The 144,179-nt window shown below is 43.2% G+C and overlaps 3 protein-coding genes across 3 annotated transcripts in view; 1 reads left to right on the top strand and 2 right to left on the bottom strand.

The window, feature by feature from the left end:
- Positions 1-7,363: 7,363 nt before the first annotated feature.
- On the bottom strand, positions 7,364-62,455 carry tm2d3 (TM2 domain containing 3). Its single transcript, XM_084337429.1, has 6 exons — positions 62,324-62,455; positions 61,837-61,938; positions 39,521-39,681; positions 31,595-31,769; positions 19,879-19,954; positions 7,364-9,222 (listed from the first exon to the last, which is right to left on the bottom strand). The coding sequence occupies exons 1-6, from the start codon at positions 62,427-62,429 to the stop codon at positions 9,057-9,059; spliced, it is 786 nt and encodes a 261-aa protein (XP_084193555.1). The 5' UTR covers positions 62,430-62,455; the 3' UTR covers positions 7,364-9,056.
- Positions 62,456-67,154: 4,699 nt separating this feature from the next.
- tars3 (threonyl-tRNA synthetase 3) lies at positions 67,155-127,122 on the bottom strand. The gene is made up of 19 exons (XM_084337373.1): positions 126,248-127,122; positions 121,350-121,439; positions 111,716-111,903; positions 109,947-110,070; positions 106,333-106,457; positions 104,368-104,485; positions 103,220-103,284; positions 103,046-103,124; positions 101,139-101,285; positions 99,829-99,927; positions 84,302-84,468; positions 78,895-79,057; positions 76,465-76,602; positions 76,238-76,315; positions 75,970-76,070; positions 70,286-70,390; positions 69,088-69,160; positions 68,775-68,889; positions 67,155-67,830 (listed from the first exon to the last, which is right to left on the bottom strand). Exons 1-19 carry the CDS (start codon positions 126,584-126,586, stop codon positions 67,682-67,684), a joined length of 2,463 nt encoding a protein of 820 aa, XP_084193499.1. The 5' UTR covers positions 126,587-127,122; the 3' UTR covers positions 67,155-67,681.
- An 8,132-nt stretch (positions 127,123-135,254) lies between these two features.
- ulk3 (unc-51 like kinase 3) overlaps positions 135,255-144,179 on the top strand; it is a 30,116-nt gene continuing 21,191 nt past the window's right edge. Inside the window, exons 1-6 of the mRNA XM_084337326.1 lie at positions 135,255-135,337; positions 135,937-136,065; positions 137,220-137,360; positions 137,530-137,650; positions 137,936-138,031; positions 138,591-138,734. Coding sequence (XP_084193452.1) covers positions 135,961-136,065; positions 137,220-137,360; positions 137,530-137,650; positions 137,936-138,031; positions 138,591-138,734 — 607 coding nt within the window. The 5' untranslated portion in view covers positions 135,255-135,337; positions 135,937-135,960. The remainder of the gene's footprint in view (positions 135,338-135,936; positions 136,066-137,219; positions 137,361-137,529; positions 137,651-137,935; positions 138,032-138,590; positions 138,735-144,179) is intronic.

Here is a 144,179-nt window from a genome sequence, read left to right as displayed (position 1 = left end):
AACGTGATTTATAGCTCCAAATGCATTATATTGATGATGAAATACAGTTTGGTAGGAATCTGTGCGAGATAAAGAATTTCAATTGGACGTACTTCTAGATGTTTCTACGTATCATCTGATATTGACCGGATGGGCGGGGGATCGTTTATAATTCCGTGGGCAGCGTTATATCATTCATCTAGTGTGGGTGATATGATCATCAGAGCTGTTTATATCGAACACGTTCAAAAATAACGCTGAATCTTACCGTATCTTCCTCGCGCCGTTGGACGATGAGCGTGGAACTGAAATATTCCTATTATGGGATGTAGAAATACCCGGTCCATTTACAGGTTGTATAATAGTATATACGTCCAAATCATGTTGTTTATCGAGTTATTGGCAACGGATCGCTATGTATTGTGTCAAGATCGAGTCCCAGGACCTATAGCGAGTGCCCGGAAGTAATATCGGTGAGCAGCACTTCATCCACATAACTTCAAGTTTCAAGTTTCAAGTTTCTTTAATAGTTGTCATACAGAAGTACAGAATACTTTCATACAAAATGCTTCTTACTGTTACGCTCCAGAGACTGTGCTAGACAAGATAGTATCAAATAACATAATATAGCATGTAATTTAGAAGAAGAAAATGAGGTCACAGTGTTCGGTATAGACATATGTACAATGTTCTGAGTTACCATATAATATACAATACTATGCAGTGTACTAATGTACAGTACTATCTAGTGCAAAGCAGAAATGGGATGAGGTACAATTTACAGTAAGGTGTACGAGTTGTAGTGCAATCCTTCATCAATAAATATAAAGTGTGGGGAGTGGGTGCTACAGTGTGTTTGTTTAAAGTGGGTGTGTGCTATAAAGTGTGTGGAGTGGGTGCTACAGTGTGTTTGTTTAAAGTGAGTGTGTGCGTGTGGATGTGTGTGCTATGTGCGTTTGGTGGTTGTTGTTGTGTAGTGTTCATTCATTGTTCGTTTAGCAGCCTGATGGCCTGGGGATAGAAGCTTCTTCTGAGTCTTTCTGTGCTCGCCTTGAGACTCCGGTATCGCTTGCCTGACCGCAGCAGTTCAAAGAGGCAGTTGTTCGGGTGACTGGAGTCTTTAATGATTCTCTTAGCCTTGCCCTTGCAACGCTTGTTGTAAATGTTCTGGAGGGTGGGGAGCCCCCCTCCAATTGTGCGTTCGGCTGAACGTGTCACTCTTTGTAGTCTGCTTCGGTCTTGTGCAGTGCTATTCCCAAACCAGGAGGTGATGTTGCCAGTCAAGATGCTCTCTATTGTAGAAGTTCTTAAGGATCTTCTGACTGACTTGGAACTTCCTTAGGAAGTAGAGGCGTTGTCGTGCCTTCTTCACAACACTGTCAATGTGTGTGGTCCATGTCAAGTCCTCGGATATGTAGGCTCCGAGGTACTTAAAGCTGTTGACTCTCCTGTTTGGCGCTTCTGCCGATCGGCCACCAGATGGCGCTCTTGAACCGCTAGAGGATTGAGAGGAGCTCTGAACTGTGTGTGAAGGCTGCGGATGGAAAATATGATTCCGATCACAGATTTTTGAAATATTGATATTAAAGACGAGTTACGGCGTCTTCGGCAACTTGAGCATGGCGGGGAAGGACGCCTAAACTCGTCCTTTGGCAACTAAAGTGTTAATAAAGGGGTTCCCACGTCTTAACACGGGGCCATCTGACAGCAAAGTAGTCTAGCGTCTTCAAATTTGCCGCTCTGGAGGCAGGCCAGTCCAGAACGTTTCCACCTGACGTCCACCTAACGTGACAAACAACGTCTGAACGTCATCCCCTCGCGGCCGCGGGCGCGTTCGAATCCTCTAGTAGTCGAACATTAGCACTTTATTAGCAACTTATTTTTCGCTGGCGGGACATTTACTGAAGACCAGCACAGCACACCACTGATATTATGATTTAACAAATCTATCTGTCCAGGAGGATGACCACATTATTGGCCAGGTAAGCAGCCTAAGCAGTTTCTAGCTTGGATGCTAACTACTAACGTTATCAGGCTAGCTTGGATGCTAACTAACGTAACCAAGCTAGCTTGGTTGTAGCTGTTTGTGATAACGAGACAGCAAGCCAGGGGCTCAATACGCAGTCACTTATTCCTCCATAGCCAGGTTAATTTGCACCACCAAGTACTGCTTAAAAGCTAGCGGTGGGTCCAAAATATATCAGATATAGATTTCAAAGGTACCCAGCGTTCCATTAGGGTTTCACACAAGCGGCAGGGTTTGAAAGCTTGGCGTTGCTAATAACCATTTGAAATCATTTTTATAAACGAGTAAAAGAATCACTGAGCTATCGCTAAAATGTCTGCTTCCGCATTTTACAGAATTAATGAATGAATGAAAACTTTATTTAACAGATTGCAGAATGGGTACAATACAGTACGGCTCAATACACACAATTGTTAAGGGGATGCAGATCAGAGAAAGACGTTTGTCTTGTTTACATCAGGGTCCCCCATTTTCAATTCATATTGACATTTATGACATACACAACATACATGACATTTATATAGGTATTTAGTACTGATACATTTGTGACATATGCGGTATCCAAATATACAGTACTGTTACTCATAGATCCTGACAGAGTATATACATATGATGGGGAGGGGACTGTACATTAGGAGGGGGTGGGTGGGTGGGTGGGAGAGAAATATACATACGGTGGTGAGGAGACTGTACATTTGGGGCCAGGGGCTCGAATACGCACTTATTCCTCCATAGTAGCCAGGTTAATTTGGACATATGTACCTGTGATGTTTGTTTGGTTTATTTAATTCTTTTTGAGGCGTGCTGCTGTCCTATAAATGCCAAGTAATAGTTGTTTCATGGACCAAGACCACAACAGTCTCCTCTCCTATAGCGTCAAATGTTTTATCTGCTGACAAAGCACAATACCTGTTGGTTTTTAGTTCACTCATTGTTCAGGGAAACACATTGTTAATGACATTGACGGATTGTGAATTTTGTGATTGACTCAAATTATATTTATTTGGAAAAATAAATATAGTCACTTTATTTTAGTCAAAACTGTTCTCTTGGCTTTGTTTTGTTCATAGTAGTAATGCCGCAGAGCCATACTGTACATGTTGACTGCTTGGTTTGACTGGCAGTGGCCGCCGAGCCATACTGTACATGTTCACTGCTTGGTTTGACTGGCCGCCGAGCCATACTGTACATGTTTTTTTTTTTTTTTATAACTTTTTTTTTGGCATCCTCTGTTATTTTACCCACGCGACGCCACTGGTAAAGACAGGCTAACAGAGAAGAGGTGGTAGGCTACTGTGTAAAGACAGGCTAACAGAGAAGAGCTGGTACTGTGTAAAGACAGGCTAACAGAGAAAAACAGGCTAACAGAGAATAGCTGGTACTGTGTAAAGACAGGCTAACAGAGAAGCGCTGGTACTGTGTAAAGACAGGCTAACAGAGAAGAGCTGGTACTGTGTAAAGACAGGCTAACAGAGAAGAGCTGGTATTGTGTAAAAACAGGCTAACAGAGAAGAGGTGGTTGATTGATTGATTGATTGAATATTTTATTAACAGATTGCAGAATGGGTACAATACAGTACAGCTCAATACACACAATTGTTAAGGGGATGCAGACCTGACATACACGACATCCAGACATTTATGACATACATACAAATATACAGTACTGTTTATTTACAGAGTTTCTAAAAGAGAATATATACATTTGAGGGGGAGGAAACTGTACATTGGGGGGGGTTGGGTGGGGTTTGGACATTTACCGGGGCCAGTTTCGAATTGCGGCCTCCCGTAGGTGCTTTTTTAGAGCGGTTTTGAAGGTAGGTAGGGATTCACATTATTTTACGGCTGTGGGTAGGGTGTTCCACATTGTTGTGGCATAATTGCGAAACGTGTTTAGTCCCTTGTTTGAGCCGAATCTGAGTTGGACATGATTTGTGGAACTCCCTCTGGTGTTGTGGGAAGTATTTCGACATTTACATGGGTACCTTAGTGGTGTAATGTATCTTGTAGACCAGGCCCATTGCAAGTTACTGTACTCTGTCGTCTACTCTAAGCCATCCTAGGTTGTCAAAATGGGCAGGGGTGAGGTGGGTTTTAGGAGTAAGGTCAAGCAGTAGTCTGACCAGTTTGTTTTGTGATGTTTGTAATCTTGTTTTTAGTGCCTTTGAGGTGCTTTGGTACCATGAGGTGCAAGCAAAGTCATAGTACCCTTGAATGAGTGCTCCTGTTAGAGTCTTCAGGGTATTCTTGTTTACCAGAGAGGAGATCCGGTACAAGAATCTTGTTCGTTGGTTGACTTTTTTTTATTACATTGGTTGCCATTTTGTCACAGGAAGAATTTGCCTCTAGGATGGAACCCAGATAGGCTATGTAATTCCATCTTTCCTTGTGACAATAGTCACCCACTGTAACAGAGAAGCCGTTGGCCTTGCTGAGTTTGTTATTTGATCCAAAGAGAATGGACTCTGTTTTAATGATAGTTTGTTATCAGCGAGCCAGGTGCAGATTCTACCGAGTTCAGAGCCGAGGGCTTTTTCAACCTGCAACTTGTCAGAGGGGGGGGGGGGGGGGGGGATAGTATACCGTTTACCTCCACCATCTGTTCTCTCCCCTCCAGGTAGGATTGCATCCAGCTCACTGATGCACTATCAAAACCAATCGCTTTTAGTTTATCAATCAGAATAGGGTGATTGACAGTGTCGACACTCGACAGTGGTACTGTGTAAAGACACAGCATCAGACAGGCTAACAGGGTTGAGCTCAGGTTGGTTGGTAGAATCAAATAAGAACCCAGATGAAATTACGTAAGTGGCGATTGAAGATCTCTGCCATGAACACCTTATCTGAAACAATTGTACGATCAGAGTTAAGGGACATAGGAAACTGGGTTCCTATCCTCCATAATGACCCTATTTGGATCTGAGATACCATGGGAGAATGAGGTTTTAAAAAAATCAGCTTTGTTTTCGTGTGGTCTGGGTGCATTTATTACGAAGTTGTCTTAATGTCAGCCAGTCTGTAGGAGATTGGGGGAGTCTTACGCCAGAAGGCATTTTTTACAATGAAGCTCAACCAGATCATGGTTAATCCATGGGCTGAGACAAGTCTTAATTCTCCTTCTTGGAGCATGCTTATTGATAATGGTACTAAAATCCTTATGAAACAGATTCCAAGCATCTTCAATAGAGGGGACCAGACAGATCAAATTGTTTGGCTACAGATTTGCCAGTGAGCACAGAGCACTGGAGTTGGTCCTTGGTATAGATGGCAACACCACCTCCTCAGTCTAGAGCAGTGGTTCTCAACTGGTCTAGCCTCGGGACCCAACATTTTCCTTAGTCATTAAGTCACGACCAATTTCTTTTTAACCACTCTGATTTATAAAAAAATTGCAGTAATACACAATATTTCATGCACTGTTAAAAACATGAAATAAACACAAAAAAGTGCAACAAAAGTGCAACTAGGGCTAAAAACCCAATGAAATAAAATAATAAATAATATTCTGCTTCCCTCAGACTTCTTAGCTTACATAACAGAACTACATTTGGGGGAACTAATGAGATAACTGGGGTTGCAACAAAAGTGCAACTAGGGCTAAAAACCCAATGAAATAAAATTCTAATAATAATAAATAATATATGCTTCTTAGCTTAACATCCCAGGGAACTAATGGGATAACTGGGGATGTTGTTTGCTCCTGACAAGAGTCTCAATGTCTGTGGTGATGGTAGACAAAGCAACTCTGAGGTTGTGCTCAATGTCCAATCTGTTCCTCTGCTTAGTCTTCAGCTGGACCAGAGCTGAGAAGCCACTTTCACAAAGATAGGTAGTGCAAAAATAAAAAAGTTTGTAAATCTTTTTTTTTACACACATCCGCGACCCATTAAAAATGGCCCCGCGACCCACCAGTTGAGAAACACTGCTCTAGAGGATCTATCTTGTCTGAATAAATTATAGCCAGAAAGATTGGAAATGGTCTTTTTGAGACAGGTTTCACTAATAACCAGTAAATCACAATTAGAATAATTAACCCACATTTTCAACTGATCTAGCTTTGGCAATAGGCTTCTAGAATTTATATGGAAACCCATATGGTTTTATGAGAACAGAAGTCAGAAAAGCAAAACTCATCAATAGTCAAGCCACTGACATGATAACCTAAATTATCACACAGGCCAGGAACAGGGTCATCAGGTCAACATTACCATCAATAATTATAATCAAAGCATGGCTAAGGACAGTAAACCGTTTACCATTTTGTTGAGTTTTCTTAACTCTATCTGAAAGCAATACAACAGAGTTGTGAAGAAGCCTCATGTTGTAACATGAACAGAGCCACCAAATGACCTCGTAGCCAAAATAGTCATCACAAGCATGCAAACAAGAAATGGCACAATCGGTCACACCGACAGGTATGAGTTCACTATGATTAAAAGTTTTAAAAGTATGCTTTCTTGATAAAAAGGTAAAGTAAGCAAAAAGGAAGTTGCAGTTTCGCCACGTTTACTACAAGGTCGAGCTGGTAGAGGAGATCAGGCTGTTGAGGTCACTGTGGCGGACTGGGCTTGGCCTGGTAGCTGGGCTGCTGCTGGGACATGGCCTGGTGGCTGGGCTGCTGCTGGGACATGGCCTGGTGGCTGGGCTGCTGCTGGGACATGGCCTGGTAGCTGGGCTGCTGCTGGGGACTGTGCTTGACCTGGTAGCTGGGCTGCTGCTGCTGCTGGGGCTTGGCCTGGTGACTGGGCTGCTGCTGGAGCCTAGGCTTGACCTAGTGGAAGCTAGGCTGTATCTTAACATTGAATATGAAATAGAATACTATGAATGCTCTGAAGCCTAGATATCAGATATTGGTTACATTTAAAAATAGTCCTACTTTTGTAAAACCAAAGGCACCAGCATGTATTCACAGCAGATTTGCTCGGTTTACTCACTGAGGTGAGTAAGCGAGACAATAGTTATCTTCATGTTGTATCTGAATGCAGTGCAACAGTCGCCCGATTTTGCCATCACTTTCACATGCAACATTTTACTGGGTATTAGGAACAGAAAGAAAATGACTGGCTGATATTGCCAGTCTCAACAGACCTAGGCTCTAGGAGACATGAATATTCAAAGGAAACTTTGTTTGAGATACTCTCATTTGAAAATGGAAAGTTTGGCCTGAAAGTGGCACTAGAGGAAAGGTCACAGGGTCACCAAAATCAATATTTATTCCTCTTGGGGTCATGAATGTACACCGCAAATATTATCAAAGCAGGCATAAAATGCTTACAATTAAAAAGTTCCTCGTGTGTTTTATTTGCTATTATTACCAGTAGGAAACTATCATTAGGCATTGGGCTGTGCTTTGCAATACATCCATTTATTAGCTTGCATTTCAGGCACATCTTTCCAAAATCATAAAAAATAAGTTTTCAGTTCAGTTCACCTCATACCAATATATATATATGTTCTGACAAAATCACCCTGGTGAAAGTAATCACAGAAAATGATATACATAATGTACTTTCAGCCCAAATCTTCTGTCAGAACCGTTTTATCGTATAATGTGGCAAACCCCACCCGTCTGGTACTCCCAAGCAGGTTAAACAAACAATAAGAGATTATTTGCAAATACTATTTGACCCAAGTTTGGGATGAAGACACACATGGCTCCATGACATTTCACAACTTTATTTACATCCAAATAACCAGTCTGCCAACACATACACATTTGCAGCTGGTGAGAGGACCAAGGTTGCGCTGCACTTTCTCAGCCTACGACGTCTCTTATGCCATTAACATTAGGGTGGGGCAGTATGCAGAGCAAATCCTGCTGACAATATGAATGAACAATAATAAGAATAACTTAAGACAAAGACAATTCAATTATATATTTCTTGGTGAATCCGTGAAGTAATATGAACAACATTTGAATCATGAAAATATCAATTCCGTAAGGACATAGTTTACCTGGGTAGTGTAACATTGACGGGCTGAAATCAGACAATATACTGTATGTAATGTGAGCCATAGCGATATATAGATACATAAATACACATTTGTCTTTCAGCCATGGTAATAACCATCAGGTATTTGTCCAACCTGTCAATCCGTAGAACAAACCAAGTCTAATGATTTTGCGGCTCGGTTGGCGAACAATTGGGACAGGTTTTCTGCAAAGCAATTGACTGTAATCCCCACACATTACTGTGGGCAAGAAACTCTTTCATTCTACCTGGCTCTGGCGTTTCTATAAATGGTGTGTAGCCATGGTAACAGCTTGCCTGCCAGTGAGGAGTGAGCACCACAGGGGTCCAAGGTGACAGGTCGTCTCCGAGAGCACTGCCCGATGGGAGGCCCAACGTCCCTATAATCCATATCGGCATGACCAAGCCCCACCAGAAATTACCTCTAAACCAATCAACTCTCATTTCTCCCAGTGCCATTGACGGAAATAATGAATGGCTTGGTATCTGCTGAGGGCAGTGTCTTTGGCGGCACGGTGGCACAGTGGTTAGCACTGTTGCCTCACAGCAAGAAGGTCCTGGGTTTGAACCCTGGCTGGCAGGGGGTCTTTCTGTGTTTTGCTTTCTGAGTTTGCATGTTCTCTCCGTGTTTGCGTGGGTTTCCTCTGGGTACTCTGGTTTCTTCCCAGACCAAAAGACATGCATGCTAGGTTTCCTGCCATTGACCAAGTTACGGGCATTATAACTGGAACTCCTAAGTAGTTAGAATGGGTCAAATGCAGAGGACAAATTTCCCAAAGGGAATAATAAAGTATAACTTAACTAACTTTGACACAGTCTTAGTCAGTGAATGGAGTTTGCATTGCGACAGTTGTGTAGGTACCGGCCTCCTGTGCATGACAAAGCAGACTCTTCTCTGCCTTCCTGCTAGCAGATGACATATAGATCTGTTGAAGTGGGAGTTTGGGCAGGCAGACGTGTATTAATGGGATGGCATGGGATTCCAGATCTTAGATTGCTGTTAGTCAGTGTGAGACAGAAGAGGGCACCATCCATCCATCCATCCATCCATCCATCCCTGCCTCCGGAGCCTGGTGTTCTCAGATGTAGAGAGAACCATCTGCTGGTCCCACATAGCCAACCCCTATTAGCAGCACATCTATCAAGGTCCAGATGCCTAGGCCTCCGAAGCTGAACAGTTTACCCAGGCCCTCTCTCCACTGGCCCAGGTAGAACCTGTCTGCTCCAAAACCACCCAGTGTAATGCTGCAGACGGAGACCAAAAACAAAACGGGGATAGTCACAGATGTAACATACGTAAACTTGAGCAATATGTGTTAATATGTGGGAAAACTGATTTTGCACATTTCCCAGGATATAAGTACACCCAGTCAGGTTGATAAATGAGATTTCTGAGGCCAATAATCTGTTAATAAGGACACTTGATGGGTTATATCCTATTCTGACACATTTGTTTATAAACGTAACAGGATATTTAGAGGTTAGTGGAACTAACGTCTAGCATGTCCCTTTGACTCAGAATTGTTCTGTATTTTTTAAATCTCCACAGAAGTAATTTGTTTATGCTTAACACCTGTTCCACCCGACGGGGTCGGTACCGACCCCAAAATGGCATATGGTCATAAATCAATATTTTTCAGTGTTGCATATTTTCTGATATTTTTTAATCAAGCGTTTTCAAGTATTAACATCACTAACATGTCACAAAAGCATGTAGAATGTATATTATCATCAATACGTTAGTTTAGCAATAGGTTAAAAGTGCCATTAGATCGTTTTAACTTCTCGATTTGCTGAAGTCTATTCCAAGACGGCGACCATTTTGGACAATTTGAATCATGGGAATTGTAGTTTATTTGCGGCCATTTTGTCGAGGGGATGCATAGCTGTGGATCAGCGTTGGAATTATTCCGAACTACACTTCCTGGCAGATACTGTGGGGGTTCAAAGTTCAGCGTTCTGAATGAATTATTTCAATAACTGTTATTATTCGGGATAATACGCCACAAAAGGTAACGTTTTTGACAAATATTGAAACGCAGTTAGTTTCTCCTCCCTATTGTTAGCATGTAGCAACAATTAGATCTGAAATTAGTTTCAAAATGGTTGCACTGTGGTGAAAATAAAAAGGTACAGTAAATTACAGTAGATCATTATCTGTTCTTATGCACGCCTGGTGATACTAAATCCAAATTGAACTCGGGCATTTGAAAGATAATATATGTATATAAATGTGCGAATTGGCTATATTCTATAATAATATTTCAAATTGCATTGGTCCGGATGGGAGAATTCAGTACTGTATCTACAGAACCTTCTGTTTAATCATCTTCCCTTTATTAATTTCCTTCGATTTTTTGTACACATGATCTCAAGAAGGTACTGAACAAGATCAGTTTTTTAAGTTTGGTCATTATTATCATGGTGTTATTCACTGTCAAAGAAAAATCATAATTCATATTCTCCTTTGTTTCATCACAATTTAAGCAAGCCTAGTAATAGACACAATATTTCTGACACTGAATACATTCCCTGAGGTCCATAGATGTACCTAGATACCAAGAATATGCAAATGGTTCTTGTAGAAGTGGAGCAATATTCCATTTACCTAGGTATATATTTTAGGCGAAAAATATTCCACGGGTGGAACAGGTTAAGAAGTATGATATTTAGACTAGGTCCTCAAAATGAATGGAAGTAAATGAGGCACCGGACACCTGGGAGGAATGGTGGTGTTGACAGCAGATGGTAGGGACAGAGATGGTTGCTAGCTTACTTACTTGTAGATGCACAAGACTCCTAAAACTTGACATGTTTTACTTAACACTTTGATCGCCGGGGTTAAATTCATAATTTACCATCCCTCGCCAGCCCTATTTAACATGGAGAAGTTCCCCTTCTTTGCAGGGCTATAACGTTTTAAATTGTATTGCTAAATTGACATTACTATGGCCCATTCAACGGCCTATATCTATTGTTCAGGGTGTAGCAACGTTATACTTTTTCATTCACATATTCATACTAAAATACGGTCTAAAGTATAAGTATGTTTTTATCGTTTTCTGCAGCTTTCTCCAGAACTTGATTTATAGCCCTAAATGCATTATATTGATGATCAAATACAGTTTGGTAGGAATCTGTGCGAGATAGAAAATTTCAACTGGACGTGCTTCTAGGAGTTACTACGTATGGTCTGATGTTGACCGGATGGGGGGGGGGTCGTTTATAATTCCGTGGGCAACGTTATATCATTCATCTAGTGTGGGTGATATGATCATTAGAGCAGTTAGTATCGAAGACATTAAAAAATAACGCTGAAACTCACCGTAGCTTCCTCACGCCGTTGGGAGATGAGCGTGGAACAGAAATCTTTCTATTATGGGATGTCGAAATATCCGATCCATTTCCAGGTTGTATAATAGTATATACGTCCAAATCATGTTGTTTATCGAGTTATTTGCAACCGATCGACATCCATTGTGTCAAGATGGAGTCCTGCTAATGATAGCGAGTGCCCGGACGAAATATGGGTGAGCACCACTTCATCCGCATCACTTCCTGTTTGGGCGAGCGGCCGATCGGCCACCAGATGGCGCTCTTGAACCGTTTGAGAGTCGAGAGGGGCTCACCAGTACATATAATGTCTCCGGGGGAGAAATATGATTTCGATCACAGATTTTTGAAATATTGATATCAATAAGCATGGCGGGGAAAGACGCTGCACAGCGTCTTGGGCGATTAAAGTGTTAAGTGAAACATCCCTTTAACCATAACCTCATTAGAGATGTCAGAATCATGTTGCTGCACATTCACGGAATTTGGCTTGGTACTTGCTCACATAAAGGACAAAAACAACACATCTACCGGTACATCTAAAATACATTTAGATAATTAAACATTTTAATTGAAAGTAAAACATATTAAACAAGTGGATGTATATACTGTACAAACGTGTTTTAGTGTCAGCTGTACAGAATATACAGCAATAGGAGGAGCATAACAAATAATTTGCAGGGGTGGAAAGAATATCTTCGCTGTACAGAGTTTATACACACGCCTAAACCTAAGACCACTAGCTGAAATGCAGCGAACATTTAGTAGTTGATATTCTAATCTGTTTAAACTATTCATCAACAACTACCGGGTAAATGTGCACTCACAAACACGCACAGGAGGTAATTTAAAAAGATCCTTGCGCAGCTGTGGCATGTTTTCCTCTCACACTTATCGACCTGACAGGGAATGTTAATATATCCTGGGAAATATACAAAATCACTCTTTTCCCACATTTACCATAACATATGTATTACTGTACTTTTACATATAATTGTAAAAGTTGAATTTGTATATCAATATCATTGCAAAATAAATTTTTAGCAAGTGTATTCATTACTGTAAATATGTGCAATTATTGCAATTGCAGTGAATTCAAGAACCTTTATCTATTGCTTTCAATGAGTGGTTATGAACCAACAAAACACTACAGAAGCAGAATAAATATAATTGTAATACCAAGGATATTACTATTAGTATCTATATATATATATTTTTGTTTCTTCTAAGGAACAGCTCACTTTGTTTAAGAAGCCCATCTGATTAGTCTCAAACAGAGTAATTTTAAGCGATTCAAAAAGCACTGGCATCAGTGTTTTGGTTCTTGAGATATTGGAAATGGATATTGGTCAAATGTATTAGCATGTGTTAGCAATGCTAGTGGAAGTCAATGGGGTCATTAACATGCCTCTTAAAAAGTTGTCAAATGTGTTAGGAAGTTGTTGGTGCTACATGTGATTTTCAGATACATGCTAATTGATCCCATTGACTTCCACTAGCATTGTTCAAAATGCTAACACTTCCAATATCTCAACAACCAAAACATTGGTGCCAGTGTTTTCTGGATAGATAAAAAGGACCCCCTGTGTGTAACAAGGGGCGACAGTGGCTCAGGCCGTAGAGCAGTCGTCTGGCAATCTGTAGGTTCCTGGTTTCATTCCTGCTCCTCCTGGGCAGCTTGTCGAAGTGTCCTTGAGCAAGACACTTAACCCCTAATTGCTCCCTATGAGCAGGTTGGCACCTTGCATGGTTGCCTCCGCCATCGGTGTGTGAATGTGTGAGTGAATGGGTAACGTTTTTTGAGGAACAAATTGTAAAGCGCTTTGGATAAAAGCGCTATATAAATGCACCATTTACAAATCAGATGGGCTTCTGTCACTATATTGTGGCTGTAAAAGGTTGTTTAAGTTTTTTCTTCCATCTACAAATCAAACTCTTCAACAATGTACTGTAGCCTATGTGAAATACCCCACATTGACAATTAAAAAAAAAAAAAAAAAAAAAATAAAGAAAAAAAAGAAAAAAAAATATATATATATATATATATATATATATATATATATATATATGGGTGGATATACACCGGTATATATTTCTTTTTTTTGTGCAGTAGATAAAGCTTTCAGATCTGCTAACAATCTGCTTCATGATAATGAATACACAGTATAAAAATAAATGGACTGCATTTATATAGCGCTTTTATCCAAAGCACTTTACAACTTATGCCTCACATTCACACACCGACGGCGGAGGCAACCATGCAAGGTGTCAGCCTGCTCATCGGGAGCAGTTAGGGGTTAAGTGTTTTGCTCAAGGACACTTCGACGTGCTGCCGTGAGGAGCCAGGATCGAACCGGGAACCTTCAGATTACCAGACGACCGCTCTACCTCCTGAGCCACTGCCACCCCATGAGGATTTAAGAATGTTTTCAGTTATATTATCATACTGTCATCGTGTCTCGCTCTTGCCATTATGAGATAACTCTTATTTCCTAGCACCTACTGTGCTCATGAACAAACAATTTGCACCCATGCATGTGACCAGGCCACGCCCCAGCGTCCGCCTATAAGACGCCGGACATGGTCACACTCCACCGCGTCTCTACTTTCCGTAGCTCCATTTCTGCAGACCCCTCTCTGATTGGTTGAGCCCATTTCTGCAGACCCCTCTCTGATTGGTTGAGCGAAGCCCCTCTCTGATTGGTTGAGCGAAGCCCCTCTCTGATGGCAAAAGGCGGATGTAATGTTATCATATCAAGAAGATAAAAATAAATGTACTACCAGATTCGCGTATAACGTTATGCAGATTTCACAACACAGCCAGCTGTCAGAAACTGTACATTGTAACGTTATATAACATAACGTTATGTTATTTCGCGGTTTATTCACATAACGCTATTTCACGCGACAAGTTCAACACAGCCCAGCTGTCAGAAACTGTACATTGAGGGGGTTTGAATCACTGTTTAGTGTTTACACTCCCCACTTACTGTAACTGTACCATGACGCACTCCCCACTTACTGTAACTGTACCATGTTCTACATATAACCTCATCTCATGCACCTTGTTGTGTATCCTGTTTCTTTTTCCTCATTATTATATTCAGAGTTAATTATATTGTTTACACTGTCTTTCTTCCATTATAACCCTGCCCATTTGATGTTCCCAAATCATATTCAGAAAGTATCACAGAGACTTCTATTGACCAAGGAATTAGTTATTATTAGTAAGACACAACATTTCCGTAGCAATCCGACATTGACCACCAGACTCTCTCTTAAGGCATTAACTGGGTTAATTAATATAAATGTTATATTGTAACTGTCTAGTTACACATTGGTTCCGAAACATGTATGTTCCAGGCTGCAATTAAAACTTTGAATCTGAGAGAGCTCTGGTCAGCGAAGCCGGCGATGCGAGCGATTATTATTGGTTTTTAATGACAAACCAATTACATAATCCAACATATGTGTAAAGGCACACACAACATATTCCAGTTAACGGTATATTTTTTTAATGATTCGTTATGGCGTAATCAATACTTCCATGCGTATAAATTGCGTTCGCAACCTCCATGTTTTGGGGTATTCATCAGAAAACTCGGATCCGGGATTCGGCTCCCATCCGTCGGGCAAGAACTGTGGGTTTTCAGCCTCTCTCTTTGGAGCTTAACGGAGTTTCGATTCCTGGTTAGAGGCGCTTGTCGCGGCTCATGCGCATGCGCACGCTCTGCCAATCAGAGAGGGGTCTGCAGAAATGGGCTCAACCAATCAGAGAGGGGTCTGCAGAAATGGAGCTACGGAAAGTAGAGACACCACTCCACCTTCCTTTTTTTTTGTTTCCAACATGGACGCTGCAGTGCACTCCATGAACTAGTTATGAAATGCTGAGAGAAATTACACAATGTTGGGTTTTCGCCGGAGATTCACCAGCCCCTGGAATCTTCTCGGCACATCCTAACAGCGCATCGGGCCTGTCCTGGGGTTTCCTCGTCTCGTGACAGCGGATCGAAGGACGTCGCGCGGCGGCTAGCTTGTCGGGCTAGGTCGCGCACAGGTAGGGCCTGCGCTGCCAGGCATTAATGCTAGCATTTGTGATACTGCTCGTTGTCCCGTGAAACAGCCGAGTTGTGTATTGGCGCGAGGGGCAGGATATTTGGGAAAACATGGTCGTCATGACTCTGTTTTGGGTGTTTTCCCAGCTATCCTAGTGCGCGCGGCTAATGCTAATGCTACAATGCTGGGTCTCCGTTCTTGTTCCCCGCCGAGGGCTGTCTTTACTAAAAGGTCTTCCCTCCTCTTAACGATTTGTGCTGACGGTCAATCGGTGTCTAATGTTGGGAGTTTTGACGGGGGCTTGTTTACCATTTCATGGGTGGATGGGATGAGGCCTAGGGCTGGTGTGCTTTTTGTGAATCTATGAATTGTGTGCGGGACTGGTGTTTTTCTCTGGTCTGCATCCCCTTAACATTTGTGTGTATGGGCTAGCCCATTCTGCAGTGTGTTAGTGGAGTTTTCGTTAATTTATTCATTTACCCCTTCATGGGTGCACACCACAGTGGAGGTTGCTGCATTCCTACTAGTGAGGCAGTGCTTCACTGGTAGTAGTCTTTTGTTGCAGCCACCACTGGTGCTCCGTGCTTGTGAAGCAGGTGGCATCAGTCCTTTGCCTCTGACATGGTGGAACGGTGTCCCACCCGGCCGACGCCATGAGGCGAGTCGGCCCGGCAGGTGGCTGGTGGGCTGTTAAGCCTATACCGTCACGGTATAGAATTAGCAGCGACTAGCAACATTGTTCGAATTGCTGTTTTTTCTGTCAAAAATGGTGTCGGGTGTTGGGGCCTTAGGGCCAGCCGACGTCAAAACAACGTGCAAGGTTTTGAGGTTATTAGCTTTTGACCTAGCCGCAAGCTATAACCGCAGGTAGGGCTAGGATGCTGTCAACGCTTGTTTACAGACATCTTGGTTGGATCAGTCTCCCCTTGAGGAGGAGAGATGTTTTTTCCCTCCTCAGGGCTCCCCTCTCTGCAGAGGGACTTTGGTCTTTCCGCAGGAGCGTGGGCGGTATTTGACCTAGGCCCCACACCGCGCAGCCAGAGGTGAGGGCGCGGCCTCGCCAGCGGCTGTGGCGAGGCCCTCAACCAGCGGCCATGTTTCCCCCGCCAGGTGATTGCAAGGCCGACAGCCTTGGCGGGCGAGGGATCGGCTACATTAGATGAGCATGCCCTAAAAAACCGTCGCCGTCTAGCTGTGTCTAGCTCGCTCTCCGGTCACTCCCCCCCCCCCCCCCCCCCCCCCCCCCAACACCAGTGGGATAAGGGCTCCGATTTGTTTCCTTTGGCTGCGGGCCGTGTGCCTTCAATGAAGCGCAAGCGGCCCCACGTTTCGCTTCTCATGGGGACAGGGGCTGACACCCAGTTGCTGGCTAAACCTGGGTCTGTCCGTGAGAATGTTGTGCTGTCAAGCGGCTCCCACGCCACACGTTCTGCGTCTGGTGAGCCTGGTGTTGTGTCTGTCAACAAAAAAGGTTGTCAGCGGGGGAGCTCGAGGCCCTTGGGGTCGCAGGGCGAGTTCCCCCAGCCCCGCCCTTGCCAGGCCAGGTATCACGTTAGTGCCTCCCACGGCCGGAAGACGTGATTTGGGTGGTAGTAATATCACTGCAGGGCTACGGTGTGTAGGAACCCACCTTATCGGGCAGTGTGGGGACCTCACGTCTTGCATGTCCAGCTGTAGAACAGTTCCTCAGCAATCCATGCCGGGGAGGTGTTCAGTGGGGGAGCTTTTGTCACCCAGTGTGATGTCAGCTTCCCCCGTATCAAACCGGCCTTTTCTGTCGGGGTCCCCCCTTGGGTGCGATTGCCTCGTTGGTAGTGTCAGGGTGCGGCTTCCCAGCTCCACGAGACGCCCTGCTCGTGCGATTGGTGAGTCCAGGGTTGGCAACGCACAGCGAGTGGGACCGGGATGAATGAATGAGGGGCCGCCTATCTACGGTTTCTGGCGGACCAGCGCCAAGTGGCGGCGGGTGCGCTTGGGATTATCATCACATATGGCTACAGCAGTGCCATATGTCGAGGTGGATGGAGAGAACGCTGAGGTTTGGTACAGACCCTATTGTCGGGGTCAACAGCAGTGACAGCTCTGGCCGACGAGATCCAATCTCTGTGGGCGAAGCAAGCCATCGTCGTGGTCCCAAAGGAGGATGCGATGCGTGGCGTTTCCTCCCAGTATTCTCTGGTACCCATACTGGACCTGTCCCATGGAAGGTTCGGAATGTTGACCGTCTCCCACCTGTTAGACGCTGTCAGGTGGGGGCCTGGTTCTCCTCCATAGACCTGTAGGATGTGTATTCGCATCCCGATCTTCCATCCTAGGGCTTACCTACGCTTCCTTTGCAGGGCTTAGCGTACGAGTACCAGAGGCTGCCGTTCGGCTACTCTCTGGCTCCCCGCATCTTCACCAAGTGCGTGGAGACCACGCTGGGGCCTCTGCGTCGTCGGGGGTTACGAATTGTATTCTGCCCTGGACGACATTCTGGTCCTTGGCCGGTCAGGGTAGATCGCCAGGTCTCATACCAGGCAGGTGGTGTCTCACCAGCCTGGGTTTTGCTGTAGACTGGAAGTAGAGTTCTCCTCTTCCCAGTCAACGGGTGGAGTACTTGGGCTTTTTCTAAGCTCAAGGTCTATATGGGCATCCCTCTCGGAGCGGCGACGAGTGGTTGGGTTCTCGGCGCGCTCGGGAGGTTCCGTCCTAGGACGGTTACGGCGCTGTCCGTGATGCGCCTGCTGCTGGGGTCCCTCTTGGCCTCCTCTTCATGAGGAGGATGCAGAGGTGGTTTTTTCCAGTATGGAAATGGACCCGGTGTGAGACATATGGAAGCGGCTGAAGGTTCCCATGTCAGTACTGTGGGACCTCGTCTTCTGGGGAGGGTCTGGTGCCCTCACCTGCGGGGTCCCCTTGGGCAGCAGGCTGTCACACGTCACGGTCTTCACAGACGCCTCCCTCATGGGATGGGGGGGGGGGGGGGGGGGCGTGTCGGACCAACGCAGTAGGGGGCAGCTGCCATGCTGCCCGGTCTGCGCTACATTCAATGTGTTGGGATTGAAGGCAGTCCTTCTGGTCCTCAAATGGCTCGACCACCTTGTGGTGGGCAAGCGTGTTTTGGTCAGGACGGACAACACGACGTCAGCGGCGTGTATTGTCAGACAGGGAGGAGTGCGCTCCCCCCGTCTGCACCGGGCGGTGGTCGGGCTCTGGCTATGGGCGTTCTCCATCTGCTCTGCCTGAGGGCTCTCCACATCCCCGGGAGGGTGAATGTGGGTGCAGGTGTGATGTCGCGGGGCGGTCCTCACCCTGACGAGGTCTGGGACCGATTCCTTGGCCGTCCGGGATTTTGTACGCTTTCCCCCCCTTACACCCGATAGCTCAGCTGTTGGGGCGGGTACGTCGGGAACGCGGACTTGGTCCTGGTCGTGCCGGGCCGGGGCTCAGCTGTGTGGTCCCCGGCCCTGATTCAGGTCTTGGTGGCCCCGCCGTGGCCTGTTCCTTGGTCACCGCGGGCCCTCTCTCAGGCACGCAGAACTCTGTTCTGCCTTCCTGTTCTGGGGCAGCCTCTAGGCTTGGCTGCTGGCAGTGTGAATCTGGTGGGGATGAGTCTTGACTATTCTGTGGTTAACGCTATCCGGTAGGTGCACACTCCGTCCTCTACCGCGGCTTACGCTGGGGAGTGGCGTATGGTCGAGTGTGGGGGCGGAACGTTGTTCAGCCACCCTCTCGTGGGACGTTCCTGTTTGGTGCTCGGCGTCTCAAGCCGGTGGAACGTTCTCTGTCTCCGAGTTGGGACCTCCAACTGGTCCTGGGCCGGTTGTCGGAGGCCCCTTTTGAGCCTCTTGAGCAGTTGACTGCCTCCCCCCCTTCGTTACCCCCCCCTTCGTTAGGACGGGTGGGTGGACGGGACTCCCCTACTCCCTGGTAGTGGGGCTTACGGGCCCTCAGGGGGTACACTTTTCGGGTCACACGTCTGCTCTGCCCCATATCTCATAATGGCAAGAGCGAGACGCGATGACAGTATGATAATATAATGAAAGGTTATCCTATAATCTAGTTATATGAATACTGGCAGAGCGTCTCGCTCTCAGCGCCCTGAGGTCCCTTGGTTGGGTTTTCAATGTTGGAAACTTTTTTTCCGAGGAAGGTAGCGTGTGACCATGTCCGGCGTCTTATAGGACGACGCTGGGGCGTGGCCTGGTCACGTGCATGGGTGCAAATTGTTTGTTCATGAGCACAGTAGGTGCTAGGAGATAAGAGTTCTCATAATGGCAAGAGCGAGACGCTCTGCCAGTATTCATATAACTAGGTTATATAGAATAGAATAGAATAGAAATACTTTTATTATCCCGTGGGAAATTTGACACTGCAAATCGCTCAACATTTAAACATTTAGACAGGACAGGTCACAAATTAGAATAATAACACATATCAAATCAAGTTGCCTAGGATACGAGTAGAGTAAAATAGAATAAAATAGGATAACCTTTCGGTATATCTATGCTGTGTGTGTGGGGTAGTTACCTGAGTGCCAGTGCTGTCGACCATTTGTATCCTCCGGTCCAGTTGCAGAATAAACGTTTTAGAAATGCTCTTTTACCTGAGGAACAAAGTACAATTAGTAACCTGCCTCTTCCCTTAAATAACCAGTACAATGGGTTTTTCAATCCCATTGCATTGTTTAACAGAAGACATGTCAATGTAAGGTTACCAAAAGTGTTATAGCCATGGCATTGTGGAAATTATGATTAAATTGCATTGAGAAACAATCCTCCTGGTATTGTACAATAGCCTGTTCAAGCTGCTGCGGTCAGGCAAGCACCGCCGCATACATTACACGCAGCAAGAACAGAGAGACTCAGGGTCAGCTTCTTCCCCCAGGCCATCAGAACATTGAACACTGATCTCTCCACACACAAGCACACATGAACACACACACCACATATTCTGCACTCTCACACACAAACACAGGTCACTTTAAACACATAAGAAAAGGTCACTTTAAAGTTAAGAAAAAAGGTCAGTTAAAAAAAAATTATGTTTTTGTAGTTAGGATAGCATAGTGACAGAGTATAACTGTATAGTAGTGTACATATGACTCATTACCTTTTGTATTTTATCTTAGTACTTTATCATGTCTATTCTATTTTATTCTATTATTATTTGTATTTCTTGCACAATCGAAGCGGGCATGGCCACCTTCATTTCACTATATGTCTTGTGTATGTATGTGATGAATAAACCTCTTGAATCTTGGTTGTCATTATAATCAAACCATTTCAGAGAGCCAATCTGCTTCCTGTAAAAGATTGCATCATCTACTCGCCCAGTCTTGTTAGTGGTCAGTAGTTGTAAATTATATCAGCTAGCTAGTCCACAAACAAGTAAAGTAAGTAAGTAAAGTAAAGTAAAGTAAAACAATTGTTTTATCATCCACTAGCAGAGGTTAAAGGGGAACTCCAACATTTTGGGAAATTAGCTTATTTAACATCTTCCCTGGAGTTAGACAAGAAGATGCATACCTTTTTTGTCTCTGTGCGTGCATTTAGCTTTGGGAACAGACGCTCCGTTAGTCCGTTAGCATAGCTTAGCTTCATCACTGGAAGTGAGGCAGATCCGGAGCCTTACAGTGCCGTACAGTGTATAGTTTGATTGATTGATAAGTTTATTAACAGATTGCAGAATACACTCCAAAACGTTCATGTAAACATGTTGTGACCTGTGTATTCACCACATGGAGAAATAAAAAATAATTGAATTTGACAATTACGTTTTATAAGCAAATATACTCTGAACTATTTTTTTGACCAACCACTACTCTATGAGCGCAGCCAGTGATTTCAACGTGACGTCGTGTGTGTTTACATTCTCATTCATTCAAAAGATCCAAACCGATTGAAGTTTATGGATACCATGACTTGAAATCCTCTTACCTTGACGATTAAAAGCCTCCCCAATTTAGAAAACAGTAATCCAATGGCTGGTATTGTTATATAAAAGTGCGACGTTTATAGCAGCGGAAAACGTTTATTTTGTACATTATCTAACGTTAACACAAACCTAAACTAACTTTAGGTTAGTTGTAACGTTAGTTTAGGTTCGTGTTAACGTTAGATAATGTACAAAATAAACGTTTTCCGCTGCTATAAACGTCGCACTTTTATTTTGACAACCCCAGAAAGGAAGTCATTATATATGCTTTGCGATCCTGGTCTGTGTTAGCTCTGGTTAGCTCAGAGCGTCCGTTATATAACAATACCAGCCATTGGATTACTGTTTTCTAAATTGGGGAGGCTTTTAATCGTCAAGGTAAGAGGATTTCAAGTCATGGTATCCATAAACTTCAATCGGTTTGGATCTTTTGAATGAATGAGAATGTAAACACACACGGCGTCACGTTGAAATCACTGGCTGCGCTCATAGAGTAGTGGTTGGTCAAAAAAATTGTTCAGAGTATATTTGCTTATAAAACGTAATTGTCTAATTCAATTATTTTTTATTTCTCCACGTGGTGAATACACAGGTCACAACATGTATACATGAACGTTTTGGAGTTGTATTTGCAGTGTATTCTGCAATCTGTTAATAAACTTTTCAATCAATCAATCAAACTATACACTGTAAGGCACTGTAAGGCTCCGGATCTGCCTCACTTCCAGTGATGAAGCTAAGCTATGCTAACGGAGCGTCTGTTCCCAAAGCTAAATGCACGCACAGAGACAAAAAAGGTATGTATCTTCTTGTCTAACTCCAGGGAAGATGTTAAATAAGCTAATTTCCCAAAATGTTGGAGTTCCCCTTTAAGCAATGTTAAACCTGTTTCATGTTTCTTGAGGCCAGCGTGGGCCACACAGTGATATTGCACGGCCTGGGTGACTGTGCTTGGAGGGCCCAAGCCTCAACCACCACGATTTTGTAACAATGTGGACAGAGGCTGCACAGACTGTGTTGCAATGATTGGTTGTCGCTATGGTGACAGAACATGCACTCCGTTCCTTCAGCTGCTCTAACCGCAATAACTATGAAACAACCCTACGTTCACAGATACCACGTTTGCCATCCGCACCATGTAAACGGCACTGACTGCAAGAAGCATGAAACCGGTTTTAATCTCACATAGCAACCAATCACACTGGTCCCATGAATTTGTTTACATTTGAAAGGTTCAAGTATTATGATTAGTGCGGTCAGGCGATTAAAAAAATTTATCTAATTAATTACAGGATTTGTAATTAATTAATCTAATTAATCGCATTTTAATCGCATAACCATTTTAGGCCTGATATTCTATAATCATATTTCAAATTGCATGTGTCCGGATGGCAGAATTCAGTACTGTATCTACAAAACCTTCCGTTTAATCATCTTCCATCTATTAATTTGCTTAGATTTTTCAGGTCTGGTCAATTTTAGCATGGTGTTATTCACAGTCAAAGATAAAAAAAAATTTATTGATATTCTCATTTGGTTCATTACAATTTACTCAAGCCTAGTAACAGACAGTATTTCTGACACTGGGAATACATTCCCTGAGATCCATAGATGTCCCTACAATCAGATACCAAGAACATGCAAATGGTCCATATTAAAAAAAAAGTCTGTAAATGTGTATTCTACGTTCTTATGGAAAGAACGAGATAAAAAAAAGTATTATATAAAAAAATTATAATAATAATAAAAAAAGAATTTGTAATTAATTTTGAGATAATTTTCATAACGCAATAATTTGCTGTGTAATTAATTTATCAAATTAACGCGAAAAACTGACAGCCCTAATTATGATACTAACTTGACACCTCCTTTCAATGAACAGAGGGTCACAGTCACACCCCCTCAACACAGTCTGTGCTCAGAGAGGGTTCACTAAATTGACTAAAACATAACAAATCAAAGCATCTTGAGCTGAAAGAATGACACTCCTAACATTAACACATTCCCTGCCATAACTTATATCCATCAATATAGCCAGTCTGCCACCACTGTAAGCCTATGGAGATGTTCACATTCTTTGCAGGGCTATAACTTTTTAAATTGTATTGCTAAATCGACATTACTATGGCCCATTCAACATCGATTATCCATCGTTCAGGATGTAGGAACGTTATACTTTTTCATTCAAACATTCATACAAAAATACCTTCTAGAATATAAGTATGTTTTTATCGTTTTCTGCAGTAATTCCTAGAACGTGAGTTATAGGCCTAAACGCATATATAGATTATCGATTGCCGTTTATTCCCGATACACGCTATATTAAAAAATTCAACTGTATATGATCCTATACGTTATGCGTCATCATGCCCGGAGGAAGGGGGGGGGGTCGTTTATAATTACGTGACCGTCAGTAAATGCTTTATGTAGTATGGGTGATATATTGATCAGATCGGTTTGCAGTGAAATGAATAAACAATTGGGCTGAAAATAACGTTAGCGTCCTCTTACCGTGCGTCAAAGAGACTGGCGGTGAAATATCCCAAGTATAGGACGTCGATCGCCTAGGTCCATTTCCGGTTTGTATGTCGCAATAAACGCCGAAATCATATCAATTATTAAGTTTATAAAGCAATCCATTATTATCCATTCTGTCGGGAGCCTTGCGACAATGTCTGACGGCCGGATGAATTTAATCGACGCACACTTCCCACTTCCTGTTGTTCGAGTGTAAAGGCCTCTGCATGCTACAGAAACCTTCTAGAAAAAGTCTGTAAATGTGTATTCTACGTTCTTATGGAAAGAACGAGATAAAAAAAAGTATTATATAAAAAAATTATAATAATAATAAAAAAAGAATTTGTAATTAATTTTGAGATAATTTTCATAACGCAATAATTTGCTGTGTAATTAATTTATCAAATTAACGCGAAAAACTGACAGCCCTAATTATGATACTAACTTGACACCTCCTTTCAATGAACAGAGGGTCACAGTCACACCCCCTCAACACAGTCTGTGCTCAGAGAGGGTTCACTAAATTGACTAAAACATAACAAATCAAAGCATCTTGAGCTGAAAGAATGACACTCCTAACATTAACACATTCCCTGCCATAACTTATATCCATCAATATAGCCAGTCTGCCACCACTGTAAGCCTATGGAGATGTTCACATTCTTTGCAGGGCTATAACTTTTTAAATTGTATTGCTAAATCGACATTACTATGGCCCATTCAACATCGATTATCCATCGTTCAGGATGTAGGAACGTTATACTTTTTCATTCAAACATTCATACAAAAATACCTTCTAGAATATAAGTATGTTTTTATCGTTTTCTGCAGTAATTCCTAGAACGTGAGTTATAGGCCTAAACGCATATATAGATTATCGATTGCCGTTTATTCCCGATACACGCTATATTAAAAAATTCAACTGTATATGATCCTATACGTTATGCGTCATCATGCCCGGAGGAAGGGGGGGGGGGGGGGGGGTCGTTTATAATTACGTGACCGTCAGTAAATGCTTTATGTAGTATGGGTGATATATTGATCAGATCGGTTTGCAGTGAAATGAATAAACAATTGGGCTGAAAATAACGTTAGCGTCCTCTTACCGTGCGTCAAAGAGACTGGCGGTGAAATATCCCAAGTATAGGACGTCGATCGCCTAGGTCCATTTCCGGTTTGTATGTCGCAATAAACGCCGAAATCATATCAATTATTAAGTTTATAAAGCGATCCATTATTATCCATTCTGTCGGGAGCCTTGCGACAATGTCTGACGGCCGGATGAATTTAATCGACGCACACTTCCCACTTCCTGTTGTTCGAGTGTAAAGGCCTCTGCATGCTACAGAAACTTCAAAGCAACTGCAACACAACATCGACAAAGCAACAGTGTTTTAGACACTCTGCCTTTATGCTTCTGCAACATCGACGCGCAAAGTTAGTTTAACTAAAGTTAGTTTAGGTTCGTGTTAACGATAGATAATGTACAAAATAAACGTATTTCCGGTGATTTTAGACGTCGCTCTTTTATTTTGAAATCCCGACCGGAAGTGTTATAGTGTCTGTTGCTAGCAGCTTAACTTTCTGTGCTTTTCGAGCTAACGTTACCGTAACATCATTAGTTTCCAATGGAGAGGACCGCGGCTCACATGCAGCTCAAACTACCTGTTGGAATAAATTAATTGATTGATGTTTAACTTGTCCCTGTGTGTGTCCAGTCATTTCGACTAGCAAACGTTGTATTTAACGTTACCTCAGGACGGATACCATTGTATTTACTTGGTTAGCTATGTAGCTAATGTGGATAGCATTTTATTTGAATAGACCCAATGCTAGCTGGCTGGCTACAGCTTTATTTACTAAATTATGGAGGCTTTTTAATCGTCAAGGTAAGAGAGGATTTGTCATGATCAACTGAAGGCGTATGCTATGGAACAATATGTGCTTGGGTTTTCAGAAAAAGGCGAGCTATGTGACGCTAATTATTTAGCGTCAACGCTGGAAACAACAATGGAGGATGATATTCTCTGCGGGACTAATATTATTCTATGACAGCCCCGCCCCCATTCGCTAACCAACCAATCACTGCTACGCAATATCAACGCAACGGTTGTTTAGGTTAGATTTGAGGGACATGTACGCAACGTCCAAGGAACACAGTCTACAAGACCCTCTAAAACAACCGCGCTGAAATCGCGCCGATGTTGTGTTGCAGTTGCTCTGAAGTTTCTGTAGCATGCAGAGGCCTTAAAGGATAACTCCACTATTTTGGGAAATTAGCTTATTTAACATCTTCCCTGGAGTTAGACAAGAAGATGCATACCTTTTTTGTCTCTGTGCGTGCATTTTAGCTTTGGGAATAGATGCTCCGTTAGCATAGCTTAGCTTCATCACTGGAAGTGAGGCAGGACAGTAGCCTTACAGTGCCTTACAGTGTATTGCAAGGTCTGACATTGACCAAACTTGATATGCATGACCTTGGTGGGCTCTAGGTCAACTCCTGAAAAGGGGGTCAATGTCAGACTTTGCAATCAAAAGTTAGGGGGCTAATAACCCTTGCCATAATTTCAGTGCGCCCCTAACTTTTGATTGCAAGGTCTGACATTGACCCCCTTTTCAGGAGTTGACCTAGAGCCCACCAAGGTCATGCATATCAAGTTTGGTCAATGTCAGACCTTGCAATACACTGTAAGGCACTGTAAGGCTACTGTCCTGCCTCACTTCCAGTGATGAAGCTAAGCTATGCTAACGGAGCATCTATTCCCAAAGCTAAAATGCACGCACAGAGACAAAAAAGGTATGCATCTTCTTGTCTAACTCCAGGGAAGATGTTAAATAAGCTAATTTCCCAAAATAGTGGAGTTATCCTTTAACTCGCCCGACCATCCACCAGGCGGCGGTATTGCGCCGTCGTTGTATTGAGCCGTAGGGTCCAGCTGCAGCGCCGGAGGTGTATATATGAATTATGAATGCCATGGTGAAAAAATTTAATATTGATCTCAATATCGCTGTACAGCGTGGTCTGGCGGTCAAAGCATGGCAGGCAATAACGTGTTACAGCGTGAATGGCGGTGGATGTGTTAACATTCCACAATAATTTTCCGCCGATGTGCAATTTTTTTTTTCTACTGTGATGTTTTGCAATGCTTAAAAAACGTATTAATGTTGTTGTGATTAAGTGCATGTGTAGCAGAGGGTACATGAATGTGTGGTGTGATAGTGAGCATGGGTACACTAATGTATGTATGGTAGTGTGTATATGGGTACATTGTGGACGTGTTGTGTGGTAGTGTGTGTATGTAGGTATCATTATTTTAGGTGCTGCACAAACTAATTTAGTTGTACTGTATTGTGCAATGACAATAAAGCTTTCTACTTCTACAATAAGCTTTTTCTAACTCAATTACCATCACTGTATTGGTCCTTTAAAAGGGAACACTACCCAAATTAAGAAATCCATTATGTTATTGCCATGGTCTATGAAAGTCCAACCAATATTTAGGAACATGAGCTACTCTCTCCAAAAGTCAGACACCAGAGAAGTAATTGACTCAAACATGTGACGTTTTCATGTACAAAGTCTGGAGCTGCTCCATTGAACATTCACATGTTCTTGGTATCTAGGGACATCTATGACCATGGATCTCAGGGAATGTATTCCCAGTGTCAGAAATATTGTGTCTGTTACTAGGCTTGAGTAAATTGTAATGAACCAAAGGAGAATATCAATTTTCTTTGTTTCCCTTTTCTTTTTTCATCTTTGACAGTGAATAACATCATGCTAAAATTGACCAGACGTGAAGAATTGCCACTGAGCTCATTCAGCACCTTCTTGAGATCACGTGTACAAAAGATCTAAGCAAATTAATAAAGGGAAGATGATTAAACAGAAGGTTTTGTAGATACAGTATTGAATTCTGCCATCCGGACACATGCAATTTGAAATAGGATTATAGAATATAGAATATCAGGCCTATAAATTACCTTATTATGGCCAAGTCGCACATCTATGGATCGGGCCAAATCTACCCTTTCCAATGGCAGAGTTCAATCTGGATTTAATATCACAGCAAAAACCGTGAATGAAATCTACTGTAAGTACAGTTACTTTTTTATAATGTCAATTTCTCCGCCATTTCCCATCAGATTGCAACAGCGTTTTTGCTAAACATTCACAGAAAGGTAGAGAAACGAACTGCGTCCTAATTTATGGCAAGAATGAAAATAAAGAGGAAAACATTTATTGAAAAAGAAGTCAGATGGTTGACAGGGGCTGGCGTGAGCTGGGAAGTGTATTTTTTTTATTCGAAAGCCCATCGAAAGCCCTGGGTCTCTTCTCTCAAAAGACTACACTCAAGTTAGGTTGCGCCAAATCCTCGCATCAATCCATGCCTGTTTCCGACTCGATGCCGAGATTTCTATAACTCATATTTCACTAATAACACTTAAAATCGTTGGTAAACAAATGTAGTGCTGAGAATATATAATTTGACTGCTGTTTTGACAGGGTTAGGGTCTTTACTCTTGGCTACATTTGAAGAAGAAAAAAAACCGCAACATTACCGTAATTCATACATTCTGTAGAGATGGATTTATGGTGTGATGTCATTCACGTACCGGTAACGGACTGCTCAGGCTTAAAGGATAACTCCACTTTTGGGAATAGACGCTCCGTTAGCATAGCTTAGCTTCATCACTGGAAGTGGGGGAGGACAGTAGCCTTACAGTGCCTTACAGTGTATTGCAAGGTCTGACATTGACCAAACTTGATATGCATGACCTTGGTGGGCTCTAGGTCAACTCCTGAAAAGGGGGTCAATGTCAGACCTTGCAATCAAAAGTTAGGGGCGCACTGAAATTATGGCAAGGGTTATTAGCCCACTAACTTTTGATTGCAAAGTCTGACATTGACCCCCTTTTCAGGAGTTGACCTAGAGTTCACTGTGGCAGAAGTTGTCTTTTTTTTTTGGGATCTCTAATGTAGTTTTCTACTCATCTGAAGCGATAGCTATTGTCTGTTGCACGGGATACGTTTTGGATTGCAGATTTCACTATGCCATAAGGGGATTTATCATCAGCCAATGGACATATCGATCTACCAGATGGCGATCGATAACGGGGAAATGCTCAGGGGGATCCAACCGGCTCATGGTAAGATCTTTTTCACGTAAATTACAGCCCGATCGAGCCTCGTTATGATACGATTGGCCTATGTGGCTACTTAGACGAACACGGTTATTGGTAATCAATAATAAGAAACAACGTCACCAGCCCCCCCCCCCCTTCATGCATACATGCTTGAGGATCGTGCCAATCATATTCAGTTTGAGTTTTAACTGTAGCATCTGTATAACGGAAATGCCATTGGATATAACGTTAGTAGCTATTAGCCCTTTATCTTGCCTTCCAGGAAATATCCTAGCCGGAATCCCTTATAACACTTATATTCACAGCGCTATAAAATGAGAACGTATTGATGAATTTTTTTTTCTTTAAGCCATTTTGAAGGGATGGTTTATGGTCTCGATTGACAATGAGAATGGACAGATAGCAATACTATAAAGTATAGATTTAGCTCTACAAACAGCCCCAAGTCTGTTTACATTTGCTGGTCCTCTTGAGTGATATTAGACGCATCCCAATGGCCCCGAATGCGTTAACAGATTGCAGAATGGGTACAATACAGTACGGCTCAATACAAACAACTGCTAAGAGGATGCAGACCAGAAAAAAACTTTCATCGTGTTTACATCAGGGTCCTCCATTTTCAATTCATCAGGAAATTTATGACTGTGACGTACATGGGTACGTGGGTTGGTCATTACCATTATTACTGTATTTATGACACCATCTGAACATCGGGTTAGTATATGTAAATGTGTTGTTTTGTATGTGTGATGTTGTGTCATCTCCTAATCTCTGTTCTGTTCCACAGATGCCACTCATCTCCCTGATTGGATTGGTTGCACCTGATTGGTGCATCTTCAGGCAGGCAGTGGAGATGAGTGAATAACAGGGTGGGAGATGACACATGTCCGGGCGCCTCATTTGAATCACTGCCATGTTCCAGAATGGAGTGAGGAGGCTGCCCTCTCGTCTAGCTGTCTGGAAGTGATATCTTGTGGTTTCTCTTTGTGTCCCATGACGGGCTCAATTGTATCTATATTATTTATTAAGTGTTTGTTTGTATATATGTATGTATTGTTTGTCCTCCCCTACCTTTTCCCCTTGTGCATTATGGTGGAGGTTTAAATCCCTATCACCATAAATATATAATTTACTATTTGGAAAACATCTTGTGTTGTGGCTTTCTTACCTACCTGGGACATTGCTTTAAACGCATTTACTGAGAGAGGCTGTTTTTTGCTCATGTGCAGCCGGCTCCAGTTATTATTCTGTGTGGTCCTTAGACCTTTGTACATGACAATGACATACAAATATACAGTACTGTTTCATCAAGACATTTATGACATAAAAGACATACAAATATATACAGTAGTTTCAGAAAAACAGATCATAAGAAAATATATATACATTCGAAGGGCAAGAAATGTATGGAGGGGGTTGGGTGGGTGGGGGTGGGGGGTGGTTTGGACATTTACCGGGGCCAGTTTCTAATTGCAGCCACCCGTAGGTGCTCTTTGAGAGCGGTTTTGAAGGAGGGTAGGGATTCACATTCTTTTACGGCTGTGGGTAGGGCGTTCCACATTATTGTGGCATAATTGCAAAAACGTGTTTAGTCCCTTGTTTGAGTCGAATCTGGGTTGAACATGATTTGTTCAATCCACACAATGCTCTGCAAATGTACATGTATGCTGCTTTTACAGTGCTGCCTTCCTTTGAGCAGAACACTTATCATACCTACTAGGGGTGGAACGGCAGTGGGGAAGGGGGGGTATATTGACAAGGCTTGACAACAGAGGTTTAAAGATAACTTCACGTTTATTAGCTGTTCGTTTATATTATATCATCAGGGCTTCTCCAGGTTCCAATGCTTTGTTACTGTTGACTATTTACTTCCTGGTGTCAAGTTGATTAGGTACCATGCAGTGAAAAACGGCATAAGAGAATACTTCATAATGTTTCATGCAATTAAAAAGTTAATATATATTTAGTACACATGATTTATTTATTTTAAACTAACTTTTCCTTTTTGATAAGAACGTCTAGTGCTTGTTGAGCATATGCATACTCTGTGCATCCCCTTAACAATTGTGTGTATTGAGCTGTACTGTATTGTACCCATTCTGCAATCTGTTAATAAGTTCAATCAATCAATACTTTATGTTGATGGCCTTTGTCTATAATGTGGCCACAAAAAATTGAATTATTTTGTTTGTTTGCACTAAGTTAATACTTTGACAAATGTTGCCTATATTTTTCAGTCAGTTCGGTCTTTGTGTGCCAGTTCGGTCTTTGTATTTAAGACAAACCGCTGTAAACCTTATTTTTTACAAAATAAATGAGAAGCATGTTTAAATCAGCAATGCCCCTCTTGCTGTACCAACATCTCTCCTAGCTCTAACCGGTCACTGTCAAAATAATGTGCCTGATGTCAAACTGCCTCATTCTTTCAGTTTTTGCATGACTACGTCCTTGAGAATAACTGAAAAGTTGGATTATTTTTAAGCTATATATCTTATGCTGATGTATGGTATTTTTGGAGTGTTACATTAAAAAAATTTAATTAAAAATTAAAACGTATATTGAACCGAACCGAAAACCGTTAAACCAAAACCGTGATACGAACCGAACCGTGAATTTAGTGAACCGTTCCACCCCTAATACCTACCTATGCAATGTACGTGGTCGAGCACTTCACAAGTGGCATTGTAGCGGTTGCGTGGGCAGGACACCGTCATGCAGCTTGTGGAATTTTTGCACTTGTACAGCGAGGGGTCAAGTTGCCAGCAGAACTGACAGGTGATTGAGAGAGAGAAATTGGCCTGTTGCTGTCCAGATTCCCCCTGTGCAAAAACAAACAAACAAAACACCCCGTCACTACTGAGAGCAACACCGTCTTGGTTGTAGGGGTGCAACAATTCAACTCAACCAAAATATGATGTGTCCACATATGTATATTTTCAACACAGATCAATTGTATTCATTTCAATACATTTTTTTTTAAGCCTGTCAATTGATTATTTTCTTTTAACGTATTAATCACATTAATCACACTGGGTTAACGCATGTAAAAAAAATACGTAGCACAAATAAATAGCTCCTTCAGACAATTTCTGTTAACAATACTGCTACCTATAGCATAATTAGCAAGGATAGCGTAGCTCGACCTGTGTAACATTACACTTTGACGATTTCAAAAGGGGGCTGATGCAAAGTCACCTCAAAAGTGGCGTTGGTAAGATTCCACAGAAGAAGTCAGAGAAGTGATGTCTCACCCCTGCTTGAAATAGTTTGACTTGTCTGTGTTAGCAGCAATAGAGCACTGTTCAAACCGTAGCCATCATGGGTAACAATTCTCTCAGTGGCAAACTAACAATAAAAAATTGTGTTATGTGAGAGACAAATGATTTATACCAGTGGTTCCAAAATCATATACCTTCCATTTAAGGAGAACTATGGCCAATTTCATACAGCTATGATTATTCTAGTCTAACCATAGATAGTCAAACATCTTTGTGAACACAAAACTCTCCCAAATCCCAAAACGAGTGCTAAAACTCAAATGTGTAATGTCATCAGGTATAAAGTCTGAAGCTGCTCCATATACAATGAATTGGGTTAAGGTGACACTGAGATCACCCAGGGGAATGTTCAGAGTATATGGGTAGATATGGGTAGATCCGAGAACACTACAATATAATAATTCTCATTTGAGTAGAAAACAAAAAGAAAACAAGCATTCTTCCAATTCTTCTTTAACACTTTGAGTGCCAACGACGCTATATGTCTTAGTTCATGCCGACCGTTGAATGCCAGCAACGACATATAGCGTTTGTTTGTCGTTTCTTTTTTTATTAGCGATTTGAATTCATATTTCATCAATCTAGTCTCACGTTAGTGCAGCAACCTCTCTCTGAGCTCCATTGGGAAAATACCGCCCCCTATCGTCTCTCCCTGTGTAACTGCACCCCTTTGGATTAGACTGATGGGGGGGGGGGGGGGGATCCAGTTTCCTCATTTTACTTATCCGGCAAGCCATCCGGAGAGATCCAAGTCTTCGCCGACCCTCAGAACAGCGTGGAATCTGTATTTCCAGTACCCAGCGCTGAATCAATAAACGCGATCGATATTTGGAATGGCGATCAGGAATTGGAATAATCTTTTTGGAGAACATCTGATCTGAGGTAAGGAATCTATTTTACCAGTTTTAGGATAATCTGATCGGTTTTCACAGAGATATCAGCGTGTGCCATATGTGTGTGTGTGTGCGCTGATCAGGAAATGAGACTCGATTTTTCAGCTTGCTTCTCTAGCGTGCATAAGTACACATATACTATCGATAATCTAGCGTTTATTTGAAAACGATTCATAAATAGGCCGAATTTTTTTTTGTGTATTCCAGAATATTCCAGTAAAGGCCGTTTATCACAGAATCTTTATATTTTCCTGAAACTTTCAAGAAAACGAGGGTTTTTCAAAATGGTATAAAACGGAAATTAACCGATTAAAAAACAATCCGTTTCGACAATGTTGACTGCAAACAAGTCATTGATAAGCGACGGCCAGATTAGACACATAGCCATAATTTAAGACATACCGTAGTTTATGCGTTCACAGCGCTATCATTGAAGTGGGTGCTGGCATTCAACCATGTTTTGACCATGTTCACCAGTGGCATCCAAAGTGTTAACACTTTAATCGCCGTTGACGCTGGAACACGTCATTCCCCGCCATGCTCATTCTGCCGAAGACGCTGGACAGCGTCTTTGATATCAATATTTCAAAAATCTGTGATTGAAATCATATTTCTCCCCCGGAGACATGAGATGTACTGGTGAGCCCCTATCAACTCTAACGGTTCAAGAGCGCCATCTGGTGGCCGATCGGCGGATCGCCCAGGGAAGAAACAGGAAGTGGAAGCTGGTGCTCATTTCAATTTGGTTCGATCACTCGGTAATAGTCCCAGGACTCGAGCTGATCACGACGGATAGTGATCCGTTACCAATAACTCGATAAACAACATGATTTGGACGTATATACTATTATACAACCTGGAAATGGATCGGATATTTCGACATCCCATAATAGAAAAAATTCTGTTCCACACTCATCTCCCAACGGCGAGAGGAAGCTACGGTGAGTTTCAGCGTTATTTTGTAATGTCTTCTATACTAACTGCTCTAATGATCATATCACCCACACTAGATGAATGATATAACGTTGCCCACGGAATTATAAACGACCCCCCCCCATCCGGTCATCATCAGATCATACGTAGTAACTTCTAGAAGTACGTCCATTTGAAATTTTTTATCTCGCACAGATTCCTACCAAACTGTATTTGATCATCAATATAATGCATTTAGGGCTATAAATCAAGTTCTGGAGAAAGCTGCAGAAAACGATAAAAACATACTTATACTTTAGACCGTATTTTAGTATGAATATGTGAATGAAAAAGTATAACGTTGCTACACCCTGAACAATAGATATAAGACGTTGAATGGGCCATAGTAATGTCAATTTAGCAATACAATTTTAAAAGTTATAGCCCTGCAAAGAAGGGGAACTTCTCCATGTTAAATAGGGCTGGCGAGGGATGGTAAATTATGAATTTAACCCCGGCGATCAAAGTGTTAATTCCACCATGCCATGTACTGTAGCACTATCCCTCTCCCAGTATCGTCTGGCGGCCTGCAGATGGATACTATTCTCTCAACCAGCGCTCTCAACCAATGCAATAGAACCATTTTGATTGACAGTCGATTCGGCCAATTACGTCACACCGCAAGCACCCACCTCCTGCTGTTCTTACCACCAATCGGCAAGTGTTTATTCATTTTCTACTTCCGGGCATGCCGCCATTGATCTGCTTGCGAGAACCACAACAAGCTAATACGTTAGCTGCCCGCCGACCAGTGCTCCACAAGATGACCAAACGAGACACAATGATTTTACTGCAACAAATGTTATAATAAAACAAAGCCTTTCTATACATTTGTCTGGTTGAAAACTTTATTAACAGATTGCAGAATGGGTAGTTGGGTACGGAATGAGCAACGGAATGGAACTGAGCTATGAATGGAGTAATGCCTTGCTTACTTGCTATCTTCGGGTAAATAATATGCTGATGTTATTGAACGTGTAACACTAACTATATAACGTTAATGCCACAAAACGAATGTTTGTGTCATTTTAACAGCAGATACTTTCTTAAATGCCATCTTCCCGAGAGAGGCGTGTTGACGAGGAGCTGTGATGGGTTCGCTTGGTTGTGTTATTAATAGCATTGAACAGCTAACCGAAAGCTAGCGTTAAAGGTTTAGCCATAACGTTACATTGGCTAAAGTTGGGGCTATTCATAATCCAGCAATGGCTGCAGACCTGCAAGCAAAGTACAGCAAGTTGGCAAAGGAGTATTCCAACGTAAATCACATTTTCACCAGTAACGTTAGTCTTCCATCTCCCGGTATCTCATGCTAGCTAACCTAGCTCATGTTAACGTAGTCACTGAGCGACCACCTCACGTACACAATTAATGACATGTTGCGGACAGCCATATCGGTGACAATGTTTAGCTTTTAGTGCCAAATGATAAGAGTCTGAAGCGGAGTCTCAAAAGAGAATGTTGAATATTTAGTAGTAACTTTGATGCAGTAGCTTGTGTGTGTGGGGGGGACTGGGGGCGGCGTTGTGCAGGACGCGACTGAATTTATCGGCTACTGCCATCGGCACACTCGAGCTTATCGGCCGATAGGCCGATTGCAGTCAACAAGGCACTTATCGGCCGATACAGATACCCGACCGATACATCGGTGCACCCCTAATGGAGAGGTTCTCTTAAGTTGCCAAAATGATCACAAAAGTACGTCACTCATCCTTAACACTTCTGGCGCCAACAGCAGAGGGCGCTGATGGCCCTTCAGTGCCAGTGCTTTATCCAATGTAGGATAGGACTTATTTGCGAGTGCTTAAAATATATCAAATATAATAGCAATAGATCTAAATAACACAGTGATCGTCAATGAGTTACTTCCAGTCAACATGCACGAAACAGATAATTTTGTCATACATACATTTCCGTTTTATACCGTGATGAATATGAATATATTTCTAGAGCGTTCTGTCTCATCTCAATAAACTCCAGCAAATCGAGCTTCAATGTATTTTGTTAGAAATCGTGCCATTTGTCGCTTGATTTATGAATCGTTTTCAAATAAACGCTAGATTATCGATAATATATGTGTCATCATGGGCGAACAGAAGCGGGGTCTGAAAAATCGCTTCTCCGTACTTTGGTCGGCGCGAACCGCGCACACACACAGCGCCGGCGGTGAAAGGAACATCTGATTAACCCAAGATTCCTAACATAGAAAAGCAAAAAGATTAATCCAATTCCTGATCGCCATTCCAAATATTGATCGCGTTTATTGATCCAACGTTATATATCCAAAACACATAATACACGCTGCTCCGAGTGTCCCCAGTCAATGTGTTATAACGATATTGCATGCCCGAGAAGTAAAACCTGGACCGGACCTCTTAGATCGATGCACAGCCCCAGCCAGAGGGATTCCAATGATGTGCAATACCATCCGGGAGACGTTAGGCGGCGGTATTTGCCCTTTGCGAGCTCAGACCCATTCCCAATGATAACGTTAGGCTGGATGGATGAAAAATGATATAAGAAATATCGATTAAAACCAGAGATATCTCGGGTCTTGGCGCCCAGAGCATGGCGAGTTGACCCGAGAAATCTCGGGGTTGGCCTCCAAAGGGTAAAACTGGAAGCGCGTTTTCGTACACCCGAATTTGCATACAGACACTCCCCCGCCAGCTCCTTATAAGGTGAGGACCGTGTGCAAAGCGGAAGCGAGAGGCTCAACATTTCATCTCTGCTGTGCCGACCCCCGTATTCAACAGGTAGCGTGGAAGCAATTTGCGACTGATCAAAATTCGATTAGATTCAAATGTATTGCCATCATACAGCACAAGTACAATACAATGAAAATAAGTTTGGAATCTAACCAGAGTACAAATGTAACAGTAAAGTGCAATAGTAACATACAATGCACAGGTGATTAAACTGGGTATAGCATATATAAATACTAGTAAGTAATAGTAATAGTGCGTTTTATTTGGGTAGCTGCAAGCGCTTCCATCACCACCGCGGTCCTCTCCTGGCTGTTAGCAAACCTCTCCAGGCTCTTGGTGACCCTCTCCTTGGGCTGCCCCCCATCCACCAGCGGTGCCCCTCAGCCCCCCGCCTACCAGCGTTGCCCTCCACCTAACATTCCACTGCTCATCTTGCCCAGACAACAGACGTGCTGTCCAAGTCCGACAGCGATTAATTGCATGGATGTAGGATGAATAAAGCCTTCAAACATGAATTTGACTTACTTGATTTTGTCCCTATTATTAGATACAGTTTACAATTTCTCTCAAGAACTAAACACGTCACTTCAGTAATACTCAAACAAGGGTGTCAGAGAATACGTGCGGCATCGCTGGTGGACGGTCGGGCTGAGGGCCACCGCTGGTGGACGGGGGGCAGAACATTTGATTAGATTCAAATATATTGTCGTCATACAGCACAAGTACATCGCTGCCCCCCGTCCACCAGCGGTGCCCTTCAGCCCAACCGTTCACCAGCGGTGCCACACGTGCACCCACTGCCCGTGGCAACATGGTCAGGTTTTGATCCTTTGATCTTTTTCCTTTGATCCCAGTTCTATACGATCAGCCGGAGCCCTCTAGTTCATGAATATGCAAATCATGCCCTGTATGCCCTAGAAGTGATAAAAGTTATATTTTGGGGGTGAGTTTTTAATTCAGCTCTGCATGGGGAAAAAAGGTTCCGCATGTGCGTTCTGTTAGTGGTTAACGTAACGTTGTATTCGTTCGGTACACACATTTTTAACGAGACAAAGATTGTCGTAATTATTATTATTATAATTATTTAATTCCGAGGATGTCTGTAGAATCAATGTGAACGCAATCATCATTGTTACAAAGGGTCAGATTAAACCGAATATATATATTTATTGCCTGAGATCCCATGTATAATATTTGTATATCGTTTGATGTCCCTTGTATATTCTTTGTACATATACACGGAATATCCCTTTACCTGGTACAGGACAGACCATAATATTCGTTCTCCTATTGGAAGCGATCCCCTAGGCGCCACGGCCATACCCCCAATGTCTAGTTCAAAGTCACCGCTAAGACATGTCTGGACATGCCCGGTTCTGCGCAAGAATACGAGACAGAAATAAGGCTGGTACTAGATTGTTCACCTTACGTATAAATACGTCGCAGGTGGATACAGCAGTTAGTTACCCAATAAGTTGAAGCCTCACACCACGATACAACGTGCTGTGAAGTGGGCCCGTTTTGCCCCGAAATAGAGCCTTGAGACCGCGTGCGAATTGATAGCTGAAGTGTCAGAGTTTAACAATGGATCGTCGAGTTCGACCTATTCTATTATTAAGTAATAGTCTATTATGTATAGTGTATCGTGCGGCTACCGTTCTACAGTGACCAGCATTACCAACGTTTCATCGTACCGAGCTAGTGTGCTTATCCAGGCTGGGCGGCTTAACCTGGTGCCGTCATCCGAGGAGCCCTAGACGAGAACCGTGTGGATATGTACACTGGATAACCTACCCGACGACTACAGAGCCCTTTTCGGCTGGATTATATTTGCTTTGGTCCTGTAGCTGTTGGAGCGGAGAATCGTCTACACCCACTGTTGTGTGGGATTTACCCTGTGAGGAGCACCGTCGAGCCCGCCTCTAGTACTCTGAGGCTGGCTAGCTTTCCTCCATGCGGCACTGCATACCGGAGAATAGCTGTTGTTTGTCTACGGATCAAGGGATTATTGCACTGTCTCCTGTACCTGGAGTCTCCTTATTCCTCGTTGACCCAGACTTTCTGCTACCGACAAATCCTCTCCCCTGCTGGCTTACAACCGGAGGGACCCCTTTAGTATCTCCAGCTGATCTACTAGTGTACCATATATAATTCTTATGATACAGGTGGTATTAATTATCTCCTGCGTAATATGCTCATGGACTTACGCTCTTGACCTATTCATGCACATTCTTCGCCTTACAAGCGCAACTCTCAATCTTGATAAGTAATGTAAGATAATCTTTGTGCTGCTAATAAATATTCTTCTAAACAGTATTTCTTGTGAAGCCGTGTTATTGTGGGTGTGTTCATCTCATATACCTGTGTACTGTATGGCCAGTAGTAATGTACATAACGCAGTAGTGGTTTAATGATACCATACTTATTCAATACAGTCAGGGAATTGTACCCCTCAGTTACAATCATGATTCCTGCCAAATAAAGCCCTTAAGAACACGGTGCACACCAGTCTGTCCGACTTATGACTGCTCTTCCGTGCTCGTAAATCGTGCTCTTAGCTACGAGCGAATCCCCAAGAAGGAACCGTTCGTGAATGCCAAAATCAGCCCGAAAAGGTGGCTATGTGGACCTACGATGAAATTTGCTCTTAACTTTTGTCGTAAGTCCATTGGTGCATGAGGTCCAATGACACAAAGACTGTCCCTTGAAGATGACTCACTATGCAGTGGACGCCTCTCCTGGGCTTGCAGGCGAAGGAGGCTGGCTTCCCGTAGCTACAGTTGTGGTGATAGTTGCAGTGAAGGCAGTCGGCTGGTAGGCGACTGCACAGACCGCCACTGGGACATTTAGCGACATCACTCTCATCATCTACCGGAGATTCTGCAATGACAGTAAATGTAAAAAATACATACATACAAAAAAAACATGACTAAAGGTTTGATTTCCATTTCTGTAACTGGGTAGCAGGTGCCGAAGACCAGGGAACAATATTTAATTGGATTAAATTAAGACGAGCCCCTGACAAAAGAATAATTTTTAAAAAAGAAGTCTGGTTTTAGGATGATTTGGATGGCTAATCCAATAGTTAATTCTGTAAAATTGCATTTCCCAAATGATTGTGTCCTCGTAAATCATCCAAAATGATCTCTTTAAATCTAGTGCTTTTCAAGTTTTCAAACAAAGTTTTCGGACTATAAGCCGCGGCTTTTCCCCACATTTTTCGACCCTGCAGCTTATATAACGGTGCGGCTTATATGTGACTCGACGTGACCAAACCCGAAAATGTAAAAATCTAAATATTGCTTTTTTGACTGCATTGAAATGTTATTTATCTGTTCCCTTATTTGCTAAACTTAATACAACTTGTAAATGAGTTAATTCTTGTTATTTGTCCGACAGTATTGTGTCCCAATGCTAATTACATATGGTAATTAAACATTAAAACACCTGCGGCTTATAGTCCAGTGCGGCTTATATATGTACACATCATTCAATTTAGCTGCTGCGGCTTATATTCAGGTGCGGCTTATAGTGCGAAAAGTACGGTAGTCATTTAGCTGACACTTTTATCCAAAGTGACTTACAAGTTTTGTACAACAAGACAGCAGGAAGGGTACAACTCTATCAGCTGAGTAACAATGTTGAGTGTTGAGTGCTACAGTGTAGGTTAGTCGATTAGGACAAGTGCATGACAGTAAGGTTAGTTAGTCGATGGCGAAAGACTGGGCGAGTTTCGGCTGTCCTAACTGTGGTGGGAAGTTCGTTCCACCATTGTGGGGCAAGGACAGAGAATAGGCGACTTCTCTTTGATGACCCTCCCGGAGCTCGGATAGGAGTAGGTCTGAGGCGGCCAGAAGATGCAGAGCATAGGGGTCTTGAGGGTGTGTAGTTAGAGACCATTGACCGGAGGTAGGCGGGAGCCGTTACCTTCGCTGCACGATATGCCAGGTTGAGGGCCTTGAAGCGGATTCGTGTGGCAATGGGGAGCCAGTGCAGGTCCCTGAGAAGGGGGGTGACATGGGCCTACTTCGGTAGTTGAGATCAGGCGGGCCGCTGCGTTCTGAATGAGTTGAAGAGGCTTGGTGGCAGTGGTTGGAAGGCCAGCAAGCTGTGCGTTGCAGTAGTCGAGGCAAGAGATGACTGTTGATTGGACGAGGAGTTGGGTAGCTTCTTTTGTCAGGAAGGGGCGGATCCTTCTGACGTTGCTCAGGAGGAATCTGCAGGTTCTGGTTGTCGCTGCGATGTGAGCGGAGAAGTTCAACTGGTCGTCAAGGACAACACCAAGGTTCTTGGCGGTCGGGGACGCGGTCACAGTTGCATTCGACTGTGATGGAAAGGTTGGTCAGGGGGGAGGATTTGGTCGGCAGGTGAAGCAATTCTGTTTTGCTTAGGTTCAGTTTGAGGTGGTTGGTCGTCATCCAGGCGGAGATGTCAGACAGACAGGCAGAGATCCGCTCAGAGACGTGGATATCTGAGGGAGGGAAGGAGAGGAATAGTTGAATATCATCGGCATAGCAATGATACGAGAAGGCATGAGACGTGTGATAATGTTACCCAGATATTTAGTGTAGAGGGAGAAGAGAAGGGGTCCTAGGACCGAGCCCTGGGGGACACCCGTCCGCAGGGGGCGGGTGGCAGACAGGGTCCCTCTCCATGACACTTGGTAGGAGCAGTCATTGAGGTGAGATTATCTCTTATAGAATGACCTCCTAGAATCTAATCAGTCAGGATTCAGGACAGGTCACTCTACAGAAACGGCCCTCATTGCTGTCACAGAGGCACTTCACTTAGCAAAAGCGAAAGGCCTCTCCTTTGTAGGGCTGTCTTAAATACTTCGAAGCTTCGTTCGATGGCACAAGCTTCGAACATTAAAAAAAAAAAAAAGTAAAAAAAAAATATATATATATATATATAATTTTTTTTTTCAAAAAAAAAATCTAAATTTTTTTTTTTTAGTTCGATTTGTGTGTGTGTGTGTGTGTGTGTGTGTGTGTGTGTGAGTGTGAACTACCCATCCCAGTTAGGACAGCCGAATCCCGTCCAATCTTTCGCCGTCGACTAAAGACTCACTTCTTCAACCATTATCTGAAATGATAAAAAAAAAAAAAAAAAAAAATCTAACCGTGACTAACCTTACTGTCATGCACTTGTCATAATAAACTAACCTACACTGTAACACGCAACACTTGATGAACATTGTTACTCAGCTGATAGAGTTGTACCCTTCTTGCTGTCTTGTCGTACAGAACTTGTAAGTCGCTTTGGATAAAAGCGTCAGCTAAATGACTAAATGTAAGTGTGTGTGTGTGTGTGTGTGTGTGTGTGTATGTGTGTGTGTGTGTGTGTGTGTGTGGGCGCGCCTTGTAGAATTCCACACATAAGAAAGAAAGATACTGGGATGAATAAACAAAATAGGAAATAAAATGTAGAAATGCATGCAATACATAAATAAATATGAATCTCCATATATGAAATATAACATTTAGATAAGGTGCTACTGAGATGTTTTGGTGAGTTCTTTGTTTTTTTGTGGAAGTTGCCCTTCTTAAAAATGCATGAACATTCACTGATAATTGGTCTGTAGTGGAGTCTACAAGGTCTACATTGCCGGACCATGTAGAATCCGGACCTTGTAGACTGACATAATTCTGTGCATAGTTTAGTCTACACAGGCCATATTTCAAATAATCAAAATCTTACTTCATTCATCTTAAACATTCTTGATTTGGGGGATTGGTAGTTCCCATGAAATCTGAAGTTGTTCAAACGACAACAGCGATCCACCTTGAATTAAATCACACAGCCGAGTGAAACCTTGTTGGGTGCGTCACAGTCACGAAAGGGGCTACTTATTTAATTAATCCAACCCACTTTATTTATAGAGCACATTTAAAAACAACAAAGTTTACGAAAGTGCTGTACAAGTCCCACAACATAAGATAAAAAAAAATAATAATAAATATTAAAAAAAAAAAAAAAAAAAAAAAAAAAAAAAAAATTTTGAAGCTTCGAATTAAAATCGAAGCTCGGCCCCGAAGCTTCGATTGCCAAAAAAAGCTTTGAAGGTCAGCCCTACTCCTTTGTCCAGATTCTCCTAGAACTATTTGCAGCCTTCGACAGAGTCAACCATCAGATCTAGGCTTGGGCGGTATGACGGTATTACGGTATACCAGGGTATTTAGAAATCCCGACGGTATTGAAAATCAATACTGTCGTCAAAATCACAGATGCGTTTCAGTTTATATTACACTGAAACGGAGTTTTGACTGGTTCGTTGTAGTGCACACACGCGCCGGCAGAGGGCGAGACCAGTCCTCACTAGTGGAGCGAGCCGCAGAGCTGGTTGTCTACACACAGGAGGAGGAGGAGGGGAACCCCGCTTCAGTGGGGGAAATTAAATGAGACACGCTTACTGTTGCTGGTGCTGCGGGCTAACTGGCTATTCTGAGAGCTAACTGTTGTGTATGTGGAGCGTTGTGGTAACGAGAGTGTGTGTTGTTGTTGTGCACTGGTGGAGCAAGCAAATAAACGGTAAAACGTTACATCGCAGTCCGGGATCGTTTTTGAATACACAATACTAACGTTACTAGTACTAGGGTGCTGTGGGCTCCCGGCTACCATTCTGAGAGCTAACAATAGTAGTACGAGGGTGCTGTGGGCTCAAGGCTACCATTCTGAGAGCTAACGTTACTAGTACTAGGGTGCTGTGGGCTGCCGGCTACCATTCTGAGAGCTAACGTTACTAGTACTAGGGTGCTGTGGGCTCCCGGCTACCATTCTGAGAGCCAACGTTACTAGTACTAGGGTGCTGTGGGCTCCCGGCTACCATTCTGAGAGCTAACGTTACTAGTACTAGGGTGCTGTGGGCTCCCAGCTACCATTCTGAGAGCTAACGTTACTAGTACTAGGGTGCTGTGGGCTCCCGGCTACAATTCTGAGAGCTAACGATAGTAGTACTAGGGTGCTGTGGGCTCCCGGCTACCATTCTGAGAGCTAATGATAGTAGCACTCTGATGCTGCGGGCTAACTGGCCATCTCCGTGATTTGTTTACTTGGTAACACAGGTTTCCACACCCCGCCCCCCCCAGCTGATGAAAATGAAAGTCATACCGTCATATACCGTATACCGGGGTATTAGGTCATCAAGGTATGACGGTATGAAAAAAATTATACCGCCCAAGCCTAATCAGATCCTCCTCACGTCCCTCGCAGGAATGGGAGTGGCTGGCTCTGCGCTGACATGGCTGACATCATAGCTCAAAGACCACTCCTACCAAGTGTCATGGAGAGGGACCCTGTCTGCCACCCGCCCCCTGCGGACGCGTGTCCCCCAGGGCTCGGCCCTTGGAATCAAGAAGTGCCTCTGTGACCGTAATGAGGGCTGTTTCTGTGGAGTGACCAGTCCTGAAGCCCGACTGATTAGGGTCTAGGAGGTCATTCTGTAAGAGATAATCAGTGAGTTGGTTGGATACAGCACGTTCAAGTGTTTGAGAAAGGAAGGAGAAGAGAGACAGGACGATAGTTGCCTATGACGGTGGGGTTCATGGTTGGTTTTTTTATGAGCGGTGTGACTCTGGCTTGTTTTAGGGAGGTGGGGACCACCCCCGAGTTGAGGGAGGAGTTGATGTCAGACATCCTAAAATCCAGACTTGTACATTGCCATTTTCTTCCCCAAGGCACTACAAAATGTCATTGTTACTACAATTACTATAATGTTGTTTTGCAGCGTTACCTTAACTCATTCACGGCCAATCGCGTAATATTCCGTGTTTGCTCGCCAAAAATGTAATATTACGTTTTTTCTTTTATTCGATTTTAATATCAATATTACACTCACGGACCTATATGTTACCGCTGAAAGCAATACTGAGACCCCGAGAGTGCAGTACCGGCCAGATCCTAGGCAGTTTCATCATGATACGATACGATATCGATTCTTTGGACAACGATACGATATTTGCCGATATCACAAAGTCTGCCACGATACGATACGATTAGATTCAGGTGCCTGCGATCGATATGAGGCGATATTAACCCATTTAACACAATCAGTCACATTTAGATCAACAAAAAAAAGGCTACGGAAATATCAATTGACGTTTTTATTTTTGAGCTGTTCCAGACATTTAAATGAAAAACAATCTATTGTTTTTAATACAAATAGACTTCCTGTTCACTGTAAAGTGCCACGTTTTTATATATTGAGCTTTAAACTTTAAGTAAAATGTTTTGGAACTCACAACACGCAAGCTAAAACCCCTTCCTCTCCCAAACTGTTCCTACAATTGTTTTATGTTGCATGATGATCATGAATACATTTATTTTTAAATATCAACATTATCTGTCCATCCTCAGTAACACACACACACAGAATGCCCCTCCCCCAGTCCCCCACAGAAAGGTAGAATGCCCCGCCCCCCCTCCTTCCCCTCTCCTCTCTCCTGTTCTCTCTCACGGTTAGCTGCTTAGCTTAGTTAGCTTAAGCAGCCAACGCAGATCTGCCCACGCGACGTGGGCATAAAGGAATGGCAACGATGCAAAGCATGTTAGATGCATTTGACCCGTTGCGGGGAAAAACTGCACAGACTTATATCGGGTCGCAAAATAGACACTCTGTAGCGCTGTTCTGCTGTAATGTCTACACAGAGTTTCAGACTACTGGGCGCGGGCAGATATGACTCGCCGGATTTTCAAAATAAGAGTATCGCAATATGAATCGATCTTTTTACGTTGCATCGATCCTATTTGATTATTGATAATAGATCGATATACCCCTAACGTATACATGAAAAGATTTACTCTTTTTTGCATGTTGGACGGGAGATAGTGACTGTCAAATGACCATAGTATTGTCTCCATAGCTATAATATAGAATATAGATATAGCTCGGAAAACATCGTGACGCACAGTGAAAGTGACTGTCTTTTAGCGCGGCACCGTGAGAACGGGATGTGGATAATGGCTGGCGCTGAAAGTGTTAAGATAAGTGTAATATAAATATCTTACTTTATTTGAAAACGACCTAGTTCATCTAACAGCAACATAGTAAGAGTCATTGGAGCTCTTGGAAGTGATGTTCCCTTTGTTATCTCGCCTTTTGTACCAGACTGTCCAATTCCATTATGGAAATTAAAGGAGAAAATTGGCCAGTGGTACCAAACACCATGCAAATTGGATGGGAAGAACTGAAATAGCAGCCTCTGTATCTTCACACATAGTGGTGGCAGGAGAGTAGTAATCCTTTATATTTCCTTTCAACCCTCAGGGACTCACGTGTCCCATACTTTGCGTGAGTGGCGAAACTACACTCTAAAGTCCTAATGAGATGTAAAGACACTGGTCTTTACTGTGATAACGACTTGACAGAATTAAAGCAATTTTTTACGTGAAACATTTTTAAAACCCTGTAAATACAATCCAAAGAGAAAGTGTGAAGTAATCATTAAGGCGTCGCAAAGGCTGTGTGAGGCCGAAACATGTTGGCCTGTTTTTATTGTTCCATTATGAACTAGCCTACTAATTTTTTTTTTACTTTTGGAAGAGTGCCTTGGATTCACTTTTCCTGTTTTATGATGCATTTCCCTCCTTGGACCAAAGAGCAGCACAGCTTTGCTTCTTCAGCATTAGAACGCTGTAGCCCTCCTCTATATGTGCTTTTTATATGATGTGAAATGTTGAGCCTCCCCACCTCAAAGAAGTTTAACTAAAATGGTACAAGGGGAGTGAACACTTTTTATGCATTCAACATCTCAAAATTATTTTTGACTTTGATAGAAGGGAACAATTTGTGTAGCTCTCAGTAAAAAGTCTTTATTATTTTTGTAGCAGAAAATGTGCAAAAAGTCAATGAGGGTGAAGCAAGTTTCTTGAGCAATTGGACATGTTATGTTATTATTTTATCGATTCCTTCATAATTTAGTGTCCATGAGTAGGGGTGGAGTAAATTGACAGCGGACTGATTAAGACAAGTGTTCCACACAGACTAACTGTGTTAGTGCTCCTCCAAATGTCCCAGGTTTTCACATTTACAATACTATTAGGGGTATAACGGTACACAAAAATCACGGTTTGGTATGTATCACGGTTCAGGTTCATTTGACTTGACTCCGAGAGACAGCCCCTTCTTAATCTAGCACCAATTCCTCCTCACGCACTCAGAGCGGGTGTGTGTGGTGGGGGGGTACAGAGGTGCGTTGCTCATGGGACAGGGTTGCACGATGTGCAACCAAGCTTTTGTGAGCAGAAGCGTGTGCATGCACATGCACGGATATGTGCGCGCGTGCACACAGGATTGCGCTGCACTCGACTGATGCGCCAACTCGCTAAGTACCCCTGGCGACTTTGCATATCAATAGCGCTGGTCGTCAGGTGTGTTCAAATACGTTCTCAGATACATTCACACAACTTGTGAATGAAATGTGTTACATTTCATTCGTAGAGGAAATTAGTCTGTGCTTATGCGAGGGAACATTTATGCACATGCGCAGGCGCGCGCGGGAGAGTGGCGTCATTAGCGTGCGTGCAACCAGTTTTGATATCAGCAACGCAACACTGGGGGGGGGTAGGTAGGTCTTCTAGTTCTGGCTTGTCGTTTGTGTTCGCCATACTATAGACATGTTTGCTGTTTACAAACATACCGTGTTCGAACCAATCAGCAATACCAACTGAGTCACGTGACCCGGACAAGCTTCTGCGCTAAAAGAATACAACAGGGCTCTATGAAGATACCATGGCACTCCCCTGACTAAAAGTTGTTTCAAACGAAAACAGCTGGATGCCGTTTTGCCAAATCAGTAGGGCTGTACAGAATAGTTCGAAGCTTCATTCATGACGTTGACATTCAAATTCTAATTCAACATTCAAATTTTTATTGTGTGTGTCTATTCATTCTGTTTAAACCAAGTTGCAGATAAATATTAGGCTACAGGCTGACCCCTATTAGTCGTAGTCAACTGCCAACCTCTTAGTCAAATGCAAAAAAAAAAAAAAAACGTATTATAAATATATATTTTTTTTTAAACATTTTTTTTTTCATTCTTTCCAAAAGAAAAGAGGCCTAGAAGCGTGGCTAACGCTAATGGCACGCATACCAGAGGCTAACTGCCTAAGAAAACAGGCACAGAAAGAGGATTTCACCCATCTAATGAACACACTAGACAAATATCAAGATGTATCCATCAGTGGACCAATTGCATGCTTTTGCAGAGGACAAGAAGCCTTCAGTTTCTCATTTTCTTTTTTTTCATAGTCGACTAATAGTCGATTATCGGCTAATTTCGGCCAATCAAAGTCGACTATCCAAATCCTTATTCGGGGACAGCCCCTATAGTATATGACTCATCAAAATACTCAAACTCATAAATATTAAATATAAATGATGTAGCCTATCTGCATCCGCTTGGAGCTCGGCGCTCCAAGAAGTCACCATCACTTTCGTACCAACCGTGCCCTTATTGGATTATTTATGTTGACGAAACTGACGAGTTATATTCATTAAAGAAAGTTTATTTCATTTTTGTTAAGACTAATTTAATCAGATTAATCACTTTATTCAAATTGAGGATTTTGTTTGAGGATTATTTTTTTATTTTTATGATTGTCATAAAATATGACGACAGACATTCGAAGCTTCATTCGAAACCTTCAATAGAAGCTTTGAATGTAAAAAAAAAAAAAACATTCGGTACAGCCCTACAAATCAGCATCGCTGTGAGGGTCTTTCACTTTTTACATAATCTAGCTTTGGCATGGATTGATTGTTTAGATTACTAGCATAGCTAACAAATGCAAATATATTGTAGTCTGCCCCGTTGTTCTGACCAGGATTACGTTCCTTTCTGCCCCGGTGATGCGTGTGCACACTGACGTATATGGCGAACAGGTCTATGAGGCGAGTCAATATATGGTTTAACCCCCAAAAAATTGATACAAAAGGTTTTTCAATGGATTCTGGTAGTATTGGGCGTGCTAAATAACATACTAAAAGTCGACCAAAATCGACCCCTCCGAAAGCCGTCATTTCCATGGCGCCGGGGCGATTAAAATGGCTATATCTCAAATTAAGAAAATGATCAACTGATTCTGGTACCTCTGGGCATGCTCACTAACATACTAACAATCTAGGAAAATACACCTTCCAGAAAGGCTTCATTTTCAAGATGGCGTCCAAAATTGCGGCTGGCCAAGCTTAAAATGGCTATATATGTCAATATAAAAATTATATAAATGATTTTGTCATTTGATTCTGGTACCCCAAGTACCCCTAGACATACTTAGGAACATACTAATGTTTTAGGGAAATACACCTTCCGAAGAGGCTTAATTTTCAAAATGGTGTCCAAAATGACGACTGGGAGCTTAGAATGCCTGTATCTCAAATGGGAAAACATTTCTAAAGGATTTATAAACTGATTCTGGCACCTCTATACATTAATAATGAGCAAAATATCTAGCAAAATATATCTGCTAGGAATGCATCATTTGCATCATCAAAATGGCTGCCTGTAGCTTATTTTGGCTAAAATTAAAATTGGTTATTATATTCAACCTAGAAAGCTGGCTTTGGTGTTGAACACAAAATAAATGACCCACTTATTGTGGTCTTTAGGCCTACTCATCATCATCTTCAGGATCCTCTGGGAGAAACTTGTTATGTGGATCGTCACATTCATGAAGTTGACATGGTCCACAGACAGTAGTACAAGGTAGTCCATATTTTCTGCATGAGCAGCGAAGTGTCTTGCAGGCAGTGGTACAGTTACAATGAATGACCTTCAAGAGACTGTCTGGAGCAGCATTCATTGTTGACATGAGTGGGACAAATCTATTGTCCTGCAGGTTCCAGCCCCAGTCTAGAGCATCTATACCATCATCTGTTCCCATCCAGACCATGACCTGGTAGTATGCTCTACGACAGTGGAATTTGGTAGCAGATTCAGTTGGTGGTAGACGTTCAGGCGTTACCGTTGATGAAGCTGAGACAACCTTCTTGCTGAAAATGTTATATCTCATTTTTGCAAGCGAATCTGTGCACTTTCCACCAAAAAAGACAGCCATTGCTTGGCACCCAAGGTCATCGATCACATCTGTTGTCTGGTTTGGTACAGTGAATGCATTGGCACAAGCCTGAAGGACAGGATCCCCTTTTACAAGTTTTTGGAATGCTGTCTTTTTGCCAACTCCGAAGATCCGGGAAGTTGTGTCACAGCCAGTCACAGCATGGATGAACAGCAACTGAGAACACACATCCTGTCCGAGTACTTCTTTCAAATGGTTTATGGCGTACACTTTAAAACTGCCATCAGCTTTCGACTTGTCTGATCTGAAATAAAGGCCCTTGCTATCTCTCTGTGCATAGTAAAGAAGTAAGACGAGGAGATCAGTATCTTCTCCAATCAGCGTCGTGGTGTGAAGAAGAGATGATCCCACTGCGGCCCTTACTATGTCTACATCAGCATCTCCAAGTGAATTGACCACAGTGCAATACCGTTCTTTCAGTTCATCACTTATCATGTGGATCAGTTTCTGTTTATTCAGATCTCTTGACAGGAACTCCTCCTTCTTACCTGAGAACTCTGTCTCAGCAGTGAAGTTGACAATGGGATGAATATTGTTTCCTCTTCTTTGATGCGTGTTGTCTTTAATGGATGCCCCATCCTCATAGCCATCAAACACAATGGTTCAGGGCTGTACAGTGCGACGAGCTCGTCGCAAATTGCCCCTTTAATTGGCCGTTGCGATTGGTAAATAATATTTGGGGGCGGGCTTGCGAGTAGGGATTTCAAACCTTGCATTCGCATTTCACTCCTAAATTATCCAAGCCGTGTGATGACGCCACTCACGCGAGCTGAGCACTCAGGTATGAGAGTGGGGGAAATCGATTGAGCACTCTGATAGACTGGCTGACTGTCTGATTTAGCTATGCCTATGAAGAAAAGTAAAGTTAGTATTGCTTCATATTTTCGACGCGTTCCACCTCCTAGTGAGCCGTCGAATGAAAATGTGACCGTCGAGAACATTGAGCCAGCAGTGGCAGTAGCCACCACCGCAGACCTGCCTTTGTACTAGGGTTGGATGCAGTTCCCTGTTGGTCAGTCTGTGTCTGTTATTCCATCTTCTTCTGCTCTGTTTAACGTTATACACTTCAAATAGTGCAGCATGTTTGAGAGTGCTCCCTTGACTGAGAGGATGGCTAGAGGATGGCCGGAACCACGAGAACTTTTATTAAACATTCTATTAAACATTCTGATATTTCCGCGGGTCTCGTGCCACTGTCAACTAAAGCGAGCACTCGGAAGACACGCACCGTTTGACAGTGATATGCGCACAGTCGGCGCAGTTGACATTTTCCAAGTGGGGGAAAATAAATCCTCTTCGTCCCGACTGTGTCCCGGCCCCGTGGAGGATTTTTCTTCATCCCAAATACATATTTTATTTCCCCCGGGACGACGGGACGGTGTTAGTCTCAAGCCCTGTCGTCGTATACCATTATCGATCCCCAGGTACTGGTTCAAATGTGAACGGTACCCAACCCTAACTGTTCAAAACGAAACATCCCATTAAACTAAATAGTTCAGATAGCTCCTGATATCAATGTCTTATAACACTGAGTCGATGCGTATTCGAGCTGAGGGCACGCTGAATATAGTCAATAGGGTCCAGCTGCAGCGCCGGAGAATCCTGGCCGTAGCTGGAGGCTACAGTATAGGGTCCAGCTGCAGCTCCGGAGAATCCTGGCCGTAGCTGGAGGCTACTCGAGTACACACAGACAGTGGAGCTGGTTGCATATAGCGAGCATTTTGACTTGTTGTGTGGTGGCGATGTCTCGCAGATAATACAACTACAAGTATGATTATATAATATATATATTTTATTAAAAAGAAAATTATATAAAATTATTTTCTTTATTTTTTTTTAAATCAAAAACAATCGATATAAATAATGGTAAAATTGTTATTTAAAAATTTGCCCCTAAAAAATATTTTTTGCCCCTAAATTTCTCATTTAGGGGCAAGTGTGCCCCTAGTGAAAAAGCTCAGCGTACAGCCCTGTGGTTGTAGCTGAGCCATAATGTTGGATGGTGAAGTCTGCATATGACTGTGCAATTTTACCATAGCTTTGTCCGTGCTTCCATTGTATTCGGTGAAGGAGTGAAGACCACCCGCATTTCATTGTATACTTGTATGCCGTGACTAGGGCTGACCTTCAAAGCTTTTTTTGGCAATCGAAGCTTCGGGGCCGAGCTTCGATTTTAATTCGAAGCTTCGGAAAAAAAAAAAAAAAACTTGTACAGCACTTTCATAAACTGTTGTTTTTAAATGTGCTCTATAAATAAAGTGGGTTGGATTAATTAATTAAGTAGCCCCTTTCGTGACTGAGCCAACAAGGTTTCACTCGGCTGTGTGATTTAATTCAAGGTGGATCGCTGTTGTCGTTTGAACAACTTCAGATTTCATGGGAACTACCAATCCCCCAAATCAAGAATGTTTAAGATGAATGAAGTAAGATTTTGATTATTTGAAATATGGCCTGTGTAGACTAAACTATGCACAGAATTATGTCAGTCTACAAGGTCCGGATTCTACATGGTCCGGCAATGTAGACCTTGTAGACTCCACTACAGACCAATTATCAGTGAATGTTCATGCATTTTTAAGGGCAACTTCCACAAAAAAACAAAGAACTCACCAAAACATCTCAGTAGCACCTTATCTAAATTTTATTTCCTATTTTGTTTATTCATCCCAGTATCTTTCTTTCTTATGTGTGGAATTCTACAAGGCATGTAGGTGTATATGTATTTGAGGATGATATCCTTCAAACAGGCAATAGTGATGATATAATTTGGGCAGTGCTGAGCTGGGTTACTTTCCTCCAGTGTATTTGTCCCCCGGCCCCACCCAATGGCCCCATGCACGCACACGCACACACACACATTTAGTCATTTAGCTGACGCTTTTATCCATAGCGACTTAAAAGTTCTGTACGACAAGACCGCAAGAAGGGTACAACTCTATCAGCTGAGTAACAATGTTTATCAAAGTGTTGCGTGTTACAGTGTAGGTTAGTTTATTAGGAAAAGTGCATGACAGTAAGGTTAGTCACGGTTAGATTTTAGATATATATATATATTTTTTTTAATCATTTCAGATAATGGTTGAAGAAGTGAGTCTTTAGTCGACGGCGAAAGATTGGACGGGATTCGGCTGTCCTAACTGGGATGGGTAGTTCTCACACACACACACACACACGCACAAATCGAAGTAAAAAAAAAAAATTGAAAAAGAATTTTTTTGAAAAAAAGATTTTTTTTTTTTTTTTTTTACTTCGATTTTTTTTTTAATGTTCGAAGCTTGTGCCATCAAACGCGAAGCTTCGAAGTATTTAAGACAGCCCTAGCCGTGACAATTAAAACTCTTGACTTGACTTGACTTGAACCACCATCAAGAACATAATGCTCCGTTTCTGGTACAGAATCTAGGATTGCATCACTTGCATGATCACAGATCGCGTGCGCTAGTTGTGGTTTATCAGCTTTGCGGAAGACGTTTCCGGCTTCAAAGAGGGCAGGAGGGGAAGGACTGAGTTCGTAACGCATAACCTCCTCCAATGACAGCTCTCCAGTTTGGGAGACAATAAGGAAACGTTGAAAAAGAAGTGCAGAATCAATGATTCGATCAGGAGCAACCTTGATAGACGATTTTTGTCCAAGGGTTATGGCTTTATCCTTTCTACTAAATGAAAATGTGAATGCCGGCTGTCCGATCATTTTGTGCATGATGTTGCGTCCAACAGAGTCATAATCATGCACGTTCACTCCATCCTCAGCGACAACACCTGTAACAACATTCCTTAAAGAAGAGTCTGGAGAGAAAGGTGAACATATAGCAAGTTTTGAAGTGATCTTCTCCAGGTCAGCAGCATCCCTTTTCATCCTTGCCTCTGTTGAATCCTTGTGCTGTTCTGATGTTGTGTATGTCTGGTTTGAGAACTCCTGCATTGCGGTGTTATACTCTGATGTTATGCCCTTTGACATTGTCCAAAGGAATCTCCGATTGTCGGTCATTCCACTTCCATGTGTCATCCCTCCTGTAGTCTTCAATGACCTCATCAATGTTGTTTCGATTACAAGATCTGAGCTGAGGCCTGCCCATGATTGGCTGCTGCGACGGATAACATGAAAACCCTTTTCAAATTGTCTGAAGACATCTGGGTGGTTGATGTGAAGCTGACTCATCTCTTGGACATAAAAGTGTGCCGATTTCAAGTAATTGTAATGCCCAGCCGCAGCGAATATCGGCATGCATTCAGAAACAGCGCGTAGGTGCAAAAGCCAGGAACCTGTGCGATCTGCTGTTATCAGTGACCTAGCAACTTCTAACATGTGTTGGTAATTTAGCCACAACTGACTAGTTTTGGATCTAGCACACAGTTCCATCTTCCTTTTTCCCAGCTCTTCATTTATTGTAATGAGGGTCTCTGATGTGAACACTGTTTCCAATGGCATTTCACCCTTAACTATTGAGGTATACATTGCTTCAGACTGTTCAACCATTGCTGCAAATTCATGACTATTGTTGTGAAGGGTCAGATTAAAGTTGAGAATCTGCATTTATTGTTTTATATACTTTGTATATTATTTATATATACACGGTATATCCCTTTAAGCCTGCGTGTAAATCATAGTAACATTCACTTTCCCTATGAATAATGCCCCCTGACGAAGGCTCCAGGCAGTCTCGCACTCAGACAGGTGCAATGGGCGAGTTTCCGGCATGTCAGAACATGCCCAGAGTCAGCGTAGTAATACGAGACAAGGACTGAGGTTGGGACTAGATATTCACTTAAGTATAAATACGGCGAAGGTGTAAACAGCAGTAGTTCATGCAACCTTCGTTCATTCAGTTCATCTAAAGCAGCAGTGTGACAAGTTCGGTAACATTGAAGTGAGCAACCGTGCGTTTAGAACATGTGCGAATAGAATAGTAAAAGTGTCAGAGTTTAGTGAAGTAACGTCAAGTTCGACCTAGTTTAATGTGAAGTATAGTGCACAGGAGAATCGGCGTCGGCGATTGCAGAACCATTCCTGGTTGGATTATATTGCTTTGGGACGTGACCACCGGAGAAGAGCACCGTTGATTCCACTATCGTTTGGGATTTAACCTCGTGAGGATTACCACTCGGGCCTGCCTCGTGGAAGGGGCTGGCTAGCTGTCGTCAATGCTGTCGAGCATCTTGGATTACAACTATTGCTTTTGTCTGTGGATCAAGGGAGTACAAGCACCGACTCCTGTACCTGGAGCCTCTTTATTCCTCGTTGACTCAGACGGAGTACCCGAACATTTCTCTACCCATTGTCTCCAATTGGTACCGGTGTTGCCCTATATAATTGCTACTATACCACAGGTGGCGTCAGCTTAGACCCATCATAGTATTCCTACTATTCTGACTTATGCTCTTGACTGACTTTACGTATATTCTTCGCCATACAAGCGCGACCCTAATTCTCAATCTGTAACCTAACGTTGCCTAATAATAATAAATAACCCTCCAATAGAATTTCTGTGTCAATGCCGTGTTCTTGTGAGTGTTCACCATCAATATTTGATGTACTGTTTGGCCAGTAATTAAAGTACATAACTAGCAGTGGTTTAATATATCACAATCTTTAATACAGTCAGGGTTTTGTAACCCCTCAGTTACAACTATCATCTACCATTTCTGATATTATCATGCGGTTAAGACATTTGTCAACCAGAAGATGGCCACGGAATGCTCTCTGAACTGATTTGCCTGTCATCATATGGGCTACTGAGTTCTCCCCATAGACTACCCCTAGAATGTCCTTAAGTCCTGTACCGTCCATCAGTGTACCAATTGCTCCTAGCAAATTCATAAATGTGTGAAATCCTCCTAGGAGCAGGACAAAGGACTTGAGGTGACTGCACTGTGGTGAATCTAGGATTATCTCTGCTGCTTTCCAATATAGGGGTTGGTCAAATGTAACTACTGGGGCAAGGTGGTGTTTGGATGCCAGACCACAAATGAACTCCAGTGTTGACAGAATGCATGTTTTGTCTCCGGAGTACATGTCTATCATTGGTAAGTATTAGAGATGTTCCGATACCATTTTTCCCTTTCCGATCCGATTCCGATACCTAAGCTTTGGGTATCGGCCGATACCGATATTTATCCGATACCAGTGCATAAAAAAAAATTAAAAAAATTATATAAATTATACTTTTTTTTTTTTTTTTCAGATACTGTTATACTGTTTTTTAGTAATAACTAGAACGTATAGTATTTATTCAACAACAGGTGATTGTATAGATTTGTATTAGTATCATTAATCAATGAGTATGGGCTGCAGCACTGCAGATATACCCTACTCCAATGATCCACACGGACATTAAACGGTGTTGCACTCGCTACTCAGTGGCTCTGCAGATATACCCTATTCAGTCTGTAAGCTAGTGGCAGATAGAACGTTCATGTTGTGGTTTTTGATGCAAAATAAATATTCAACATTCTCTTTTGAAACTCCGCCTCAGACTCTTATCCTTTGGCACTTGCTGTACTTTGCTTGCAGGTCTGCAGCCATTATTGCTGGATTATGTGAATAGCACCAACTTTAGACACGGTAACGTTATCAAGCTAAGCTAACTGACCTAGCGCGTCTTCCCGCATTGATAACGTTAGTAATAGTCAGCTAACGCTAGTCCGTAGCTACTTAACTTAAATACAATTCACCGTGGGTGCATTATTGTTGATAGACGGTCACGGACAGTGTTAGGTCCTGGAGAAAGGACAGGCGATCATCTGATTTGATGTAACGTTAAAAGCGGATGTTGTTCCAACTAGCTATCTTTCCAGCTAATGCTATCATAACACCAGCCAAACACAGCCCGATTCCCGTCCGAGCTCCCCGTCACACCGCACTGTCGGGGACAATGGAATTTAAGAAAGTGTATCTGCTGTTAAAATGACACAGCATCACACTTTAAAACATGTTCATTTTATAATCCTCACTCTCCGCAGGACTCGGCAGGAGATAAATTACATCATGGGATCGGAGGCTAGAATTTACGTGTACTCGCCGATACCGATACCAGCGTTTTAGGCAGTATCGGCGGCATTTCCGATACCAGTATCGGTATCGGAACAACTCTAGTAAGTATCTCACTGAAGACTGCCCTGGATGTTCATCTCCCTTATGAATAATGTGCATCATCCCCTGGCAACCAGGTGCAGGCCGTTTGAAATTGAACGATAACTCCCAAAGCAGATCAACCATCTTGTTACATTCTGAGAGTCTTGGAAGTTCTTTAAATGTGGTGTCTCTGCAAAAGTGTTTGGCAAAGTGATAATCTATTATCACAACTTTTGACCTCTGTCTTCTGTCCTGGTGTCAAGGCAGCTATCATGCCCATCCCATGAAATGTCCCTTTCCCATCAATTGTTAGAATATTATGATATACATTGTCTGCAGCAAATAAGACGGTCGTGTTCAACACATCAATATCCTTACCAAGCATGTTTGGTGCAGTACAATTTGCAGCATTGATTTCAAACCTCTGCAGTTCAGAATAGGAAGAGCAGAATCCCATCGTATTCAGCATATCTACAATGAACCGAGACCGGTTTAAGTGGTGCATTTGCACTGCTAGGCCAATTTGCAAAGGGGCAAGGACAGCTCGTGGTCGGACTGCCTGTATGATTGCGTGGCCAATACTAGCAATTTTCTGCTCTGTCTCTTTACCGACAAACAAAGCTTTTAACACAATGTGGAGTGATTGTGGAATATAATCAAGGGCATTCTGTAGTTTTAGTGTCTCTGTAGTCGGGTACTCATTAACAGGTGGAACATTAGTCATTATGTCACTTTTTATGAGTTTTGCAGCTGTTTCAAGTAAGTGTCTCTTCTCAGACTCTTCATCACTGTTTTGTTTTGTGTTGTTATAGTAGGATCTGAGTATGTCTGATGTTTTCTCTCTTATTGTAACAATACAATCCAAGCCATCTCCTTCTGCAATAAATATGCTATTTGCATATCGTTGCATCAGCAATGTTTTTAGGTATTGATTACTATATGGGATGGAATCGGCCTTAGACAAATACTCTTGCATTTTACACCTAAGTGCAGAAACGGTCAGCTGTCCATCATCATTCGTTTCAAAGTAAGCACACATTTTTGAGAAGGCTTGTTCTTGGTCCTCATTCTTTGGCCTTCCAGACTTTCTCCGCTTTGGATTACAATCAGGCTGAAATTCCATGGGAACATCACGGTCACACCGGAAATGTGTGCTACAAGCATTATGATACAGTCTGCAGCATGTAGATCACTATTATAGTATTCAATTCTACCTTTGACTTTGAATGACCACTCATCATTTCCTTTATCACAGCTTTGCAATATTATAGACTTTGCAAAGTTGTCTGTTTTCACGTAACTGTAGTCGGCACGTCCTTCATGAACATTTGTGCCGCAGAAAAGGCAATCAGTTTGGCTATTGAATAGAGCTTCAAACTGCCTAGTACTAGTCCTTTTATTAGTGGTACTTGATTCACCGCTCTGTTTCCTCTGTAAATGTAAATCAATATCTCGGCTATGTATGTACATTTTGCAGCATTCTGAATGTACTTTCATGCCAGCAGTCACATGAACAGTGTCACCTCTTTTAACACTAGCTTTATTGATCCCATCAGCACCTTTCTGACGAATCTCAACAAAATCACTTCCATCTTCCAATTTACAAATGGGACAGATCTGGGCACTGAATTCACTCATCACTTTAGAAATCAGATAATGGTAAAAAAGAAGGATTCAACTATGGTAGTTTGGGAGCTGGAGAGTGCAAACACCTCTAACTATAACAACTATAATGGTCAAAAAGAAGGCTTCAACTATGCTAGCTTGAGAGCTGAGAGTGCAAACACCTCTGTCAAAGACTAGAATGAAACTGGGGCTTAAATAACACTGCCAGGTCAGACACGCCCAGACATGCCCAAACACAGGACTAGGTCAGAAAAGAAAAGAAAGAAATAAACTGATTCAGAAAAAGAAGGCTTCAACGATGGTAGTTTGGGAGCTGGAGAGTGCAAACACCTCTAACTATAACAACTATAATGGTAAAAAAGAAGGCTTCAACTATGCTAGCTTGAGAGCTGGAGAGTGCAAACACCTTTTTTAGTAAGCTATTTGTATTTGTATAGTCATTTTAAGCTCCTGGGCGCCAGTTTGGACGCCATCTTGAAAATGATGACTTTCCGGAAGGTGTATTTTCCTAGATTTTTAGTATGTTCACAAGCATGTCTAGAGGTACCAGAATCAAGTGAAAAATCATAGTTATATATTTTTTTCTATTGAGATATATAGCCATTTTAAGCTTGGTCTGCCGCCATTTTGGACGCCATCTTGAAAATTAAGCCTTTCTGGAAGGTGTATTTTCTTAGATTTTTAGTATGTTAGTGAACATGCCCAGAGGTACCAGAATGAGTTGAGAAATCCTTTGCACCATATTCTCAATTTGCGATATAGCCATTTTAATATCTCCACCGCCATCTGGGACGCCATCTTGGAAATGGCGGCTTTCGGGGGGGGGGGTCGATTTTGGTCGACTTTTAGTATGTTATTTAGCACGCCCAATACTATCGGAATCCATCGAAAAACCTTTTGTATCAATTTTTTTTGGGTTAAGTGCTTTTTTTTCATAGATTGACTCGCCTACAGGTAATCTCTCAGTGTTGTGCATGGGCTGAACAAACAACATCCGGCCCTTTGTGCAAGTTATATTTTGGAAACTCGGGATTTATAGGATGGGACTTTCTAGCAAAAGTGCTATTCGAAAATCGCTGGTTCTTAACACATCTGGCGCCAATAACGTTGTACAACGTGTTTCAAGGTCATGCTAATTCTTCCATTCCACAGCGTACGACGTTATTGAGATCATATTTCATTTTTTCGCCATGGTATTCATAATGCCCTCACCCAGCCTCGGCTGATACAGTGGGAGCCTGCACAACTCTGCAACGCTTCAATACTGCCGCCTGGTGGTGATCGGGCGAGTTACAACCGGAAATGGATCTCTGGTGATCTCCGTGTACCGGGGAAATGCGTCCGGCACTTGCATATTGTTGCGGGACTCTAGACACACATCCGTACATATGGATCGCTGCCATAACTCAATAATCTATATGATTTGGGCGTTTATTATTATTATACAAACCGGAAATGGATCTAGTCGATCCACGTCAAATAAGTGAGATCTTTTTCCTCCAGTCTCATCGGCGAACGGTAAGAGGACGCTGACGTCATTTTCAGCGTGATTGTTTATTATTATTCATGCAAACTGCTCTGATCAATATATCACCCATACTACATAAAGCATTTACTGACGATCACGGAATTATAAACGACCCCCCCCCCCGTTCATCCGCGCATGATCAGTCATAACGTTTAGGATCATGTACAGTTGACATTTTTAATATAGCGCATATTGGCAACAAACGGCAGTTGATAATCTATATATGCGTTTATGCCTATAACTCACGTTCTAGGAATGACTGCAGAAAAATATTAAAACATATTTATACTCTAGACGGTATTTTCGTATGAATCTATGAATGAAAAGGTATAACGTTCCTACATCCTAACGATAGATAATCGATGTTGAATGGGCCATAGTAATGTCAATTTAGCAATACAATTTAAAAAGTTATAGCCCTGCAAAGAAGGTAAACATCTCCATAGGCTTAGAGTGGTGGCAGAGAGTGGTATGAGACGGGCAAACTCCGTGGCAGTTAATGTGTTAAGATCGAATATTCGACCCCCCCAACCACCCACTATTTCTTTTCTTTTTTTTTTTTAATAAAGAAAAATACATAATTTTTTTAATTAAAAATATATTGTTATTTTCTGTTTGTTTAAATTCAGTTAAAATGTTCAGTTTCAGTTAAATTCAGTTATTCTTTTTAATAGAATGGATCTTTAAAAATCAAAGGGTATTGCACATAAATAGGCACTTCAGAATCTGAAATTCAGATAATCCTTCAGAACGTTGATCGGCTCAGCTGACAGACAATAAATCAAAATGACACCATTCACCATTGTAGCCTATAATAACTAAAAATAAAATAAATAAATAAAATTATTCTATAAAAATATATTTTTTTATTTTATTTTCGATTTTCTGACATGAAAATCGAATGTAGGTATGGGATTGAATATTAGAATAATGAATTAAGTTCTGCATGGAAAAAAGGTTCTGCACGTTAGTGGTTAAAGTAACGTTGCATTCGTTCGGTACACAGCACGTAATGAACCGAAGGTCCCGTACGAATATGTGTACCGTAACGTTACACCCCTACTATTCATATTATTCCACTGCAAACATCTAAGATGGCAACGAACTGGATAGGTGATTGTAATCAACTCACAGCACAGGTGATTATCATTAAATGACAAAAGTGAACAATGAGCTGTGGCATTGCGTTATATTGGTTGGCAAGACATGTCATGAATACTACAAAAAATTGGTTTATGTTACTAAATACAAGGCCATGATGCTGTTTAAGTGTGTGCAATACATCTTGAGGCCAAGTGCAGGCACTGGTAGGCCGTTTTTAACCTAAATATATTTCATCTTAAATTTTATTCCAAAATAACTGAAAAGCTAAGGTGTATGCCAAATTATATCCACAGTAGACAAAGTATCCAAATAATTTATTCAAGTAAAAGTAGAAATACTCTGATAGAAGAGTACTCTGGTAATAGTACAAGTCCTCCATTCAACATTCTACTCAGGTGTGTGTGTGTTGTGTGTGTGTGTGTGTGTGTGTGTGTGTGTGTGTGTGTGTGTGTGTGTGTGTGTGTGTGTGTGTGTGTGTGTGTGTGTGTGTGTGTGAATAAGAAACTTCTAGGAGGGCACCACAAGAAAAGGCTTCTAAAAAAAGTCCCAAAGTTCTTCTTGCATGTAAATGTTTACCCTGGTGTGGTGATGATGATCTTACAGGGAACAATGAACACAACTTGCTCACCAGAGGCTGCAGCAGGGGCCACTGGGCTGGTGATGACAGGGCTGTGCTGGGCGTCCCGCGGGTAGGGGGGGTCCTGACCAACGTGAGGAGAGCTCAGGTACCCTGAAGCACAACCAGACAAATGAAGAGCTCGGCACACCTGTCATGATGATGGCTATTAGCTCAAGTTAGCTATCCACCAGGCATATAGCAAGGAAAGATGCTGATACGAGAAGATAACGTGAGCTAAGTCAGCTAACTATAGACTAAAGAAAACGTTAGCCAACTACACACGTAAGAAACCGCACTGCCTTTAACAACTTAAATAATAACGAAACTATTCCATCCTCAAATCTGCAAATCTACACTAGGAACTGGACAGTTTTAGTAGCAAGCTAGTCAATTAATGATAACAAAATAGCTAACGTTAGCTAATGTCAGCTAGCCCGACGTTGACGTTGCCTTGCCATCATGGGAATTACATCGGTGTGTGTCTGCATACACGTACCATCAACACATTGTAAAAATAGGTCCATGAACAAAATAATAATGATTCCGTGGGCTTTTAAGCATGGCCCTCGCTGTAATCGCCAAATCTGCCAGAACGCAGCCATCGCTGTAGGCTAGCATCAACAACAGGACAACACTTCCCGTTCTTGGCCACGCCCACCACATGACACTCAAAATGAATAATCTTTTTAACCTAGTATTTTAATTATGTAGCTTTTATATATTACTTTTAAATCTATCATAATCAATAACACACAGAACTTAAATTAACTCTAAAGGTTGTTCTTGAGGTAGGGATATGCGGATCAAATTAATAGAAGTGATTCTCAATATTAACACTTTGATTACCGGCCATTAACATGGTAAAACGTGGTTAAATGCCAGCACCCACTTCAATGATAGCGTTGTGAACGCATAATCTCTGTCTTAAATTATGGCTATATGTCTAATCTGCCTGTCGCTTATCAATGACTTGTTTGCAGTAAACATTGTCGAAACGGATTGTTTTTTAACACTTTCAGTGCCAGCCATAACGTTGACACGTCCCCAAGGACTTCAAAATTGCGAGAGTAACACCCCTGCACAAAAAGGGCAGCAAACTAGACCCAGGCAACTACCGCCCTGTTTCTATCCTTACATCCATCTCGAAAGTCATGGAAAAAATAGTATACGAACAGATCGAAAAGTACCTCGCGGAAAAAAATCGAATCTACGAATTCCAATCTGGCTTCAGAACATCCCACTCCACTGACACATGCCTTCTCTATTTGAACGACCACATCAAACAAGAGGTGGATGCGGGCAAATACTGCGGCATGGTCATGCTGGACCTACAAAAGGCCTTCGACACTGTCAATCACACCATTCTGATTGACAAGCTAAAGCAATAGGTTTTGATAGTTTATCAGTGAGCTGGATACAATCCTACCTGGAGGGGAGAGAACAGATGGTGGAGGTAAACGGTACCCTATCCCCCCCCCCTCACAGTGAGCTGTGGTGTTCCACAAGGAAGCATACTAGGACCGCTACTATTCCTAATTTATGCAAATGACATGTCGTCAGCTTGTGACTGCAACTTGTTCCTGTTTGCGGACGACTCAGCCCTGCTGGTCTCTGACAAGAACAAGTTACAGGTTGAAAAGGCCCTCAGCTCGGAACTAGGCAAAATCTGCATATGGCTCGCCGACAACAAACTATCATTATGTAACGGAGGTACCGCAGTATATCCACAGTCACGGGTACAAGTAGTGACGTGGCTGTGGATGGTAAGCGGTACTGCAAGTAAACTCACTCCCCAGAGGCATCCAGACCCGGAAGCAAGCAGTGAATTCACTTCTTGCTTAGTGGTCTGTGATGCCGCCCGCGACGCCGGCGTCCGGGGTTCAACTCCCACTCAGGGCGATCCCTTAACAGGGGTCGAATCGACTTTAAACACAACGCAGACAAGATCACACCGGCTACATGTGGTGCCGTTAGACCCGGATGCCCTGGGTGGAGTGAGTTTAGTGGGGTGAGTGTAACGGAGGTACCGCAGTATATCCACAGTCACGGGTACAAGTAGTGACGTGGCTGTGGATGGTAAGCGGTACTGCAAGTAAACTCACTCCCCAGAGGCATCCAGACCCGGAAGCAAGCAGTGAATTCACTTCTTGCTTAGTGGTCTGTGATGCCGCCCGCGACGCCGGCGTCCGGGGTTCAACTCCCACTCAGGGCGATCCCTTAACAGGGGTCGAATCGACTTTAAACACAACGCAGACAAGATCACACCGGCTACAATTACACATGGTCAAAACAGAGTCCATACTCTTCGGTTCAAATAACAAACTCAGCAAGACCGACGGCTTCTCGGTTACAGTGGGTGACAATATTGTCACAAGGAAAGATGAAATTACCTACCTAGGTTCCATCCTAGAGGCCAATCTTTCCTGTGACAAAATGGCATCCAATGTAATAAAAAAAGTCAACCAACGAACTCGATTCTTGTACCGGATCTCCTCTCTGGTAAACAAGAATACCCTGAAGACTCTGGCAGGAGCACTCATTCAGGGGTACTACGACTATGCTTGCACCTCATGGTACCAAAGCACCTCAAAGGCACTAAAAAACAAATTACAAACATCTCAAAACAAGCTAGTCAGACTACTGCTTGACCTGACTCCTAGAACCCACCTCACCCCGGCCCACTTTGACAACCTAGGATGGCTTAGAGTAGACGACAGAGTACAGCAACTTGCAATGGGCCTGGTCTACAAGATACACTACGCGACCAAGGTACCCATGATGTCAAAATACTTCCCAAAGGTCAGTGAATACCACGATCACAACACCAGAGGGAGCTCCACAAATCATGTTAAACCCAGATTCGGCTCAAACAAGGGACTAAACACGTTTCGCAATTATGCCACATCAATGTGGAACACCCTACCCAAAGCTGTGTAAAGGAATGTGAATTACTACCCACCTTCAAAAACACTCTCAAAGAACACCTACGGGAGACTGCAATTCGAAACTGGCCCCTACAAATGTCTTAACCCAGTTGTACAGTAAATTACCAAGTATGGCTTTGTCAGTATTCCAATGTACAGTGTCCCCCCCCCTACCCACAACCCCCCCCCTCCAATGTACAGCCCCCACCCACCAACCCCACCCCACCCACCCAACCTCCTCCAATGTACAGTTTCTACGTCAAATGTATATACACTCTTTTTCTGGACACTTTTTGTATCACAAACAGTACTGTATTTGCAAATCTGATGTCATAAATGTATAGATGTAGCAGTAATGTCTATCTGTATGTCATGTATGTCATATATGTTATGATGAATTGAAAATGGGGGACCCTGATGTAAACAAGACGAAAGTCTTTCTCTGGTCTGCATCCCCTTAACAATTGTATGTATTGAGCTGTACTGTACTGTACCCATTCTGCAATCTGTTAATAAACTTTTCAATCAATCAATTAATGTCCTCGAGTGCCATCATCCACTTCAATGATAGCGTTAAAAACACATAATCCATGTTTTAAATTATGGCTATGTGTCTAATCTCCCTGTCGCTTATCAATGACTTGTTTGCAGTCAACATTGTCGAAACTGATTGTTTTTTTTAATCGGTTCATATCCTTTTTATAGCATTTCGAAAAGCTATCGTTTTCTCAAAAAATTCCGGAAAATAGAAAGATTCCCTCATAAACGGCATTTATTGGAATATTCTCGAATACACTAGACACGTTGTCATTTGTCGGCCTATTTATTAATCGTTTTCAAATAAACGCTAGATTATCAATAGTATATGTGTACTTATGCACGCTATAGAAGCGAGCTGAGAAATCGATTACCTCATTTCCTCAACATCACACACACACATATACACATACGGGACACGCTGTTATCTCAGTGAAAAAAGCTCAGATTATCCCAAGACTAGTCAAATAGATTCCTTACCTCAGATCAGATGTTATCCAAAAAGATTATTCCAATTCCTGATCGCCATTCCAAATATCGATCGCGTTTATTGCTTCAGCGCTGGGTACTGTAAATACATAATCCATGCTGTTCTGATGGTCGGCGATCACAATGGATTCTTCAGTTGGCTTGACGGAAAAGTTAAATGAGGAAACTGGGCCCCCCCCCCCCCCCATCATCAGTCTACTCTAAACTAATGGGGTGCAGTACCACAGGGAGAGACGATAGGGGGCAGTATCTTCCCAATGGAGCTCAGAGAGCCCAATAAAAAAAGAATACGACATAAAAACGCTATATAGCATTGGTGGCATTCAAAGGGCGGCATGAACTAACGACAAAACGCGTTGCTGGCACTCAAAGTGTTAATGAGGTTCTACGATGCTACCACTTTTATAGCATATTCTAGAAATACCGGTATATTCACCTTACCTTGAAAATTCCAAAAGTAGCATACCGGTATGTTTAATTGTCTGCAGTATCCAATTTCCATTATTTTCACAACCTCGCTTTCTTTCCTGTGCGCTTAATTTATTTTAAATTTAGGCACACATGTTCCCCCTAGGCTAGGATATTTAATTTTAAATAATTAATCAGTCAATACTTCTATTATAATAATAAAGATCATTCTCAATTCCCTTAGCTTAGGTCATAGTAAATGTTTATTTACATTTTATTATTAGCAACTAATAATGAAAACATAATTAGTTGTCCTCATTACAGTACCAAACTGTGAATGATCACATGACAACCATGACTAAAAACCTGACTGTATGAATACTTTAACAAACCAACACTATGGGAAATGCACTTAAGTCTTCTCCAGTCAGGCAAGAATATACTCATTTCCTGTGTGTTCAGTAGAAAGCTATCTGGCCGCAAGCTAGCTTAGCACGAATGAATGGAAGTGGATTGATTGAAAACTTTATTAACAGATTGCAGAATGGGTACAGTACAGTACGGCTCAATACATACAATTGTTAAGGAATGCAGACCAGAGAAAGACTTTCGTCTTGTTTACATCAGGGTCCCCCATTTTCAATTCATCATATGATACAGACCACTAGCCTAGCTTAACTCCAGGAGGTGTTTTTGGCCCACAGCTAGGTTAGCTGATCCACATTCACTTCTATTAATTTGTGCCAAGCGAGGCTAGTTTGCAGCCGGATTATAGCTTTATACTGAACACACAAGAGGGGAAGTTAGTATCCGTCTTCTTGTCTGACTGGACAAGACGGTACGTGCATTTCCCATGATGTTGGCATGTTCCTTTAAAAGTGTTTTTACTACTGGTGAATTGTTAAACTACTTGTGTTTAAGTGCAAGAAAAACAAAAGACTTTAGGTAGAATTATCTTTATTTCTAGATTGTGCCATTCAACATGGAGACGGACCTTATTTAAATGTTATCATCACATACATTTTCCTTCACAAAAAACATTACAACCATTTCTTTCTTAATTCATTATCCTCTTAAACCTTCCCAACGTGCTACCATTCAGAACGGTTAACAAATTGTTATCACATGTTGCATTGACACCAAACACCACATTGAGAATCAGTGCGTTTCTCAGATGTTTTCTCCGATCCTGCAAATTAGTCATATGTCATGACGCTGTCAAGTGCGTTTGTAGCTCTGCATGCCAATCAGTTGTCAAATCATAATTTCCCCTCATTATTCACAGATTTAACATCACATCTTCTCAGAACCTCCTCCATGTGTGTACCTTCACAGATCTTTTCTTTCCAACGCTTCTGACTGAGGCACAAAAAAAAAACACAAGTGTCTTATGCGAGAGAGAGAACGTGCGTGTTGTTGAGTCAGTGCACTTTGGACCCAGAATCTCACAAGTTCCATCCTCTCATCGAGGTTGTGTCTCATGTTGTTGTGTCTCATTAGAACTCTTCCTCTGCGTTGGGACAGCGGGCCTGCTTGAGCAGGGTCAGGCGAGCCAGCACCTCGCTGACAGACAGCTCTCCGTGGACCTTGTTGTCTCTCGTACGCACATTCACACCGTTGGTCGTCTTCTCCTTCTCACCCACCACTGCCAAGACACAGAGGGACAACAGCTCAACACATGGGCCAAATGACATCACGCGCCGCACACACAGCTACCCCCTAACATGTCCTCGCGCCGTGTTACTATGATTTATACTAGACTATGTTAACACCAATATATGGAAAATACTAATATGTCATTAGATTACGGTAGATTAAAATCTATTGTCATTATACAGCACAAGTAAGAAGTTTGGCATCCAACCAAAGTGCAAATGTAACAGTAAAGTGCAATAGTAATATACAATGTACAGGTGATTAATTGGGTATAAAATATATAAATTAGCACTACTGGGTGTAGTGCTAATCAGATGTATGTACAGAGTTGTAATACCAATATGTACAGTGATATAGGTATAAAGACAGTATGGTCGTAGTCGTACTGGCCAGCAGCATAACTAGTACGAGTAGGTAAGGGATATGTACAGATATAGATATAGCATCTACAGATATGTAAAATGATTATGTGCAGGTATGTACAGACAGGTGGATAGATAAATATATGGTAAGAATAAATATATATATACTAGGGATGCTCGATATTGGCTTTTTTACCAATACCAATATTGTCCAACTCTTAATTTCCGATACCAATATCAACCGATATCGATATATGCAGGGTTCCCCCCCCCCCCAAACAGATACCGATATTTTCCGATATCACATTTGTATGCCAATATCGGCCGATAATATCGGTAGGCCGATAATATCGGACATCCCTAATATATACGGTATATGGGTTATAGAAGGATTGAATGCAGGTATATTCAGACAGATGTGGATATATATATACGGTATATACTTTATATATTTTTGACCTTATTCTTGCTCTTAAAATAATTCCTCCTGGGGTAGTTTCTACCAACAGTACTGTGACAAACCACTTGAACCAATGAATGGCCGGTGCTCATACAGTCGAGTCATTCTTACCCAGAATGAAGTTATACTGCGCCAACTGAGCGTTGCGTATTTTCTTGTTTAGAAGGCAGCTGGAGTCCAAGTCAGCCTCTGCCATGAAGCCAGCCTCTACAAACTGCTTACAAACCTGACGGGCACAACGTAGCACTCATAAATACTGGGTCACCACAAAAATAGCAAAGAGAGGGAAAACTAGCTCGACGAGTACGGCAGTGGGAAGTATTGACCTATCTCAAGCCCCACCCCTTTTCCAATCACAACCGTTGTTTCCCTCAGACGAAGTACATCACACTGTTGATGTTAGTCACCGTTTGTTAGTACTCACTCTCTTGGCGTACTCCGCACAGGAAGGGTTGACAGGGACAAACATCACCTGACGTGGAGAAAGCCACAGCGGCCTGGTGAGAGAAAACAAATTACCGGATGAGTGGAAGGAAACGGTCCACATAGGTGGCCAAACGTTTTTTTTTTTTTTAAATGGGAATGCCACGCATTTTAGGAATTCACAGCAAATTGCATAATAGTAAAAGATAGTTTTTTTTCTTTTCATTTCAGATATTGATTGAAGAAGTGTGTTTTTAAGTAAACAACGAAAAATTTGGCCGGTTTCGGCTGTGGTGGGAAGTTTGTTCCTCCATTGTGGAGCGAGGAACGAGAATAGCCGGCTTCTCTTTGATGACCCCTCCCCGGAGCTTGGATAGGAGTGGGTCTGAGGTGGCTTGTCTATCTCATGACAGATGGACAAGCAGGTTCCCTTGGTAATATATCCCGTTCTGCGTTTACCACAGCTCAGTACATTGACGTGTATGCCTGTATGGGAATCTAAGTTCTACACATTATTCTGTTTCTATGACCAGTATGCGTGTATACTTTCGACAACTAATGTTTGTTTCCGTGTTCGAGTTTTGCGCTCTGATTGGCCAGGTCATGTGAGCCAATCGTGGGACAGCAAGTTCTGCGCCTATTTCCGGGTCTAACAGCCTGCAAACTACCTAACGCCTAGTTTATCACTGGTTAAGCTTAGGCGACTCTTTCGCAGTTGGTTAAGGTTAGAGTTTGGAATCAGGGCAAGCGTTCTATCGCCATGCTCTAAGACAAACTCTAACCTTAATCAACTTCGAAAGAGCACCTAAGCTTAACCAGTGTAGAAACTTGCGGTCCCACGATTGGCGCACATGTCACATGACCTGGCCAATCAGAGACGCGGAAACAAACATTTGTTGTCTAAAGTATTCAGGCGACCAGTATGTATGGCTCATTTGTGTGTAAGAGCTCACACACAAAGTTTCTATGGGCTCACAAAATCACTAAGGTGCCCCATTCATTGTCTATTGAGCAGCCCCAGATTTCACATCTGTGTAACATCAGAAATTTCAAGGGTTCTCTCTCGAAAGTCACTCGAAAGTCACGCATGTTCACAAATATAAACTCTCAACTGTCCTGAAGCACAGGAACAATATATAGGTAAATTCTCTCATTCTCCATTAGGTCATAAACACCAGACCTACAAGAGTGCATCTCACCATTTCCCTGCATAGTTCTCCGTGAGGATGGCTATCATCCTCTCCACTGAACCCAAGATGGCACGATGGATGATGACCGGCCGTGCCTTGTCATCGCCGTCCTTTCTGTGGGACACAAAACATTCCCTTTAGGTCACTGTACACTGCACATTTTTGTTAATTCCTCCCCTTCCATGGTACAACGTGGTGTTCATAAATAATAGGGATGCACCAATATGAACATTTTGGTAGATACAAACCAAAATGAATATAGAACCAATATTTATGCTATGGCCGATAAAAGATATAACATTTCTGTTAATAGATTAGATTCGAATTTATTGTCATTATACAGCACAAGTACAGTAAGAAGGAAAATAAGTTTGGCATCCAACCGAAGTGTAAATGTAGAGTAAAGTGCAATAGTAATATACAATGTCAGGTGATTAAACAGGGTATAACATATATAATAAATGAGTACTACTGGGTGTAGTGCTAATCAGATATAATACCAATATGTACAGTGATACAGGTATAGATAGTATGGTTGTAGTCATACTGGCCAGCAGCATTATGTTATGGCCGATAACCCATATTATTATTACCTTTATTTAGCCAGATAAAACATTAACTCTTTGACGGCCAAACACGTAATATCTCGTGTTTCACCACCAATGCTTGAGCGCCAAAAACGTAATCTCGTTTTTAGATCCTTTGATCTTTTTCCTTTGATCCCCATTCTAAATGGTCAGCCGGATCACTCTAGGTGTCCCTGGCTTGTTTGCCTACATTGGAATTGCAATGCCGATCGAATCTCACCAGGTGGCAGTATCGCCTACCTTTTGAACTCTGTCTAAACTGTCTCTGTCCTGTTCCCTTTCTTCCCTGACTCGCTCTGAGGGGGAGGAGCTCTTGCAGAGCAATCGCTAGGAGATCTCCTCGCCTCAAAACCTATAGTTTCCCATATACGAGTAATTACATATAAACAAGTAATCGCGATCGCCGATGGGATCATTGGAATTATTCTTTTTGGAGTACCTTCTGGCTAAGGTAAGGTATATTCTATGTCTATTTTACCGAACCTGAAACATGTTTCTGTAACGATCACAGTGTCTTATTTTACCGGACCTAAACTATCGCATTTTCGGGGTAAGACTACCCCCCTCCCCCCTTGATGATTTTGTGAAGACAACTATGTACATGGTATATACCTTTGATTTGGGAGTATTTGGGGTTTCAGGGGACCAACCAGAACGATTTGGGCTTATTGCATATAAAGTGTCTTATCTGAAAATGGTCGCAAATGGGGAAAGCTTGTAGCGCTCAAAGAGTAAAGAACAGGTTTCTTATTTACAATGTTAATCTGGTCTAAGAGGCCCCAACAGGAATAATAATAAAAAAAAAAAAAAGATTATATGTTAATAATAAAATAAAAACAGTTAACACATTCCTTGCCAACGACGAGTATACTCGCTATTGGCCGCCAATCGTTGAACGCCAACAGCGAGTATACTCGTTATTTGATAGTTACTTCTTTTATTCGATATCTTTACAAGGGTGAGTTTTGCGGGTGTGAAGGAAGCTTTGTTACGGAAGAGAAATGCCAATCTGGCTTTCAATTTAGACTGAAGATTGTTAATGTGAACGGAGAAAGAAAGGGAAGAGTCCAGCCAAAAGCCCTAGATATTTGTAGGACTTGACAAACTCCAGTTCGGTGTAATCAGCGCAAAGGATCTTAGGGTGGTCTGGGGTTTTGTTTTTGCGATAGAATAAGATGCATTTGGTCTTTTTAGTGTTAAGCCGAAGGTGGAGGTTATGAAAGGACTGCTCAATGGAAGTGAGACTGTCTTGAAGAGAGGAGGCCGCGGAATGGAGAGAAGGGCCAGCAGCATACAGGATGGTGTCATCAGCATAAAGGTGGATCCGAGAGCTGCCTGCAGCCTTCGCCACATCATTAATATAAAATGGAGAATAGGGTAGGACCCAAGATTGAGCCCTGAGGCACCCCTTTAGTGATGGCAAGTGGCTCAGACAGGATATTCTCCGTGTTGACCCGTTAGATCCGGTTAGTAAGGTAGCTGGCAAACCAGTTGCAGCAGGTGGGGGATAAACCAATGCTGGAGAGCCTACCCAGAATCGAATGCCTTGGCTAAGTCTATAAAGCTGGCAACGCAGACCTGCCTGTTGTTCAGGTCAGTGATGATGTCGTCAAGGAACTTAAGGGTGGCTGTGATACATCCATGGCCAGAACAGAACCCAGATTGAAGATCGGACAGAATGATTTGTGTTGAGGAAATCCAGTTTCTTAACTCATTCCAGGCCAACCACGAGTATAGTCGGGTTAACTCGCCATCGCTTCCGTGCCAATCACGAGTATAGTCGGGTTTTAATCGTTATTTCTTTTATTAGCGATATCCATTCATTTTCATCCATCCAACCTGATGTTATCGTTGGGAATGGGTCTGAGCTCGCAAAAGGGCAAATACCGCCGCCTATCGTCTCCCGGATGGTATTGCACATCATTGGATTGGATTGGCTGGGACTGTGCATCAAAAAAAGAAGTCCGGTCCAGGTTTTACTTCTCGGGCATGCAGCTGGATACTATTGCATTGAGTCCCCCCACTGGGAGCATCGTGGATCATTGTGTTTTGGACTATACCGTTGGATCAATGGACGCGATCGATATTTGGAATGGCGATCAGGAATTGGATTAATCTTTTTGCATGACATCAGATGTGAGGTAAGGCCTTTGTTACAAATCTTGGGGTAAATAGATGTTCCTATCATCGGTGCGCGCGTGTGTGTGTGTGTGTGAGGTTTGCGCCGACCAAACGATTTTTCAGACCCCGCTTCTCTTCGTACATGAGGACACATATACTATCGATAATCTAGCGTTTATTTGAAAACGATTCATGAATCAGCCGAAATCTACAAAACTATACTCTTATTCAAAACGGTATAAAACGGAAATGTACCGATGAAAAAACAATGCATTTCGTACATGTTGACTGGAAGCAACTCATTGACGATCACTGTTATTTAGATCTATTGCTATTATATTTGATATGTTTTATGCACTCGCAAATAAGTCCTATTGGATATAGCGTTGGCATGGAAGGGCCATCAGCAGAGGGCGCTGTTGGCCCGGAATGAGTTAAGGACCAGCTTCTCAAGAACTTTAGCCAAGCACGGCAAGATGGAAATAGACCAGTAGCAGTTGGGGTCAGAGCTAGAGCCACCATTGAAGAGGGGGAAGATTAGCGCTGATTTCCAGTCAAGGGGGAAGAGAGTTGAATGGACAGATTGAATAATTTTGTGATAGGGTCAGCTAAAAGATGAGTGGCTGGCGCTGCTTTAAGAAACTTTGGATCCAGCCATCAAAGCCAGCAGACTTATTTGGATCCAGTCTGGAAAGTTCTCCCGAACCTCAGAAATTGAGAACGGATTGAAGGAAAAGTCATTGGTAATGGGAGGGGAGGACAGAGTGTGTGGTGGGACGCTATGAGGGTCAGCGGAAGAGAAGGCTAGTATGGAGCTTACAAAGTGTTGATTAAATAGAGAAACCATGCAAGACTTGTCAGTAATGACAACCTTGTCAAAAATCATGGATGCAGGTAGGCTAGGAAAGGAAAGTTTGTTTTCCATGGACTTGACTGTCGTCCAAAATTTCTTCGAATCAGTTTCTCCTTGAAGTGAGACATTTTGGCCATCCTGATGGCCTGGGTACATTTGTTCCTGCATTGCCTGAAGGCAAGCCAATCAGCTGGAGACTTAGAGGTACGGGCTTTTCGCCAGAGTGTTCTTTTGATGTACAAGCTCAGCCAAGTCATGAGAAAACCTGGGGCTAATGCGATTCTTGGTCCGGTATCGTTTCAGAGGGGCCCGTTTATCAATGATAAGGCCAAAAGTGTTCTTAACACTTTGAGTGCCAGCCACGACATAATTAGTTATTTCATGCCAACCGTTGAGTGCCAGAAATGAGATATGCAGTTTTTTTTTATTAGCGATTTCCATTCATATTTCATCAATCTAGCCTCACGTTACCACTGGCACTCTCTCTGAGCTCGAATTGGGAAAATACCGCCCCCTATTGTCTCTCCGGATGGTACTGCACCCCATTGGATTAGACTGAATGAAACGCATGGGGGGAAAAAAAGTCCGGATTCCACATTTTACTTGTCAGGCATGTAATCCGAGCCTACTGCAGTCATCGCCGACCCTCAGAACAGTGTGGAATATATGTTTCCAGTACCCAGCGTTGGATCAATAAACACGATCGATATTTGGAATGGCGTTCATGAATTGGAATCATCTTTTTGGAGAACATCTGATCTGAGGTAAGGAATCTATTTGACCAGTATTGGGATAATCAGAGCTGTTTTCACCTATATATCAACGTGTCCCATATGTGTGTGTGTGGCTGTGAGTGTGTGTAGCTGATCAGGAAATAAGAGAATCGATTTTTCAGCCCGCTTCTATAGCGTGCATAAGTACACATATACCATCGATAATCTAGCGTTTATTTGATTCCTGCAGAATCTTTTTTTCCCCTTGAAAGTTTAAAAAAACGAGCGTTTTTCAAAATGGTATAAAACGGAAATGAACCGATTAAAAAACAATCCGTTTCGACAATGTTGACTGCAAACAAGTCATTGATAAACGACGGTCGTATTAGACACACAGCCATAATTTAAGTATATACTCGTTATCACCATACATAACGCTTATATTGAAACACATTGACATTAGGGCCGTTCTTTCAACCTAAAAGTGCACTTTCTTCAACCTCGAACCTAAATTACTTAGCAACCCGTGTTACCAAGTAAACAAATCACAGAACGATAGCCAGTTAGTTAGCCAGCGCCAGCCAGATACTAACGTTAGCTCACAACGATAGCCATGTTAGTTAGCCAGCGCCAGCCAGATACTAACGTTAGCTCACAACGATAGCCACGTTAGTTAGCCAGCGCCAGCCAGATACTAACGTTAGCTCACAACGATAGCCACGTTAGTTAGCCAGCGCTAGCCAGATACTAATGTTAGCTCACAACGATAGCCACGTTAGTTAGCCAGCGCCAGCCAGATACTAACGTTAGCTCACAATGATAGCCACGTTAGTTAGCCAGCGCCAGCCAGATACTAACGTTAGCTCACAACGATAGCCACGTTAGTTAGCCAGCGCCAGCCAGATACTAACGTTAGCTCAAAACGATAGCCACGTTAGTTAGCCAGAGCCAGCCAGATACTAACGTTAGCTCACAACGATAGCCACGTTAGTTAGCCAGCGCCAGCCAGATACTAACGTTAGCGCACAACGATAGCCACGTTAGTTAGCCAGCGCCAGCCAGGTACCAACGTTAGCTCACAATGATAGCCACGTAACCCTCTGCTGGCGCGTGCTGTGCACTACAATCAACTCCGTGTCAGTGTAATAGCAGTCTGTGACGTCACGGTATTGAGAATCATACCGGCGGGATTTCGAAATATCCTGGTATACCGTAATACCGTCATACCGCCCAAGCCTAGCATAGAGTGCATATTTACGTCTCTTTACAGTTTCTCCCCATCCATCATTGAAAAAGGAGGCAGTGTAATACAAAGTGTACAGGCTGAGAAATATCTTATTTTTAGGTGGGATTAATATATAATCCTTGCTTCAATAACAGGACTCTGCACTGTGTAGCCAGTCTGATTAGGTGACTCACCCCACAAAGGTCAGGTTGAAGCGGATAGGGAGCTGGAAGTCCAGCTGAATGGTTGCACACTGGTGATATCGTCCAATTGCATCTTTGATCTTAATATCAATCTGAAATGGCACAGAAGCAGAAAGTTAAGGCTGCTATTATTGTTTATCTAGGACATGGGGTGTTTGTTTGAAACACCTATTTTTTATATTGTCATAACAATGATTAAAAGGCATAACAGTGATTTGAGTCGCTATGCACGGCCAAAGTTGAATATTTACATACAGACCTTGGGCCCATAAAAGGCACCATCTCCAGGGTTTAGTTTCCATGGCTCCCCAAACTCATTCAGGCTGTTCTCCAGTTGCTGTCACACAGTAAGAAGAGTTTAACATAATATTTTGAGTACAAAATATTTCTGGGGAGTACAAGAAAAAGGACAAGAGGACACACGTTTACATAAACCAGTCTGCTCACAGCTCTTTTACTATGACTAACACTAACAGAGTCATGTACCTTCTCTGCCTGGTTCCAGACGGCAATGTCGCCCAGGTACTTCTCTGGGCGAGTGGAAAGGTGGAGCTGGAAGGAGAAGCTAAACACGTTGTAGACGCAGCGCAGGAAGTCCAGGCAGCCCTTCATCTCAGACCCTATCTGTAGTGGAAACAATGTCATACTGAAATCATGGCGGTGAAAATATAAACTGGAAATGTTAATGTGATCAAATGAAAAAGCAACAAAGGGGGATGCCACCCATTCTAAGAATCGACATATATTTGGTAAATCCAAAGCGCTTTACAACTCACGCCTCACATTCACACACCGACGGCGGAGGCAACCATGCAAGGTGCCAACTTGGCTCATCTGCAGCTGTTAGGGGTTAAGTGTCTTGCTCAAGGACACTTTGACATGCACCCAAGAGGAGCCGGAATCGAACCAGGAACCTTCCGATTACCAGACGACCGATCTACCTCCTAAGTCACTGTTGCCTTCATAAGATATGTTATTTCTATGCCCCCAGGACACTTCAGTGTATATTTGCGAATATAAACCACTTTCGGTTAGTTACTAACTCAATCTTATTGATTTAAAAAGAGGGAAAGGGGACATCCTAATGCTAGAATTCAGAGAGAGAAGCCCTAAATTTGTGACCATGTGGGTGTAAAATCTGCGGCTGCTCCATAAGACAATAAATGTGGCTCTGACTCAAAACCTCCTCACGACATCTCCGCTCCAGGCAAACCTCCTCCCAGTCTGTGGAGAGCACCACAGACTGTGCATGCTTTTAAAAAAGAGCCTTTTGTTTAATAGAGCCTCTTTAACCCATTCTCTGCCACCACCAGGGATGGGTACCGAATTCGGTACCTTTGAGGTGCCGAACCGAAACACGTCGGTACTACAGAGTATCGATTCAAGTGAGATACAAAAAAAAAATAAAAAAATAAATCTTTTCATGTCAACGTTCACACGCACAATATATGCTTACCTAGGATTTGACTTGATTCAACAACAAAGCAGTCGGAGCAATGGCAAGCCGAAAACTGTCGAAATTGTAGTTATTTGAAGTTTGGATTATTTTTTTCACGACTGAGGTAGATAAATAAAATTTCTTGAGACTAAAGTACCGAAAAAAGGTACCGTTGGGTACCGGTATCGATTCAAATGTGAAAGGTACCCATCCCTAGCCACCACTTTGATCATCCTAAACCATCCTCTGCCAGCGCTATTTGTCTATGGAGATGTTCACCTTCTTTGCAGGGCTATAACTTTTTAAATTGTATTGCTAAATTGACATTACTATGGCCCATTCAACATCAATTATCTATCGTTCAGGATGTAGGAACGTTTTACTTTTTCATTCACACATTCATACTAAAATACCATCTAGAGTATAAATATGTTTTTATCGTTTTCTGCAGTATTTCATAGAACGTGAGATATAGGCATAAATGCATATATTAGATTATCAAATGCAGTTTGATACCGATCCATGCTATATTAAAAAATGTCAACTGTACATGGTCCTAAACGTCATGACTGATCATCTGCGGGTGAACGGAGGGGGGGGGGGGGGGGTCGTTTATAATTCAATGACCGACGTTAAATGATTTATGTAGTATGGGTGATATATTGATCAGAGCAGTTTGTATCGAAAATGATAAAGAAAAACGCTGAAACTCACGTCAGTCTCCACGTAGCGTTGGGCGATGAGTGGAGCAAACAGATCCCAATTATGTGATGTTGATCGATGCGATCCATTTCCGGTTTGTATATTACTAATACACGTCCAAATCATGTTGATTATTGAGTTATGGCAAAGATCCATATCCACAGTGTCTGTATTGAGCCCCGGGACGATAAACGAGTGGCCGGACGAAATTAGGGGACGGACCGAGCTCCAACGGGCACTTCCGGTTTGGCAACTCGCCGATCGGCCACCAGGTGGCGGTATTGAAGCGTTGCAGAGTTGTGATGGCTCAGACAGCATCAGCCAAGACTCCGTGGGTGAAATATGAATACCATGACGAAAATATGAAATATTGATCTCAAACACGCCTTACGGCGTGATTGGCAGACAACGCATGGCGGAGAAACCCGCCTTAACACGTGATTGCCGGATAATGGGTTAATAGAGCCTTTTGTTGATTTTAATCTAGTTTTAGCTCCACACATGTTATGTTATTTGACTAGATTTAGCCCTTCTTTTATGTTCTTTACTCTCTTGCTAGCTTTTATGTTCTTTTACACTGTAGCGCTTTGAGATTTGTTCCACAATTATAAAGCACGTCTATAAATGAAATATATTATTATTATTATTATGTTGGTGCATTTTATGGGCTGGCATTTCCCTTTTAAAAATCAATAGAAAATCAACAGGACACATTAAGGTTAGAATAAGTGGATGAAAAAGTGCTACAACCGCGATGGCCGAGCGATGCTGGTCACCTGGTCCATAGTGCAGAAAATGTGGGCATCGTCCTGCTGGAAGCGCCGCACTCTGGTCAGGCCGGTCAACGTGCCTGACAGCTCGTTCCTATGGAGGACCCCAAAGTCGGCCAGTCTAAGAGGCAGCTCCCTCCATGAGCGGGGCCTGTGGCTGAACATCAGACTGGCAAACGGAAGACAAGAAGAATGGAGCGGAGAGACAGAAGTGAGTAATGAAGACTTATAGAAGCAGTTGGTGTTACCATCTTATCAAGAGGCTGAACCGGAGTTATGGGTTATACAGGAGTTAGGTGAAAGGAGCCATAGGACGACAGATCCTCCTGTACATTGTGAAGTAGTGATCTTTGTGGTTACAAGCGCAACTTGAAAATAAAATAGAGGTCAGGATGACAAAGAATTGGCATAACAATTGATTGGCAACCCCTTTTTGAGAATGTGATGGGGTGATGGAGAAATATCCCTTTAACCCTTTGGAGGCCAAACCCGAGATAAGTCGGGTTAACTCGCCATGCTCTGGGCGCCAAACCCGAGAAATCCTGGGTTTTAATCGATATTTCTTTTATTCGCTATATCCATAAAATGTTCATCCATCCAGCCTGACGTTATCATTGGGAATGGGTCTGAGCTCGCAAAGGGCAAATACCGCCGCCTAACGTCTCCCGGATGGTATTGCACATCATTGGAATCCCTCTGGCTGGGGCTGTGCATCAATCTAAGAAGTCTGGTCCAGGTTTTCCTTCTCGGGCATGCAGTATCGTTAGAACACTCGGAGCAGTGTGGATTATGTTTTTTTTTTTTTATATATCTTTTTCCCCCTCCTTTTTCCTCCGATTTTCTCCCATCCCAATGTTAGTCGTTATGCCAATTCCCAATCCCCTTCCTGGTCGCTGCGCACTTACCCCCCACAGTCGGTCTGGGAGAGTGGAGGCTACCACGTGCTTCCTCCGACACACGTCCAGCCAATCAACCGCTTCTTTTCACCTGGCAGCGCGGATTCTCACTGAGAGGGCGTAGCGTGTGGAAGGATCACACTATCCCACTTAGATCCTATCCGCGCTTAGCAGGCGCCCCGACCGAACTGTAGGAGTCGCCGTTTAAAACGACCCGGACCCACCCCGCCAGCTTCTCCCACCCTCTAATACTGCCAATTGTATTAGTGTGAACGGCCAGCCAAGCTGGTGACAACCCCGGAGCTGTGAGCTGGATTCGAACAGGCGAATCCAGACGCTCCGGGGTTGGTGACGAACGCAATCTCCGTTACGGCACCTGACCGCCCTGGATTATGTGTTTTGAACATATAACGTTGGATCAATAAACGCAATCAATATTTGGAATGGCGATCAGGAATTGGATTAATCTTTTTGCACTACATCAGATGTGAGGTAAGGAATCTATGTTACCAATCTTGGGTTAATCAGATGTTCCTTTCACCGCCATCGGAGCGTGTGTGTGTGAGGTTCGTGCCGACCAAAGTACGGAGAAGCGATTTTTCAGACCCCGCTTCTGTTCACCCATGATGACACATAATATCGATAATCTAGCGTTTATTTGAAAACGAGTAATAAATCAAGCGACAAATGGCACGATTTCTAACGAAATACATTGAAGCTCGATTTGCTGGAGTTTATTGAGATGAGACAGAACGCTCTAGAAATATATTCATATTCATCACAGTATAAAACGGAAATGTATGTATGAAAAAATTATCTGTTTCGTGCATGTTGACTGGAAGCAACTCACTGACGATCACCGTGTTATTTAGATCTATTGCTATTATATTTGATATATTTTAAGTAGGGATGCTCGATATTGGCTTTTTTTTTTGTATTTAATTTTTTTATTATTTTTTAAACAAACATATAAACAAACATGACAACACACGATAAGATATACAAGCATTAATTGTCAGGGCACATCCAATGAGATCACATTTTAGTTAGTTAAGATATACCCCTAATACCTGTTATCTAAAAAACCTACACACATATGCTCCAGCTCGAACCCCCCCCCTCCCGGACCCCACCTTGAGAAGTACCTCCACTATCCCTCGCACCTAACCAGACACTACCATTATAAGCTAGCTTTTATTCTCTCCACCACTTCTAACCACATTGACATTTTGGATTCATTGAGACCCAGAATTCTTGCTGTAGATATTTCATGGTAAATTACATCGAGATATGTAAGAAACCAAACTTTACGGCAAATTTTTTCCGGTTGAAACCAGCGTGATGCGATCAGCTTTTTAGCTACTGTGATACCCGATAAAACCAATCTCTTTAGCTGTGGATTCACTGCAAACTCAAAAACATCATTCAATAGTAATACCGAGGGGTGTACAGGTATATTCCAAGATACGAGTTTTGATATTTGTTGGGTCACATCTTTCCAGAATGCCTTAACTGGTGAGCAGTCCCAATACATGTGCATAAATGTCCCTTCGTCCCCATTTGTACATTGGGAGCATTTGGAGTCTTGTTTAAGCCCCATTCGGCACAGTCTTATAGGAGTCAAGTATGTCCTGTGAATATAGTTAAGATTGATTTGTTGATGATCCGGGTTCCTTGATGTAAGTCGGACATTTGCCCAGGCTCCTTGCCAATCAAAGTAATTTTCCAGGTCTGGTATATCCCTCCTCCAGACAGAATCTAGTTGGAGGGTTTCATACGAGGACGTTAGTAATTGATGATAAAATTCTGAAACAAAACCTCTCGATGTCTCTCTTTCGTAGAAGAATTTGTGGTATCTGTGGTGTTCAATTGGTCTGTCTAATGGAACACCGTGAGACTTCAAACATAGCTGTAACTGTTTGTAAAAAAGCCATGTGGACTTGGTGAGATAAATTTTTTTGCGTATTTCAATTTCGATATTGGCTTTTTTACCGATACCGATATACCGATATTGTCCAACTCTTAATTTCCGATACCGATATCAACCGATACCGATATATGCAGGGTTTCCCCCCCCAAAAAATGGAATAATTTCAGGTAATTAACATTACATATCTCTTGTTGTGGAATTAACACAACATTATGCATACTTTTGACAATAAGCAAAATCAGAATTTGTTCTTACTTGCTTGCCTGGGTAAATAAAGGTTATAGAAATGTAAAAAAAAAAAAAAAAAAAAAAAAAAAAAATCCGATATCACATTTTAATGCCGATATCGGCCGATAATATCGGTAGGCCGATAATATCGGACATCCCTAATTTTAAGCACTCGCAAATAAGTCCTATCCTACATTGGATAAAGCACTGGCGCTGAAGGGCCATCAGCGCCCTCTGCTGTTGGCGCCGGAAGTGTTAAGGGGAACCATCTTATAAATTGCCTTTTCCAGTGCATTGTTTTCTAGCAATGTGGGGTTGTATAAACACTGTCTATGCCACAAATTCTATTTTTTGCGCATTCCTCCAGTTCAGATGAGACAAGGTCCTCCCCCACTGAACCAAGCCATTCTGATTTGACTCACTCGCTGACGTGAATTAGGCACTGATCTGCATATCTCAGCCCCTGGTTGTAGCCACCGCCCACAATCAACAATTCGCTCAACAACGGAGCGAGTGGAAATAATGTGAAAGCGGTTTCCCTGTCACTGACACTTCGTCAAACAGGTTGACATGACGTGAGTGCAGACAGAGAGAGAGCGAGAGACAGAGGCTCTCATACGGTGCAACTCGAGTCGTCTCGGCGCATTTACACACACTCCGGTCTTCTCTCTCTCTCTCACTCTCTGTCTGCCAGTGCAGACTGTGGGTGACTTGTCATACAGCGCATTGCGAGTAAAACAGCCAAACATTTTCCAAATAGTGAAAGAAATAGTAAGATAGTTCCCCTTTAATGAAAATAATGTATTAAAAGAAAATGGGAAGTAACTTCTCTTTAGAATTCTGCAGCTTTGGTTTTTATGGGATACCTTCTAGCTAGGGGTGGGAATCACCAGTTTCATCACGATACAATATTGATTCTTTGGACAACGATACGATATTTGCCGATATCACAAAGTCTGCCACGATATGATACAATTGGATTCAGGTGCCTGCGATCGATATGAGACGATATTATATGCCCATTTAACACAATCAGTAACATTTAGATCAACTCAAAAAAGGCAACGGAAATATCATTTGACATTTCTATTTTTGAGCTCTTCCAGACATTTAAATGAAAAACAATCCATTGTTTTTAATACAAATAGACCTCCTGTTCACTGTAAAGTGCCACGTTTTGATATATTGAGCTTTAAACTTTAAGTAAAACATTTTGGAACTCACAACACGCAACCTAAAATCCCAAACCGTTCCTACAATTGTTTTATGTTGCATGATGATCATGGATAGATTCATTATGTATTGTATTTTTTGTTTAAATATCAACATTATCTGTCCATCCTCAGTCAATTTACTATAAATATATATAATAAACTCCTGACTTCATCTGGTCTTTCCAAACGCACACACACACAGAAAGGGAGAATGCAATTTAGTCATTATGCCAATTCCCTTCCTGGTCATTGCGCGCATTGCCCCACTGTCGGTCTGAGGAGGGTGTAGACTATCGCATGCCTCCTCAGATACATGTGGAGTCGCCAGCCGCTGCTTTTCACCTGACAGCGAGGAGTTTCACTGGAGGTTTGCGCTATTTCCCCCAGATCCCCTCCTTGCTGAACAGGCGCCCCGACCGACCAGTAGGAGTCGGTTTGCAACGACCAAGAAACATACCACACCGGCTTCCCACCCGCGAACACTGCCAATTGTGTTTGTAGGGACAACTGACCAAGCCAGAGGTACCGCTGACAGCTGGATTAGATCCCAGAGTCTCTGCGGTGGTAGGCGAGTGCCTAGTCCTCTACACTACCCAGCCGCACCATGTTCGTAATTTTGGATGCTTCTTTCTTGTGAAATAAAGAATATTTGAAGTCTAAAGCCTCCCGCCAATCATTAATCAAGTTAAATAGCCTGAAATGGGGAAATTAAGTTCAGTCAGATCATTCTGTCTATACTTGGTTATGTAGGGGGAGGGGGGGGGGGACCAGACATCTCTGTTTTAGGCAATGGTACTCTGCAATGGTGAGTACATTTCCAACTCTGTGATGAACGAGTACATTTCCAACTCTGCGATGAACAAATACATTTACTACTCTGTGATGAACGAGTACATTTACTACTCTGTGATTAACGAGTACATTTACTACTCTGTGATTAACGAGTACATTTACTACTCTGCGATGAACAAATACATTTACTACTCTGTGATTAACGAGTACATTTACTACTCTGTGATGAACGAGTACATTTACTACTCTGTGATTAACGAGTACATTTACTACTCTGCGATGAACAAATACATTTACTACTCTGCAATGAACGAGTACATTTACAACTCCAACCAGCACAAATAAAAACATACCAGTGCCCAGGACAGTTCATGGGCTTGAGTGCAAAGACTTCATCCTCCACAGGGAATGAGAACATGTTGTCGCTGTAGTGCTGCCAGTGACCGGACGTCTCCCACAGCTTGCTGTTGTAGATGTTGGGAGAGGCTACCTCCTGGTAACCTCTTCTCCAGTACTCCTCCTACACAAAACACCAAGAGGGAGACAAGTGTTTAACCGTTTAAATTGTTTGGTATGGTTTTTACACCATCCCTACTCCTTTGCCCTCATTGAGAATGCAGGGATCTATGGACGCCCCACCCCCCTTACATTTACATTGTCATTTAGCTGACGCTTATATCCAAAGCGACTTACAAGTTCTGTGCGACAACTCAGGAAGGGCACAACTCTATTAGCTGAGTAACAATGTTCATCAAAGTGTTGAGTGCTACAGTGTAGGTTAGTATATTAGGACAAGTGCATGACAGTAAGGTTAGTTAGGGTTAGAATATTTTTCATTTCAGATTATGGTTGAAGAAGTGAGTCTTTAGTCCACGGCGAAAGATTGGATGAGTTTCGGCTGTCCTAACTGTGTTGGGCAGTTCGTTCCACCATTGTGGGGCAAGGACTGAGAATAGGCGGCTTCTCCTTGATGACCCTCCCGGAGCTCGGATAGGAGTGGGTCTGAGACGGCCAGAAGATGCAGAGCGTAGGGGTCTTGAGGGTGTGTAGTTAGAGACCATTGACCGGAGGTAGGCGGGAGCGGTTCCCTTTGCCGCACGGTATGCCAGGTCGAGGGCCTTGAAGCGGATTCGCGTGGCAATGGGGAGCCAGTGCAGGTCCCTAAGAAGTAGGGTGACATGGGCTGACTTCGGTAGGTTTGAGATCAGGCGGGTCGCTGTGTTTTGAATGAGCTGAAGAGGCTTGGTGGCAGTGGCCGGGAGGCCAGCAAGGCCACATTGTTTGTGATAATCGGCAAATATCGCATCGTTGTCCAAAGAATCGTTATCGTATCGTGATGAAACTGGTGATTCCCACCCCTACCAGCAAGCAGTGCGTTGCAGTAGTCGAGACAGGAGATGACTGTTGATTGGACGAGGAGTTGGGTGGCTTCTTTTGTCAGGAAGGGGCGGATCCTTCTGACGTTGCTCAGGAGGAATCTGCAGGTTCTGGTTGTCGCTGCGATGTGAGCGGAGAAGTTTAACTGGTCGTCGAGGACAACACCAAGGTTCTGGGCGGTCGGGGACGCGGTCACAGTTGCATTCTCGACTGTGATGGAAAGGTCCATCAGGGGGGAGGATTTGGCCGGCAGGTGGAGCAATTCTGTTTTCTTAGGTTCAGTTTGAGGTGGTTGGTCGTCATCCAGGCGGAGATGTCGGACAGACAGGCCGAGATCCGCTCAGAGACGTGGATATCCGAGGGAGGGAAGGAGAGGAAGAGTTGAGTATCATCGGCATAGCAATGATACGAGAAGGCATGAGACGTGATAATGTTACCCAGATATTTAGTGTAGAGGGAGAAGAGAAGGGGTCCTAGGACCGAGCCCTGGGGGCCAACAGGATCCCTCTCCATGACACTTGGTAGGAGCGGTCATTGAGGTATGATGTCAGCCATGTCAGCGCAGAGCCAGCCACTCCCATTCCTGCGAGGGACGCGAGGAGGATCTGATGGTTGACTGTGTCGAAGGCTGCAGATAGGTCTAGGAGAATCTGGACAGAGAGGCCTTTCGCTTTTGATAAGTGAAGTGCCTCTGTGACCGCTATGTGACCGTTTGTTTGAGGTTGCTTTTGTGGTTCTCCATGTTTCTGCTCCGTATAATAGAACTGATTTGACATTGGTGTTGAAGATGCAGAGTTTGGTCTTTGTGGAGATGTGGTTTGAATTCCATGTTTGCTTCAGTATTAAAAATGCTGTTCTTGCCTTCCCTATTCTTGCTTTGATGTCTTTGTCGTTGCCTCAGTCCTTCCCCACGATGCTTCCCAGGTATGTGAAGGTGTCCACCTCGTCCAGTGCTTCTCCGTCCAGTTGTACGGCCTCTTCTAAATTGTGGTTCATCTTCATCTCCTTTGTTTTTGCTTTATTGATGTGTAGTCCTGTGGTAGCTGCAATTGTGGCAAGTTTTGTGAGTTTGGTCTGCAGATCGCCCAAACAGCAAACCGGAAACAGGAAACTGGTGCTCATCCAAATTCGGTCCGACCACTCGCTATAGCTCCCGGGACTCCATCTTGACACACTGGATAATCGATCGCTCACCCTAACTCAATAAACAACATGATTTGGACGTATATACTATTATACAACCTGGAAATGGATCCGGTATTTCTCCATCCCATAATATAAACAAATTCTGTTCCACGCTCATCCCCCAACGGCGCGAGGAAGCCACGGTGAGTTTCAGCGTTATTTTCTAACGTGTTCCATATAAACTGCTCTGATGATCATATGACCCACACTAGATGAATGATATAACGTTGCCCACGGAATTATAAACGACCCCCCGCCCATCCGGTCAACATCAGATCATACGTAGTAACTTCTAGAAGTACCTCCAGTTGAAATTTTTTATCTGGCACCGATCGCTACCAAACTGTATTTGATCATCAATATAATGCATTTGGGGCTATAAATCAAGTTCTGGAGAAAGCTGCAGAAAACGATAAAAACATACTTATACTTTAGACCATATTTTAGTATGAATATGTGAATGAAAAAGTATAACGTTGCTACACCCTGAACAATAGATATAGGACATTGAATGGGCCATAAAATGTCAATTTAGCAATACAATTAAAAAAGTTATAGCCCTGCAAAGAAGGGGAACTTCTCCATAGACAAATAGAGATGGCGAGGGATGGTAAATTATGAATTTAACCATGGCGATCAAAGTGTTAAATGAATACATTTATTATAACAGGTAGTTTCGAGTCGTGCCTACGCACTACAGGGCTACTATTGTATTATATAAGGCTTTGCCGCTTCCTCCTCATCGTTGATTGCCTGTAGTAGCTGCATCTAACATTAGTAGCTAACGTTAAAACTAACCTAAAGTTAGTTGTTCACCAACAATCTCAACATTTGTTTTATCATTAGCTCAAAAACACAGAACCGGACGAGACAAATTGTCCGCTCATAGGTGCTGCTAGGATAATAACAACAATACTTCCGCTCCGGTCGGTGGGTGGGTTTCAAAATAAAAGTCTAAAACACCGGAAAAGACGTTTATTTTGTACAGCGTTTTCCTCCACGAGTACATCATGTGATCAATCGATCTGGATTATTTTTGCTCATCCCTAGTTTATCCTGTGCTGAAGTCTCCATTCCAATAGAGATGGTATATATTTTGGTGTTTATTTGATTATAGTTTCACTGCCTTTTTATTTATTACGTTTCCACAGTTTTTTCCTCATACTTATACCTCATACATATTAACATTTTGTACATGGTACCGCAAGGTACATTAATAATACATGTACATGTTAAAAGGATGACACAAAAAGCCAGACAGGGAGAGGACTTGTTTCCAGTTTCAGTTTGTTTTATAATAAACAATCAAACTGAATCATTTATTTAGGATATTTAAAATGTCTTCCAATGTTAAATAAAGGTTTATTGCACTTTGAAACGGTTTCCTTGCATTATTATGCTATTATTATATTAGTAAAAAAAATAAAAAGGTTAATTGAAAACTTTTGAGAAATACATTTCTCAAAAAGAAATCTCAAAACCGCAATAATATCGCTTATCACAATATTTTCTGGGACAATTAATCGCCCAGCAAAATGTGTTATCGTGACAGGCCTAACCACATCAAACAAGAAGTGGACGCGGGCAAATACTGCGACATGGTCCATGGACCTACAAAAGGCATTTGACACCGTCAATCACTCCCTTTTGATGGTGGAGGTAAATGGTACACTATACCCCCCCCCCCCCCTCCCAGTGAGCTATGGTGTTCCACAAGGAAGCATACTAGGACAGTTACTGTTCCTAATTTATGCAAATGACATGTCGTCAGCTTGTGACTGCAACTTGTTCCTGTTCGCGGATGACTCAGCCCTGCTGGTCTCTGACAAGAACAAGTTGCAGGTTGAAAAATCCCTCAGCTCGGAACTCGGTAGAATCTGCACCTGGCTCGCAGATAAACGTAAGGTTATGTATATAACCAAGTTCTGTGAATTATGGCGACGCTCAGCATCATCTGCACTGTACTTCACTTCGTGCACAAGCACTGAAAAAAAGAATTCCACCATGTACCTTTACATCCCAACATTCGTCTGGCCACACCCCCATCCGCTTACCTTCATAAGCAGGTGTGTGGTCACCTACTCGCCTCCTTCCCAAACTTTCACCACAAGGCGAGATCAAGGGCCGCAGCGGCGTCTGATGCTGAGCGTCGCCATAATTCACAGAACTTGGTTATATACATAACCTTACGTTGTTTCATTATGGCTTTCGCTCAGTATCATCTGCACAAGAGGAGCTGAGCGGGAGCCATAGCTCGACAAATGTACCCCGCTGAGGCCCCCCACAACCATCAGACCGGGGAGGACCGAGCCCCCCGACCCTCCCTAATGGAGGATACCCTCCCTATTGGAGGCTTACGGGAGGGAGACGGATCCAACCGTGCGAAGAGGAACTCAAGCAACTCAACGCACAGGGTGAGCAGACCGTGGCTTGACCCCACGACTACACACACGCACAACCCGCATGCCACCAGGGAACGAACGGAAGGAACAAACCTCGTTACTGCCCCCAAAATCACGGGGTCAAGAGCAAACCCAACCCCGTGGCAAGGCTGTAGCAGCGGAGCGCGAAGGAAGACCCAGACCCACTGAAGGGACTGGATCCCCTGGAAAAAGGGGGGCCCGGAGAGGTCAATGACGCCAGGCATCAAGACCCCACCAGGCGGTCACTTAGTGACACCGCCCCCCACATCGCCAGCGTATTCGGATAAGGCCCCTCCAAGAGCGGGCCCTTTCCCCCCAATAGCACACCGCCTGGCACACTGACCCTGCAGAACAGGCAGTCAGCATGGCCGTAAGCACTCAAAAAGTTCAACCAACGGAAGCAGGCAGCGCACCGGGGAAACCAGGCAGCAGGCTGTAACCTGAGCCTGGAGCACTGCGGACGAGACAGGCGCCAAAGGAGTCAACTGAAAACAGCCCCCCCCCGGCGGAAGGGGCGTATGCTGGCGTTGTTGATCACCATGACAAAGCCTCCATTAAAAAAAAACCACCCAGAGGGGTCGAGGCAGAGAAGGCTGACATGATTGGCAGACGTCATGAACGTGCAGGGGCACACTCAACCGGGTAACCCGGGAGTTGACTCTGCTCCAACATACCAGGGAATCAACTACCCTCTCGGTACAGACGGTGGTTGTTCCTATAACCCCTCAAGAAAAAACTCCAAAACACACCTGCGGGCGGGTATACACCAGCTATACCGCAGTACAAGTGTTTCAGTTTCCAAAAAAAAGATATCCCAGGCCTACGGTATCAACAAAACTTTACTTCGGACCGGGCCCGGCGGCCCGGGAAGCACACAGGATTACCAGAGGGGGTCCAGAAGACCACCCCAACAGCCCCCTCTTCGCCATGCGTGAGAGAGGAGCGAAAGAAGGAGAACCAGCCCCTTACAATAGTGCCAGGTACAAAAGAGTACCCAACAAAGGGTCTCCATAACGCCTAACCCTGTGACACCCGGGCCGACCCAGCATTTTCCCCCCTGAAAAAAGCCCAAGTCCCTCAGGGTACCAGAACAGCAGATCTGCATCCCCGGCGGACAACGGGTTAACTGACCTGGACCAGCGTGACCAGAACCAGTCCTGTGCCCTAACCACGCCGACATGCCTACTCCAGGAGAAGGGGCAGATATGCGTGTTGATCTAAAACATGAAAAGAGGGCGCTACCCAGACGGGCCGGTTTGAACCGTGCTCGGTGGCCCACCCCAAGGGCGTGAGACCCCTCTACCTATGTTCTGATCTATTCCGTTAACATCCCCCAGATATGAACGAGAATCCGTCGAGACCCAGTAACAGGCTCTCGGAAGAGGAAAAAACCCCATCCCAGTTGCTTTATAAAAACGCTGTTTTAATAACAAGTAACCAAGGCGTACTAGCCACCGCATGATTTTGATCAGAAACACCCCGAGCCAGCACTATGTATGCGTCGGGACACAAAACACATCAATGGACAGTCTAACCAGACCCCACATTGATCCCTCAAGGCGCCTGGGAGAACGACAAGAAGGGTGTGGTGCTTCATATACTCCACACTCTTTTATTAAAAAAGAAAGAAACACCGACTGACATGAATCCCACTTGACGCAGCCGAGGATAAAAACTGTTTACATTTTTATATCCCGTCATCCCTACCACAGAGGATAGACGGAACTGCCAGAGAGACTTCCCACGTGAGCCATAGATTGAAAAGCCACGGTAACATTGAGTCATGTGACCAACCGACTCAAGTTACGCGTATATCGAGCATAGTGGAACCTTAATTCCTACGCTCTATCCCGACACTTTGACAATAACAGACCTTACATACGGGTCTAACTCACGGAAGCCATCGTCCAATAGCAACGTGCGTAGTGACGTGTGCTACGACGGGGGGAAACCCAAGACTCAACACCTGTGATAGGTGCAGAGTCTGGGAAACCCTTCCCCCCCCCCACCCCCCCTCCCTGCCAAGCCGCCTAACAGCTTGGCCCTGACTGAACTAATAAGAGAGGAATAAACCCCCTGACCAATCAGAAGAGGGAAGGAGGGGTTTATCTGGTACCCCCTCACAAGCCCAACCCTTGCATACAACAACAACAACTAGCCATATGATACCTTTAGTAGCAATGCTAATGAATAGTGCAAGCTAATACAATGCACGCTAACCACAGACAATCTGTGAACAGGGTTTATAACAAGACCAAGTCGCGTGTGTATGAATCCTACACCCGCATCCATGTTATAACACAGAAAAAACATTGATGGAGAGAGAGAGAACGGCTGAGCCGTGGTACGTTTTCATACGAGCATTACTGCAAACCCAACACAATAGTGTTGTAGCTCAATATCACTGTGTAAGCAACAGAGCACACAACTAGCCTCTACCTTTATGTGGAGATTCAGGTCGAGGCAGAAAAAACCCTTTTTCAACCGAGTGTAGGCTGCAGGCCTTGCTTAAGCTCTAACATGAATGTAACCCTCCTATCAACCCATACTAGTAAAGATTCACAAGTTGCAACCCCATCATATGTTTGGTGAATAAACACAGTTTGTTAACAAAAAATACAGTCCCCCTTTAGAGGAGACTCTTTATTTTTGAACAAAATCATAGCGGGCCGGGAAGGGAAACAGGGGGGGACCACAGGGGGAAAAAGTCACTGGGTCCTAGCAACGCCTGCCACGAGCCGCTCGGGATTTGCCACCTCGTGGAGCCCCGGAGGGACAGTAAACGATCGGCGGCTGGTCTCGACGATCCTTATCGTCGCCTTCGGGCGTAGATGGGCCGGCTGTTGTAGCAGAGGCGCCCTCTCTCCTCCTGGCCTTCTTCACCGAAGGTCCAGCAGTGGCGGTGGTGGCAGCGGCGGCCACGGCGGAGGATGCTCGACGACGTGGCAGCCGTCTGACTCCACCGGCGACATCGGGAGGGGGGAAATGAGGCTGGAGCACGGAGCGCTCCTCCTGCATCTCTCTGCAAGTCGAGGTCATCAATTGCAGGGCCGTCCCGAATAGTCCAGCATCGGAGAGGGGTGCCGTCAGAAGTGGAACTCTCTTCTTCTCCGGCACACGAGCCTGCTCCAGCCAAAGGTGGCGCTGGACCAGAGTTGCCAGGGCGCGCACTTTCCCAGCGGCCTATAGCCTGCGGCTGAGTCAGATGCAGGATGGCTCCTACCGACTGGGCGAGCTGGTCATGTTGTACATCAGTCAGCTCCGTGCCGCCCGTCAATATCCCGGACATGAATCTCGCCAGCTGCGCGATGTTAGACGCGGCAGCTAGAGATTGTGTTCCGGTGATAAATGATCGCTCCAATATGCCAACCGCCTCGCCGATTTCCCTTGGGGAACCGGCTTCCGTAACGGCTCCCACACCACCTCCGGACAAAGGAGCGCCGCCATCGGCCTATCAAGCCGTGGCACGCCCTCCTTCATACCGTCGACCAAACCCGCCACCCGCGTGACTTGCACGTAGGCAGGAGTAAGGCCTATGATGTGGGAGACCACCTGGCCCTGACGGACATAGGCCGCCATTGAGGGGAAAAATGGGTAGACAACGTCCACCCCTCTCACCGGGCGACGTTGCCATAGATGACCTATGAGATCATCAGGGACAGGAACAGACAGTGGCTGCGGCAGCGGCACAGCGTTTGCGACTGCCGCCGCCGCCATGAGCTCGGGAAACAAAGCACGCAGTTCCCCCTGCAGACTTTCCTCCTCCGAGCCCGCATCCCTCACATACAGCAGGCTACTGGTCAAGGAGCCACATTCCGATGTGGCTGATAGCAGGGCATCCCGCCGACGAGTCAGAGGTTCTATCCCAACATCTTCGAACGAGGCGCCCCAAGGAGACATCTCACCCCCCTCCAGTGTTACCTGGACGGGCGGGAGACATGTCTCCACCGGGCCTTCAAATAAGAACCCGTCCGCCTCTATCATGTAGTCCTCTGTCTCCATCGGGCATATAGAGACTGACGCATCCTCACCTGGCTCCAGCAACTCACCAAAACCAGGCCGTTCGCGTCTGCAAGCCACCATCTTGCGACAGGAGCGAGCTGACGCAAAAAGTTTGCGTCTCAAATCCCCCGCAACCAAGGGAACCGGCCGCCCAACAGCGGACGATTCCTTGGAAGCAGAGGAACCAGAGCCGGAACCAGGCCATCGCACAGGAGACGGCACTGGTGTACCAGCTCCTTGGAGAGGCAAACTACCCATCGGACGCCTACCGGGCGTGGCTGCTGACCACGAGAGAGGTCTCAGCCCCGCTCCAAGACGCACAACGGAGGCGGAAATGGAGAAGCGTTGCGAGCGCAACCCTCCGAAGTAGACATTATGACTTAGTTTTTTTCTGTCGAATATATGAGAGAAGAAAAAAACAAGCAACAATGTAAACACGTCTCAACTTTCTTCAGCTAACAACCTCGTCAAGTGTGGGATCTACCGAAGGCACTTCCTTGTGGTGAAAGTGAAGAAGGAGGCGAGTAGGTGACCACACACCTGCTTATGAAGGTAAGCGGATGGGGGTGTGGCCAGACGAATGTTGGGATGTAAAGGTACATGGTGGAATTTTTTAGCACTGAATTTTTTATTCAGTGCTCGTGCACGAAGTGAAGTACACTGCAGATGATGCTGAGCGAAAGCCATAATGAAACAGAACTATCATTACACCTAGGTAAAACAGAGTCCATTCTCTTCGGATCAAATAACAAACTCAGCAAGACAAACGGCTTCTCTGTTACAGTGGGTGACAATTGTCACAAGGAAAGATGAAATTACCTACCTGGGTTCCATCCTAGAGGCAAATCTTTCCTGTGACAAAATGGCAAACAATGTTATCAAAAAAAGTCAACCAACGAACAAGATTCGTGTACCGGATCTCCTCTCTGGTAAACAAGAATACCCTGAAAACTCTAGCAGGAGCACTCATTCAAGGGTACTACGACTATGGTTGCACCTCATGGTACCAAAGTACCTCAAAGGCACTAAAAGATTACAAACATCACAAAACAAACTGGTCAGACTACTGCTTGACCTTACTCCTTACTAAAACACACCTCACCCCAGCCCATTTTGACAACCTAGGATGGCTTAGAATTAGGGATGTCCGATATTATCGGCCTACCGATATTATCGGCCGATAGGCATTAAAATGTGATATTCGGAAACATTTTACATTTCTATAACCTTTATTTACCCAGGCAAGCAAGTAAGAACAAATTCTGATTTTATTTATTGTCAAAAGTATGCATAATGTTGTGTTAATTCCACAACAAGAGATATGAAATGTTAATTACCTGAAATTATTCCGTTTTGGGGGGAGGGGGGACCCTGCATATATCGGTATCGGTTGATATCGGTAATTAAGTTGGACAATATCGGTATAGGTAAAAAAGCCAATATCGAGCATCCCTACTTAGAATAGACGACAGAGTACAGCAACTTGCAATGGGCCTGGTCTACAAGATACACTACACCACCAAGGTACCCATGTACTAAGGCTGTCCCCGAAGCCTGTTTTTGGGATTCAAACTTCAGGGTTTTTCGAATGGACGTTCAAACCTTCGTTTTTAAATTCACCTTTTTCCCCCTTTTAAAAAAATTATAAATATCCTCAAAAAATCCTCAATTTGAATAAAGTGATTAATCTAATTAAATTAGTATTTTTTTATTTTATTAAATCAACTTTCTTTAATGAATATGACTAATAATTTTTTTTAATACTATAATATTAGTGTAGCCTAATATGTATCTGCAACTGTGAAGAAAAACCCCATTGGTTTAAACAATGAATACACATTATATAATTTATTAAAAATAAAAAATTCGAATGTTGACTTAGAATTTGAATGCCAACGTAAAAAAGAACGAAGGTCCGAACGTTTGGGCTCAGCCCTACCATGTACATGTCGGGGTACTTCCCAAAGGTCAGTGAATACCACGACCATAACACCAGAGAGTTCCACAAATCATGTGCAACCCAGATCCGGCTCAAACAAGGGACTAAACTCGTTTCGCAATTATTCCACATCAATGTGGAACGCCCTACCCACAGGAGCAAGGTGCGAAGGCCCAGTGTGCATGGCCCTCCAGCCATCTGAGAGCCCCCCTCACAACTAAACGATGTACGCAGGGAAGCAAACATGAAAAACAGTCTATAGTCTAGCAGTGGAATTGTCTGCTCCAGACTGTTGATGTTTCAGCAGCTTGGATGAAAAATTTAAAAACGCCTCCTCTCGATTGTAATAAAGAATACAGCCCACACTTGAGCACTTGTCAGATCCTCCGTGAACTACATTCGGACTGGTAAGTCCTTTGATATCAAGCCAACTAGAGTACTGTGCCTGGCTATGTAAAGACCACGGCAACCAGGACATGAAACAGGGTTTAATTGACCATGTGAAATACTCTCCAGTTCAATTTGTCAACTTGTTTATTCTACATAGTCAAGATGAACTGCATGACCACCAGCCAGATGTTTCTTCTCTTGCTTCAAGGCTTTGAGCAATAACAGACAGACTGAACTGTTTTGAGTTTACATACTGACTTACATACGGTCTTGCCCTGATGAACTTAGTGATGGATGTTTTAAATGACTTTACATACATGGCAGAGTCTTACCCTGATGAACTCAGTAAGGATGTTGTGAGTGACTTTATTGACTTAAACCATTACACTGTGACTCCCCCTTAATTTAGAGCGAGACCCAATGACAAGGGTTAGTGACATATGAAAAAGGGACACTGAATGAGGTGGCAGAGTTGTTTTGCTACCACAATGCCTGCTGAGAAAGCTTTTAAGGCAGCACTTTGACTGCCTCAATTTGGAGAGAGCATCGGAGGGCTGAACAACCACCTTGCTCAATTTGGCTCACTTGGGAGTTGCTTAACTCAATCAGCGCCAGAGGTCGCTGTTTACCGTGTGGTAGGAAGGCCACCGCTTTAAAGAATAGGGATACATGGCAGTGTTTTCAGGGCTCAAACCAGTGGCGGCTGGCCACTAGGGGCGCCGGGGCGCCGCCCCCCCCTGGTAAAGAGAGCAGGAGAAGAAAATGTTTTATTTAAATTTTAGACCCTTAAAAATAAAATAAACATGTTTAAAATGAATAATATTTACTCATTGTAAGTGTTTGTGTTTCCAATGCACAATATAACATTAATATATCAAATATAAATCATTGTTTTGTGATTCACATGACGTCACTGTCTGATATGAGAGTAGACTACTCTAAGGCTGGGCGAGACGTATCGCGCACACAGTGGGCGTGCACTGGTTTCATCGCTGTATCATCTCACCCAATTAAATAGGTCTAGCAAATACATTTCGCCTATCAGTGCGTTCAAATATGATGTAATATGATGGAATCGGAGCGCGTTTTCTAGCGCACCAAGCAAGCAGGATCCTTCCGGATGATCGGATCCTTCCGGCAGTCCAGAGATTTTTGCTACCTTGGCTGGTAGCTGGATGCAGCTAACGACGGTATGGACTGTTTAAACGTTACTGGAGTTTCTTTTTGAGTGGATTTAAAAACAAAAGTGGATTATGGCTGTTGTGGACTGACCAGCTGAATATCTCGCCCAATTCAACTCTTGTGATGGTAAGTAAGTCTTGTAACGATAGCTTGGATTTCACGTCATGATGCGTGTGTCTGTGTGAGAGAGAGAGATACCAATTAATTTCGCCGCGGGGGGGCATAATCACCCGGACAATATAATGGTAACTGTTTAATATGACAAGATATACATCTGTGATTATTATTGGACGGATCTGAATACGAGAGAGAGAGAGAGAGAGAGAGAGAGAGAGAGAGAGAGAGAGAGAGAGAGAGAGAGAAAGAGAAAGAGAGAGAGAAAGAGAAAGAGAAAGAGAAAGAGAAAGAGAAAGAGAGAGAGAGAGAGAGAGAGAGAGAGAGAGAGAGGGGGGGGGGGAGAGAGATGAGGAAGGGGCAAAAGAGAAAGATCTGGGAGTGTGTGTGTGAGATAGAGGGGGGGGGGGGCGGGGGGGGGTGCGAGTCCTCAGCCCTTGAGTGGGTGAATGTAACAAGTTCCTAACTTTTTCTTTCCCCTATTATTTCATGCACACTTCATAAATTGTTTTTAATTATAATTTTATTTTAAGTTATTTTGTTCGTTTAGAATTTTATGCAAATTTGCAATGCATGAGGGTCATCCTTTTGTGTTAAATGGCTGCTTAAACAAAAAGAAAATGGGGATGAATAGGGGATGAAATGTGGATGAATAGTAGTGTAAAGTTCAACACACTACTGTGCTAGTAATCATTACTATGTAATGTTACAGTTAGTAAATTGGTATGCCCATCTGCTATTTTTTTTTGGGCTTTTATTTAATTTTATCTGATTTTTTATTTTATTTAATTTACAATGCAGTTGACATCTTGGTTACTTGAAGATTCTGGACAGTATTTCTCATTGTGGCAATAAAAAAACATGCATTTTGGGCGGCTACGTGGCGTAGTGGGCAAGGCGCTCGCCACGAATGACGGAGACGCTGGGCTTGCCTGTTCGAGCCCAGCGCTCCACATTGCTTTCAGTTTAGCTGGTCGTTCATACTAATACACATTGGCCGTATTAGGGGGTGGGAAACTGATGGGTGGGGATCGGGCGTTGTGGACAGCGACTCCTACAGGTCGGTTGGTGCGCCTGCGCAGTAGAATCAGGAAGTGTCGGGGGCAGCGTGAGCCTCCCACGCGTTACTCCTCGCCACTGAGAGATCGAGCTGCGCAGGTGAAAAGATGCGACTGCTGTTACCTCAAGTACCGGAGGGGACTTGTGCTATGTATGACTTAGTCCACATTGCAGCCGGCTTGTGGGAGGCAAGAAACAGCGTTCGTGACAGGGGAGGGTTGAATTGGATGATACGAAATTGGGATGGGAGAAAAATATAGAAAATGGGAGAAAAAGTGGATAAAAAAAAACATGCATTTTTTGCATAAAGCAAACGCATTTTTTGCAAGCATTTGTCGACTCTCATGTTGATAAGAGTATTAAAACTGGAAAAATATCAGTTTAAGGTAGATTTAGAACAGATACAAAATATGCGATTAATCGCGAGTTAACTATGGACAATCATGCGATTAATCAGATTAAATATGTTAATCGATTGACAGCCTTAGACTTTACATAACATGACGAGTCTTACCCTGATGAACTTGGTGAGTGTTTGTAAAGGACTTTACATAACATGACTAATCTTACCCTTACCCTGCAGACCTTCAGAGAGTTATCCACACTTTCATTTCATCTAGATTAGACTACTGCAACCCCCTCTATATAGGCATCAACCAGTCTTCCCTGTCCCGCCTACAGCTAGTACAGAAGGCCACTGCCAGACTGTTGACCGGAACCCGTAAGAGACCACATCACCCCTGTCCTTGCCTCCCTTCATTGGCGTCTAGTACACTACAGGATAGATTTTAAGGTTCCCTCAGGTCCCTCAGGTCAGCTGATCAGAGGCTCCTGACAGTCCGGAGGTCTAACCTTAAGCTCAGGGGGGGCCGTGCCTTTGCTGTCGCAGCCCCTGAACTGTGGAACAGCATCCCCACCTCCATTAGGCTTTCCCCCTCGATAGATGCTTTCTAATCTAGGCTCAAAACCCACTTCTACCCAATAGCTTTTCCCGTTCACTGACTCATGCCCCGTTTTCCTGTGTGCTTGCCTGTGTGCCCTGTGTTGTGATTGTTGTCTATATGTATCCATGTATCTACCCTCTGTACAGCACTTTGGTTGACATGTGTCATGTTAACACTTTAAGTGCTGGAAGACGTGTTTAGGCGTCCTTCCCCGCCATGCTCAAGTTGCCGAAGACGCCGTAACTCATCTTTGATATCAATATTTCAAAAATCTGTGATCGGATTCATATTTCCCATCCGCTGGCCTGAGACCCACCAAAAAGCCCCACTGAACCCTCTAGCGGTTCAAGAGCGCCATCTGGTGGCCGATCGGCGCAATCGCCAAACAGGAAGTTACTTGGACGATGTGCTGTTCACCCATATTACTTCCGGGCACTCGGTATAGGTCCCGGCACTCTAGCTCGTCACAATACATAGCGATCCGTTGCCAATAACTCGATAAACAACATGATTTGGACGTATATACCATTATACAACCTGGAAATGGACCGGGTATTCCAACATCCCATAATAGAAAAAATTTATACTTCACGCTCATCGCCCAACGGCGCGAGGAAGATACGGTAAGATTCAGCGTTATTTTTCAATGTCTTCTATACTAACTGATCTGATGAACATATGACCCACATTAGATGAATGGTATAACGCTGCCCATGGAATTATAAACGCCCAATCGGCCATCCGGTCAACATCAGATGACGTGTAGTAACTTCTAGAACCATGTCCAGTTGGAATTTTTTATATCGCGCCGATTGCCATCAAACTGTATTTCATCATCAATATAATGCATTTGGGGCTATAGATCACGTTCTGGAGAAAGCTGCAGAAAGAGATGAAAACATACTTATACTTTAGACCATACTTTAGTATGAATATGTGAATGAAAAAGTTTAACGTTGCTTCACCCTGAACATTACATATAGGACATTGAATGGGCCCTAATAATGGCAATCTAGCAATATAATCTAAAAAGTTATAGCCCTGCAAAGAAGGGGAACTTCTCCATAGACAAATAGAGCTGGCAACCCATGCATGGTCATGAATTTAACCTCCGGCAGTTAAAGTGTTAAATGTGCTATAATAAATCCGATTGATTGATTGAACTTGTGAGTGTTTGTAAAGGACTTTACATAACATGACTAGTCTTACCCTGATGAACTCATGAGTGTTTGTAAAGGACATTACATAACATGACCAAGTCTTACCCTGATGAACTCGGTGAGGGTGTTGTAGATGTAGGCTCCTCCTGGGAGGAAGAAGCAACTTCCTGGGCTGAGATCATGGAAGAAGAACAGTTCCTGATCCTGTGGAGAAAGCAACAGAAGCTTTAATGACTTCACAGATCCATAGTAGCAGTAGGGGGGGGTTCAAGCAGTGAGGCAACTGCACAAGCGGCAGGGAACAATAAGCCACTGGAGACGGTGCCATGCCTTCCGAGTGGAATAAAAACAGAAGTGGAAACATCTTTTTTTTTTAAGATTAATTTTTTTTTAGCGTTTATCGCTTTTTACTACTGGGCAGTCCAGTAGAGATAGAGAGAGAGGAGGAACGGGAGAAAGAGTGGGGGGGGGGGGAAGACATTCGGCAAATAACGACGGGTCCGGGAATCGAACCCGGGTCGGCCGTGCCGCGACTCGGCGTGTTATCTGGTTCGCCACTGGGGCGCCCGGAAACATCTTTTAAAATGATATGGCACTTTGTCACTGCCTTCCACACTGGCTTTTACACCACTGAAAACAAGCGTTTTGGTATCAGGTTTGAATGTAGAGCTCAGTGTTCTAATCAGTGCCGAGTGGTGGGAGGTGCTGCCATCTGTGGCTCTCGTGCTGAAAACAGAGTCAGCGTGGAAACCAGCTGGAGCTCTCAGGACTCAGATGTCACATGTGGTCCGATAAATACAAGCAGGGGCGCCCTCAGCTGGCATAAATCGGCAACGCACAGTGATGATGGCAAAGCCTGTGTTGAGGGAGATCTAATGGGAGATTCGATTTTTTTTGCGAAAACTGAACAATCTAACAACTGGTGTCTCACTGGCCACTGGAAGCTGTGGAGATTGATAATTCCAAAATAGAATTCTGAGAAACATTATAAAAAAAATACCTAAATGCGAAAAGGCATGAATAGGTCTGCCCCATGAAAGAACGTCATCCACCCTCCAACAGCCGTGCCTCACAGCGTGGATAGCAGCATCTGCCCATTTGATATAAAAGGTCCAGCAATTGAATGTACTGCAAAACCCAATGCATTCCCGGGGGAATCCCTAGTGACAAACAAGCTCCAACAATTGTGGGAGAGTTCAAATCTACTGGAATTATTGGACATTTCTAACCTAGCATTTACAGTTATGTTTGCAATATTTAAAAATATATATATTTTATAAACAGATTGGTGGATGTTGTGATCCTTGCTTTGCATTGTGGGATGCCTATTAATGGAAGCCCCATTTAATACCATTGTCATTTGACTTTTGCACTGTGGACTTGACTCTACTACTGGGGTGTACAGCAGCACTCACTTTGCCAATCTTACGATGGTCTCTGCTCTTAGCCTCCTCTTGGAAGTGCTCCCACTCTTTCAACATCTTGGAATCTGGGAAGGAGATCCCATAGATCCGCTGCAGGGTCTCCATGTCGGAGCGGCCCTCCCAGTAGGTAGATGAGTTCTGTCAAGACAGGGTTAGCAAAAAAAAATTCATCAAACTCCATGACATATAACGCAATTTCCGTGACCAATATGCACATTTGATGTCGAAAGATGTTGGGACTTATGGATGCAGGAAACGTCTTAATTGTGTTATTTCCTTCAAAAAGATAACTAGCAGCAGAGCTTGAAATTACACTTGCCTGGTTAAAAACTCATTTCCATGACAATTCCGTATTGGATATGAATTAACATCCCCAGTCCTGAAAAACATTACTATCAAATGACAAGATATTTCAGGGTTTTCCATGACTGCTGTTCCTGGCAGAGAGTTTCTGTTTAAAGGAAAACTCCAACATTTTGTGAAATTAGCTTATTTGACATCTTCCCTGGAGTTAGACAAAAAGATACATACCTTTTTCGTCTCTCTGCATGCATTGGGCTTAGGGAACGCCTGGACCGCTAGCCTAGCTTAACTTCATCACTGGAAGTGGGGCAGACATCTAGCCTAGTTCACTACAGTCAGGAAATATACTCCAAATACAACTCCCAAACGTTCCTGTAAACATGTTGTGACCTGTGTGTTTACCACGTCTCCCAGTCACACGAGTCTCCCAGTCACATGAGTCTCGTGTGACTGGGAGACTTGTGTGACTTGGAGACTTGTGTGAATTGGAGACTTGTGACTGGGAGACTTGTGTGACTGGGAGACTTGTGTGACTTGTGTGACTCGGAGACTTGTGTGACTGGGAGACTTGTGTGACTGGGAGACTTGTGTGACTGGGAGACTTGTGTGACTGGGAGACTCGTGTGACTTGTGTGAATTGGAGACTTGTGTGACTGGGAGACTTGTGTGACTGGGAGACTTGTGTGACTTGGAGACTCGTGTGACTTGTGTGACTCGGAGACTTGTGTGACTTGGAGACTTGTGTGACTTGGAGACTTGTGTGACTTGTGTGACATGGAGACTTGTGTGACTGGGAGACTTGTGTGACTTGGAGAATCGTGTGACTTGTGTGACTTGGAGACTTGGAGACTTGTGTGACTTGTGTGACTGGGAGACTTGTGTGACTGGGAGACTTGTGTGACTTGGAGACTTGTGTGACTTGTGTGACTTGGATACTTGTGTGACTGGGAGACTTGTGTGACTTGGAGACTCGTGTGACTTGTGTGACTTGGAGACTTGTGTGACTGGGAGACTTGTGTGACTGGGAGACTTGTGTGACTGGGAGACTCGTGTGACTGGGAGACTTGTGTGACTGGGAGACTTGTGTGACTGGGAGACTCGTGTGACTGGGAGACTCGTGTGACTGGGAGACTTGTGTGACTGGGAGACTTGTGTGACTGGGAGACTCGTGTGACTGGGAGACTCGTGTGACTGGGAGACTCGTGTGACTGGGAGACATGGTAAATACACAGGTCACAACATGTTTACAGGAACGTTTGAGAGTTGTATTTTGATTGTACTTGGAGTATATTTCCTGACTGTAGTGAACTAGGTTAGATGTCTGCCCCACTTCCAGTGATGAAGCTAAGCTAGGCTAACGGTCCAGGCGTTCCCTAAGCCCAATGCATGCAGAGAGACGAAAAAGATATGTATCTTCTTGTCTAACTCCAGGGAAGATGTCAAATAAGCTAATTTCACAAAATGTTGGAGTTTTCCTTTAAGTCCAAGCGAATTATGAGCATGCTCTAAAAAAACGGTTTTAGATCGGTTCTGGCATCACAAGAATAACTTCATGAAAAGAAACAACCGCACGCACCACGTTTCACCTTCCATACCTTGTAGATTCTCATGGCTTTGATCTTCCCAGTGTGTCTTACGTGGGGCCCTCTGCACAAGTCAATCAGGGGTCCACATCTAAAAGATGGAATAATCACACAGCACATTAGAAGCTTTGAAATTCACATAGCCCATTAATGCATTTCTTCTCAAACAAAAAACGCTGTCGTTACCTGTAGACTGTAGTGGTGGGCGTGGTGACTTTCTCATTCAGAATGCGGCACTTGAATTTGTTGTACTGCAAGATATAAACACAGTGGAATAATACAGATGATATGATGTGGAAGAGAGCTTAGGGCTGGGCGATATGACCAAAAACGTTATTGCGATAAAATTATAAAATTATTTTCATATAATTCGATATCGATAATTATCGTCGATATATTGTCTGTCAAGTTTAATTAACTTCTTATGCTGCTGCGAATGTCTCGAGTCGAGTTGATGTCGTCATCAGTCCGCGCACGTTAGCAGTTAGCCGACAAGCGGAATATCTCATGACAATGTAATAAATATGACACTAAAATACTCTCTTCTGCCACAATATATTGAAACGACGTCCACTGTATACCCCACACTACTATAAACGTGGCCTCAGAATTCACGCCACACACATACTCGGCACGTAAATATATAAAACATCGCCGTGCAAGCTAGTTATCCTAGCCAGCCTGTTGCTTCTAAGCGGTGTATTCCATGACAATGTGCTAAATATGACACTAAAATACTCTCTTCCGCCACAATATATTGAAACGACGTCCACTGTATACCCCACACTACTATAAACGTGGCCTCAGAATTCACGCCACACACATACTCTGCACGTAAATATATAAAACATTGCCGTGCAAGCTAGTTATCCTAGCCAGCCTGTTGCTTCTAAGCGGTGTATTCCATGACAATGTGCTAAATATGACACTAAAATACTCTCTTCCGCCACAATATATTGAAACAACGTCCACTGTATACCCCACACTACTATAAACGTGGCCTCAGAATTCACGCCACACACATACTCTGCACGTAAATATATAAAACATCGCCGTGCAAGCTAATTAGCCTAGCAAGCCTTGTTGTTGAGTGAGTCCTACCTCTGGGTCTCCTTCCGGGTCTCCTTCGCTCTCGGCCATCTCCTTCACTGATTGGTTGTTAGTGCGTGCGTGCTTGGAAAATCGATATATCGAAACTTTGCGACCACGTTTCACGTTTATTTCGAGGAAATAATTTATCGCGATAGTTATCGTTATCGTTTTATCGCCCAGCCCTAAGAGAGCTTCTACAGAACAGTGTCATTAGGTGAGGAATGGAACTGGGGTTTCCTCACCTTGAACATCTTCAAAAGTGTCTCCTTGCTGATCTCCAGCCTCTCAAAGGGCTGTTTGTCCTTCACCACAGCCTTGCACAAGGTCTCCAGGTCCCCGAACTCAGTGCTAGACACGCCCCTGATGGCACCAAACAACATGCTCAGTTCAACACTCAGTGCTAGACACACCCCTGATGGCACCAAACAACATGCTCAGTTCAACACTCAGTGCTAGACACACCCCTGATGGCACCAAACAACATGCTCAGTTCAACACACACACACACACACACACACACACACACACACACACACACACACACACACACACACACACACACACACACACACACACACACACACACACACACACACACACACACACACACACACACACACACACACACACACACACACACACACACACACACACACACACACACACACACACACACACACACACACACACACACACACACACACACACACACACACAGAGGAGAGTTCACCATCATCACTTTGTTCAAGAAGCCCTTCTGATGAGTCACTAATTGGAGCCATGCGTTTAGATTTTGAGATATTGGAAGTAGAAATAGTTAGCAATGCTAGTGGAGGTCAATGGGGTGTGTTAGCACGCCTTTTAGTAGTAGTGGACTACATTTTCGGTATATAGCATTTTTATCCAAAGCGCTTTACAACTTATGACTTACATTCACCAGAGTTGGGCTGAACAAGAGAGTGACATCACCCTCAAGCTCCTCTGTTAGGGTACCAGTGCCATGAAACCCAGAAAAGGCTACGGTCTCATTTCAAGAGCATATAATGTAGGGATGCCCCGATCGATCGGCCAGCAATCGGTATCGGCCGATATTCAGTATAAATATGAGATCGGTGAATTCCGATAATGCTTTATTTTCGCCGATCGTGAAAACCGATCGAAAAACATGATCCAATTCTTAGCGGAGATCTCACTCGCTGAGTTCTGTCTCAGACACACGGAGCTGCAAACTGCCGCTCCTCCTCCTCCTGCCCCTCCCTTACCCGTGTAAACACAGAGGAGGCTCCTATTGCCTCTGGCAATAGTCTGCTCTAGTCTAGTGCATGGGACCGTGAGCTAACGTTAGCTACCTAGCTATCGTTACTGTTTAAACAGAATGACCCAGTCAACTATTCATTTTTAGTTTAATACATGAGGCATTGTCTAACGGTATCTAGTCGGCTAGCTACTGATAGCTCCTGAATGCTCCAGCAATAGTCTAGTAGTGCATGTTGATACCTCCGTTAGCTCATGTTAGCTCACGTTAGCTCACTGTTCAAAACGAAATGTCCCAGTAAACTAAATAGTTCACTGAGGCGTTGTCTTAACGGTATCTAGCCGGCTAGCAGTAGCTACAGATAGCTCCTGATATCAATGTCTTATAACATTGATTCGATGCGTATTCGAGCCCCGGCTTGCATCGCAGTCACGAACGGGGCTAGCTGAGGGAGTAGGGTATATCTGCAGAGCCGCAGATACCCTGCTGAGGGCATGCTGAATGTGATTTGACCAAAGCAGAGTATACACACAGACAGTGGAGATAGCGAACATTTTGACTTGTTGCGTGGTGGCGATGTCTCGCAGATAATACAACTACAAGTATAATTATATAATATATATATTTTATAATTTTTTTTTAAATATTTTTTTTTTTACATTTTTTTATATATAAAACCAAAAACGATCGGTATCGGCCGATATGGCTCAAGACGATCGGTGATCGGTATCGATGGCAAAAAACATGATCGGGGCATCCCTAATATAATGTGAATGACACAAAATGGAAAACAGAGCCCAAAGTTACATGCTAGAGAATGTATTTTCTGTTGCAGTTTACTAATCCGTAATGGTTAACACATGCAGTTACCTCTCATGGCCACAATGGGCCAATCTACCATAGTGCAGCTTTAAGCAGAACAGAAATGCATGCAGAGATTATACTTGCTCACTTCTGTCCATCTAAGAACATGTCATAGTAGAATCCATTCTCAATGGGCGGTCCATAGCATAGACAACCTCCGTAGAAACACTCCATCACCTCCCCAAGGATGTGAGCACTGGAGTGCCAATACACCTGAAACACAGGGTTAAGAATGTATTACTGGGGTGTCTCCTAGTATCCCCCAATACCATGGAACTGCAACACCTGGGGTTAGAATCCAGCCTGTCCTTCGTTGTCCCTCATAGTCCATTAACCCCTTAACTCATTCACGGCCAATCACGTAATATTACGTGTTTTCTCAGCAACCGTTGAGCGCCAAAAAAATATTACGTTTTTAGATAGTTTTTTCGATTTTAATATCCTATACACTCTCACAGACCTCTGTGTTACCATTGGAACTCATTCTGAGACCTCGAGAGTGCAATGCCGGCCGAATCCTGCTAGGTGGCAGTATCGCCTACCCTTTGAAACCTTATTTCACACGGTGTGTTGCATGTTATATGATCCGGGCGGAGAATTTGGATCCGAGCAAGTGAAACGGTTCATCCGAGCACCTTGGAATGCTTTCAGCACACTTGATGCATATTTTGTGCCATTTCATGTCAGCGACCGATGGACATCAATACTGGAAATCGTGATCAGACAATTGGAATATTCATTTTGGGATACCTCCTATCAAAGGTAAGGACTATATGACATCAATCCTACTTTGATCCAACAATGATTTCACATCGATCGCAACGATCAACGTATGTAGTATTCAAAATGTATGCCGTTGCTGACGATCAGAGCATCAAAAAACAACCCCACCCCACTTTGATGCATTCATGATGAAACATAATACCCATTATATACCTTTGATTTTGAAATAGTAACGTGTCCAGGCGAGCAACGCGAACGACTTTAGCTAAATTCACATAGCGCTCCATAACTCTAGCTTTCAGGAATTAGCCCGGATCACTCTGAAACTATACAATATTCACCACAGGATTAACTCTTTTTTACATGTTGGGCAAGAGATAGTGACTGTCAAATGAGCCATAGTATTGTCTCCATAGCTATAATATAGAATATAGATATAGCTCTGCAAACATTGTGACGCACAGTGAAAATGCCTATCTTTTAGCCTGGCCCACTGACTACAGGATGAGGATAATGGCTGGCGGTCAAAGTGTTAAGCCCGGTACATGGCAGAGATTCATATCACGCCATAAATCGATCAATACAGAACCCAGGGATTTTGATGGGCTTTTGAATTTCATAAAACTACACTTCCTAGCTCACGCCAGCCCCAGTCAATCATCTGACTTTTAGCGTGAACTTTAAATTTGTTTGCGTTATTTTCAGGATCATATCTCACAGGTTGAACAAACCTGAACGTTATTGTCATAAAATAGAACATTGTTTCTTTACCTTTCTGTGAACGTTATCAACGCATCTTAATCTGGTAAAAAATGGCGGAGCGATTTACATTACAAAAAAGTAACTGTACTTACAGTAGATTTCATTCAGTATTTGCTGCCCTGTCAGGGGCGCCTGGTGGTACTAAATGCAGATTGAACTCTGCCATTGGAAAGAGGAGATTTGACCCGATCCATAGATGACTATTCTATATTCATATTTACAATTGCATGTGTCCGGATGGCAAAATTCAGTACTGTATACAAAACCCCCTGTAAATCATCTGCCCTTTATTACTTTGTTGTACACTTGATCAAGAAGGTGCTGAATGAGCTCACGTCTGGTCAATGTTAGCATGGTGTTATTCACCATCAAAGATGAAAAAAAGAAAATGATATTCTCCTTTGGTTCATTACAGTTTACTCAAGCCTAGTATGATTGATGAAACAGTGAATGAAACTGTTGAGTACTTGATGAAACAGTACTGTATATCTGTATGTCATATATGTTATGATGAATTGAAAATGGGGGACCCTGATGTAAACAAGACGAAAGTCTTTCTGGTCTGCATCCTCTTAACTCATTGAGCGCCAAAAACGAGATATCTCGTTTCTGACAGCCAACGCTTGAGTGCCAATAACGAGAAATCTTTTTTTTTGTTTTGTTTTTTTTATTATTATTATTCTAGACACTCCCACAGACCTTTCTGAGTCTTCAATGGACCTCTGGCTATGTTATAATTGCAATGACGATCGAATCCCGACAGGTGGCAGTACCTTTTGAACTGGGCCAGTTCAGTGTGGGGCCGCAGCAGGAGCACTCAAAGCACTAGGGAGCGAGCAGCATCGAGCAAACTACAGCCAACTAACGTTCGACAATGGCGATCGCCTAGAGCGAACTATTGGATATTATGAAGAAGACGACAAAATGGATGATATGGATGATGATTATGGATGATAAGACTACATTGGACTCAGCACTTCTGGTAAATCATAAAAATACTATAGTCAAACCGGCCGATGAGGAAACCTATTCGGCTCTGTGGTATAGTCTGGCCCGAGCACTCTGATGCACAATAGTACCCTGCAATGCAATGGTGAGCGAACTATTGGAGATGATGAAGAAGACAAAACGGATGATATGGATGATGATTATGGAATATAAGGTGCGTTTTCCCCAGATTATGTTGGGTTATCATTGCTACTCTGCGCAAGACAGAAATAAGAGACGCGATCATCAGAGGAGCGCGCAATCAATGGGGGAAACTGAAATATGGTGATAAACAAGTATCTTTCTACGAGGATCTATGTAAGGAGGCCATTTCGCTACGTGTCCCCTACAAGGATGTGCTGCAGAGATTATACAAGAGAAATCTTAAGCCAAGCCTCAGGTACCCGGCACTACTATCCATCTTGGGGGAAGATGGTAATAGGCACGGATTACGCTCGCCTAAAGATGCCGATGAATACATGAAGCAACATGGATCTGGTCCCCCGGGGCCGGTCGCAACATAGGCTCGAATCAGAAGACAAGCCTACTCATCTCTCTCTTTTTTCTCAATTTCTTTTGTCTCTTTTTATCATTTTAAATTTTTATTAGAATGACTTTACCACGGCTCAACAAAAGCAACAGCTGATATGCATGTTGGCAACACTGAAGCACAAAGTGTTTAATACGGAACGATAGGCACTATATTTATAGTCTTCTGGTCTCTGAGGAGGCAATAATCCAATAAATGACATTGGGAACACTCTGGAATATTCTGGACTTTCCTCTCGGACACAATGGAATATCCTGGAAAACACTAGTGGGTCATAACTCCCGGTTAGGAAGAACAATCTGGAACATAACAGCAGTGTTTACGAATTTACAAGGATATACCACAACCTTCTAGAATATACTGTACGCCTACAAAGAAGGCCTGGAAATTTAACATCCGGTATGTATATGCATAAGCTCCAGTGATGGAAGCTCAATAAAATAAAATAAAAACATCAGCCACATCTAAAGGTATAAGCATGACAAGGTTATTCTAATATTTTAAGCAAGGTTATTCTAATACTTTAAGCAATTACTCCACTGCTTTAGGGATTTGCACAATGTAGCTCTAAAAATCTCTTTATTTTATTTTTATTTAATTTTTTTAAATAAAATGGGGTTGTGGTATAAAAAAGTTTGAGAACCCCTGATCTAGAGCATGGAAGGCTCCTTGCTACTCACTGCCTGAGCTTCATCGTTGTCAAAGCGTAGGATCTCCAAGGAGCAGTCCTTCTCCAGCGGCCTGTCCAGGTCCCACAGCTCCCCGCTGACCCGGGAGATCACAGCATTGTCTGCCAAGCCCTGACTGGAACATCAACCACGTCAGAATACTTATTATTACTCCTACTGTACAGGACAGTCTTCTGACTTTGTAGTTGTTAATAAATATATATATAATATCCAGACATAATATCCAACATAATTCTAAATGTTTCTCTTATTGTGGTGCATGGGAAGGGGTCAGTTTTAAGTGCCAATGTTGTTATTGGATTACATTTTCCTTGCTCTTGAGTGCTTATAATGCAAAACTCAGCAAAGCAACAGAAGAAAAACATTGTAGAATAAAGTACATGTTAGTGCAGAGCTCTACGCTAACCTTTTGTGAATGAAAAAATTTAGGAGCACACAAAGAAATTTAGGAGCACACAAAAATATTTAGGAGCACAGTGAAAATATTTCAAGTACCGGTAAGAGTTTTTTTTTTTTTTTTCAAAAATAAATGAATATTTGTACTGTGCGTGCATGTGCAAACGGGACACACATCTGTGCAATAGCACATACCACCAAAGTCACTGGCCTACTGTGTGTGTGTATATGCGTGTGCAAACGGGAATGGGACACAAATATTTGAACTATTAAGTAATTAATGCCTATTGCCTACTGTGGCAAAGTTGTAGCCAACAACTAGGCCTAATAAAAAAGGCAGTGAAATTAAACAAAAAGGAGACACTGGCATTACCACCAGGGCCATCAGTAGAGGGGACTGTAAGGTGCCTTTTCGGTATACTACCTTTGCTAAAACTGTGTTCTCTGTTAAAGGTGGTAACTACTGGAATAGCCTACCAGTTGTGATTAGAGAGTGCCCCACATACTCTATGTTCAAGAGACGCATCTTAAAGGCATCCAGCTTGGTGTGGATACACCTATTCTCTTTTTCTGGCAGGGGCCCCTCCTCCTCGGAGACAGAGTGAAAGAGCGATCGCCTCAAGATTTTTTTGCCTGAAGCCCATTTCCCGTATAGACATATACATGGGTAATCGCAATGGCGATGCGTTCACTGGGAATTATTCTTTTTGGAATACCTTCTGGCTAAATTAAGGTATATTCTATGTCTATTTTACCGAACCTGATTTTTTCTTTTTAGTAACGATCACAGTGTCGTGTTTTACCGGACATAAAAGCTCGACAAACACGATCACAGTTTCTAGTTAGAACGACCCACCCCCCCTTGATGATTTTGTGAAGACACATATGGTATATACCTTTGATTTGGGAGTATTTGGGGTTTCAGGCGATCAACCAGAACGATTTGGGCTTATTGCATATAACGTGTCATATCTTGCGATCTATGAAAAAAGACTGGATTATTTTGGAAAGGGGCGATGTTTAGCGTGTAACAAACTACAATGTGTAGAAATGAACTGATTAGTCAGTAATGGACTATGAACAATGCCTGTCAAATGAGCCATACTATTGTCTCCATAGCTATAATACAGAACACGCGATGGGTCTGCAAACATCGCTAAAATAGTCAATAACGCTGGCGCCAGGCGGTACAGATGGGGAAAGTGTGTGGCACTCAAAGAGTTAATGTAAACAACAACAATCAATTTTGAACCTGCCAAAATGTTTGAATGATATTAATCAATCTTTTTTTTGTGATGTGCATTTTAACATTGTTCAGGAGCCCCAACTTTAAAGCCACTGGGTTCAATCTGCAGATGCCTGACCTGATGCCACAGGCCAGTTGGTAGGGGGTGGTAACCCAGGCTTGGCCCTCCACCTTGCGTCCATCAGGCAGCTCCACCATGATGGGCTTGCCGTCTGCGGCTCTCCTGGCCAGCAGGGCGTCGCTCTCTTTCTTCAGCTCCTCATACAGCTTCAGACGCTCTGGGATGTATCCAGGCAAGGGCTTCAGCTGCACAAGCAGAACCACATGAGGATTGTAATGGTGCAGAAACTGTGACACATTCTAATCAATTTCAGAAGTCCAGGGTGGGAAATTATTTTTTTTTTTTTTTTTTTTTTTTTTTTATTATTGCAAAACAAAAATTATTAAAAGTCAGTACTCAACACACAATGCATAATGAAACTTTCAGTAAAGGTGGTTAAAATATATGCAAGTACAGAAACAAGATAAAACAAAAATAGTCTATAATAACATTTTAACCGTATACAGTGTATATCCAGCGAAATTACAATTATATAAATGTTAGTATATAATATACCCCTAATACCTATTTTCTAAAACCCTACACACATATGCTCCAGCTCGAACCCCCCCCTCCCGGACCCCCTCTTGGATAGTACCTCCATTATCCCTCACTCCTAACCAGACACTACCATTATAAGCTAGCTTTTATTCTCTCCACCACTTCTAACCACATTGACATTTTGGATTCATTGAGACCCAGAATTCTTGCTGTAGATATTTCTTGATATATCACATCGAGATATGTAAGAAACCACACTTTTCGGCACATTTTTTCCGGTTGAAACCAACGTGATGCGATCAGTTTTTTAGCTACTGTGATACCCGATAAAACCAATCTCTTTAGTTGTGGATTCACTGCAAACTCAAAAACATCATTCAATAGTAATACCGAGGGGTGTACAGGTATATTCCAAGATACGAGTATTGATAATTGTTGGGACACATCTTTCCAGAATGCCTTAACTGGTGGGCAGTCCCAATACATGTGCATAAATGTTCCTTCGTCCCCATTTGTACATTGGGAGCATTTGGAGTCTTGTTTAAGCCCCATTTTGCACAGCCTTATAGGAGTCAAGTATGGAAATTATCTTTTAATAACAAAACACAAGATACTTGTTAACACTTTAATCGCCGGAAACGCCGTAACTAGTCATTCCCCGCCATGCTCATTCTGCCGAAGACGCCGTAACACGTCTTTGATATCAATATTTCAAAAAACTGTGATCGAAATCATATTTCTCCCCCGGGGACCTGAGATATACTGCTGAGCTCCACTCAACTCTCTAACGGTTCAAGAGAGCCATCTGGTGGCCGATCGGCAGATCGCCCAACAGGAAGTCATGTGGATGAAGTGGTGCTCACCCATATTTCGTCCGGGCACTCGCTATCATTAGCAGGACTCCATCTTGACACAATGGATGTCGATCGGTTGCAAATAACTCGACAAACAACATGATTTGGACGTATAAACTATTATACAACCTGGAAATGGATCGGGTATTTCTACATCCCATAATATGAATATCTCTGCTCCACGCTCATCGCCCAACGGCGCGAGGAAGATACGGTAAGATCCAGCGTTATTTTCCAACGTGTTCTTTACCAACTGCTCTGATGATCATATCACCCACACTAGATGAATGATATAACGTTGCCCACGGAATTATAAACGACCCCCCGCCCATCATCAGATCATACGTAGTAACTCCTAGAAGCACATCCAGTTGACATTTTTTATCTCGCACAGATTCCTACCAAACTGTATTTGATCATCAATATAATGCATTTAGGGCTATAAATCAAGTTCTGGAGAAAGCTGCAGAAAACGATAAAAACATACTTATACTTTAGACAGTATTTTAGTATGAATATGTGAATGAAAAAGTATAATGTTGCTACACCCTGAACAATAGATATAGGACATTGAATGGGCCATAATAATGTCAATTTAGCAATACAATTTAAAAAGTTATAGCCCTGCAAAGAACGGGAACTTCTCCATAGACAAATAGAGATGGCGAGGGATGGTAAATTATGAATTTAACCATGGCGATCAAAGTGTTAAGGATAAGAGCTCAATGGTAGGATATGAACCTGGGTTAGGGTAAGGGGTAGGGAATAGTATACAAACCCGGTTATGGGTGTAGGGTTAGGGAATAGGATACAAACTAGGGCTGAACGATTAATCGATTTTAAATCGAAATTGCGATTTGAAATTATGCAATTAGCAAATCGCAAAGCCTGCAATTTGGGATACATTATACAGCAAGTCTGATTCAAGGTTTTTTTCTTGCGTGCCAGTCATGCTCACCAATCAGAAGTGCGGTGCTCTACGTGTACCAGCCATTGCTCACCAATTAGAAGTAGCCCAAGGTAGCTACGTATACGGCCAACAACAGTATGTGAAACACCCGTGTGCAAAGACGTTACAGCAGGGCTCCAGAGTGAGCCTATTTGGTCGCTCACAGGCACAGAGAAAGCAGTGTTTTTAGAGTTCCAATTAGGGCTGGGGAATTAATCAAAATAAAATCGCGATCTCAATTCATAGACCTATGCAATCTCATTTCAAAATTATGACGATTCAGTTTATTGATTTTTTTTTTGTATATGTTTTACTTAAGTTAACTTTTTTAAATGATGACGATTCTGACTAGAGTTATTTTGTATGTTACAAGAGACTTTCAAGTTTAAAGGTCCTGTGCATTATAAATGGCTTTTTCCAGTGTTTAGCATTGTTTTATAGCAATATGGGGTTAGTATCAATGGGTCTGTCTCTAATTACCATATTGGCGGATTGCTCTAATTCAGTTGAGACAATTTCCTCCTCCAGTGAATTAGGTCATTCTGATTTGACTTGCAAGGTGACGTAGCAAGGAGCTGATGGAGCTGATTGTGATCTGATTGGCTCTGTGGTTGTAGCGCATAGTGTAACCCGACACTTCCTCAAACGGGTTTTGACAGAGGCAGAGAACAAGCGAGCGAGAGAGGGAGAGAGGGAGAGAGGGAGAGAGAGAGAGAGAGAGAGAGGGAGAGAGAGAGAGAGGCATAGTGTAACCCGACACTTCCTCAAACGGGTTTGACAGAGGCAGAGAACAAGCGAGCGAGAGAGAGGGAGAGAGAGGGACCGGACCACGCGTCTTCTCTCACACACACACAGAGCATTTACACAGGTTGTGTGTAAAATAAATGCTCCGTGCCTCCGTGTGTCCCTCTCTCTATCTCTCTCTTCCTCTCCATCTCTCTCTCTCCCTCGCAGTCGGGAGCACTAGCATTAGGGCTGTCTTAAATACTTCGAAGCTTCGTTCGATGGGCATGGGATTCGAATATGAAAATAAAATTCGAATATAAAAACATAGAAAATAAATGTAAATCTATTTTTCTTTTTTGTGCAAAATCAACTCTGCCTCTCTTTGTTTTTTTAGAGATTTTATTTATAGCATTTTCAGCTTTTTTGGTCAACGCAGGTCGCAGGACCTTTTGGCCACACAGGACCGATAAGAGGAGAGAGGGTGAAACGGGAGGAGAAGAGGGGAAGACATGCGGCATATTAGGGGTGGACGGTATGGTCTAAAATTTATATCACGGTATAATTTGAAGCATAGACGGTAACGGTATATATCACGGTATCAGTGTTTCCGTTAGAATAATAAAGTCATTATATTCCAAATAAAATAAGTCCCGAGTCCGTGCTGCTCCCATTGCAAACAGCCGGGCTGGATGCTGGATTTTGCTAGAAGCATATGTAGCTGCAGAGCCACAGAGCCAGCGGCGCTTTCAGGTCTGGTCACAGCTTTCAGCCGTTGGGTGGGGGGGCGCTGTTGAGCGGACCTGACCTGAAAGCGCCGCTGGCTCTGCGGCTCTGCAGCTGCATGCTATTCGCAAAACCACTGCTGCCGCCGTCCTCCCGGCTCCCGCTGCAGCCGTCGTTATCATAACACTACACGCATATCATAATGTTTACAGCAAACTGTAGTTGATCACCAGGTATGTTTTATTAACGTAGAATAATTCATATAAGAAAAACGATAGGGACATCTCTTACCTTTCTCCACTGGTTAAAAATGCCAGGAACTGAAATTGAAACTTGCTGTGCGCCGCGGTGATATGTGTTTATTATGAAATGACAATTGCGTGTTGACACGCCCACTGCGCGAAGCCTCCTAAATAACTTTTTCCAGTTTGCACATATCTATTATCTATGACTAATTCTATCTATTTTTAGGGGCAAATGCGATTGAAATAGTCGCGCTGTGGTTACATGACGTCATTGCTATTTTAGAGCTGCTCTACCGGTTACACGGTATAGTCAAAATCCATACCGTAGAGCAAATTAATACCGTTTATACCGTATACCGTTTATACCGTCCACCCCTACGGCATATGGCCACCGGGTCGGGAAATTTAACCCGGGGCGACCGCTTCGCGACTCAGCGCGCTATGTGGTGTGCTACTAGAGCACCCTCTGCCTCTTTGTTAATTACAACAAGCAATGCTGTTTGTTATTTAAGATGAGGTCGGACTCTGCAAAGACAGATTCGTGTTCAATATTTCATGAAAGCAAAGTGTTTCGTTTGTCTAAGATTTTAAAAGGAATCTATTTTTACCAGTCTTCTGTTTTCACAGAGATATCAGCGTTTGCCCTATGTGTGTGTGCGCACTGATCAGGAAATGAGAATAGATTTTTCAGCTCGCTTCTCTAGCGTGCATAAATACACATATACTATCGATAATCTAGCGTTTATTTGAAAACGATTCATAAATAGGCCAAAAAATTACAACGTTTGTGTATTTAAGCATTACATCACGCGCAGGAGTGGTTTGTGAACAATAAACCATGCCTAGGGGTGGTCGTTAGGCCCGAGGCGCAGCCGAGGGTCGTTAGACCCCCCTAGGCATGGTTTATTGTTCACAAATCACGACTGCAAGTGGTGTAAAGCTTTTATACAACTGCCACATTCATCCAACCTTATTGCTATACAATAAACACACATTAATCGAAGATTTATTGAAAAAACCATCCGCCAGAAAAAGTAGTTCCCACAACTACAAAAAAGACAATTTGCCTCCATGTGGAAGCAGCTCGGAAGTGCATCCAACCAACTAACACATCCAACTGTGTATTATTGGAATGATTGATTGAAAATTTTATTACCAGATGCAGAATGGGTACAATACAGTACGGCTCAATACACACAATTGTTAAGGGGATGCAGACCTACTTTCTATAGAACTTCATTCTTAGATGCTTCTATACAAAGTAGGTAAAACAAATTAAAAGGTTTTCTTTGCCCTATAGGAAAAAAAAGTTTTCGCCCTATTTTTTTAGCCTAAACTTAACCAGTTGGAAACCAGGCGTACAGTAATAAAATTAGCAATCAACCAATCAATCAATTCAATAGACCATGATCACTTAAAACAGCGCAGCACTCAGCTGCTCCGCTCTCAGTCTGACTTTCCCCCGCTGTTGCAGACAGGAGTGTGTGTGTGTGTGTGTGTGAATGTGAATAGTACGTGTGTGTGTGGGGGGGGAGGGGGGGGGGGGGGGTGGGTGGAGACTAAAGCCAGCGCTGCAGTCAGAGGGAAGGAAAAAAATTTGAAAAAGAAATTGCAAATTAATCAATCAATCAATCCGCGATTTTTCTTTTGTTACACAATGATTCATGACCCATAGATTACACAATCCAACATTGTGTAAGAGACTAAGACATTCGCCATGACAGAATCGCTTGATATTTAGTCGTTATCAACATATCCATTTGTTAAAGATTATTGTCCGCCATCTTGTGATCCGGCGGAGTGATGTGATTCGGTTGTGGGCGGGTCCTGGGCCAGCAGCGTGGAGTGTTCCCAATACATACGTGTAAATGGACTGTTTCAGCCAATCAGAATCGAGAAATTTGCATGCCGTTGTATAATCCAGAATATTCCAGTAAATGCCGTTCATCACGGAATCTTTATATTTTCCTGAAACTTTCAAGAAAACAAGGGCTTTTCAAAATGCTATAAAACGGAAATGAACCGATTAAAAAACAATCCGTTTCGACAATGTTGACTGCAAACAAGTCATTGATAAGCGACGGCCAGATTAGACACATAGCCATAATTTAAGACATAGATTATGCGTTCACAACGCTATCATTGAAGTGGGTGCTGGCATTCAACCATGTTTTACCATGTTCACCAGTGGCATCCAAAGTGTTAATGTCGGGTCAGCTTGTCATTTATTTCTGTCAATGTGCTGGTTCTGTAGCAGGACTGGGTCAGTCAACATCCTTGGCTCCCGGCGCACCGAAGATAGTCTACACGCTCCCTCCTCCTCACCGGAGTTGTCTGTGAACTTGACGCCTTCATTGGATTTATTTATTCTCAAAAAATATCTATAATCATACGATTAAATATTGTTTAAAATAAAACGCTAAATACTATTATTCTGTGTGTCATGTTTCCAAATAAGATTGGTCACAACTAAATGCTTTCTAGCTTCAATGTGTTGGTTAGAATAGATTACCTCAGTTGAAACTTCACTGACAGCGAGATTGATCACGGAGGACTCGCTCTCAGTGAAGTTTCAAGTCTGCTTAGTCCATTATTCTACATTCCATGGGGGTGTTTCATGACCATAATATGGATAATCATGCACAAGCATTGACGGTAAGAACAAATGGTATTTATTAGGGGTGGGACAATACATCGATCCAGATCGATATATCGATCTATTATCAATAATCAAATAGGATCGACGCAACGTAAAAAGATCGATTCATATTGCGATACTCTTATTTTGAAAATCCCCGCGAGTCATATCCGCCGGCGCCCAGTATTGTGAAACTCCGTGTAGACATTACAGCAGTGTTTGCGTCTGCTGTAAAGCACTACAGAGCGTCTATTTTGCGAGCCGATATAAGTCTGTGCAGTTTTTTCCCCGCAACGGGTCAAATGCATATAACAGGCGTTGCATCGTCGCCATTCCTTTATGCCAACGTCGCATTAAATATCTAAATGAACTAAAAGCTAAGCAGCTAACCATGAGAGAGAACAGGAGAGTGGAAAGGGGACTTGGAAGGAGGAGGGGTGGGGGCTGTGGGGGACTGTGTGTGTGTGTGTGTGTGTGTGTGTGTGTGTGTGTGTGTGTGTGTGTGTGTGTGTGTGTGTGTGTGTGTGTGTGTGTGTGTGTGTGTGTGTGTGTGTGTGTGTGTGTGTGTGTCTGTGTGTGTGTTAAAGCTCAATATATAAAAACAAAAGTGAACAGGAGGTCTATTTGTATTAAAAACAATAGATTGTTTTTCATTTAAATGTCTGGAAGAGCTCAAAAATAAATACATCAATTGATATTTCCGTAGCCTTTTTTTAGTTGATCTAAATGTGACTGATTGTGTTAAATGGGCACATAATATCGCCTCATATCGATCGCAGGCACCTGAATTGAATCGTATCGTATCGTATCGTGGCAGACTTTGTGATATCGGCAAATATCGTATCGTTGTCCAAAGAATCGATATCGTATCGTATCGTGATGAAACTGATGATTCCCACCCCTAGTATTTATCAACACAGTGTGCGTACGACCTGTGCACGCACGGTTGATAAATCCCGATTTTTCTGTGCGTAGAGACATTCTAAATTCTGTGCTTAACACTTTGATTACCGGCGATGCGGTGCGCCTTACCGCCGTTGAATGCCAGCACCCACTTCAATGATAGCGTTGTGAACGCATAATCTCTGTTTTAAATTATGGCTATGTGTCTAATCTGCCCGTTGTTTATCAATGACTTGTTTGCAGTCAACATTGTGGAGACGGATAATTTATTATTTTTATATATAATCGGTTAATTTCCGTTTTATAGCATTTTGAAAAGCCCTCATTTTTCAGGAAAATAAAGATTCCGTGATAAACAGCATTTACTGGAATATTCGGGCATACACAAAAAACGCTGTAATTTTTCTGCCTATTTATGAATCGTTTTCAAATAAACACTAGATTATCGATAGTATGTGTACTTATGCACGCTACAGAAGAAAACTAAATTCATTATTCTAATGATCTCTCCTGTCACCCTGCTCGGTGTCGTCGCGGCCTGGTGGTTATTCCAAAAGCCTTCTCTGTGGTCGTGCCACGTCAGTCCTCCCCCCCCCCTTTCCCCGCGAGGGGAGGGGGGGGGAATCGTCTCAAAGTCTCTGATCAAGCTTCTTCTCTTGTGTGGTTCGTATCTCAGTCTGCCCTTACCCGGAAGAAAACGTACTTTTCTATATTCTCGCCATAGCAACGACAGGCCCGCCCCTCGTGTGGTTGTCATGTGACGCGCTGTCATGGCAACTACTTTTAACCTTTAACACACATTAATGTCAAACCTCTCCCCATCGCTCTGACCCAAACCTCCTGCCACTGTTTATGTGCTGAGGAATGCAGACACCCTGCTCGCTCGCTGCTACCACTGACTGCCGCTTCCACCACCACCATGCACATTTCGACCTCTCTGACCTGGCCCCTTTAGATGCTGTCATCTCCCCCAATATACATTACATACATTGAAAAACACCGTTTTCCTTCATATGGAACCCGTTCTAGTGACTGGCTGGTCCTTAACACTTTCCGTGCCGGAGCTCAGTGCCCCGGAACCTCCTTGAATGCCGCCACCCACTTCAATGTTAGCGTTAAAAACGCCTAATCTATGTTTTAAATTATGGCTATGTGTCTAATCTGCCGGTCGCTTATCAATGACTCGTTTGCAGTCAACATTGTCTAAACGGATTGTTTTTTTTATCGGTTCATTTTCGTTTTATAGCATTTTGAAAAGGCCTCGTTTTCAAGGAAAATATAAAGATTCCGTGATAAAAGACATTTACTGGAATATTCTAGAATACACAAACTTTGTAATTTTTCTGCCTATTTATGAATCGTTTTCAAATAAACGCTAGATTATCAATAGTATATGTGTACTTATGCACACTATAGACGCAAGCTGGAAAATCGATTCTCTTATTTCCTCATCAGCCAAACAGCCACATCACACATAGGGCAAATGCTGAAATCTCCGTGAAAACAGGTCTGATTATCCCAAGACTGGTAAAATAGATTCCTTACCTGAGATCAGATGTTATCCAAAAAGATTATTCCAATTCCTGATCGCCATTCCAAATATCGATCACGCTTATTGATTACAGTGTTGGTACTGTAAATACATAATCGTCGCTGTTCTGAGGGCCGGCGATCACTTGGTCTCTTCAGTTGGCTTGACAGACAAATAAAATGAGGAAACTGGCCACCCCCCCTGTATCAGTCTGAGCTGATGGGGTGCAGTTACACAGGGAGAGACGATAGGGGGCGGTATCTTCCCAATTGAGCTCAGAGAGACTCTGCAGCACTAACCCATGGCTCGATTGATGAAATATGAATTAAAATCGCCAATAAAAAAAATACATCAAACAAACGACATTTCGCGTCGTCGGCACTCAATGGGGGGGCTGATAAAACGAGATATGACGTCGCTGGCACTCAAATGTGTTAAGGTCCCTCGAGTTTGCTCAGAACAGGGTAAAATTGAAGTCAAATTCTGAATAAATGATTTAAAGGTACACTGCAGTAATCAGTGTGACGATAACAAGCATGAGATAGCAGTGGATGGATTAGCAGGGACAGCTCTCAAACTCACCTCCTTAGCAGCACCCCCATCTCCTTGTCCCTTCTCCTGCTTCTTCTTCTCCTTGATTTTATCAGTTGGCTTGGCATCAGAGGTCGCCACCTGTTAAAAGAAACAACAAGGGCTATGAGTCAGTAGCTACTTATTGTCATTGTGGTAATACTAATATGACTATGCTGATCTTGCTAGATCTATCATAGTCTTAATATTATTAACATTATATCTTCATCTCAACAACAAAGCACAGTGGTAGGCCTGCCGCGATAAGCAATAAATCGATTAATTGCCGCGATAATTAAAATGAATGCAATGATTTTGACGGGCGCGATTAATTGCTATTTGCGCGTTTGTTTTAATGAGGCGGAACCAGTGCCCCTTGTCAGTCACTCTCCGTGTGGGTTGGCCGCTGGCGTTACTACAGAGCACAGCACGGGAGCTCCGTGGGGCAGTAGCAACGCCACATATTTAGCTTACCTACATTTCTCAATAGTGTTGCTCCTTTTAACCAAGTAGCGTTATTTGTAGTGTAACGTTAGAATAACACAGAATAACGTTAATACAATTACATGCATCATTGTTTACAATGAACGGGTGGGGCTAGTCAAAGCACTGGAGACGGGGACAAGTTAAACATGAATTAATTTATTATAACGGGTCGTTTTCGAGTCGTGCTGCAGTGCCTACGCACCACAGCTATTCTATTATATACGGCTTTGACACGTCCTCCTCATGATTGCCTGTAGTAGCTGCATCTAACGTTAGTAGCTAACGTTAAAACTAAAAAACACAACCAGACGAGACAAGTTGTCGGCTAGGATAATCGCAACAATACTTCCGGTCCGGTCGGTGGGCTTCAAAATAAAAGTCTTAAACCGGAAAAGACGGAGCGGTGGGCTTCAAAATAAAAGTTTTGGGAAATAAATTTCTAAATTTTTTTTTTAACCGGTCGCAATAATATCGCTTATCGCGATATTTTCGGGGGCAATTAATCGCCCAGCAAAATTTGTTATCGTGGCAGGCCTACACAGTGGACTTTAAAACAATGCACGGCGCACGCTGGGTGTAGTGAGTAGAGAGGACCTATTTCTAGAAAGGAGATAGGATCAAAAGGCCTTCGACACTGTCAATCACTCCATTATGATTGACAAGCTAAAAGCAATTGGTTTTGATAGTCCATCAGTGAGCTGGATGCAATCCTACCTTGAGGGGAGAGAACAGATGGTGGAGGTAAACGGTACCCTATCCCCCCCCCCACTCACAGTGAGATGTGGTGTTCCACAAGGAAGCATAGTAGGACCGCTACTGTTCCTAATTTATGCAAATTACATGTTGTCAGCTTGTGACTGCAACTTGTTCTTGTTCGCGGACGACTCAGCCCTGCTGGTCTCTGACAACAAGAACAAGTTACAGGTTGAGAAAACCCTCAGCTCAGAACTAGACAGAATCTGCACCTGGCTCGCTGATAACAAACTAAAACAGAGTCCATTCTCTTCGGATCAAATAACAAACTCAGCAAGACCGACGGCTTCTCAGTTACGGTGGGTGACAATATTGTCACAAGGAAAGACGAAATTACATACCTAGGCTCCATCCTAGAGGCAAATCTTTCCTGTGACAAAATGGCATCCAATGTAATCAAAAAAGTCAACCAACGAACTAGATTCTTGTACCGGATCTCCTCTCAGTGGTAAACAAGAATACCCTGAAGTAGGGATGGGCGATTAATCGATTTAATCGATTAATGATTTAGGACGATTTTGAACAATTTAAATCGATTTTCAAAATCGAGTCACCTTTTATTTTACAAACAGTGATGTTTGGTGAAAGTTAGATTTGCACTTTATTAACACTTTGATCGCCATGGGTTAAATTCATAATTTACCATCCCTCGCCAGCTCTATTTGTCTATGGAGAAGTTCCCCTTCTTTGCAGGGCTATAACTTTTTAAATTCTATTGCTACATTGCCATTATTATGGCCCATTCAATGTCCTATATGTATTGTTCAGGGTGTAGCAACGTTAAACTTTTTCATTCACATATTCATACTAAAATATGGTCTAAAGTATAAGTATGTTTTTATCGTTTTCTGCAGCTTTCTTCAGAACGTGATTTATAGCCCTAAATGCATTATATTGATGATCAAATATAGTTTGGTAGGAATCTGTGCGAGATAAAAAGTTTCAACTGGACGTGGTTCTAGACGTTTCTACGCATCATCTGATGATGACCGGATGGGCGGGGGATCGTTTATAATTCCGTGGGCAGCGTTAGATGATTCATCCAGAGTGGGTCATATGTTCATCAGATCAGTTAGTATAGAATACGTTAGAATATAACGCTGAATCTTACCGTGGCTTCCTCGCGCCACTGGCAGATGAGTGTGGAACAGATTTTTTTCTATTATGGGATGTAGAAATGCCCGATCCATTTCCAGGTTGTATACGTCCAAATAACGTTGTTTATCGAGTTAGGGCAAGCGATCTATTATCCAGTGTTTCAAGATGGAGTCGCGGGAGCTATAGAGTGGCCGGACCACATTTGGATGAGTACTACCGGTTCAAAGGTTAATATCCGGTTGGCGATCTGCCGATCGGCCACCAGATGGCGCTCTTGAACCGCTAGAGAGTTGAGAGGAGATCAGCACTGTGTCTCAGGGCTCCGGAAAGGAAATATGATTTCGATGACAGATTTTTGAAATATTGACATCAAAGACGAGTTACGGCGTCTTCGGCAGAATGAGCATGGCTCTGAATGACGTGAAAACTCGTTCCCGGCGATCATAGTGTTAATCTCAATATGGAAATTGATTCTTGTTTGATGATCAAGAGGCACCTTTTATTTGTTTTAAGTGAAGTTTGTGAAAAAGCAAGTTATTGCACTATTAATCCCAATAGGGACATTCATATTTGTTTGATCAAGAGTAACCTTTTATATATATATATATATATATATTATTATTTTTGTAAGTGAAGATTGGTGAAAGTTAGGTTTGCACTTCAATCCCAATAGGGAAATTCATCTTGGTTTGATTTATTTTTTTGTGTCAAATAAAAACAAAGGTTATTTAAATGATTTCCTTTGGTTTTTTAGTTTTCAGAGAAAAAAAATCGATTAAAATCGTAATTCGGATTTTTTTTTAAATCTGCGATTTTATTTTTAGGCCATATCGCCCAGCCCTACACTAAAGACTCTGGCAGGAGCACTCATTCCAGGGTAGTACGACTTGTGCTTGGTACCAAAGCACCTCAAAGACTACTACTTGACCTTACTCCTAGAACCCACCTCACCCCTGCCCACTTTGACTACCTAGGATGGCTTAGAGTAGAAGACGGAGTACAGCAACTTGCAATGGGCCTGGTCTACAAGATACACAACACGACTAAGGTACCCATGTACATGTCAAAATACTTCCCAAAGGTCATTGAATAACACGACCACAACACCAGAGGGAGCTCCACAAATCATGTTAAACCCAGATTCGACTCAAATAAGGGACTAAACACGTTTAGCAATTATGCCACATCAATGTGGAACGCCCTACCCAAAGATGTAAAGGAATGTGAATCACTACCCACTTTCAAAACCACTCTCAAAGAGCACCTACGGGTGACTGCAATTCAAAACTGGCCCCTGTAAATGTCCTAACCCAACCCCCTCCAATGTACAGTAAATGTCCTAACCCAAGAATACACGAGACCCTCTTCTTGGAACCAAGTAAGGTTTCATCGATATTCCAATGTACAGTTTTGCTTGTACAGTTGTACAGTTTCCCCCACTCCGCCTACACAACCCCCCCCCACCCCACCCAACCAACCACCTCCAATGTACAGTTCCTCCCCCCCCACCACCAACCCCCACCCACCCCACCTACCCAATGAATGAATGAATGAAAACTTTATTTAACAGATTGCAGAATGGGTACAATACAGTACGGCTCAATACACACAATTTTTAAGGGGATGCAGACCAGAGAAAGACGTTTGTCTTGTTTACATCAGGGTCCCCCATTTTCAATTCATAGTGACATTTATGACATACACAACATGAACATACATGACATTTATGGCATAGGGACATACATGACATACAGGTATTTAGTACTGTTACAATTGTGACATATACGATATGCAAATATACAGAACTTATAGATCCTGACAGAGCATACATATGATATCATGGGGAGGGGACTGTACATTAGGAGGGGGTGGGTGGGTGGGAGAGAAATATACATACGGTGGGGAGAGAATATATACATATGGTGGGGAGGAGACTGTACATTTAGGAGGGGGTGGGTGGGTGGGAGAGAAATATACATATGGTGGGGAGAGAATATTACATGCGGTGGGGAGGAGACTGTCTATTAGGAGGGGGTGGGGTGGGGGGGTTTGGACATTTAGGGTGGCCAGTTTCGAATTGCAGCCTCCCGTAGGTGCTCTTTAAGAGCGGTTTTGAATGTGGGTAGGGATTCACATTCCTTTACAGCTTTGGGTAGGGCGTTCCACATTGATGTGGCGTTTGACCACCACTGCATGCCTGGATGTAGCAGTACTGTCTATCTGTATGTCGTGTATGTCATGTTATGATGAATTGAAAATGGGGGACCCTGATGTAAACAAGACGAAAGTCTGGTCTGCATCCCCTTAACAAGTGTGTATTGAGCTGTACTGTATTGTACCCATTCTGCAATCTGTTAATAAAGTTTTTAATCAATCAATCATTTTGCATAGTTAAATTGCCAGCCAGAGCAGAGGCCCACTACAGCCGGCTCCTTAGCCCCTTTCGTGACTGTGATGTACCGAGTGATCACAGTCACGAAAGGGGCTACCGGCTCCTTAGATTGCTTACATGACACGACCCATGTGGAAATGAACTCACGTTTGTTAAGTCAAGTCACTGGTTATAACGTTACCTTATTATTTGGGCGGTTTTTTGGTGGTTGTTTGCCTGTGTTCTCATTGGGAACTTTGACAGGGGGTGCTCGCTGGCCCTTCTTGTCTGGCTGGGCTTCCAACTCGGACTGCAAAGCCCGGTGGAGGTGCACCAAGCGGTACTTTAGTTTATCGTTCTCGGTCCGCAGGTCCTCCAGCTCCGGGGAGGTGGCAAGAACGCGTGCCGCGTGTGGACCACAATGTAATCCATCACGGAGACTAGCGATTTCCTTGGAGAGGAGCCGAATTTGCTCCTCCTGACCGGCCAAACGTGTAGCAAAGCATTCCGCCATCTTTAAATGACCAACATCTTTCAGCATGCATGTTAGGGGGGGGGGCGGGGGATACAGCCATATGATCCAATAGTCTCATATCTTCTTCTTCTTCTTCTTATTGAGGTTTAACGGCGGCCGACCACTTGTTAGGGTATGTGCCGCCATCTACTGGTATCCTTTACCTCCTACAAAACCCAATTCCCCTCACCTTCTTGGAGTGCAACTAACGCTGCTACTTCCCAATTGAGCCCCCCTCTGCGAGACACTCCTTGCCCCCTGCTGCCTGACTCTGTACACCTTGGTCACCCGCTGCCCCCTTATTCAATTCCTTAACCACCTCCTCCAATGTCAGACCTTCCATACCCAGATGTTGAACCGCTATCCTAACAATCATCTTTGTTCTATCTGTTCTACCCTCAATCTTTGCCGCAGTATTAATTACCCCTGCCACGAAGCCCACAATACTCAATTTCTCCTCCCACACCCTCTCTCTATCCTCCTGCCCTACCCTTTCTGCCAACTGCCCTTCTACAAACCCCTGCACCCTAACTTGACTTCCTTGTCCCACCCTCCTAGCCGCCTCTGCATACGACAACTTACCCTCCCTTCTAACACTCTGAACCACTACCTCCCTCTTCATCACCTCACACCCCCTAAACGCTACACTATGCTCCCCTCCACAACTACAACACCATAGCTTCACTCCCTCTCCACACTTCCCATAGTCATGCTCCCCGCCACACCTAGCACACCTCTGTCCCTTCCTACATGAAACTGCTATATGACCAAATTCCTGGCACCTGTAACATCTCAGAGGACTCTGAACAAATTCCCTAACCCTATACACCCCACTCCCTACATACACCTTACTTGGAACAACCTCACCTTCAAACTTAATCACAACCGTCTCCGTCACTACCCTATCTGCCCCCCTCTTCATCCTTTCTGCACCATTAACTTTCCCATTACGCACATCTCTCCCCAACTCTTCCACCAGCTGCTCTACGCTAACCTCCACCGAAACCCCAGCTATCACCCCCTTACATCCCCCCTCCCTCTTCTCCCCTACTCTCACAACCTTAATTATACCCACCCCTCCAATGCTCCTCATCTTCCCAGCCCTCTCCACCTGATCCACACTAACACACCCTACGGCCAGATTCCCATCCTCCAAAACTCTCGCATACCTTACCTCCCCTAATTGCTTACCTATGAGTTTGGGCAACTCGAAAAATCCTAATTTCCGCACTCCCCCCTTCCCCTCAAACCTAACCACTATATGAATCACTTCTGCAACACCATTACCTACACCCTCGCCTTCTGACCCACTCGAGCTATCTCCCCTACCCTTCTTCCTCTTTATCCCCTTCCCACTGTCCCTGCTCCTCTTCTCCACCTTACTCCACCCTTCTCCCCCGCTCTCACCCCCCTCCATACTTTCACCATCTGACTCCCTTCCCCTGTCACTACCATCCCCGTTCCTACCGACACCTCCCTCGCTCTCACTACCCGCCCCAGCTCCCAGCGGCGAAAGCAGTTCATCATGGATCAGCAAGGCGGCCACATCCACCTCCTCGTAACCGATAAAGCCGTCTAACACGACCCGGCACTTTTCACCGTCGATCCAGGAAACAACCCCCGGGTACCTCGCGCCTTCCCCCGAAATGTCAGCTATACAACGGGATCCCACCCTCCACTCCGGTGCCGCCTCCACTTCTCCGCACAACTTTCTGTCATCAACTTCCAAACTCCGCGCCAGTATCCTCTCGTCTATGCTCTCGTCCATCCGCCGACACACTTCCTCCCAATCCTCAGACCCTCCCCCGCCCTGCTTCGACTCCGCTTCCTCTCTCCGAGCGACCGGGTCCAACCCTCCTCCGTGCCTTCCTCCTCTCACCGACGCCATTACACTTCCGCCAGCCCAAGTTCGCTAGCTACGTCCGGAGCTTGTGTCGAGCCCACTTCAGAAAACTCCAATAGTCTCATATGATACAGCGCCCCCTGTTTTTGTGAGTTCTTCTTCGTCTTCTGTCGAGTTTAACGGTGGTCATATAGTTGCATTGCCGCCGGCGTCCTCTACTGGAAACACAATAGATCCACACGCAAGAATACTAATGTTCTTCCCCACGGCTCATCATCTAAACATACTACTAGTAGTAATAATTGCTCTGAGAGGGACCAAAAGCCTCTTTCAACAACCTCTGCCACAATATCCAGAAACATCTTGCATAAATTATCACATATTTCCTCTCCACAACTGCAGTACAGTCAATTATCATTGCCAAAAAGGCCAACAACGTTTGATTGATTGATTGAAAACTTTATTAACAGATTGCAGAATGGGTACAATACAATACACTACAGCTCAATACATACAATTGTTAAGGGGATGCAGACCAGAGAAAGACTTTCGTCTTGTTTTCATCAGGGTACCCCATTTTGAATTCATCATAACATATATGACATAAGCGCTGATAGATGATTTTGGCAATCTATCAGGATTTAAGATAAACTGGCCAAAATCGGCATTCCTTCCACTTAATGTCATTGCGAAGGCAACCATCCTCCCAGAAAATATACCAATGGTAGAACACTTTAGATGTCTTGGAGTCGAAATATTCCCCACTATATGCCAAAACGGTGAAGTTTAATTATACCGGAATCCTAGATAGGATCACAAAGGACTTCGACAGATGGTCAAAACTAAAAAACTCAGTGCAGGCCCGAGCATCAATAGTTAAGATGGATATTTTACCAAGAATCAACTCCTTCAGTTCGATGCTGCCGTTATCCCCCCCTGTTGGTTACTGGAAAAAATTACAATCCGCCGCATATACATTTATTTGGAACAACAAACCTCCACGAATAAAAAGATCCACTGCACAGAGAAATAAAGCAGACGGAGGTTTAGCATTTCCAGACTTCTACAACTATTTTAAAGCGTTCTCTTTAAGACCACTGATCACCTGGTTTGATTCTCAAGCAGCTGTATCCTGGAGACCATTAGAGGAGAACATAGTGTCACCACATAGACTACAGGATATAGTATACACCAATTTATCAATTAAGCAATGCAACTTGAAATTTGACCCTCTTATTACACATGTGATCCGGATATGGCGTGACACACAGAATTTTTTTTACTAACCAATACAAATGGCATAGTCATTCTCCCATATTTAATAACAATTTACTACTTATTGCACAACATGCAACCTATCAGATATACCTAATGGGAAAAGAAGGACATACATACATTAGGGGATATTTTCAACAAACAGGTTTCTGTAGCTATCAAGATATACATAACAAATTTAACCTCACCTGTTCCACTTATTATTTCTATTTACAGTTATTAGCAACTTTGAAGGCTCATGGAGTCCCATTAAAGATACCACTTGAGCACCACAGATATCACAAATTATTTTATGAAAGGGAGACATCAAGAGGCTTCGTCTCTGATTTTTATCGTCACTTACTTACATCTTCGTATGAAGTCCTTCCCCTAGACTCAGTTTGGAGGAAGGATATACCAGACTTGGAAGTAGATTTTGATTGGGCTGAACGTTCGGCTATCGTCACGCAACCCGGATCATCAACAGATTAATCTTAATTTTATTCATAGGACTTACCTGACTCCGATACGACTGAACCGAATGGGACTTAAACAAGACTCTCGATGCTCCTTATGTCTAAAGGGTGATATCGGTACATTTATGCATATGTATTGGGAATGCCCCCCTGTTAAGATATTCTGGGAAGAAGTCACTACGCAATTATCAGAATTTTTATTTCTGACCATACCTGTACTGCCTTCTGTAGTGTTGCTGAATAATGTCTCTCAGTTATCACACTCTGTACATGTAAAGAGGCTAATCTTGTCCGGTCTTACGGCTGCCAAAAAGCTAATAGCATCACGTTGGATTCAACCGGAGAAAATGTGCCTGAAGGTATGGATTCTTACCTATCTTGATGTGATTTATTTAGAGATATCTACCGCACGAATCCTAGGTGTTAATGAAGCCAGCATAGCAATTTGGTCAGTTGTGGTGGAGAAAATAAAGCATAGCATATGAATTTGTAATCCTTGGTTTTAAACGAAATAATGGTTGGACTGTCCAAGGGGGGTCCTGAGGGGGGAGAGCGAGCAAGAGCATATGTATGTATTGTATTGTATTGTATTGTAATTATTATGTATATATCTTGTAATCTACATTTATATTGATTAAAATACTGGACTGTCATAGTCCTGTGATTTATTGTGGATTTTTACTGTTAATGTTTGTGTGTCTAGTTTTATGTCATGTCAAAAATTGAAAAAAAAAAAAATATATGACATACATGACATGAATGAATGAATGAATGAATGAATGAATGAAAACTTTATTTAACAGATTGCAGAATGGGTACAATACAGTACGGCTCAATACACACAATTGTTAAGGGGATGCAGACCTGAGAAAGACGTTTGTCTTGTTTCCATCAGGGTCCCCCATTTTCAATTCATATAGACATTTATGACATACACAACATACATGACATTTTTTTTTATCCACTTTTTCTCCCATTTTCTATATTTTTCTCCCATCCCAATTTCGTATCATCCAATTCAACCCTCCCCTGTCACGGACGCTGTTTCTTGCCTCCCACAAGCCGGCTGCAATGTGGACTAAGTCATACATAGCACAAGTCCCCTCCGGTACTTGAGGTAACAGAAGTCGCATCTTTTCACCTGCGCAGCTCGATCTCTCAGTGGCGAGGAGTAACGCGTGGGAGGCTCACGCTGCCCCCGACACTTCCTGATTCTACTGCGCAGGCGCACCAACGACCTGTAGGAGTCGCTGTTCACAACGCCCGATCCCCACCCTTCAGTTTCCCTCCCCGTAATACGGCCAATGTGTATTACTGTGGACGACCAGCTAAACTGAAAGCAAATGTGGAGCGCTGGGCTCGAACTGACGAGCCCAGCGTCTCCAGCATTTCGTGGCGAGTGCCTTGCCCACTACGCCACGTAGCCGCCCCCACAACATACATGACATTTATGGCATAGGGACATATAGGTATTTAGTACTGATACATTTGTGACATAAACGGTATTCAAATATACAGTACTGTTACCCCTAGATCCTGACAGAGTATATACATATGATGGGGAGGGGACTGTACATTAGGAGGGGGTGGGTGGGTGGGAGAGAAATATACATACGGCGGGGAGGGAATAATATACATGCGGTGGGGAGGAGACTGTCTATTAGGAGGTGGTGGGGGTTTTGGGCATTTACGGTGGCCAGTTTCGAATTGCAGCCTCCCGTAGGTGCTCTTTAAGAACGGTTTTGAATGTGGGTATAGGGATTCACATTCCTTTACAGCTTTGGGTAGGGCGTTCCACATTGATGTGGCATAATTGCGAAACGTGTTTAGTCCCTTGTTTGAGCCGAATCTGGGTTTAACATGATTTATTGAGCTTCCTCTGGTGTAGTGGTTGTGGTATTCACTGACCTTTGGGAAGTATTTTGACATGTACATGGGTACCTTAGTCGTATAGTGTATCTTGTAGACCAGGCCCATTGCAAGTTGCTGTACTCTGTCGTCTACTCTAAGCCATCCTAGGTTGTCAAAGTGGGCAGGGGTGAGGTGGGTTCTGGGGTTCAGGTCAAGTAGTAGTCTGACCAGTTTGTTTTGTGATGTTTGTAATTTTGTTTTAAGCGCCTTTGAGGTGCTTTGGTACCATGAGGTGCATGCATACTCGTAGTACCCTTGAATGAGTGCTCCTGCCAGAGTCTTCAGGGTATTCTTGTTTACCAGAGAGGAGATCCGGTACAAGAATCTAGTTCGTTGGTTGACTTTTTTTATTACATTGGATACAGTACGACCCATGTGGAAATTAACTAACGTTTGATAAGTCAAGTCGTAATCGTATCCTTGCAGAAACAAAACTTGCCGTGTTTCCTAGCTGAACTGTCCTCCTTTGCGTCTTTCTTGTTTTCTCCATTTTTGCTCTTCGTGTCTTCCTCATCTTGCGTCTCTGACTAAAATGACTAAATGTAATGTCTGCCTTACCTTCCTCCTTAGATCTCATCCTTAAAACACTTTGGATGCCCAACCCGAGTTGAATGCCCATAACGAGAATATTTTTTTATTTTTTTATTAGCGTTCTGAATTGACTTTTTTTATTACATTGGATGCCATTTTGTCACAGGAGAGATTAGCCTCTAGGATGGAACCCAGGTAGGTAATTTCATCTTTCCTTGTGACAATATTGTCACCCACTGTAACTGAGAAGCCGTCGGTCTTGCTGAGTTTGTTATTTGAACCGAAGAGAATGGACTCTGTTTTGCCCATGTGTAATGATAGTTTGTTATCAGCGAGCCATATGCAGATTCTGCCTAGTTTCTCACGCATGTGACCGGAGTCGATCAGCTTCATTCTGGACCCTCAGAGCAGCGGGGATTATGTGTTGTATGCGGTGGATGAATAAAAGGATCCATTTTCGGAATGGCGATCAGGAATTGGAATAATCCATTTGGATACCATCTGATCTCAGGTAAGGAATCTATTTTACCAGTATTACGATAATCAGACCCGTTTTCACGGAGATATAAGCTTTCCCCCTATATGTGATATGGCTGTTTTGACTGTAAAAGCGATCAGGAACTGAGAGAATCGATTTTCAGCGAGCGGCACCAGCGTGCACACGTACACATATACTATCGATAATCTAGCGTTTATTTGAAAACGATTCATAAATAGGCCGAAAAATGACAACGTTCTAGAATATTCCAGTACAGGGCGATTATCATGGAATCTCTTCTTTTTTCCGTGAAAACAAGGGCTTTTCAAAATGATATAAAACGGAAATGAACCGATAAAAAAACAATCCGCTTCGACAATGTTGACTGGAAATGGGTCATTGATAATGCGACGGGCAGATTAGACACATAGCCATAATTTAAAACATAGATTAGGCGATATTAACGTTAACATTGAAGTGGTGCTGGGCATTCAAGCACTAAATGTGCGCTGGGCAGGCCCGGACTGGCCATCGGGAGCACCAGGAGTTTTCCCGGTGGCCTGGCCTGCACAGATAAAAAATAATATTATATATAAAAAAAAAAAATTATATATTTTTTTTATTATAATTTTTTTTAATTTTTTTTTGCCAGGCCATTGCTTATAGTTGTGGCGGCGGCGCGGCGCGATAGTTTTTAGATAACCAGGTGGGTGGGGAACAACCAGGATTTCACTGTCTGCGACAGAGTTGGAGAACTATCTGACTCTCTCCCTCAAGCGGACACACACACAACAATGGAGCCGTGCTGCCGCTTGTGATTGGTGGAGGCGGGACCAGGCGATACAACTGATTGACAGTGGAGGCGGCGAATGGAATGGCAGATGGCACACTCCCAAAAGGAGTTGTTAAATCTGACATTACAAAAAACAATATGTGGTGGTTATGATTGGGGCTGAAGTTGAATAAACAATTTATGAAAGAGAGAGTCAAAATAATTCCAAGATAATTCAAAGATTACACACCTTTGCCACATTGGCTACAAACATAATCACTGCAAAGTTATCAAACAAATAAGAATCTGATCAGACACAAGGGTTAAGTTGTTGTTCCCTTTCTAATTTCCTCAAAAACATCTAGTCTAGTTAATGTGATCAATATTATTTGACAATTGATGCTTTTTGTTGGAAATTTCAGTCAGTGAGCTCATACTTTGAGCTCATTTTATAGTTAAAATGATTGAGACAACGCAATGCTCACTACACGTGATACATGTGTCACTATTCTGGCAGTGGCTACTGTTATTATAGTATTGTAATGAAAGGTCTGTTATTTAATGTTTGTGTAAAGGGCTATTTTAACTGTTGATGGGTAGTGCATCAGTAAGGTGAATATGGTATTGTGCTCTTGCCTTGTTTGAATAGGTGGAGAGAGTGGTTAACTGTATTATAATAGTAAATAGAAAAATATGTTGTGCTCTTGCTTTTTTCTTTTTGAAGGTGGAGAGAGTACCATTGCTAGTGCCACAACAGTTTTATTTGAGGTTCATAACAGTACATTGTACTAAGCAATTGTTGGCTCATTAGTTTGTGATTCACATGCACTAAAATTCACCAGAATGCAGGAAATTAAGTCTTTGTAACAAAAAAATTCCGGTGGGGGACCCCCAGACCCCCCGCTTAAAAAGTGGCCTGATTGGGGCTATATTTCGCGCTATATCTCCCGGTATGAATTATTTCCCCAGTCCGGCCCTGGCGCTGGGCATTCAAAGTGTTAATACTTCCGACTCTCTTACTCTCTTTGGACAGTCTACCTCCCATGCTGAGTGACTCTTCTTACAACGAAGACACTTAAGATCCACCATAGTCGTCACACTCCACTCTCCCACACTTACCACATGTCAACTCATGGAACTGTGCCCATATTTCCAGCAATTCCAGCAATTCTTTTGTATTTGTACAGTAGACCTACCTAACGTTAATTTATTGTATCATAACATCTAGCGCTAAATGAGTAATAATAATATGCAAGAAGAAATGTATGCAAATGTGTCGTCTGGTTTTCAGTAAAGTAAATGATGTACAAATATAAAGTTGAATCTGTTGAATCTAAATAAAAATGTGCTGTAGTCGAGGGGACCGGACGCTAGAGGGCAGTCACATATTTTCCCATTGCTCTGACTTGTCAGCTGACAGCGCAGCGTGTTCTCCCTCTCACACACTGGGAGAAATGTAAACATTCGGCCAGTGTTCACCCCTGTGCTGAGGAAATAAGAGCAATCAGGTTAAGTATGTAACCTTACTTGCTTAATCATCATTAGTAAATTATTCAAGGTACGAGGTGGAGTACATGGATGTGCATACGATTTATTTTAGCAAGCAGGCAGGCAACTATGGTAATGTTACCCCTCGCATACAACCACATCAACTTCCACTAGATCTATTAATGAGCGTATTAATACTCTTATTCATATAGCTCCCTCTCATTAATGAGTGAACTATAGGCGGAATTGAGAACGAGACTGTTAATTTTTGTTTTACTGTCCTGTCTACATAAGGACGTAACGTAAGGCAAGTACTTTTAAAAAATAAAGTAAAATGAGTAAAATGTACTCCCAGCTTTATGTACATTTTCTTGAACAGGATGAATATGAAAAACTAGAGTTGTGCTGCAGGAAGGCAACTTTTTTTGTCAGAGATTTCATTGGCCAAGCTTGGGAGAAAAGGCAGAATACGTTGTGTAATCTGTATAGGTAATTAAATGTCATGAAATATGTAATATTGAAACACTGCAACAGTATTTTGGGTGTCATCAGCCCCCATGTGAACCATGCGATTATGCATGACTTTGTTGTTGGATTAAAAAAAGCACTGTGTGTACATTGCAGCCAGAGGTGTGCTGGAGTCTTAGTATGGCTTCGACTTCTAGCTTCGCTCCCCCAAAACTGGCAGAGTTCATCCTCACAGAGCGTCTGGGCAGTGGCACCTATGCTACAGTCTACAAGGCCTACAGGAAGGTGAGTTGTTCCTTGTTGTTATATTCAGGTGCAGATAAGACAGTGTTGCTGCCCACATAACTCAAGTTACCTTCAGTTGTATATCGATGAGAGACATGACCATAAAACCAGGCAGGTGACGCTAGAGCATCTATTTGTAGTACCTTTACAGAGGACATGTGCCATGAAGAAAATTGTTATGTTAGACCTATTTTGTGTTGTAACTTGCCTTATAATATAAATAATGCTATTTCCAAGTAACCTTTTAAAAGGCTACTGAACAATAGTATGTTGAATAATAGTTAGTTAGTTGTGGAGGTTTGTACTTTCTTATGCTTGTTTTGTTCTGTTACTATGTTTCTGGTCTAACTGTGTTTTATGATCCTGTGTAAAATGTAAATGTCCTAACACAACCCCCTCCAATGTACAGTAAATTACCAAGTATGGTCTTGTCAATATTCCAATGTACAGTTTTGCTTGTACAGTGGTACAGTGTCCCCCACCCACCCCTCCTACCCAACCCCCCCCCCCCCCCACTCCTACCTAACCTCCCCCCACTCCTATCCAAACCCCCCCCCCACCCAACCACCTCCTATGTATAGTCCCCCCCCCCACACCTACCCAACCTCCTCCAATGTACAGTTTCTACGTCAAATGTATATACTTTTTTTCTGGACTCTTTTCGTATCACAAACAGTACTGTATTTGCAAATCTGGTATGTCATAAATGTATAGATGTAGCAGTACGGTCTATCTGTATGTCATGTATGTCATATATGTTACGATGAATTGAAAATGGGGGACCCTAACAATTGTATGTATTGAGCTGTACTGTACTGTACCCGTTCTGCAATCTGTTAATAAAGTTTTCATTCATTCATTCATTCATTCATTCATTCATTCATTCATTCATTCATTCATTCATTCATTCATTCATTCATTCATTCATTCATGTTATCTTTCTTTTTTACTGTAAGTTTAGCTGTTAATTGATTTAGCTGTTTTATGTTGTTTAGTTTTGTTGTTTTTATTATATGTGGACCCCAAAAAGATTAGCCGCCACCATTGTGGTAGCTAATGGGGATCCTAATACACAAATAAACCTTTGCTATCACCCCAGGCCCCTTGGACATCAAGTGACAAGTTGAAGTCTGATCTGGTCCCGTTGCTTGTAGGGGGACAACCGAGAGGTTGTGGCAGTGAAGGTGGTTGGGAAGAAGACTCTGAACAAGGCCTCGATGGAGAACCTGCTCACGGAGATCGAAATCCTCAAGACCGTACGTCATCCTCACATAGTGCAGCTTAAGGACTTCCAAGTAAGCACATAACCGTTGTCTTCAATCACCTGACACCTTTTCTCTTTTCTCTGAGTGACCAGAGTCATCTTCTCTCTCTCTCTCTCTCTCTCTCTCTCTCTCTCTCTCTCTCTCTCTCTCTCTCTCTCTCTCTCTCTCTCTCTCTCTCTCTTGTTCTTCTCTCACCCAGTGGGACAGTGAGAACATCTATCTCATTCTGGAGTGGTGTTCTGGTGGGGACCTGTCCCGCTTCATTCGTAGCCGCCGGCTGCTACCCGAGGGGGTGGCACGCCGTTTCCTGCAGCAGATAGGTCAGCCCTGGTGTCTGTAGCACCCTCCTTTATTCATAGTGTTCCACCACATCTCGGACGGCAAGCAACAGATGAATGTAATCACATAAAGGGTGACATTAAATGACATCCATGGCCAACAAGGCATGGCATTGCACCATATTGGTTGGCATGACACGTCATGAGAACACTTTGAATACTGAACTGTGATGACCATTTGTATTGTCTTCCTCTTGCTGTGTGTGCGTGTGTGTGTGTGTGTGTGTGTGTGTGTGTGTGTGTGTGTGTGTGTGTGTGCACTTGCAGCCTGTGCCCTCCAGTTCCTACATGAGCGAAACATCTCTCACTTGGACCTCAAACCCCAGAACATTCTGCTCAGTGGTTCTATCCTCAAACTAGCAGGTGTACAGTCATGCTAACTCCCACTGTCTGATGCCAACATTTCTGTCTTTATTGACCACACACACACACACACACACACACACACACACACACACACACACACACACACACACACACACACACACACACACACACACACACACACACACACACACACACACTTGCATCTGATTGAGATATTCTGATATTATGTGTCAGATGCCAGAACAATGAAACCATAGCCATGCCACTGTGCTGCTATATTTGTTGGGACTTGGGAGAATAATTTCTCTCAGTTTGAGTGACTGCTCTGTTTTGATAGCGTAATTAACTTTTGTACAAGCTGTAGTAAGAACTGTAGCTTCATACAATCATATAAGACATCTTCATAATAAGACAAGCTAAGACAAGCTTCATAATAGACCTATTCATAGTATTGGATTACATCATCATCATCAAACATCTTGGTAGGCAAAACAGTACGTTGTCTTGATCATGTTAAGTTAAACTCTTCACAATAATAAACTGGAAGGAGCGGTTATTTATGCTGTCAACCTGACACCGTTCCGTTTGCTTCCAGACTTTGGCTTTGCCCAGTACATGTCACCATGGGACGAGCAGAGCGCTCTGAGGGGCTCTCCTCTCTACATGGCCCCTGAGATGGTGTGCAGACGGCAGTATGACTCCAGGGTGGACCTCTGGTCCGTAGGAGTCATCCTCTACGGTGAAACTTTTCTCATTGTGTTTAAACCTGCAAAAACCATCACTGACACTTAAAGGTCCCATGCATTATAAATGGCCTTTTCCAGTGTTTAGCATTGTTTCCTAGCAATGGGGGATTATATCAATGTGGTCTGTGTCGTTAATTATCATATTGACTCATCAGTCTAGTCTCGAGTTCACGAGATCTTCCCTCACTCAACTAAGCCGTTCTGATTTGACAGTATTGCTGACGTGAATAAGGTACTGATTTGCATATCTCCACCCCCTCAACAGCAGAGCGAGTGGAAATACCTTCACTTCCTCAAAGTGAAGCGAGGCAGAGAACAAGAGAGGGAGAGAGAGAGATAGAGAAGGAGAGAGAGAGAGGAGCTTCTGTCGGGGAAACAAACACACACGCATTTTACACACAACCTGACACACAGGGCTTCTCCCTGGTAGAGAGAGAGAGAGAGGGACCGCGGTGCAGGAGTGTGTGAAACACAAACACGCGCATTTTACACACAACCTGACGCGCAGGGCTTTTCCCTGGTAGAGAGAGAGAGAGAGGGACCGCGGTGCAGGAGTGTGTGAAACACAAACACGTGCATTTTACACACAACCTGACGCGTGGGGCTTCTCCCTGGTAGAGAGAGAGAGAGAGGGACCGCGGTGCAGGAGTGTGTGAAACACAAACACGCGCATTTTACACACAACCTGACGCGCAGGGCTTTTCCCTGGTAGAGAGAGAGAGAGAGGGACCGCGGTGCAGGAGTGTGTGAAACACAAACACGCGCATTTTACACACAACCTGACGCGTGGGGCTTCTCCCTGGCAGAGAGAGAGAGGCGGTGCAGGAGTGTGTGAAACACAAACACCCGCATTTTACACACAACCTGACGCGCAGGGCTTTTCCCTGGTAGAGCGAGAGAGAGAGGGACCGCGGTGCAGGAGTGTGTGAAACACAAACACCCGCATTTTACACACAACCTGACACGCTGGGCTTCTCCCTGGCAGAGAGAGAGAGAGAGGGACCTCGGGAGCACTCCATATCACTGTCAAAATATCTTTGCGCACGCTCCCAAAAATGTTCGACCTCAGGATTTCAGGCTGTTATTGGATGGGCTCCGCTTTGAGTGACAGTCACCCACAGTCTGCAGTGGCAGACAGAGAGAGACATAGAGGGGGATACTAATTAATTTCGCCGCGGGGGGGGCATAATCCCACGGGACAATGCATTGGTAACTTGTTTCAAATGACAATATATACCCCTGTGAATATTATTGCACGGATCGGAATACGCGTGTGCGCTATGATATTTTGCAACAGGTTGATGTGACGCGAGTGCCGACGGGGAGAGAGCGGAGAGCAAGCGGGAGGGAGGTGGAGAGGGAGGGATGCGGAGCGTTTTGAGTGCGCTCCCGACGGCGTGTGTGTTTTCCCGCGCGCACGGTCGGGAGTGTGTGTAAGATGCTCCGTGTCCCTCTCTCTCGCTCGTCACAATCTGTGTCCCGACTGCGTGTGTGTGTGTTTCCCCGCACGCACGCCGTCGGGAGTGTGTGTAAGATGCTCCGTGTCCCTCTCTCTCTCTCTCTCTCTCCCTCTCTCTCGCTCGCTTGTCACAGTCTGTGTCCCGACTGCGTGTGTGTGTTTCCCCACACGCGCGCAGTCGGGAGTGTGTGTAAAATACTCTGTATCTCCCTCTCGCTCGCTCGTTCTCTGCTCTCTCTGTCGGCACCCGCGCCACGTCAACCCGTTTGAGGAAGTGTCAGTATTTCCACTCGCTCTGTTGTTGAGCGAATTGTTGATTGTGGGCAGTGACTACAACTAGGGGCTGAGATATGCAGATCAGTGCCTTATTCACGTCAGCAAAACAGTCAAATCAGAATGGCTTAGTTCAGTGGGGGAGGATCTTGTCTCAACTGAATTGGAGCAATCCGCCAAAATGAGAGATTAGAGACACAGACCCCATTGATACAAACCCCCATTGCTTGAAAACAATGCTAAACACTGGAAAAGGGGGGACCTTTTAAAGTTATATTCACTTCATAACATGCTGTTTAACCACAATGTCCCTGGAATCTCTCCCTATCATTGATTAACGTTTGAAAATCATAGAAACTGTGCCAGTACCGATACCTGGGATTCAATACCGACACCAAAACGATACCTTTTTCCAATACCTTATTTTGCTGAGTTATGTGCGTTATCGGAGGCTTTGTTACATTTTGGATGATGTTGGATTGTGGTTGAACAGACGAAATGTTATATCTTGGAACATACATGCTTATTGGCTCAATGACACAGATAAGATTAACCACTTAGGTATCGAAATTTGGAGGCTGTGTGACAGTTTTTAGCTTGCACAGTTCACTTTAAAATGGATATTCTAGGGCGGCTGGGTGGTGCAGCGGAGATTGCGCTTGTCACCAATGCAAGAGACTTCGGTCTCGAATACGGGTGTCGGCATTGCCTCCGGCTTGGGCCGGCCGTCATACACTGGCTCAATTGGCAGAGCCAGCGGGTGGAAGTCGATGGGTGGTAATTTGGACGTTGTGGACAGCGACTCCTACAGGTCGGTTGGGGGACGCCTGCACAGCAGAGACAGGAAGTGGCGGGGGTAGTGTGAGCCTCCCATGCGTTACACCTCGCCAATGAGAGTCCACGCTGGCAGGTGAAAAGATGTGACAGGCTGCCTCCTCGTGTACCGGAAGGGACACGTGATGCAAGGCTTCTATCCTCCCTACAACCGACCAGTGGGGGGGCATAGTCGAGCAACGTTCAAGACAGGGGAGGGGAGAATTGGAAACACGAAATTGGGATGGGAGAAAAATAGAAAAAGAAGGAGAAAAAAGTGGATAAAAGAAATTTATATTCTGTTATTATATTGTCACCAGTCAGTCGTAACTCTATTTACGTTTTTTGTCTTCTCCAAAACAGTGGAAGTAATAATAATAATATAATAAACTTTATATTAAAGGGGAACTATCTTATAAATGGCCTTTTTCAGTGTTTAGCATTGTTTCCTAGCTATGTGGACTTAGGTCGCTTACACATATAGTTTTGGTGGACTCGTGCGGTTCTGGTGGTGAAGTTGCAACATTGTTGCATTCTTCATTTGGTTCGCCTGCGTTCACATAGCAATTTGTCAAGCGCACCGAACTTTCTGAACAATGTCACGCGGTCGAAAATGGCGCTCGTCTATTGGACAATAGAGAGTGGAAAAATGTGTGTGTGTGGCTGCGAGCCCGTGTGTGTCTGTGTGTGTGGACTGCGAGCCCTCCAGATCAGCGGAGGCGGAGTTTTTTATTTTGACGTGACATTGATCCATTGTTCTATTGAAGCCCATTACCACCATCCTCTCGCTAAACAACTTGTACACTGCGTTGTTTTTATGAGTGCCCACAAGTAGCTGTTTTATTTGGTCTTCTGCCCATATGTGTACAGTGTGCTTGTTTTGCAGTGAATGCCGCGCGCCTCGGTAATAATATAATAAGCAGCGTTTTTTCTTCCTTCTCCCCAAGATGCACAGTTAGATATATAGATATATAGATAGATAGATAGATAGATAGAGAGATAGATGCAGTGTGCTTGTTTTGCAGTGAATGCCGCGCTCGGTGGTAATAATAATAAGCACTTCCTATATTTGGTCCGCGTTTGGTCCGATGAAGCGAACCGAGACCTATGTTTTTGGTCGGACCAGAGTTTGTGTGTTTGGTCCGCGGACCGAGTTCGACGCGCATTCACACAAACCCGAAAAACCGGACTATCGAATTCTGGTCCGATAGTCCGGACCAAACAGCCCCTGTGTGAAAGCGACCTTATATTAATATGATCTATGTCTCTAATTCTCATATTGGCGCATTCTTCCAATTCTCCTCTCACAATATTCACCCTCACTGAACTGAGTCATCTGAAAATGTGCTGATCTGTGATGTCAGAGAGACTCAGCTGCATAATAATGTGGCTGTGTAGCATCAGGCCCATGCACCCCAGGCCACACCAGCTCAAAACGGCTTAAGATCTTGAGGTAGAAAAATGCTGTTTTTGAGTACTTTATTAGAAATACAAAACAATGAATTAAAAAAAAATTTATTACAGAGGTGTTCCATAAACTCACAGGAATTGTGTAAAAGTGCCCAAATAGTGAAAGAAATAGTAAAATAGTTCCCCTTTAAGTAAACAGGGACTGGAGCTTTAAAGTTTCAAAACGGGTGTAAGAATTACAATCAAACCTCTCAAAACGGCTTGTGCAGCGTTATCCAAGTGTTTTGCAGTAAAAAACGATTGTACTTTAAATCCAAAAGACTAGACTAGAAAGACTCACATCAGCGAGTTGCACAGCAAGTCTTCGCTGAAATCCTGACCCAGCTCTAAACCCAAAAGATGCATAAGCAGTTTTCCTTTACGACGACGATGTAAAAAAGGGTTTATTTTGATTTAACATTTATTTAACCAGGCAGGTCAGTTAAGAACAAATTCTTATTTTCAATGACGGCCTGGCGAGAGGACAAAAGAGGACAAATGAAGGGTAACCGGGAAAGGGGACCATTTTCTTTTAATAAAAGAAAAAGAAAAGACACAGATGGTACATACATCACAGAGGTAAGGGAAATAATTAAAACACACATCAAACAACCAAATACAATTACAAAGGGGCATACATGAAGCAGAACAGTCAAATTACAGTTCAAAGGCTGGGTGACAGTTGCAGGTGTGTGTGTGTAAACAACTCTGCAATAGAGTCCTTAAAAGTAGTGAGGGGGATCAATTTGTCCATGTCTTTTGCATCTTGTTCCAACTGCTACACCCTCAAGACCCCTACGCTCTGCGTCTTCTGGCCGTCTCAGACCCACTCCTATCCGAGCTCTGGGAGGGTCATCAAAGAGAAGCTGCCTTTTCACAGTCCTTGCCCCACAATGGTGGAACGAACTACCCACCCCAGTTAGGACAGCCGAAACCCGTCCAATATTTTGCCGTCGACTAAAGACGCACTTCTTCAACCATTATCTGAAATTAAACAAGTGTATCAAATAAGGAGGGGTCAGACGAAGGAAGGTTTTGTAAATTAGTGTAAGCCAATACATCTTTCGTCGAGAGTGTAACGATGGCCAATTTACAGATGTGTACAAGACACAGTGATGTGGTTCAGATATTTGGCTGTGTGGGTTGCCCCACTGGATGGAACTGCAGGAAGGAGAGTGCTGCAGCCGACTTGAGCGCCCAGAAAAACACAACCTAATCAATAATCGAAATCAATCAGTATGATGTCAGATGATGGGTCTAGTTTGAAAATAAGAGGAATTCAGATTTTTAAAGTGTAGTCCGTTCAACATTGTGTGTATATTGGGGGAGACGGTGACTCAGGAGGTAGAGCAGTCATCTGGTAATCGGAAGGTTCCCGGTTCGATTCCTGCTCCTCCCAGGCAGCGTGTCGAAGTGTCCTTGAGCAAGACCCCTAAATCGGCAC

The sequence above is a fragment of the Notolepis coatsorum genome (genome assembly GCF_963971535.1).
Source record: "Notolepis coatsorum genome assembly, chromosome: 20".
Taxonomy (NCBI): domain Eukaryota; kingdom Metazoa; phylum Chordata; class Actinopteri; order Aulopiformes; family Paralepididae; genus Notolepis; species Notolepis coatsorum.
The sequence above is the reverse complement of the archived record's forward strand: the minus strand, read 5'-3'. Positions and strand labels throughout refer to the sequence as shown.

Excerpts from the sequence above, each read along its gene's own strand:
- tm2d3 (XM_084337429.1), bottom strand. The coding sequence starts at position 62,429 with ATGGCTGCGTTCTGGCAGATTTGGCGATTACAGCGAGGGCCATGCTTA. Across the intron at positions 61,939-62,323 it reads ATTTTTACAATGTGTTGATG|GGTACCTGAGCTCTCCTCAC; the intron begins GTACGTGTATGC and ends GTTGTGCTTCAG. Across the intron at positions 31,770-39,520 it reads GGAGAGGCGTCCACTGCATA|GGGGAATCTGGACAGCAACA; the intron begins GTGAGTCATCTT and ends GTTTTTGCACAG.
- tars3 (XM_084337373.1), bottom strand. The coding sequence starts at position 126,586 with ATGCTGAAAGATGTTGGTCATTTAAAGATGGCGGAATGCTTTGCTACA. Across the intron at positions 106,458-109,946 it reads ACAACGATGAAGCTCAGGCA|GTGTATTGGCACTCCAGTGC; the intron begins GTGAGTAGCAAG and ends CCTGTGTTTCAG. Across the intron at positions 76,603-78,894 it reads TTTTCTGCACTATGGACCAG|ATAGGGTCTGAGATGAAGGG; the intron begins GTGACCAGCATC and ends TTTCCACTACAG.